The sequence below is a fragment of the Microtus oregoni genome, unplaced genomic scaffold (genome assembly GCF_018167655.1).
Source record: "Microtus oregoni isolate MIOR12 unplaced genomic scaffold, Mior012 000065F_ref0000479, whole genome shotgun sequence".
Taxonomy (NCBI): domain Eukaryota; kingdom Metazoa; phylum Chordata; class Mammalia; order Rodentia; family Cricetidae; genus Microtus; species Microtus oregoni.
In genome coordinates, this window is record NW_024543875.1 from 2,488,211 (window position 1) to 2,632,389 (window position 144,179).

Sequence of the window (144,179 nt, forward strand, 5' to 3'; positions counted from 1 at the left end):
ATGTATTTAATTAAAAGCAAACATGAACTAGCAATCAAAATGAAAGAATGAAGCCCATCTCAACATTAATGCCAACTCAGGATAGTTCCATCTCCTGAGTTCCTGGCACAGCATGCAGCCAGCTCCAGAAGAAAGCCTTCCCTCCCCAGCACTTATTACTGCCTTTAAAACTTCGAGAAAAGACAGTGTGGGTGCTTTGTGCAAAAGGATCCAAATAATATAATCCTAAATGGAGTCTGTCACTGACACACTTCTGAAACACGATCAAAAGTGACCTTTTGGCAGAGTCCTCTGTAGTTAGAGTCCTTACTGTGATAGAACTCAGCCGTGAGTCTGCGGTCCACACATTCCTATCTGAGTGCAAACTCCTAGGAGCAGAGGTCTGTGGTTGTAACTTTACTGACTTGCAATCTGCTAACTGCCTCTGTGAGTATTTTTCATAAGCTTTCCGCTTGTGGTTCCTGTCAACTGCTACTTATCATCTGAGCTCCCCTTCCAGCATCCAGGAGAGAACATTCCACTTCAGAGTGAAAAAATCTTCACACCAGTCTCATGATACAGTCCCCAGCTGGCTTTTAACTAAGGGTGCTCCTACCTCAGCTTTGCAATGGTGATTCCAGAAGGGTACCAACAGCCTGAGGGAACTGTCCTCCAACTGCTCTGGGTACATATGTTTGCATATATATACAATTTTCTTACATTTATCAGAGAAATACATATTTGTGTTTCTTAGTCTGACTTATTTACTTAGAATGATTATATCCAATTCCAAAGACTTTCATGAAAGACATGAATTCATTCTTTATTCTTCATTACAGATGAAATATATTTCACAAATCATTCTCTCTCTCTCTCTCTCTCTCTCTCTGTCTCTCTGTCTCTCTCTCTCGTTCTCTCTGTGCGCGCGTGTGTGTGGGGGGGGGGGGGGTTGCGTGTGCTAAGGGAATTCCAGTGGAACTTACAGGTTTTATACAGTGCTCTATCTACAAAATGAAGTGAATTGACATTTTTCTTTCCTATTATGTATCTTACCATTTTTTTTCTGCAGACTTACCCAACTTCATAAGATCTAAAACATAATATCAAATACAATTGGAGAGAGTATCTAACCTTGTCATAAATCTGATTTTTATTAACTATGTCAATAGGTGATAGACATTTAAATATCACAAGGTAAATGTAAACACTTATCATGCAAACAAGCAGGACCAGGAGCTAGGAAGTTAAAACAATGGGAGAAGTGGATGAAGGATACTCTTTCAGAAGATCTCATGAAATTTCCTGAAAATCTCTATTTAGATGAGAGGTGAACATAGCCCTGATGTGACACAGTCAGTTTTCTTGGGTATCTTGGGGAAGAGCTGACCATGAAGTATGATAGTGCTTTTAAATTTCAGCAGCAGCAGGAAGCCTATTCTGTTTGGTGGCAGCATGTTAGAATCTGGGGAAGATTCTGTGGAATGTTCACAGAGACCAGTTTCTGTTTCTGAGAAACAGAAGTTGAGTCCACAAGAGTGAAGGTCTCTGAGGAAGTTGTCATCAATGTTAGACTCCCCTTTGTCTTACTGTAATATTCTAACATCACATTATGAAGTAGCATGCTACTTAATGCTGTACCTGCCACTACTTGGAATAGCAAACTCATTTCTTGGAAACATGCATCATACAGTATATAGAGAAACAAAGTAACTTAAGACTGTAAATACAGAACCACAATCAAAATCTTGTTTTAGTTTAAAAATACAGGCTACAATTCTGAAAATTAAGTTCTGATATTATTCTCAATAGAAAATCATCAACAGCAGCATCCAACAGCCATTTCATAGAGTTCTTGTGCATTGGACTTTCCTGACTTACTGTATGCAATCCAAATAGACCTGAGGCTTTCAGCAAGGAATATCAAATATCATTCTGTTTATAGACACTGTTGCATTAATTAGAGCCCATCTGGCTTCGTGAAAGGGCTCCACACTGGGAAAGGATATGTTTCATCTGTTATGACTATAGCAACACCTGAGGCTCCATGCTGGTGGATTTGATAATGAGGATGGCAAGGTGGCTGAGCACAAATTTCCTGTAGGCTCTCCAAGCTTTTCACCTACTCTGTCTCCAATAATCATTAAAGTCTGCAATGCTGTAAGGAGGCATATTTTTTAAAATAGTCAATAATTTTAATTAGACTTCATGAGAAATGAATAACATACAGTTTTTGAACTGAAGTCCCCTTTCCAGTTGTATTGGGATACATTCTGTTCTTGTTTACATTGTTCACTTTATAGATTGTGTGAAGCCTTTCCTAATGTGACAATTAAAAGAATGGAGATACACCTATCCTGGTGTCATAGAGTGCTTATCTCAGTATTTGTGAGGGTAAGGTGAAAATAGTCATGAGTTTCAGACCTGTTGGATATCAGAGCAAAACTTTAAAAAGAAGAGAAGGGGGAGGAGGATGACCAATGGAAGGGGAGGAGCGAGAAAAGAGAAGCAAGAATGGGAAAGGTATTAGTAGAAGACAGAAAACAATAACTGAAGGAAAAGAATGAGGAAGAGGAGCAGAAGGAGAATGAGGTTGCACCCCTGACCTATGGAAAGATCATAGGGAAGGAAAATTTCATTTTCAACCCCCAAATTTCTAACCAATAAAGCCAGGAATTTTGAGTGTATGGATCTCAGATGACATTCAGTGGGTAGGCTCTCTCCTCTGAGGGGGCAGAACCTGGACTATTGGGTTTGGAGATTTAGCTCAGTGGTAGAATGCTTTCCTGACAAGTGTAAGGCCATGGGCTCAGTCCTCAGCTCTGGAAGAATAAAGGCCTTGCCCACACAATTTTAAAATGACAACCTTTATTCTCTATTGATCATTTGATTTTGTCTCATCTTTTAGAAAGCAAACAGTTGTTCCTCACTTCTAAACATCACCAGTGAAGATTGTGGAGGTGATGAGGCATTAGTTAGGGCCTGGGATTAGTTAGGATTAGGATGTGCCCCTGAGTGTGATCCTCATGGAGACGGATTAGTTTGTCACTGAAGGTGATTCTATTCTCCATATTTTCTGTTTTAATGATTAGATTAACCAGATTCTTTATAAATTATATATGAATAATTATTTGATTATATTAAAGGATAGAATTTGTACTATATTGACATGAATTAAATACTAACTGTACCTCTACAAAGTATTTGTAACAACAAATGTGTTAAGTTAGAAGGTGACAGGTTGATGTCTGGAGGAAAGAACTCTTGTTTGCATAGGGAAAGGGACAGGGAGCACAGCGTTGTGATAGAAATAAAAGGCTTTACAAAATAAAATGATAGTAAATAGGAATATGCTTAAGAATGAAAACTGATAATGTAAAATATTGTGAAATGTAACCATTGTTTTTTTAAAATTTAAACTTAAATTCTCACAAAAAAATTTCATATCTCAAAGACTTTGCCAAAGAAGAAAATCAAGATTAAATGTAATTAGGAAAAGGTTCAAAGAAAAGCAACAAATATATGGGACAGAAAGACGAGGCCACATGAAGATGTAAAAGCCACCATTACTATATAGACAAAAAGAATCAATCCACTGAAGAACAATATACTCTGAACACCCAACAAGAGAGAAACAAAACCAGCTAACAAAATTAAGTTGATGGAAACATCCAGGAAAGAATAAATTAATTTTAAAGGCAGAACAATTCCATTAATAGCATCTAGTAGGCACAAGTATAGGAAGATGAGCATAACATAGTGAACTCTAATACAGCATAAAGAAGGTTGCTGATTAATGAGATTTAAGAAATCAAGTATTGTTAGACAAAGAGCTGGAGAACCAACTCAGTAGATAAAATGCTTGCTACACAAATACAAAGATTTGAGTTTGGATTTCCAGCACCCCTATGAAGAGTAGTATGTGTTCCACACCCCTGTAATCTCAGTGCTGGGAAGGGAGAGACAATAATAACATGCAGGGCTTGTTAGCTAGTAAACCTAACCACTCAGTGAACTGTTTAAGTGAGACACCCCATCTGAGCAATACTAGAGGATAAGACCATGCATCAATCCTTGGCCTCAATGTATGAGCCTATACAACCACATACATACATAGGCACATACATACACAAATATGTACACAAATACATATATACATAAAGATGTCTTCAGGCAAATGAAAGTGATAGAATTGAGCAGATGCATGCAAAATAAATAATGAGGGCTTTTTTTCCATGCCAGATTGAATCTTAAAGATCATTTGTACATGACTTTTACATAAGTGAGTTTCTTTTCTTCATTTGTTTGTTTAACCCATAGCAGTTGCTTACATTTATCCATGAATTCAGTACAAACTTGCCTCAAATTGCTTGGAGTCTTTCAACCCTGTGCATTCTGAAGGAAGAACTCACCTTTGACTAGCTCCTGGGACGTAATCTCAAAACTATCAACTTGTTCTGAATGCTTTTGTACACTGCAGGCCTTGGGTCAAATTGAAATACTAACTCTAGACTATGAGATCTCTCCAATATTCTCTTCCATCCCAGATTGCATTGTTCACCCCCTCCTAGATTTCTCTGGCACCTCCTCTCTGTGATAGCAAAAGGATGGACAAAATCCCCCTCATGGGGAAATATTCCTATGAATGTAAGCATCAGGTGAGATACCCTGTGACAAATTGACTTGATCTTTAATAAGAACTGCCCTACTACAGGCTTCTCTAAAATCAAGTACAGCTGGATATGTTTTTGGATTCTATAATTTAGTTATAAATTAAAATTTAGTGATTCCAAATTAACTTTAAGCTTGCAATAGCCTGTACGAATATTTATTTGTAATGCTACTTATATGTTTTTCATCCTGCACCTCCTGCTTCCTCTCCATGTCCTCTGGTGTCTCCCTCTTGTCTCCACTCATCTCCTCTCTTTTCCTGGAAGTCCTGACTAGCTGTTGGCCATTCATTTATTTATTAAGCCAACCCTGAAGGTACCTTGGCAAAGATGCATCTACACAGCAAGATTATGGATTATTCCATAACAGCAAAAAATCTTATATTTTTAATTTTAAAGTTTTGTATTTTGACTTACAGAAAGATTCATCTTCAAGAGCAATCTGTCACATACCTCAGGGTGGGGGGACAGGATTAATAACCATGGTAAGATACTTTGAGAGGATGTGGGTGGGAGAGAGAAATTACTTCTCAAAAGACATAGCTGGAAAAGGGAGCTCTCTCTGGCTGTGGCCAACTGTGCAGATGTGCGATTGCTCTGGACCTTTCCACCACAGAAAGACCTCAAGACAGAGCAGGTCTGCAGTGGAAATGAGGAAACAAAGCATATGATTTTACTGATGGGAGATCCACAGCCTTGGAGAAGATACAAAGCGCTACCAGCCAGCAGACCTGCAGAGAACTATCCCTGCTGTCCATAGGAAAAGCAATGGCTGGTCGGCTCTTTTCTCATCAAAATCACTGAGAAGATAGATCTTAGGGCATTAAAAAGCAGTGATAACTTGTTTCCTTTTGTGCCCTCAGAATTAACGACATTTACTGTGATTACTATGAAAATAGAAATTACACACATGTTAGTGTTCTGTAAGAATTTAAGTCTTAGAAATGTTGAGAATATTTTTGTATGAAATGAACTTGAAAAAATAAGCTATGACTTCATCTGATTGAGCTAAAAAAGGTTAATCTTCGCCTCCATAGATTCTCAGGCTGTGAGAAACCACAATTTTCAACAGAACACAGCTGAGTGAAGAATCATTCAATTCGATCAGCCTCATCCAGTTGCCTGTTTGCTTAAGATAAGGGTTAGATGGTGGTTGACTTTGAATAGATTAAAAAGCTTATCACCCGGTGATGAGATTTAAGGTTGGCTCCTGCTAAAAATTGGGGTTATGTATTTCTAAACTTTTCCAGCTCTGTGGTTGATTAGTTAAAGTCAAAGCTATTAATCCTCACAGGAAAAGCTTTGTAACTTCTAAGAGACAAAAGGAGCATCTCTTCGTTGCTACTGAAGGCAATGCAGGCAACAATTTTGAAGTGTACTTTCTTTGTAAAAAAAAAAAAGAGCAAAACTGAAACACTTCTGCACTGCAAAGGACACCATTATCTGAGTGAGAAGGCAGCCTGTGGAATGGGAAAAAAAAGTTACCAGCCATGTATATGACAAAGGATAATTATCTAGAATGACAAAGAACTCAAAAAAATTTAATGCCAAGAAAAGAAATGACTCAATTAAAAATTGGGGCATGGAACTAGAAAGAGAGTTAACAGAAGAAGAAAATAACTGAGAAGTACTTAACATTTTTCAACATTTTCAGCAATAAAGTAAACATAAATTAAAATTTCAGTTTTATTTTATCCAGACGAGAATGGGTAAGCATAGAAACACAAATGTTGTACAAGTACTGATCTGGTAACACCTATTTACTCTTGGCAGGAGAGCAAATTTAAAAAGGCAGTGTGGAAATGAGTATGCAGGTTCCACAAAACGCTAGATACAGATGTGCCATGTGATCTTGCTACAACAGAAGTCTCTATATTCTGTTACAGAGATATTTTCTCACCCATATTCATTGTTCAATTCAGAAGAGCCAGAAAATGGAAACACTCTAAATGCCCATTAACTATTGATGAATAATGAAAATATGTTACCTATACATAATGAAATGGCATTCGACTTTAAAAATGAAATTCATAGGTAAGTGGATGTAGCTGGAAATATTCATTGTGAGTGAGATAACTGAGATCCAAAAAGAAAAATGTCACATTTTTTCTCAGATATGAATGCTGAAGAGAACATTTTGTTACCAAATAACAAGACGGTTATCCATGAAAAGTTGTATACATGTAACATTATGTAGACTGAGCATGTTATATTTAGGGATCATATGTATATCTTTATACATATATTCTTGTGAAAGCAATTAATTAAAAAATAGCCAATGATGTTGGAAGAGAATCAAAAGAAGTTTGTGGAAACAAGGGTGGAAGAGAGGAAAAGGTAATTATGTTATAATCTCTAAAATAAATGAAATGATGTACATAAATATAAATACTCATAGAAGAGAAGAAATTAGTAAGGGCACATGGCTGCTAGTTTCAAGTGAAGGAGAATGGAATGTAGGTGGTAGGAAGGGGCAAAGGAGAATAAAGGCGCAGGAAGGGTTAAATGGCATTGGCAATGGGTGAGTTGCACAGGAAAGAGACTCTGAGAGTTGCTAACACTAAAGCCCTTTGAAAAAGTTGTATGAAAACCTACTACTAAAAAACTTCCTAAAATGCTTACATTACATATGTAAATGTAGTTTGCACCATGTAAACCCTTTTATGGGGTCTCTACGCACCGTAAACTACCAAGTCAAGAAATCCAGTGCCAGGATTTTGTTACCTTTTTATGAGTCATTGGTCAGTGGGGTCCCAAAGAACTCTCCCCAAATAAACATATGCTCTTACTGTCATTCTTTCCACTCTCAAGATATTGATAGTAAGTCTGTATTACTGAAGACAGAACATAGTTGAGTCACAGAAAATGGCGAAATCAAACTCCTGCTAATCTCAAAGCTTTGTCCCTACCAGCTTGCATGCTATCAGGATACAAAGGAAGGCAGTGATCACACTAAATATTAACATTGGAAGCTGCAATAATGAGTGCCCTGGAAAGATGTGCACACTAGTATAATAATGGCATGAATATTATAGGTGTAAGCAACTATTTTGATAGTGTTCAAAGTCTGTTTCACAGGATGAAACTTGTGCCTGGTACTGTAAATTGGGACTAAATGCAGTGGCTTACAAAGTCTTAGGCTCTCTGGGGCACTGCTTAACGTTATTACTGTCTTCTTATCTTTATACACATAGATTATAAAATCTCTAATCCCTTATCAGAGAAACTCCTTTTTGTAGTAGTCGGTTAGTACACAGACCCACAATTGGCCAACATGCAGAGACTAAGAGACAGTGGAGTGCTCAGCTCTAAGTAGAACATTTGAAAGACACCTTCTCTTTCCAAGGCCAATGGATCATCATGGGAGAGGGAGCAGAAATATTGTAAGAGCCAGAGGCGGTGGGTTTCTGGGGAAGAGCATTACTTGTGGTACATTACAGGACCATCGCTGGCATTGCTCACAATAATTGTAAATGCCTGCGTAACACCTGCACAACGTAAAACTATTGTGAAGCATGGGCATAAGAGAGATTCATCAAGTCATACCTCCAGCTGATTGATGTGGCAATTAGTAGTGGGGAAGAAGATTCAGCTTTCTTAAGGCATGTGACCCCTGAGCTGCTACCCACACTCCAGTAGATAGTCCTAAACTCTTGCACGTACAGGTAGCAGTAAGGGTTTATAAACAGAGCACATGAAATTGGAAGGAGAAAGACTAGTAGAGGAGAAATTGAAGGGGAAGAAAAGGGAATGATACATTCTGATTTACTCAAAATACATTGAATGTATGAAATTGTCAAACAATACAAAAAAATCACTAAATCTCCAGTGCTTTCTTAAGGTATTTGACCCCTGAGCTGCTACCCACACTCCAGTAGATAGTCCTACACTCACGCACGTACAGGTAGCAGTAAGGGTTGATAAGCAGAGCACATTTAAGCAGATTGTAAGGAATAGCAATGGAGATAATCCTCTTCCCCAGGAATACCATTGCAGTATAAATTATTTGTCCATAAAAAGACACATGAGAATTAATTTACACATAGGAAAAGAATGTTTACTCATTATGAACATATTTAAAGCAGCAATTTAGTATTTCATGGTTCACATTTAATATTTCAAAAATTATCTTGTCAAATACGTCATTCTTGTAGGAAGTTCAGCTTGGCAAAGTTGTCATAATTATGTAACCTGTAATCACAGAGTAGGACACTTGTTTAGGTCACAGAAATACAAAAACTGCACATAGAAGAGGTGGTTTTTCCCACAGTAGAGTGCAAACTGTAAAAGTAGAGTGTTGTAATAAGAGCTGCAGGGCTGCATCCCTAGCACCCAGGCAGCCTGGCTAGCTTATGCCCCAGAATAACAACACACAAATTGTATTCATTTAAACGCTGCTTGGCCCATTAGCTCTAGCCCTTACTGGTGAATTCTGTTATCCCGATCAACCCATCTCTAATAATCTGTGTAGTAACGGTCTTACAGGGAAAGATTCAGCATATCTGACCTGGGTCTGAGCTTCATGCGTCTGCCTCAGAAAGCAGAGCTATCACGTCTACCTGGGAGAGGGGAGCATGGCGTCTCTCTGAGGCGTCTGCCCCCGAGAGGAGAGCTGTCAAGTCTGAGCTCACTTCCTCTTCCTCCCAGCATTCTGTTCTGTTTACTCCTCCCACCTATGTTTTAACCTATGAGGCCAAGCAGTTTCTTTATTACTTAACCAATGACCTTCCTCCATCAGTAGAGGAAACTATTACAGCTTTTTGTCCCCTGCCTATGCCCTCGTGTTGTTATTTTACTCATGCCATTGGTTGGGAGCACTTTCTTCAGTAGCTTTATCTTTCTCTGTGTTACAAGGTGAAAACGAAAAGCTCACAAGGGTTTCTTAAGGAACACATGTATAGTAATAAATGCAACTTAAATTTGGACCTCTGGAACATATTTTATTGCAGTATATTATATTTTAACATTAAGACTATGACTATGAGGCTATACTTTTCTTCCCAGCTATCTGTTTGTATATATGTGAAATAACTGTCTATAGTCAAAAATAGGATTCCCCTTCCCTGGTGCCATGACTGTTCACAGTGATAAAAAGACTTTAATATGAAGGTGTGAAAAAAAGATGTCCTGGAGAAAATGACATACAAAGGACGTCAGATTCAATGGCTTTTGTAAGTCACATGTTTTATCTAGGTAAGAGATGCTAATGTCTTTTCATGGCTATTCTTTATAGATGTGCTGACACCGTGCCAATTACACAATGAAATTTACACAGAATTTAGGAAAAATGGTTTATTTTTACAATGAATCATAGAATATAAAAAAATATTTTCCAGTGAATGATCATTTGGTCTTCACACACTTTCATGTGAAAAGAAGCTTTTTATAATCCACATTTTACAGATGAGTAAACACAAAATTGTGGGGTAATATAAATATGCTCCGATTTCTCTTGATGAGTACACCAATTAACAGAATTTTATTTGCACATTGGTGAAAACACCTCAGCAGTTAGTCTATTTGGTAGGACAACTCATAAGTCTCACACAATCTTACAAAAGTTGCAAAACCACTCCAGTTTCCTTGATAGTTCAATTGCTAACAGTGCACACTATTTGCGGTGGTTTCACACCCAAAACCATGTTTCCATACAACCATGAAAAGATTCCACCCGAATCTCACTCAGAAGGGGATTTGTCATGTGTCCGTGTTTTCTCACTAATCATAACCATGGAAATAATATATTGTAGACAATAAGTACGGTGGCGAGACATACTCCTGCCCTTCTGACCATCTGTTACTTTTAATGTCTTATTTCTCCCTTTTTTATTCAACTTACTAAGAGCCATATTGCATTCTACTTAGAAAATGCTGACTTTAGAGAAGTTTTCCTTCATACTTTTCCAAAAATGTACTAAAATCATCACCTTTGAACAAAAGATAAACTCTTTGTTCAGCACCTACTATACTCAGAAGCCACATCAACCTCATCTATTCTTTGAACTATATTTTCTGTAGCCCTTCGTTACTTACCATCCAACTCAAGTAGGACGTCTTCCAGTCTGTATTTTACCTAATCACTCTAAACACAAATGTTTCTCTGCATCTGTTGGTAATGGTCCCCTTCTCTGTCTGCTTAGGTAGCCTACACTTCACAGAGTTCCTAAGAAAATGCTATTCTAATCAACTTCTTACTTCTCCATTATCCATTATCATCTATTTGCTTTACAGTCAACCATGTTTTCTTGTTGTACAGAGGATTCGGACCCAGGAAAATCTAACTTGTGGTTCAAGATGGGCCACATGGTAAAAAACAATGTGAATAGTTTTCTTTTGCAGTTCTAGGAACCATTCCTCCACCAATCTCCATCATTATCTTCATCCCCAATGTACTGAAGAAGAGGTTTTGTCACATAGATTGCACAGACAACAAAATCTAGGAATGCTGATATAAAGTTAACCTCAAGGGAAACAGAGTGAATAGAGTCCAAGGTTAATAATGTGATATAAGAGGAATGTGTTTATTTTTAATGACTTACACATCACGCTTGCTCGTCAGTGTTAATTTTAATTTAGTTTTCAAGTGACTCTCTGTATTAGAAGAGACCCCCAAACAGTTTTGGATGGTATCATGGCTCACTGGTTAAAGAGAAAAAAGATGATGGGTCCAAAAAAATGAAGATTGTGTGAACATGTGGCCACTGAATAGAAAAGTGACGATGTGGACATGATGGTAGACCAGAATAAGGAACTTTCCTAAATCCTCCAAGAAAATGACAGAAACGTGATGATGGTTGCCTTTATTTTCTTGTTTTCTAACATAAGGAAACGGAGGTATGTTTTCTCTTTAAGAAAATACCAGAATGCATATAACCTGGTGTCACAAGAAAAATAGTGAATTATGAGCTTGGCATTATTTTTTCTTGCCTTGGTTACACTGCTAGATTTACTGAAATAATATAATTTAATTAAAAGAACTTTAGTAAAATCTGAATTTATTAAAAAATGAATAGCTGTAATTCTTAATTAAAAGTTGTGTTGGACTTATTGATCTGGATTAATGATAAAATCACATCCCTTTATTTTTGCCATGTATTTCTCCAATCTTTAAAGGGAGTATTAAAAAAGTTAAATAGATAAGGAACTAGTAATTAAGTTCCATTAATTTTATTCTTTACATATCTAACAAATTTTTGGCTGTATTTTCTCATCATGATGTGATAAATAGAAATTGTTTAACTGAGGAAAATACACATAGCCATTCACCCTTCTGCTCAAATTAGACAGGAAAGAAACTCACTATCCACATCAAATTCATTTAGGATACAGATCAATTTTAAATAATTCTTTTTTTTCAACTCCCCTCCAGTTGTGGGAACTGCTATTATTCAAACTAGATGGTATCATTTACTCCATTATCAAAAACTGTTGCATTGTTTTTGTTTGACAAAGGTGATGTAGACTCAGAATCATATTATTTGACTTTATTTCAATATATGAGTTCAGGTAAATCCATTCTTGATTTAAATATAAAAGGAATAAAACTTGTAACATGAGGAAATCTTGACTTCCTGTGGGGAACATAGAAGCTAAGATAAAACTTAAGAGATGTTCAAATGATGTTGAAAGCCAAACTTAAAATATTTATAAGAAGAATTTTTAATCATTTAATGCTCTGAAAATTTTTAATAGAACAAAAATTAATGAAAGATTCAGCATCTCCAGGATGCTGTTGATTTTTATTTAAAGGCCTAGTGACATTGATCTCCAATTATGTTTTCTGCACATTTTAATTATCTGACTAAAATAAGCTGAGAAAAATCAAATATCATGTCTATTTTGTGAAATGATGCATAAAATCTAAATGTGTATAAAATCAGGTGCAGAAAAATTCAGATTCAAAGTCAGAATGTTTGCACTTGAAGAGAAGTAAAAAGCTTAACTCAGGTCTTCATGGGTAGTCTGTGTAAAAATAAAAGACCACCAAGATTCTGAAAGGTGAATACAAACACTTGAATCAAAACCAGCAGTTTCACCAAATTCACATAGTGATGTACTTGAAAACATCTCATTGAATCAATGTAGCTCTTATGCTGCTAGTTTATTTGAATTAGCTTTGAGAATAAAATATTGCTAACTGCTGAGCTTGATAGTTTTAAACCACTCCTTGCTTTTGTTGTAAGTACCACCATTTTTGAAGGTTGTCCAAAGGATGATATTCAAGTGGTAAAGTTTAATGTAGTTATTTAATAGGTAATTTTAATATATTGACAAATTTCAAAATTGGATTGGATTCTCTGAAGGCACAAGTAGGGAGCTCAAAAATTTGCCTTGTAGCTTTTTTTTTCTTTTCTTTTCTTTTTTCTTTTCTTTTCTTTCTTTTTTTTTGATTCTTGCACTTCAAGATTTAGGACTTAGCATTTCTCATAGGGACAATAACAGGCCTGTAGGACTCTAGACAGTCACGTCAGCATCTCGTCCCTTGAACAACCAATGCCTGTAGATCATGTGATCAGCATCCAACGGGAGGCCCATCCTCCAAGAGAAATTATTTTCCCATAAAGAAATTATATATCAAAGATAGATATGCTAGTCACCCATTCTTGTTATCATGCTTAATTCAGTTTGATATCTAAAATGGTGTCGTTGTTCAGTGGATTTGAGGTATTAAATGCATTTAAGCATAGAATAAGCAGACCAGCAACATTTTGTAGATCTTTAAAGAACCAGAAAATCTGTAAGTTTACTCAACAGGCAAATGGTGATTTATCCATTTATCTTCTTATCTTCATTGTGTAATGAAATACATCATGTCATAGATACCAAGTGTGACATTATTCATTCAAAAATATTACTGTCCACTAGGAATTTCTATAGAGCTTAAACAATAAAAAACAAGGTAACTAATTTAAACTATAATCTTGGAGGCCAAATTTGAATTAATGAACACAAAGTTACATATGGTAACAAATAAATTGACTAGTCAAACATGAAAAGGTGAATTTTATCACAAGTGATTAGGTGTAAAGTATGCATCCTGCTAAAGAAAGATAGGATTTGTTATTTTGGTGCAGTTTCTTGTTGGACAATTTGTCAACCTACTTCAAAGAAATTATCTTTTTAATATTAATATTATTTTATTTTATGTAGACGTATCTCCATGCGATGCTTGTGTGTGTGTGTGTGTGTGCACATGAGTGCATGTGTGTGTGTGTGTGTGTGTGCATGCCCACTTGTGTGTGGAGGCTAGAAGTTGACAGTTGAGTATCATGCTCACTTAGTCTTTACAGCATTTACTAAGAAGGGGTCACTTGGTGAGCTCTCCCATTCAGCTGGTTAATTGGACAAGTGTTTCTTAACCTTCCCAGCTTGGGGACCTTTTAACACAATTGTTCATTTCGTGTTGACCCTCCCCCAACCATAAGATTATTTTTGTTGCTACTTCATAACTGTAATTTTGCTACTGTTACGAATTGTGATGTAAACATTTGTCTTTTCCAACGATATTAGGCAACCCCTGTGAAAAGGTTGTTTGACCCTCAAAGGCATTGTGATGCACAAGCAGAGAACCACTGAGTTAGATTGTGTGCTCTGGGAATGACCTTCTCTGTCTTCAGAGAGCCAGAATTACACATAGACCACCAAACCCACCTGGCACATATGTCCTTGTGTGGTAAGTACTCTACAAGGCAAGTTAATCACGTTTCCAATATTCAAGAATTTCTGTATTTCTTTAGTTTTTCTAGAACCGTTTACTTTATGTCCATTTACTTGATATTTTCTTTTGTTTATCTTCTAACACATAAGGAATTGGCCTCCTAATAGGGCATATGACAAGGAATATCCACTTAGACCATAAAGCTTGCTCCAGATGCTCGCAGCATTTGTAGTCAACCAGATTTCTTTGCTATTTGAAGGTTCCAATTATTTTATTCTTGAGAATCTGGTTGTTTTGAAGAGAGTAAGCAGATTTATTATAATTGTAGTTTTCACAATTCATTTTCAAAGACTATGAATCCTTTATTTGAAAAGGTATCCATTCACTGTTTATGGGGGTCATAGAATTCAACAGAACGTAAGTATACTATGAGTTTTAGCTTTTCTTTATGAAACTTATTGTAACCATTAAGCATATAGGCCCATGTGTGTATGGATAAGTAAGAATGGCATAGTGTAGTCATAAAACACTCTATAATTTTGAAGGATTGACTTAGAAAGACTCTTAATATAAAAGGAAAACATATCCATAAGATGTTAGAAATCAAATATCTAGGGAAGCCTCAATATTAACTTATATCTTATAATCTAGAGTGTGGGAAGAGTTGATATTAATAAAACATGTGCTCATATAACTCTGCTTTTTATCACAACAGAAGAAAGCATTTCTCTTAACTCAAATTAGAAAATTATTATACATTTTTATATATATTTATATAAAAGTTACAAGTAGCAAGCATATGACACAAAGAAATGGAAGAGTAACAACAATATTTGAGAATGCATGCTTTGTACAATGTGTCTAATAAAGAGGACATTTTTTTCCAACCTAAATATCCAGTACTGACATGCAGGGTATTTTCTCAAACTGTCAATTCATTCATATTGCTAAGTGCTTAATCAAACAAAATTCTTTTGTATGGTGTGACTAGTAAAATACCTCATTTCAAAAAAGCATTTATGAAACTTGGTATCTTCCATTGATAAAAGCAAAAAGGAAACCAGGGGTACATAGAAATGACAAGGGAAAGACAGAGAAAGACAGAGTGAGAGAGGGGAGAGATTTGTCTTATTGCAATCTGGATTTTACTCATTGTTTAACTGCATTTAATTATGATGAAACAACAGGTGTGTACAATCCACTGGACCTCTAGCTGGGGTTTCCATGATCCACCTTTGCATTTTCCATTGCAGTATGTTCAAAGTCACGCAGGAATGCACTGGTGTCAAGCAGTCTATATAATGAAAACAGTACGCATGTAACACAAGGCTCACCCAGAGTTGTAGCTTTCCTCACAGATCACACAGGTACAATCATTGAACAATGACTTGAACAACATACAAATAAAAGTGAAAGTGATAAAGTAAAGCTGGGGTAGTCATAATCAGGAACTAATTTCTTCTTCAAGTTTCCATAAATCTTAGAATGTATTTAAAATCTAAGGAGCACTTGGTGACCAGCAACCAAATCAGGAAATGGACACAGCGTTGTGCAGCAGCAGGGGTGTCTTGCCGAAGGAACAACACAGATCTGTAACTCTTAAGTTTGGGTAAAGGCAGTGGAATGAATTTAGAAATATGTTCACTTTTCACAATGCACTACAGAACTCTCTTTTCACAGTCCCCATGTTTGTATAAATAATTCTCTGGAAATAAAGCACAGTTAAAACATTTTTCCCCCAAGGAAAATATGCAACAGACACACCAGCTTATTAAGGTCATACTGAGCATGGGATGCGTTCTCCTAATTCAAGAACAGTTGATAGGCTCGAAGAGTTTGGAGGAGATTAGCTGTGAATCAAATTCAATTGGAGAGGAGTTAGAGTAAAATAAACATAGACTGCCAAGTGAAGATGTGAGGCCTCTGTGACCGTTCAGGACAGATAAAATGCACGTGGAGACAACTGAAGGCTATGGGGCCTTTAAAACACAAGACATGCCACATTTAATTGTGAAGAGATAAGCTAAATAATCATGCAAAATTAAAAGCACATACATTGTATAAATACTGCCAAATACTTGGTGTTATGTTTGAACAGAATATAGGCAAACAATGTCAGCAATTGCAAGTCAAATGCATTCACTTCAGTGACTCTAAGAGTGACACTTGTTTCATTTTAATTTTTTAAAAGCATAGGTTTCCCAAGCCAGTCTTTGGAAGACAGTTAATTGGTTTTATGATCTTTGTATTACAAAGAAAATATTAGTTTATTCTGTAGTTGAACAATACTTGATTGAAGAATGCTAAAATTTGTCATAAAGCCATGTATACTAAGAATAATCACTCCATTATGATTGCATCCATTATACTTCTAAATATGAAGTGCCATGAGAATCACAGCTTAAGAAATAAAGGATAAATAAAATATTCTTTAACACACTGCAAGACAGTTACGACAAAACAGAACAAAACAGACAGCGGGTTGAAGGGTCAAGGGCGTTGGCTTACCTTGAGCTTGCGTTTTAGACCCTGGTTGTGTTGTATTCAGATTCATGTTTGCTCAGAGACCCAATGAGGCAGAACCTGGAAGGTTATGGCTATTTCATTCAACAAAGTAATATTTGCACAAAATATAAATACATATATTTACTTTAAAAGCATACTTAAAGTTAATAAAGCAATGAAAATAGTGGAATTTCATCAGCATGCACGAATATATTAAATCAACTTAGATATTTTAGATTTAATGAAAAAAATTCATAAATTCTATGTAATTAGATAAATTATAGTAAACATGAAAAACACAGCATAATTAATCTAGATGTATATTAGAATTTTGAAAATAAATTGTTACTAAATCCAAATTTTCTGCCTAAATATTTTTTGCTCATTTTAGAAATATTAACTGTAACACATGATATTTTATATATGTATAAATGAAAAATGAATAAAATGTTGCCAAATTTTTTATATTTAAGTAAAAATTTATAATATTCTCTCATTCAATGTTATAAAATATAACTGTAATCTAAATATTATATTATATGGAAAAATATACTTTTATTTTCTTACCAAAATAAATTTTTATTGCAAAATTATTTATTTTTGAATTAAAAATATTCAATAAGATAGTATAGTTATCTTGGTAAGGCAACAGTTTTAGTATATTATTTTATGTCCTAAAATATATTGACCACAGAAACAACTATGACCATGTGGAGGCATATTGGTTGCATAAATCTCTACTCTAAATGAAGTGTCCTGTGCTCTGTAGAAATGGTAAATATATATATATATATATATATATATATATATATATATATATGAAATAAACAAAATATCTTTGGTCTGTGAGCACATGTGTCATCACACACATCTATGCTTCATGCACATGTATGGGATATAAAAATAAAACAAAGAGAAAACACTAGGAAGAGAAAGAAGGGGGAAAGGAGGACACTGGTTTCAACTATCATTCAGTGGGGGTAATGAGCGTGAAGACAGACTAGAACACAATGCTGTGGGATCATTTCCATTTTCAGTTAATGGCTGCCATCAAAAATCTATGGATACTGACCGCTGAACGGATTTCTCATGTCTGGATAGCCTGTGGCTTGTAGTGGGCACCTCCTCAATTTCATCGATGTCACAGGCATCTGCTGCATCTTGCGAGTAGTTGTGTTTCATGACCAGGATGTTCCTTCTGTTCACGGGTGGGATGAGGGGCTTAACTGGCTGGGTGGGTATCTCTGCCAAGATGGAAGCGTCCCTTGTGCTGAGGTTACTACGGCTGCCTTTTGCGCTGGAGAGTTGGGATCCACAGTGATGGTCATGGATGCATTTGGAAGATGATCTCCGCAGTTTATGGTAATTCTCAAAGTCATCTACAAAGTCAGCCGTGGCTCCAGTTCCTCTGAGTGTACATAACTCATAATGAGGAGGTTCAAACACCTCCTGGAAAACGGTCTGGTCAAAGTCTGACTTCCTTTGGACGTATTTTTTACGAGGCTGTTTGATCTGTACAATGACAGAAACGATAATAAGGATGATCACAATGCAGGAAGTCACGCCAATGACCGTCCCACTGGTGTTGGTCAGCTGATCCAGCAGGCTGGTTTTCCTCTTTTCTGTAGGTAGGAGAGAGTGAAAACAACAGACAGACAAGAGGAGAAACAACCCACCACACGTTAATATCGCCTTCCAAATGTAAATCCAAAACTTAAAACAAAATGGGCTGAGCATACAACTCTCACAACCCTAAATTATCACACAACAATGCTTCAAAATAAAAGTTCTGTTCTCACAAGGCCTCTATTTTTCATCCATAAAAATGACTATCTTATTGTTCACTTCCTACTTTGAATGCATACCTGTATACATATTTGTATTATGTCTGTACAAATAAATATACCTGCTAAAATTTGCATAATACTTATAAAATGTCATTTTGGAAAGATGTGATAATTTCCTGAACTCTAATTTATTTTCTCCTCTTAGTCATAAGAGAATCTCTAAATCCCAAACCAGAAATAAATGTCTCTGCCTTTCTTTATTGCTGCTTGACAGGGAAAACTGAACTTATAGAAACCTCAACATTTTGATACTGAGAATAATTCAAAACACAACCACAGCAGACATTTTGGAATGGAAGCATAAGAACTTGCACATATTTTTCTCAAACAAAAATTATTATAAAAATTGACCAGGAAATCTCTGGTATAATGAAGGTGTGGGCATTTTCCTATCAGTGGATAGCCAGTAGGCATCTATGAGAAAAGAACACAGGCATGAGAGAGAGAATGTGCTCAGGAAAGAATAGCCTACATGTACAGAAGCTTCAAAGGATAATTACAGATAGTCAGTCGTGAAGAGGTATGAAAGGAATTAATCCATTCTGTAAAAATAAAATTAAATGTGTGAGAATTCTCCAGGAAGAGTGATCATCTATGGGATTTAAGCAATGACTCTCTCCCTCTTCCAAATCATCTGCTGTATTTCAGGCAAGTTGAACATAAAGCCACAGGCTCCATCTGCAAAGCCAGAGATGGAGGAATAAAACTTCTGGGAAAAAATATGCAGAAAAGTGAATATAGCAACAGAAAAGTGTATCAAATAATCAGCCAAAAGCACATAAGGAGAAGCATAGAATAACTACTTTTAATCAAAAGTTTGAAACTTCCTATATAAATGATAAAATTCATATTCAAATTCAAAAAGATTCAAGCAGAATAAACGTAAAAGACACATTCAGACTTATACTATTAGAAGAGCTTTTGAAAATATGGAGGAAAAGAAAATAAAGAAATCAGCAAAGGGGAAATGATACACCCAAAGAAAGGATCTATACAGATTATGATGTGATTGATGGTCATTGGAGGTCAGAGAAGCAAGTGCTCACAGAATAAAAGTACTACAAGCAAAATCAAAATTAAAGATCACATAAATAACTCTACACCTAAATTCACTATCTAGTAATATTGCTTTAAAAACTGAAAAAAAATAATCATCAAATTTAGCTACATTAAAAAAAGAATCAATAATTACAGGACTGGCCTTTGACTAATAGGTCTTTGACTGGCACATAAGGAAGCCAGGGCAATGGCAAATGAGAAGGAAGAAAGGAAGGAAGGAAGGAAGAAAGGGAGGGAGGGAGGGAGGTGATGGAGGAAGGTCATTGGCTAATAAAGGAACTGCCCTGGCCCATTTTATTGGTTAGAGGATAGGTGGGAGGAGTAAACAGAACAGAACGCTGGGAGGAAGAGGAAGTGAGCTCAGAGTCACGACAGCTCTGCTCTCAGGAGCAGATGCCTGAGAGAGACGCCATGCCCCGCTCCCGGGATGAAGCTCCGACCCAGGATGGACTAGGCTAGAATCTCCCCGGTAAGCGCACCTTGGGGTGCTACACACAGATGATTAGAAATGGGCTAAATTAATATGTGAGAATTAGCCTAAAAGAGAATGGGCCAAGCAGTGTTTAAAAGAATACAGTGTCCGTGTAATTATTTTGGGGCATTAGCTAGCCGGGCAGGCGGCTGGGGTGTTGGGGACGCAGCCCCGCCGCCGCCCTTATTACTACAGGGAGGGAGGGAGGGAAGGAGGGAAGGAGGAAGGGAAGGAGGGAGGGAAGGAGGCAGGAAAGACAAGAAAGGGAGATGGACATACATAAGTATACATAAAATTCATAAGATTTTTTCTTTATACTCAATTAATTTGTTTCTTAAAAAAACACAGTGAGCTCTGTGCATCATTGTATTATAGAGCCTACACTTTGTAGAAACATGGTTTCTGGTAACAGTAGTAGAACTGAGTTTTCTGGGAATGAAACCATTGCTTACACCAAAAGAGGACACATTAGTAAGGAAAATCTCCAAATATAATTCCCTGAAACAGAAACAACAAGCAGGAAGAGTTTATAGCAAAGAGTGCTGATATAGTCTGCCCTTATTCTGTTTCTATCCTGAAAATAGAATGATACAATGGAGTACTTATTACAATGTTCTGTTGAGGTTGTAAAATACATAAGTATAATGTGTAAAATGATGGATGAAATCTGTATAAAATGTTTATATATATATGTATATATACACCACTATTTTATATATACATACACACAGGGAAAAGTTCTATATTTCATTAGACTTGCCAGCCTAAAAAAAAAAAAAAGAAGAAAATATACTGAAAAGTTAACATGAGTTGTAAGCCCCTAAAACAACACAGAAAAAATAAATCAAGAAAATATTGAAAAACACTAAAAAGGAAATGTAACAGTAAAATATATTCTTCTTACGGTAAAAGAGACTATAAAAGATGAAAAGATATGAAACCTATAAAAACAAAATATGACAAACAGTATGAACCCAATATGGAAAATAGAGCATTATAGATTAATGGATTAAATAACATAATGAAACAACAAAGAAAGTTAGAATGGATAAAAATTAATATTAAATTATACATCAATAGTAGTAAACATTTCCTATATAGAAAGTAGAATGAGCTAAAGAAAGAAGGGCAGAAAGACATTCAAAGAAAGTAGGATGCAAACAAATACACTTTAAGACAAGAAAAATGTTCCTAAACCTTTAGATTATCAAATGTTCTAAGGAAGTTTATTTTGGGGATGGTATGAAAACTCATGAATTCAAAGACATGTGAAATGAAAGTTTTATTAATGTAGGTAGAAAATAGGTCATTCAATATTATGTGATACAGAAAATGATAATATATTCTTTTAGTCCTGGAGAAGAGACAGAAAAAGAAAGGACTTATACAATGCTTTATGAGTATACCAGATGTGGAGACATAAAATACTATCCACAGATCAGATGTGTGTTAATTTCAAGGACAGATGGAACATTCCTTTAGGCTATATGATATGCTGAGACAGAGAACCAACCCCAGTAAATTATGAGCTGTCATAAGAAGTAAGCTTTGCTATCACAAGAAGATTAGCTAAGATTTTCAAAGATGGTTTTACTTTCTAGAAAAGAAACGGTGTATTTTTATAATAAATTTTCATGATCGTCCTCTTATTTTGATATTTTTATTATATTCTTTTGTATGCAACAAACTAATGTTGATAGCTACCCCCTAACACTAAGGTGTGGGATGATTCAGAAAACATTAATTTTCCTAGCTGTTCACTTGGGGGTTCTTTAGATTGAATTCATGACTAACACTAATTATCAAAATAGTTTTCATTGCATAAACTCTCTTACTGACTCATTAGGTCAATGGATACTGAGCAGGTTTTCCCTGCTTCTCTTTGCAGAAAGTATTTTGATAGATCATCCTAAAATTTAAGTGGGAATGTGTAGTGATATTTCATTTGTGTTTAATAAATATAGCATGCCTGAAGCTCAGAGAGTAAAAGAGTCCCACCAGTCAGCCTTACAGACCATACAACGGAGACACACACCTTTACTCCTAGTAGCCACATAGTTTGCCATAGAAACCGGGAAGTAGCGGTACATGCCTTTAATCCCAGAACTAGACAGAAATCTAAGACGGGAGGAAACAGCTCTCAGATACAGAGTTATATTTCTGATTGAGGAAGAGGTAAGAGCCAGTGGCTGGTTGTTTTGTTTTGTTTTGTTTTTTTTGTCTTTTTGTTTTGTTTTGTTTGTTCTTCAGGTTGAACCCCAATATCTGGGTTTTTATTAATTATGTTACAGAAATGTGTTCCATGTTTATCTTCCTTTGAATTGGCATTAACATTTGACTCTAATAATGGATTGTTTTTTCATGTTAACTAAACTGGAGCATGACCCAGACAAGTCCTATTTAAAAAACTATAGGTTGGTTGTGGGTTGGCTCACAGGGCAGGGATGCTGGGAACTATTTCATAGGGCAGAAAAAAATAATTTTGAAAAATTTCAATTGAAATCAGAAATGATCCTTCCAAATATTTTATCTCTATACTATGTGCAAAAAAAGTGCATTGTAAAAAGCAGGAATAAAGAAAAATAAAAGAAACGTAATACGTGCAGTAGGATCAAAAACCCACTGCAATTGTTCTTGAGTTCTCAGTATTCCTCATTGTCCGCTATGTTCAGCTAGTCCGGATTTATCCCATGCTTTTTCAGACCTAGGCCAGCTGGCCTTGGTGAGATCCCAATAGAACATCCCCATTGTCTTACGAGACCTGGATAGAGGAGGGCAGTCCTTGGGCTTCCCACAGGTCAGGGAACCCTGATTGCTCTTCGAGCAGATGAGGGTGGGGGGACTTGATCGGGGGAGGGGGAGGGAAATGGGAAGCGGTTGTGGGGACGAGGCAGAAATCCTTAATAAATAAATAAATTTAAAAAAAAAAGAAACGTAATAAAATATAAAGGTGTCATAGAGAAGTGAGACTCTCAACTGGTAGCTACTCTTCTCTCTCTTTGGCTCCTCAAGTTCTCTTCAGGTCTCTGTAGTGAGTGTCCTAAACTGTAAGGAGAGTCTCTTTCAATGTGAATGAGGAAATCTCGGGACAAACTGAGGAATCAGGAGGGAGACTATTTACAAACTGACTATAAGACGTACACAAAGACAGACAAAACCACACCCTCTGTTTTGTATGACTGCTGCAGAAACAGCTCCTTCCCACTCTATTGCTCTGTTTCCATTACCTTTACAATGGTTTTCATCCCAGGGATACACACAGTTCTGGAGCCCATTGCAGACAAGCGTGTTGTTGATACACATGTTACTGTGGCAGAAGAACGTGTTGCCTTCACAAGGAGCTAAGGGAAGAAAAGAGAGAGAGAGAGAGAGAGAGAGAGAGAGAGAGAGAGAGAGAGAGAGCATGAAAAGGAAGAAAGTCATATCTGGTGCCTTTCACTTCATTATGGTCACTGAAAGTGGGACCACGATGGAAGTCAGGATGTGCATTTAATAAGACATGTCACTTGCTTCTCAGAAAGGTTGCCACAATGACCATTACTTTTGGTTACTGGAGGTTGGGCTTACCAGAGGAGATGGAGACTCCATTGTCTCCAGTACATAAGACTTAGAAAAGTTCATGTACTTTCCCTAGGCATTTGCATGCTTTATGCAGCAATTCTACATGCATAAATTTAAATTTACTATACAAGTCATTAATCAAAGTGAGTATATTTTTAAATATGCATGGAAAGTACTATTGAGAGAAAAAATATATTAAACAGAACCCATAACAACACTTTAGCTTATGTAAAAATAAAAGATATAGAAATCCAGAAGCAATAGAAAATTGATCTTCAACAACATCAAGAAAATAAGAAAATAAATATTCTTTTCATCTTCTCATACAGAGAAACAGAGACAGAGAGAGAATGTCTCTAGTCTGAATGTGATTTGCATAGTCTGGTAACAGCATAATAACTAATTTCCAGAATACAATGCACATTTAGGTAATGGGAGTGAAAATTAGAACTTCAATGCGGTATGAAATATGAACAGAGAATTAGGAAGACGTGATGGGCAGTGAGAGCAAATAAAAATGTTCAATGTGATGTTGATAACAGAAAACATACATTTGTATCATTATTATAAAAGTAGAAATATCTACTTAGTTTGCAGAAATACTGCACAGTGGATTATAATTTACAGAAACATTTTAGACCATTTCTTAATCTTTATAATCAGTGTGTACCTCATTAAGTTTAATTTTTGTGTGAACTTTTCTAGTTTATTTCTCTTTTGTAGTAGTATTTCTAGGAAAGTGAATATTAAAAGCATGCCATGTATGAGATGTTTGAAATCAGTCATTAAATACTTAACGATCAATATTATCTAACACTTTAATCATAATAAACTTTAGATTTTTCAAAACTATGTTTTTTGTATACTTAAGGAAATTAGTATCTGCAATTTAATATGGTCAGGAAAATATTTTGCATAAGGCAACTAAGGATACTTTCATATATAATAAACTTTTTATGAGGAAATTTACTGAATTTGAAAGCACGTAGTAAAGCTGAGAGAATAGAGAGAAAATAGAGTGATTGAGAGGGATTGAGGGCCTTTCACAGGCCCTGTATTCAGTTCCCATCACTCACATGGTGGTTCACACATACATGCAACTCCATTCCAGTTCCCATCACTCACATGGTGGTTCACACATACATGCAACTCCATTCCAGTTCCCATCACTCACATGGTGGTTCACACATACATGCAACTCCATTCCAGTGATCTTGCTTAACCCTATATATCCCGGCGGGCATTTGGTACACATAAACTCACTAAAGTACTTACTACAGTGGTTCCACCTGCTCCCTGCTCTGGCTTTCCTAGTATGTTTATTTCCGACACTTGGGATCTATTCTAGGTTCTTTGATAAAGATTAAAATACATGGAATATGATCTGAAAAAGCTATAAAAAACATAGAACCTATGACAGACCTTTCAAAAGTACTATGCTTAACACTTATTAGATTCGTGATTTGTGTAAATCTGTTATAATGCAAAATTTAATAATCTGATATATTCTTGCAAAACCTTACATTTTAATTTGGAAGTAAATTAAAGTTCCTAATGGCTTTATAGAACAGATATGGTTTTCTACCCAGATAATAAATGTTGTCAAAATTTGTACTCAAAATATAAAAACATTTTCTGCAAATAGATTATAGTGAGGGCAAAATGTGTTTTTGTGTAAAGTGTTATTGATAAGTTGTTCTGGTTTATAGTTATATACCAATTAAAAGACACTTTTAAGATACTTGACTACCGACTCCAAGATAACATCTTAAACCAGGCAGAATGGCTAAGAGTATTTTCCGTTGTACATGATGCAATGTTAATAGTGTGTTGCTAAGAGTGTTCAGATTGATATTTTGAATAGCAAAGATATGATTCTATCTGTGTCTTCTGCTTCCTAATTGTGAAACTATTAATCCACACATCCTTTCAGTTCTTATATGTGTCTTGCTTTTACTGAGAATGCTATAAATACAGATAAATGTCAAAAAAATGTTATCCCAATAGAATGGTTATAGAAAGCACAAACAAATAAGTAGAAATTTTTTTAAAAGGTGATAAATGTTATGGCTATAAAACAGGTTTATAACATGTTAGTACATGAACTAAAATTATATTTTGTAAATAGAAAAAACACCTACAATGGTCTATTAGGACACTGTGGGCTTTGGCCTGAGAGGAATGACGGTCCTGAGACAAAAGCTCCTTGAGTATGAACTGTAGGCACTCCGATAACTGGCACGGTTTACCCACAGGCCACTCCCAAACTGCCAGCAAACCTCTTCAAACTTTACCAGTGAGCTGGCCAACGTGACAAATGCATGCGGCTGTCTTACTGAAAGCTCGACTGAGATAATGGCAAAAACTAAGGTACAAGGTTGTAAAGCTAAAGGTGTGGGCTGGGTTCTTAAACAGTGTGACAGAGAAACAGTAACAAGAAGGTCAAGATGTCAAGGTCATACTTGGCTACTTAACTACCTTGTATCAGAAAATTGATACATGGGGAAACAATATTGCGATATAGAGGGGATACATATTATCAATGGAAGTGGATTAAATGATGAAGGGAAAACAATATTGAGATGTAGAGGGGATACATATTATCAATAGAAGTGGATTAAATGCCGCCTCACTTGTTAATTGTAAAGTAAGCTTTGTTTTTTGAGAGATCTCCAACTTTCACTAAGTAACAATGCTTATTGGACTGTCTTCAAAGCAAGATTTCTGGTTATCTTTATATCTTTAATATATTGCCACAATTTAAGATATCATGTTTCAATTCTAGAAAAAGAACAGCAAAAATAGAACTTATACATATTAAATACCAAGACAAATTTAAATTTTTAGCATATATGCGTTCAAATAAAAGTATAGCTTTTTAAAGACCATAGCTTACATGTACATAATTACTTCTGATATTCTGTTTTTATACTTTAACAAAACCACAAAAATAATATTTATTTTCTGTTATAAAATTGTAACAACAGATATTCAAATATTCTAGATCCACCTCTAAAAGATAATAATGTCTAATCTAGAAAAAATTTTATCTGTTTTTTTATCCAGTTTTTTTATCAGGTGTTGAAATCCTGTCCAGTTGGGGATTGATAGAAGTCATAATGTTGCTTTTTGCTTTTTATTGTAATAAAAAATTCAAAATTTTTAGAAAAACAAATAATATATCTAGACTGTGAATTATTTATAGGTACCTTAAACGCAGTTAAAATTTTATTCACTGAGTATTCTTTAACTACTTCAAAAGAAATGATGAAAAAACAAAATTCAGTGAAGAAGAGGAAGAAATGCCCTGTGAGCTATAGATTCCCTATGTCCATTTCATAAGTCCTGAGAATCTGGGTCAAATAGAAGCTGAACAATCAGAAAAGTTTCATGGTCAAGAACCTACAAGTGTTTGTTTATTTTAAATAATCGCATTTATTGCTTAAAATGGAAAGCAATGTTTAAAAATTTAAGAGTAATGTCTATAATGCTAAAAACTATTATAGTGGCTGCATTCTTAATGTCTAAGTAAATACAGTTTAGTGTGTAAGCGTATCTATGTGGATGCAATTTCTTAAATAATGAGTTTACTACATAAACAAACCATGAGAAAAATGTACAGAAAATATGTACGTCAAAACGTGAGTTATTTCTATGTTTTGTCTAAAGGTTATTTCTAGTATTTGCTAAAATTATGCTGTGTTTATCTCTTTTTGAAAAAAAATTACAATATTTTTATATTCATGTATACACATTGTGAAAACTAGAGAATTTTCAAAAGGGGTATAAAATATTCATCAAAAAAGTCACTTTTCCATCTTTCTTTTTGTACTAGAAAAATGACAGTTTTCATAAGTTATTTGTATATCTCTACAACTAACAGCAATGAACACAAAATATACTTGAGGACAATTGTATGTTGCTATCTTGTATGAATTCGCAACTGTCTGCTTTATCCGCAAGGTGGCAGACCTGTACCACACTTCAGTGAAACGTTGTCGGGCCCTTACCTACCCTAGTGATACAGCATTCCTACACCTGAGGTCTGACTCCAGGAAAGTAAAGGAACCATGAGGTCCTCCGTGACACTGGTATGCAGTGTTAGGAAAGAGAGTGAAAGACAGACACGCACTACAAGCATGATACTGTTTACTTATTCTAAAATCCGTATTTTAGAAAAGATCTAAACAGATTGTCTGGCTCCCAAGTTCATGAACAGTTTCAGTTTTATAATTAAGATGTTTTAGAATTCTAACTGTTGTTTTAATGCTGAAATCCATGAAGTGTTCAGTCATACCTTCAGTCTTTTCTTTCTTCAAATAAACAAAAAGTAGTATTAATTTAAATATTAAATCAAGTATGAAACAAAACATACCATTCTGGGAAGCTAATATTTCAACTAGCTGCCTTTGAATCAGAGGCAATGGGTGGATTAAGTCTGCCACACAATCGTCATAGGGCACTGAGAAACAGAGAGAAGGAACAGTGTGCTTGCAAACATGGGCTTACGACCACACTTAGGATGTGACTGTGAGCTTCAGCATTGGGCTCCTCATGTTCCCTTTCCTTTTGTTCCCCTCAAATCATTTTAAAAGTAACTCAAGCTTCTCTCACTCCAGAGCTCACAGGGCATGGAGACACACACATTCAGACACTTGCACATCCCACTCCCGGCAAAACACACTCATCTGATTGGTCCATTTCTGCTTTGTCCTGTCCTTTACCTTTAAATCAACAGAACTTCCTGCAGACACGGTGAGGAAAAGGAGTGGGAGGAGGAAAACGATGAGGACATTTAAATTTCTTCTTATTTATTTATTTATTTATTTTATTTTGATTTTCTTTTTTTATTAATGTATTTATTTATTAAAGATTTCTGTCTCTTCCCCACCACCGCCTCCCAGTTCCCTCCACCTCCCCCAATTAAGTCCCCCCCCTCCTCAGCCCGAAAAGCAATCAGGGTTCCCTGTCCTGCGGGAAGTCCAAGGAACCCCCACCTCCATCCAGGTCTAGTAAGGTGAACATCCAAACTGCCTAGGCTCCCACAAAGCCAGTGCGTGCAGTAGTATCAGAAACCCATTGCCATTGTTCTTGAGTTCTCAGTAGTCCTCATTGTCCCCTATGTTCAGAGAGTCCGGTTTTATCCCAGGCTTTTCCAGATCCAGGCCAGCTGGTCTTGGTGAGTTCCCAGTAGAACATCCCCATTGTCTCAGTGTGTGGGTGCACCCCTCGCGGTCCTGAGTTCCTTGTTTGTGCTCTCTCTCCTTCTGCTCCTGATTTGGACCTTGAGAATTCAGTCCTGTGCTCCAATGTAGGTCTCTGTCTCTGTCTCCTTTCATCGCTTGCTGAAGGTTAATATTCAGGAGGATGCCTATATGTTTTTCTTTGGGTTCTCCTTATTTAGCTTCTCTAGGATCACTAATTATAGGCTCAATGTCCTTGGTTTATGGCTAGAAACCAAATATGAGTGAGTACATCCCATGTTCACTTACCCCTGGACCCAGCAATACCACTCTTGGGAATATACCCAAGAGAGGCCTTATCATACAACAAAAGTATATGCTCTACGATGTTCATAGCAGCATTGTTTGGGTTGCCAGAACCTGGAAACAACCTAGATGCCCTTCAATGGAAGAATGGATGAAGAAAGTATGGAATATATACATATTAGAGTACTACTCAGCAATAAAAAACAAGGACTTTTTGAATTTTGCATGCAAATGGATGGAAATAGAAAACACTATCCTGAGTGAGGTTAGCCAGACCCTAAATTTCTTATTATTTCTTGGGTTAAGCGATTATGAGCCTTGATGATAATGATTTATTAAAACTTTCCTTAGAATTTCAGGCTTATTAATCTTTCTGATGTTCAAGATGATTTTGATTCTCTTTGATTGTTGTTTTGGATGAAAAATTAAGAGAAGTTCCACATTGTTATAAACATGTCCATTTGATTTATATCTGTTTTGGTTGACAGATACACAGTGATTTCTTATCACACACAAAGGTTTGCATAATAGAAAACTCAGTTGGTTTCATTCAATGCTCATCATGATTAATTTTGTTAAGAGGATTTCCTATGCTCTGCCAGCCCATTATGGCAATTTTTAGAAACATCTTGGGTTAGATTTTTGAGGTCTTTTTAGATGGCTTCCCTTTTCCCACTATTTCCTTTTTATCCAGTACCCCATCAATTTGTACTGAGCCTGAGCTTAAACCATTGACTCAGGACTCCCACTGGGCTGTGAAAATTGTCTGGGAAACAGCCTTGCTCTGAGCATTCCAATTCCCTCACAGATTCTCAACTTGGAATTCTAATTACCACGCTGACTGAATGTGACTGAATAGAGTCCTGGAAAGGGACGTTCATATTCATCCTTCTCCTCCCAGCCAGCACTAGATCCCCTTCATTCACTCAATTTTTCCTTTCATTTTATCCTTGGCTAATTGATTTGTATTTTCTTATAGCACAAAGTGGTTGGGTTCGTAATGACATATCCATTCAAATACATACCATACTGTGACTGCTCCCACCCTTTAATCCTTCCTTCTCCCCTAACCATATTCTTGGTATTCTATAAAATCCAGAGGCTTAGTAGAACATACTTTGTAAAAATTATATGTCAATACATTTGAATTTATAAGGAATGAATAAATTCCTAGACATATGTGACCTACCAAAATTAAATTAAGATATAAAGAAATTAGACAGATCAACTAATTAAGCTCATCAGTGACTGGACTGAATGGATCAAACACATTTCTGTAAAGCCAGTGTTAACCCAATATCTAAACCAGATAAAGATGCACATGTATACTCACACGAGAGAGAGAGAGAGAGAGAGAGAGAGAGAGAGAGAGCAATTTCCCTGATGGAGAAGATGAAAGAAAAAGAAAAATACTTGCTAAAAGAATTCAATAACACATCAAAAGTGAAACACTGTGGACAACATGACTTCATTCCCAGATGCAAGGATGGATTAGTATATATGATTCAATAAATGTAATATACCTCAAAACATATTTAAAGAAACAAATTAACTTGGTCATTTTCATTGATGTAGACAGGCCTTTGACAGGACTCTGCATTCCTTCATGATAAAAGTTCTGAAGAAGCTAGGAATAGAAGGAATGTATCTCAACATAACAAAGGCTGAATATGCCAAAGCCAGAGAACTGAGAACAGACTCCTAACATGAGGAACGAGAAGGACACTCTGTCCACTAACATCTTTTCCTTACAGGACTTGTAATATTAGCCAGAGCAATAAAAGAAAGGGGAAGAATGGTGCACATAGGAAAAGGAAGCTGTTATTCCTACTTGCATGCTGTATGACTCTACACTTAATTCTGGACTTAACACATCCCAAACGCTTCACCAGAAAACTCTTAGAAATGTTTTTTTTTTATTCGAAAGGAGATCAGCCAAACTCTGTTTATTCAAACTTAAGAAAAACCTTAAATACCTAGCTGCTGCACAACCAAGTCTTTGAAAAATTATAAACACATCAAACCATCAATATTGTTGTCACAATTTGTCCTTCAAATAAAAATTTTCTGCTATCATATTGTAAACTAAAATGACCTGTAGATTTTGCAGTTAAGAATAAATGATATTTTAATGGAAAAAAATGTTTACCAGACTAATTCCAGGTATAGATTTGTGCACCTTCTCTTCATGTCTCTTACCATCTTTCCATAGGTTTTGAAAAAGATCAATGTTTTCAAAACTCTCTGTGTTCTGACACGATTGTTCACAAAAGCTTTCAGGTTTAGAAAATAAATATATTTCTGAATCTATGTACTGGATGAAATTCTGCTTACAAACTTCAATTTAATATCACACAATTATTAGAGCTCCCTGCAAAACTTGTGATAAACTTCCCATTGAAGACTGTAATATGGAATGAAAGTTATGAGCCCATGTACACATTCTCTTCCACAGGTGGAGATAATTTCATTCCTTTTTTGTGATGTGAACCACATCACAAGACACCTAATTCAGTTTCCACTCCAAGGAATTATTGTCCACTTTTATGCCATCGTTACGTCTGCTTTGACTCAGCTGCATGATGATTTATTCATTGTGGGCAATTAGACATGGAAATTATAATGAGGAGGATGTTGGATGGCTTTGCTCTGGAGTTATTCTTAGGTCCTGCACATTTGGTTCAGAGTTTGGTTTGTGACTGATTTATGCGTGTCTGCAGACTCTGGTTAGTTTAGACATATTGTTCTGACAAAGGGACAATATTTGGCTTTGCTTCTGAACACTCCAAGTTCCAAGAGAAGGACCTGCAGTAAACAAAGGTTTGTGCCAAGTCTTAAAAGGCCGAGCTGTCTTGAGCTTGTGACTGGACTACTGCAAATGCTGACAGTTCAAGACAACAATCTCCTACCCCCACGTAGCAATCCGATTGTATTCATTCTCACCGATAAATATAAACTACAATGAATGTAAAATCAAAATCAAAGCAACTGATTATTGATGTGAAATTCCGGAAACAAAAGCAAAGTCTCCAAGTACAGATAGATAGATAGATAGATAGATAGATAGATAGATAGATAGATATAGAGATATATATGATTACCAAAGAGCCTAAAATCCTATGTGACTGCTGCTTTGAGTCTCATACCCAGGCTCTCAGGAACTCACACTCTTTTAAAGTCTACATTACTCTACAATGTGAAAAGTGAGATCCTCAATGAACAAAAATTGAAGGTAAGTTTATTTCAATAAAAATAATTGCTTTTCCCTGAAAAACTGAAAGTACTCATTAGTATATATTATTATTCCACATACCTATGCATTTAGAACCTTCCAGGTGATGCAGGCTAAATGACCATGTCAGTATTAAGAGTCTGCTACAAATAATTTTCAAATATTAAATTTCTTTATGCTACAGTTGAACCCAAGCAAAGGTTTGAGTGGACAAGAAGGGGAAGGTGGAAAAAAATCTGGAAGAGAGGGTTGATTACTCACAGATTATGTAATTTTATATAGTTCCCCTTGCTTCCCTGCAGAACCTACTCTCCGGTGTTGACTGCACTGTCTGGAAAGTGCACTATGCACAAGTCTAGTCCTTCTTCATAACAAAATGGTGGGCGTACCTAGCTCATATTGTGATATGATATTAAATATTCATCATCCTAGGACACCTTTTGTCGAAACAATAACCCCCTTGTAAATAGCTCACTGGAGACTTCCTTTTCTGAAACTGTCTGACATTAATTTTTAAATTATAAGCACAAACCCATTTGCCACCATTTTACCCATATGAGGTTGCTTAATTGTTGTTTTGCAATAGTCAGATTACTTCATCTGAAAGATAGTTTCTTTAAACAAAAAAGGAATACATGGTCATAATTTATGAAAATGGGCACGTGTTTAGATATACCACAATTTGTTAACACTGGACACAAACAGCCTTCACGTCGACTCATTATTGCTTTCATAGTCTCAGCAAAGAACTCCTCGGTTACATAAAAATCAAAAGAGAAAGACATCAACTGTGGTAAGATAAATAGCCACATCTTACCAAGTTACATCCCAATAATAATAATTAGACCATCAATTTTGAGAGACTGGGGGAATTTCAGAGATGGGGGGTGTCTTAATTTAATGTCTTTGCTGCTGTGGTAAACACCAGGACCAGAAGCAACATAGAAACGGTTCGTGTATCTTACATGTCCCAATCACAGTTGATCACTGATGAGTCAGGGCAGGAACTTAAGGCAGGAGCCTGGAGCTGGGAACCAAGGCAGACACCTTGGAGGAACACTGTACTGCACACTAACTTGCTCCCCAGGTCTTGATCAACTTGCTTCTTTATTCTGCTGAGGCCCTCCTCAGGAGTGGCAGCAAGCTCAGAGTGAGCTTGACTTCATCAAACTTAATTAAGAAACACCCCACTCCCCAACTTGCCTACAAACTACCTGGTGGAAACACTTCAGCAATTAAGGTTCCTCTTCTCCAGATAACACTGGCTCCTGTCAAGTTTACCAAAGAGAGAGAGAGAGAGAGAGAGAGAGAGAGAGAGAGAGAGAGAGAAACATAAAACAAACAAACAAAACCCCACTAACTAGGTCAGGGACTCTGTAAGAATGAGGATTTAGCCACTGGAACTTTTCACACAGTCAGTCATTATCTGAGTGTCCATTGGGAGGTAAGGGGTAAGGAGATTCCACTGTGGAGAATTCATAACTCTACCTGAGACATAGTGTAGCAATGCAATAACTTAAGTTGTGGCACAGTTAGAGTCATATTGATTGTTTCTGATATTGTAAAGAAATAATAATTATTCTCCCATAGAAACTATATGAGTAATCTCTTTTTCCTAAATATAATCAATCCCTTCAGAAGGTCTTAATTTTAGCTTTTAATGTTTTATTAGATCAACATACATTCCATGAAAAGAAAAAAAATTCTCAAACTAGTAAAAACTGAATTCTATTATTTTCATCATATATGTGCTAGATATATAATAGAAATTTCATGTTAAACATTTGTCCATTGTATTTACAAGAATATGTGTATAGTGTAAATGCTTTTTGTTAACTGCTTTATTTTAGTAACCTATGGTCAACATAGGTTGATACAATTCTCAACTATCCTATTTTCTTAATAAAGAGCATGTGCATTCCCAGAACCATTTAAATATCCAACTTAGGAAAATCACATTTGGGCTAGCAATGGTGGTACAAGTCATTAATCCCAGACTTGGGAGACAGAAATCAGGCAAATGTCTGTGAGTTTGAGACTAGCTTGGTCTACATAGATTTTCAGGCCAACAAGAACTCATTTTAAAACAAACAAGCAAACAAGAAATGCCTCACATTATATAATTTGTTTTATTTTATTTTAATATTACATTTTGTTTTAATTATGCATATGTGTGTGCATATTTGCACATGTAAATGCAGTTGCCTGTCGCATTCGTGGCAGGCATAGGACTTCTTGGAGCTTGGTGGTTCATGTAGCTGTGATCCTCTTGGTATGGGTGTTGGGAACTGACTTTGAATCCTCAGCCATAGTAGTATGGGCTCTTAACCACTGAGTCATCTTTCCAACTCCAATCTTCATTGTTTTAAACATAGGATTTGCTAATGTATAAATCTAGCTAATATTAAAAGGTATTTTAAAATGTTGTGGTACATGTTTTGATGTGTTGGATTGTCCCTTATGAAACATGTTTTCCCAATAGAAGTAAAAAAGGTTTCACTTCAGTTTGTCTTGTTTAGGGCTTCTATTGCTGTAAAACGACACTATGAGCATGGCAACTCTTATAAGAGAAAACTTTTAATTGGGGTGGCTCACTTACAGTTCATGGGTTCAGTCCATTGTCATCATGGCAAGATTTTGAAAAGGAGCGGGGGCTCTTTGTTTGTCCCAGCCACCTGGCTAGCTTACACCTGAAATAATCATACAGGAACTGGATTCATTAAAACACTGTTTGGCCCATTAGCTCTAGTTTTTTACTGACTAATGTTTACATCTTAATTTAACCCATTTTTATTAATCTGTGTATCACCAAGTGCCAGTGGCTTTCCTGCAATGATTCAGCATGTCTGACTCTGGCAGCTCCATGGTGTCTCTCTGACTCTGCCTTCTTCCTCCCAGCATTCTGTTTAATTTTCCCTGCTTACCTAAGTTCTGCCCTATCAAGGCCAAGGCAGTTTCTTTATTCATTAACCAAGACAAACAACACATAGAAAGAAGGACCTCCTACACCAACAAGACATGGCAGAGAGCAGGCAGACATGGTGCTATTGCTGTAGCTGAGAGTCCTACATCTTTCAGGCAACAGGAAGAGGTCTGAGTGTCACACTGAGGAAAGCTTGGGCAAAAAGACCTCAAAGCCTTCCCCCACAGTGACGCACTTCCTCCAACAAGATAGCAACTCCTAATAATGCCACTCCCTTTAGAGCCTATTTTCTTTCAAACCACCACATTTTGCTTTCTCCAAACACTCTTGGTCTTAATATTCTAAACCGATCTGATAAATGAAAATCCTAAGTCACGACTGAATGCACACCCTTCTGTTGCTGCTATATATAGGCTCATTTCCCACCTAGAAGGCTATGTGTACTAATTTATGATTAACTATTTCTTGATTTTTTTAACCTTTTCTAATAATAGTCATCATCATTTTCTTACTGCATTCTTACATTCTTATTTCTCACGGGGTTAAATACAAGGATTTATCTTGACCATTGTTTACCGGTTCATTGCATTTCACCTATAAAAGTTTTCATCAATGCAACTATTAAGTATCATATATTTAAATATCATGATTTTTATTACCTATGTATGCTTTGTGTCTGTGTTGGAAAGACTTGCCAAAAAAGGACATAAATTCAGCAATTTTCAGCATATTTTATGTACTGTTGATATTTAAATCTCTGCCATCTGGTATTTATGTTTCTGTATGACATACATGGTAAATATTTCCTACATTAATAAAGTGCTCTTAATCTACTTCAAACACAGCAAATTATAGTGGTGTGATATTAAAATCTACCTCACTAACATACCAATTTATACTTTAGAATAATCACAACTTATGGCATATCTTTTTTACAACTCAGATATTTAATTGTTGGAACAGATTGAATATAGTCACTCTAGGTCTCAGTAATGACCCCAGGTCTGTCATTGTGCCTAACATCATCTTTCAGGGAAATTATGTTATTATTTCATAACTATCACCATGATACTTGCTCTTACTCTAGGTTATATGTTCATATCAAAAGTTTTGGATCTTAGAACTATAGATAAGAGAGAGCATGCAGAATTCATCTTTGGGGGTTGTATCACTCCATTCAATATAATCTTTTCTAAGTCCTTCCATTAACCTGCAAATTTCATAATTTCTTTTTGGTTTACATCTCAATAGTACATATATATCATGTACATATACCACATTGTCATTAGCATTTAATCAGTTGAAGGATTCCTTGCAATGTGCAATAGTGGCACTTGTGTCCTGGGGGCAAACAAATAATTTACATATAATCTGAAAGTGTCCAGTATTTAAAAATATCGTTTACTTGCTTATATGTTTACAACACACATTTCTTGCTCACCAATCAAGTACTGTAATGTGCAAAAGCTGTCCATGGGAGAAGAACAGTAAATAGCTCTCTAGAAGTGAGAATTGTCCTGGCTTATGGGATGCATCCATTCCCATTACTGAATTCATGCATAAACCCAGAGCAAGAATGGCTCTGAAACAGCAATAGGTGACTCACCCTGATCAGGTGCAATACACCAGGGTCCTCAGCTTTCCCATATTGATGTTATATTAATGTTAAATCAGTAATCCTGCCATGATTTGTTATGAATAAATATAGTCAAAGTTAAATACTAAATATAATCTTTTTAATTGGATGATTCCTCAATAGTCAGTGACTATGGAAAGAGATATAAATATATTAAACTGTATTATTAGAAAAACTTTGATATAAGTCATTAAGATAAAACTCAATTTATCATTAAATGTTCTATTTAAGAATGACCCAGAATTATTTTCCACGATAAGTATAGAGGTACTTTTTCTAATTCCTGAACTAACTGAATGTACTGTCTAATTCCCAAACATGGAGGCAACTCTACACTGCTTGTTCTGGGTGTGCTTTTTTTAACAAGGTGCTTAGCTGTCACAAACAGCAACATTTGCCACAATTCTATGTCATCTCTGGTCAGAGTGAGAGCAGCTGAAGAAGTGAGTATTCCTTCTGCCACATGAAAGCTGGCTACAGAGCGTGATTTCACATTTCACAGCCTTCACTGTAGGGAAATCCTTTCTATTTTGAGGGATCTTGGGTCTCCTATGGGCAATAATATTATTTCTGTGATAGAGAAGGTCATGTAAGACTGACTTTGTAATAATTTGCTTGCAACATCTGCTGATATGACAAGGAACCCATGTCCCCACGATAAACTCATTTCCCCCTTTCCTGTGATTAATTCAGATGAGAAAAATGTTTGATAATTTAAACATGTATATATTGGTATTTATCAGTCGTCATATTGGTAAATCACAATGGTAGATCCTGCAGACTGTGGTCATTTTAATTTTACTTATGTCTAATAGTTATGTGAAGGTAGTATGCTGTGCTCTCTGATTTTAACAGATGAGTGTGCTCTTCGGCCAGAATTTGCACATAATGGGGACAAAGTATCAATTACATGAAAATCATGTAGAGTTTCTTTGAACTGAGCCAACTGATCACCCAATATCATCACCTTTGCCATCATTAACCTCTTTATACAAAGAGATGTTTAACCCAGAATGTCTCAAAGGCAGCAAAGTAACATTATGTTATGAACAGATGTTCAGTCCTTGCCTCAATTCAATTAGCATGTTACCAACAAGACGGTACCGTGCAGGGAAGAGTGACTAACCTCTCTGGACATTTATCTGGTTTTGAGCTTATACCATGTGAAGACATGTGATAGATGATTTCTGAAGCCCGCTTTGACTTGGCAATGCATTTTATCTTCCTGCAAGCACTTGACTGTAGTCCATTTGAGAACCCTAAAAAAATCTACCATCTTCTAGGTGGTCTATGATCAACAGAAGTGCATTTCTCAGAGTTCTCGATGTAGGGAACTCAGGCATCAAGGCACCAGCAAAGTTGTCTCGTGAGGGCTCAGTTTCTCCATCTCTAGTCCCCCACTCTGGTGGTGTGTAGCAGAGAACTCAGATTTCCCAGCACTTTCACTTGGTAAGACTGAAATGCCCACAGTCACCTTGCAAAGTCTCCATTTCTTCACCCTATCATTCTGGAGATGATTGATGATTGTCTAAATATACAGACCTTAAATATGTTTGTTGTCAGGTACACATTTGTTTGGTCATATAATTACATTATGTGTTTTGTCGTTAACAAAAACTAATATGTATACCCATAGCTGTTGTTTTATTTGTCTACACATACTGGGGTCTAGTGTCTATGGTAAGGTATTTAGAAGATAAAGGTTTATTTATTTGAACTGGGTCTTAGGAATTGAGTCTCTGCGAGGTCATGAAGATGAATTAATCATCAGTGTAGAGGCCTATTATTCACTCCAGGAAGCCCCATATAAAGCAGGAGAGAGGCAATGCACATGCAGAAACTCACACACTTAATCACACATAATGTCCACACACATGGCTGTTTGGTCACTCTCACACCGGTACACAGGTGATGTCTATTCTGCTCACTGCCGTGTGATTCACTTTGCCACTTTCAGACACTGTCAACAATTCATCCATGACCAGAACAGGCATGCAATCTGCACTTCCACTACTCTACATCTGTCTCTTTGTGACACATGCAGTTTACATGTGTTATGAGCAACAGACGCCAGAATAATACCCTATAAACATAAGCAACTATAGCCATCCCCGCCATTCACAATGCAGTTCCAGATCTGTTGCCAAACTTAGGTGGCATAAAGCCATGGTAGGTGAGAAACCTGAAGCTTCTTCAGTGAGTCATCTTGACGCCTATATAAGAACTTTCCCCAAATGATTCTAAACCACTTAATTCAAGTAGAAGCTCACTTTTTATTTGCTTATAGTTCCTATACCTTATCTAGTAGATCATGGTTCCAATAAATAAAGCAGTATACACAGTTCATGGAATAATGACTTCTCCCTTCAGTACACAAATACAATTATTAATGATAATAATGAAGGAAGAAAAGCAAAATACCATGATAAAATATTTAAGAATATTTAATATTTTCTTTAATTCTAAAATATTTTATGTAAATAGCCTTTTCTTTCTTCTTATGATGTTATGATAAAATGCAGCCTTAACTGGGTCACTTGTAGCAATGCATTATTTTTGCACAGTTCTAGAATCTGCAAAATCCAAGACTGACGTACCAGCATGGTAGGTACATGGTGACAATCAGCTGAGAGGGGAAAACACCGCACTGGGTGCTCACAGGTGGGGAGAATGGGAAGAATCGCTTCCTGAGGACGCTGTCTGTGAAGCCCAGGCCCATTAGTGATTGTTTGTCTTTGAAATCTAATCAAATTATAAGACTCTAACTTCCTAAAGGCTTCATATTGTATATTAGATTTTTTAATGTATGGAATTTGAAGGCTTTATAGAAATCACCAGACTTTCCCTGGACAAACTGACCATGTATGTGCAACAACAGGGATTATTCAATATAACAGGCTAAATATCCCAGATTGCACACAAAGGCTTTAGCGAAAGCTTATTTCAAATGAATGCAGTGACTGGAGAAACTGTTATTATAATACCCCTCATTCAAAGACAAGCAAACATTCTCTCCCTTGGAAGAACTTAACCGGCTGAGTGGACCTTCCCTCAATGTTGAAGGAGCATCTTTTATCCTACTGACTGTTAATTAATACAGTTATTCACTAAATGGCTTTAATAGTCCATAAAATCACAGGAACTAAAAAGCTTTATTTTCTCTCAGCTATACTTATGTAGTAGGTTCACGGCATGACATAATCTACAATTCTTACATGCATGCAGATTCCTAAATACCCACAGAATTCAATAATCAATTTTAGAGGTAAAAGGGACCTTAACTGTTAAAATTTCCTGCTATCCCACATATTTTCAAGCTTTCCAATGGATTATTTTACCCATAAAAATGCCAAAGGGTAAAATACAAAATTTTCATTTTGATCACTGTAGTATCCCATGCACCTGACACCTTTTTGTATGATTATTGCAAGTCCTTTAATTATACAGCTAACCATGTTTCCCTCATAACATGAAGTTACTGGCTCATATTGCACTTGAGTAAAGTCTTAAATTGTAGAGGATATTTTAAATTTGGCAATATATTTTTCATTTATCCGTATTAAATTTTACAGTGCAATAGATAAAAATTGAATATTTTTCATGATATGTAAGAGATTCCACAGTAGTTTGCCACCTCATTATTTATTTATAAATTAGATAGGGGATCTCAGTGAGTTATGATTCCAAATTGAAAAGAATATTCAAAAGATTCCTCACACTGGAGGCTAGGTCGATGGCTAAGCACCTAAAAATGTGTTTGTTATACATGCCTGATGATCTGTTTGCTCTCTAAAAGGAAAGAATCTGCTCCACAATGCTGTCCTCTGACTGCCACTTAAGTGTTCTGAGACACCACCACACATATTACACAAACCTTAACAGTAACTGAAAATATGAAACCATCAAATAACAGCACAGTTAATTCTAGCACATCAATATTATTGTGACGATTACCTAAACATTTCTTTCTGTAGTGAGACTACTTACTAATCATTTCTTAGCATTTTTTTCTTCATTTTTTTTGTTTATTTTTTTTAGTTGTTGAAAAAATTTTCTGCCTCCTCCCCATTTCCCATTTCCCTCCCTGTTCTCCCACACATTGCCCCTCACCCAACTCCCCTCCCCATCTCCCCCTCCTCCCCACTCCATTCCTCCTCCCTCTCGAGAATGAAGAGCAGTCCAGATTCCCTGCCCTGCGGGAAGTCCAAGGTCCTCCCACTTCTATCCAGGTCCAGGAGGGTGGGCATCCAAACAGGCTAGGCTCCCACAAAGCCAGTTCATGTATTAGGATAGAAACCTAGTGCCATTGTCCTTAGCTTCTCATCAGCCTTCATTGTCCGCCATGTTCAGAAAGTTCGGTTTCATCCGGTGCTTATTCAGTTCCAGTCCTGCTGGCCTTGGTGAGCTCCCAATAGATCAGTTCCACTGTCACATGGGTGGGAGCACCCCTCGTGGTCCTGACTTCCTTTTTCATGTTCTCCCTCCTTCTGGGGCTAAGGGGAATTGGGGTGAGAAACCTGAGAAGGGGAGGATTGGGGGAGCTTGGGGGAATGGGATGATTGGGATAAAGGAAGGGTGGACACGGGAACAAATAAATATATATCCTAATTAAGGGAGCCACCTTAGGGTTGGCAAGAGATTTGACTCTAGAGGGGCTCGCAGGTGTCCAGGAAGATGTCCCCAGATAGTACCTTGGGCAACTGAGGGGAGGGAACCTGAAATGACCCTATCCTATAGCCATACTGATGAATATCTTGCATATCATCTTAGAACCTTCATCTGGCGATGGATCGAGATAGAGATAGAGACCCAAATAGGAGCACCAGACTGAGCTCTTAAGATCCAAATTTCTTAGCATTTTATAAGAGAAAAATATATCATCATTGACTAGGTGCAACAGTTCCGTCATCCTTATATTCTTCAAAATATCATGTTACATAGGGCAAATGTATAATGTGTTATATAAATAACATATAGTAAACACAATTTCTAAGATGATAGATCTCATCCAAACTGTATTCCACAAGGTATATAAATTGCTATTAACACTTTTAAACAGAAGACTCTAGAAGGAGCACTGTCCTAAATGTTACTGAGTCATGTGACACGAGCCCCAAAAATTGCACTAAAAATTTCCCATATTCTAGTCTAGAAAATATGAGATTACTTTTTAAATATCACCATGAAATAATGATCCAAGACCTCCAGCATTTCAGTCAACCACTGAGAAGAAGTCAGAGCCTTCCCCATGCATAAACAACCAACAGCTGGGCACAAAATCTAAGTCAAAGTCCATGGAACGATTTAGAAAGATCAAGTGACCTTCAAGGTTTCTGGTGATACAGAATACACCAGCTGCATAACTAGACAGGAATTTAAAGTCAAAGGTAACTGTGTGTTTTATAAAATAATTATCTAAAACTTTTCACAATTCTGCCCCTAAAAATCTGGGGACCCAGTGCTGTTTATAACAAGAGATGTCTTAGAAGGCTCTGAACTCTTTTTCTCTCTTTTCTATTCAAACAAGATGCACAGCTTCAAAATATGAGGCTTTTCCCATTTAAAACTCAATTTCTTGGCATTTTTCATTTGCTTATATTCGTGTACCATGAAATAGCCTATGTTTCCAAAGAATGTCATAATATTTCTATTCAGACAGCTCATTATTCATTAAACTGTAGTTTTCAAAATTAAAAAATTAAAAAGCAAACATATACTTTGCAATAACTTTAAATATTATATCACTTAAACATCGTTTGATTTTCCCCCTGATTCTCTGTCTTCCCAAGCACTCCTCTCTTCCCTTTAACTGTAGCTCTGCAGTAGCGAGCCTGTCCCGATTAAATGAGACTGCACCAGAAACTTACTAAAGCCAACATATCAAACATATTATGGCGTTTTGAGAAAACGATATTTAAACTCAAGCTTCATCAGAAGCTGCAGCATCACCGCCATATTCTTGGGAAGAGCTAAACCGAAGGCAAACAAAATCCATCATTTCCCAGTGGAAGAGCGTGCACTCGTTCAAGCGAGGCTCTGATGCATATACGGAAATAAATACTCAGAATGTGATATGTAGCTCCCACTGCATCAGAATGAGGGGAAAGGAACCTCACTGGTTTTAGCCACTTATTAGGAAACGCCCCACTGTGCCCAAGCTGCATGAAGAAAATCCCATTAGCAGCAAAGGAGCCTTGCAGCCTGGGACACTTCTGAAGGACAAGCAGTCAAGGAAAGCAGCCTTACGTTCTTGAAAGGAGGTGAAGAGCATCTGAAACCTGCTGTTGCGGCTGCCCTCGTCCGCCCACATGCGGATCACCCCCAGACCTGTGCGCAGCATCACGTCGTTAGCCACGGTGCTGCAGAACTTGGCTTTCAAGTCCTCCACCGAGCTGCTTCCATCGTACACGGCCACGAAGTTCCTTTTGCACTCATTTGAATTCTGCATCTCGTAGTCCAAGAAACGTAAGTAAATCTGTAAAACAAAGACAAAACAATCTGTTCCTTTCGCAAATTCAGAGCAAAGCTAGGAGCTCCTTCTTTCTTTCCAGCCTCACAAGACAGCCGTGATTGCAATCAACCTCATTATTTCCCCGTGTGGGCCACAGGCAACAAACTCGTGCAAAGCAAATTATCTTTAATATTTCTTTTCAAGTCTTAGTATGCTATTAAGAAAAACTTAAATGCACCATTTCCTTTAGCTAAGTATTTTTTTCCCAGATGATCTGATGTCATCCCGTGATGTATCAGAAATCAAATATTAGCTTTCAAAACTTATACACTACTTAGCTTTATATATGGAAGTACTTTAAATATTTCTTTATGAACTCTTGTTCAAGCGCCTTCTTGTTTTGTTTTGAAAAATTTTATATAAAGGAAAATTTACATTAAAACAGTGAAAGACAGCTTTTGATTTCAGCCTGTTTAGATCACAAGTATTCAGTGTTGTGGTGTAGCATACCAAAACATTTTAAAACGCCAGTCTAGCTATTTTCATCATACTTAAAATCAGGCCACTTAACTAAATCTACACAAATAAAAGTTAAATTAGCATTTAAGGAATACAATGTGCATTGACACCAATTCCTATGTCATCATTAAATGCTCCCAACTGTTTTGTGAATCATATGCGGATGTACTCAGATGTGGCAACTCAAGAGGATAATTAACAAGTGAGATGTGAAGCCTCTGGCCCCACTGTCCACACTCTTCCTCAAAGATGGTTCATCGTGAAGTGACATTGCCTGACTCCTCCAAGTGTACTCAGAACCACCAGTGATTGGTTCCAGTAGGAATCAGGCTACAAGACTTGTTGGTTCTTCAATCCACCCACTTAGCAATATCCACAATCTCACAGCCACAAATTAAATAACAGTAAGTTAGGAATGAAGCTCTCACAACATGTGGTAAATCATGACAGCAAGATAGAATGTGAAACTATGGATTATATACACAAAAAGTAAGTGAAACAAATTAGTGAATGTGCAATAAGAATGATATATGAATAAAACTGACCTCCTTTGAACACACCAGTTATTTGTTTACATTTTATTTTTTTTAATCATGAGCATCTATACGCTATTCTTTTTAAATTAGACTTACTTCATGCATACAAAGGTGTACATTTATTTTAAGTTCACGTTCGTCTTTCTATATTCATTTTTGTTGTTATTTCAAAAAACTATGGAATGTGTGGGGCAACTTTCTCTACATATCTGGGAATGTCTATTCTATTCTAAGTTTAAAGTTTCACTATTTCAGTTAAATACAAATATATTATTGTCCTTGTGTGTTATTAGGAAATAGGCATTGGACCCTGTAGAGTCTCTTACATTTCAGTTGTATGCCTTGTCTCCTAAAACAAGATATTTTAGCAATCTCCTAAACAATCTGTGTGTCTGTCAGTTTCAGTCTCTGTCATGTCTTCCAAGTCTCTCCAGGTAAACATAACACTTTTGAGTACAAATTTGGTGATCCCACGCCTCCACCTCAAGCCCTCACCTGAGGTGCAGTACAAACATTGAGGAGCCTTGCTCAGGCCAGTGTCTTCCCTTTTCCTTCCAGGACTGTGTTTCTTTCTCCAAACCCCAAGTTCTGTGCTGCAGGAGCAGCAAGTCTTCCCTTGGAGGAACTGGTCCCTTACTGTAGCAACTTCTTCCCAGTGTGTCTCAAGGTTGAATTCAGTTAGTATATCCCCAGAAAACAACCTCCCACTGTAGCCTTTTTCTTCATACCCTTCATGCTCGATTAGAATTGAACATATTTTAAACTACGCTTCCCATGGCACTTCTTCTCTATTCAACTAACTACAACTTCCGTTTTCTTTATTAATTTCATTTGCTCAGCATTCATCATATATTTATGGGTTGTCCATACACCCGGCATTTTTGGGTGTTATAAATAATGATTATGCACACAGGTTACCGTCAACAGTAAGAATTGTTTAACACAACTCTCAAAAAACTATGACTGAGATCTAAAGTATATAAAGTATATGACAATATATTTTATACCTATGTGAGCTGGAAATGAGCTGTGGTAACTCACACCAGATCACCATGACAAAACTTTGAGAGGGAAAAACAAGTAAAAAGTTATGAGGATGTGAATGAAATTGAACAACTATTGAGAATTGGAGTTTTACTCTGATTTTCATACAACAAAGTCTTCATATGTAGGACTTCTGTAAGTTTCCAGATGCCCTGGATGAATTTTAAGTTAGCTGACATATCAATACCAATACAACACATAGTTAAAGGAAGCACCCTCTATTACCATGTCCATGTCATTGCTTTGTGTTATTTCACAATAAATATTAACTACTACTCCCATCATCCATGTGGAGCTTATTCTCCCCAACAAAATAAATTCCTGAAATTGTCTACAGTATTCTAGAAATGTCCAGCTTAAGAAGGTATAATTTTGTTTTGTTTTTGTTTGGGGACAGCACAACTGTTTTAAAAAAGTGCTTGGGTTTCTGAAGATCCTGCTAGCCAAAGGAGGGCAGGGAATCTTTCTCTAAAAGTTCTGTCCTCTTCTGCTTTCTTTTCTAGGGATATATTGTATTTAAGTGTTCAGGGAAAAGTCTGGAAGACGTTCTTATCTACTTCCTCTTCCCAATTTTCCAAGTCCTGTCACTTTGTTTTTGCAAAAGACCTCCCCTGCCTACACGGCTAAGGTGGTTTAGTGGGGACAAAACTTGTATAAAAGTGTGACGAGTTAGAAGGCTACGCTCCAGATGTGAGGACAGATTAGCTAAAAGGTTGTTATTGAGACAAGTCAGATAAAGGGAACTTTGGAAAACTGTACCTTCATTTCAGGTTTAAAAACCAGGTGGGTTGTGGTGTTATCTAATAGAAGGGAACAAGGAAGGAAGAAAAGATTGGATACTCAAGAAAAGAATATGGCAGGCTCAGTTTGGTTGCCAAAATAAGCACAGGGACACAATGTCAGTCCAGGATTAGGTACCCAGAGGTTTAAGAGAACCAATAGCACCATTATATGTTGGGTTTTCTTTTTCTCCAAATGATCATGTCAAGCTGCCTTTTAAATATTTGTATATGTAGATCTGTGGGACTTCCCCCCCCCCCCCTTGGTCAAAGAAGTTTCTTGTTGCTGTGGATAACGGCCAATTAAGTAACATTTCTGTTCCAAGCGCTAAATGTCTCTGTAAGTGCTCGGTCATTGAAAAATCATCCGTACACCCCCAACCCCCTTCCAGGCTCAGGAAACATTGCAGAAAGGGGCAGGTAGAGTATCTGAGCTATAGGGTTCAGAAGAGTAATGGGAAATCTGTTCTCTGTACGTGGCATGGCCCTTGTATACATGAACGCACAGCAGCAGAGGCCTATATAAGTTCTAAGCAAGATCGAGTCAATTAAGAAAATCCAGTATGGACATGGGCATGTGGGGCTCTCAAGACTCAGGCCCATGCAAAGAGCTATTGGCAACTGATGGCATCTGAGGATAGGAGTAGTTATTCTTTTTTTAGGTATATGTCCATCAAAACACCTCAGTGGATGATCCAATGCCCATTCACATGTATGGAGAAGCAAGTGGACTCAGAAAATTTACATAAATAAATAGAACGCGGACATGAAGTTGGGAAGGTGTGGTGGGGGTGTTATGGGGAAAGTTAGAACGGGAAAATGAGTTGTGGCTATGAACAAGTCACATCTATACCAGTATGACACTTTCAAATCATAAATAACATTAATGGAACAAACATAAATCTGAATTTTTGACATATGTATCACTGTGTCTTTCCCATACTCAGATGAAACTCTTTTTAAAAGAAGGTGTTTTTCAAATGATCTTTATTAGGAAGCTGGGGAAGAGACTAAACAGATGAATGTGAACGCCTGAAGTAGGAATCATAAGCTCTGTTTCTTAGATTTTTTTCATCATGCTGCTTTGCAGTGTCCTGAATAATAGTTAGTAATCTGAAAGCCCTATGAAAATTAAATGAGAATCTGCCGATTTTCATAAGATAACAAAAATGATACATGCACGAAAAAGTCAGAATATTCACATATTCTAAACTGCTCAGCAATAAGCCCGGCATATTTCATCACTCTCAAAAGAACATACAAATTTAATGGAAAAACATACAGTTTTACCAGCCAGAATAGGAGATACGTCACACTCCATTATTTTTGTAATGTAGCATAAAGTGGCCATGAATATCAATAGTGTTACAAAGTTTAACAACAACAACAGCTAAATATATATCTGCAGAAAGAATAATAGTGAAAGAAAATGATTAACCAAATCAAGACAAGAAAAAAAAAAGCACATTTTCATTTGACCCTTTCAAATCCAGAGACTTCAGGGGCATAGTACGCCTGAGCTCTTTCCCAGATTCTTATTCTGCAAGCAGAAACACAGACTGGAATAGTAATTTGTTATTATTAGAAACGAGTCTGTGTACATCATTCTTGGCCACGAATTAATATATTTTCACAGCTTCTGACAACAGAGTAGTGTAACAAGAGATTAGTGCAACATCACATTAGTACAACAACAGCAGATTAGTCCAGAAACAGATTAAAGCAAGAACTGCTGAAGATAAAGAAAACTGATACTTAGAAAAGTCAGGTCACATTTTCCGAGTGACACAGGAGAAAAAGCCTTGTATATACTTGCACTTCAGATTGCCTGACACCAAGCTACTCAGTATCTTCATGGCGTTCTATGTAGTCTTAAGGAAAACTTTTAGAAAATGTTCATGTGACATATATTTCAGAGGGAAAGTAATCTACTTGAGGAAAACCATTTTAAGTGTTCTTTTTTTAAGCAGGGGAAGGGAGGGAGTTGGGAAAGGAGAGAGGGGAAGAGAAGAGAGAGACAGACAAAAAAGGGAAGAGACAGGAAATGTCCTGTCTACCCCTTCAGAACAGGAGCAGGATGAAGGAGGAAAACAAATTTTAACAAAATAAAAGCAAATTGGGAAAACCCCTATGAATTCAGGTCTTTCCAATTTCACAAAAGAATCTCAGAAATATGTTGCTGAAGAATTAAAAAAAAAAAAACCTCAGAGATAATAAATGTGCCCCTTTGAAATAAATGACTATCTCAAAAAATAACTTTAAAATTAGGACTATTTAAAGTTGAGGTAGTGCTTTAGTTAGAAAGTCAGCTGACATACTGGACCCGCGTTTCACATTTGACCTTCTGCGCTGTCTATGCACCCATGTAGTCACTGACTGGCGTATGTTCCTGATGAAGAGTGATGGGCTGGACCTGCCTTTAACTTACTTCTATATCGCAAAGTTCTTTTGTTATTTCACATGGAACTCTGTCTATGAAGGAACTACACAACTGCCTTTAACAGGTTTTGTATGAACACTTGTGAAGCTTTTATGCTTATTTAGAACTTCAGGTTTTCTTTTTAATAGGCAAATAAAGTGTAGGGGTGTGACATTTGCTTCACTGGAATGAGATGGGTCCATCTGTAAGTTAAATTTTTTCAATAAAAAAAAATCTGATCAAAATTTTCCTTACTAGTTACAGTCTCTACCGTATAAAATTTCTCCTTGCAGATATTAAAAATACCTTACTGGTCTTGAAGGACAACTTCCAACAGCCTCCTATAAATATTGACCCAAACCCCTTGTCATTGCATATTTTAATGAGAATAACCTTAGATATTTGTTTATATAAAAGAAATACAGAAATATCTTAATTTATGATTTATGAGCCTTTTAACTCAGTGTTGAGTATTTATCTTAAGTGTAATATGCTAGACCTTTTCTTTAATTTCCTTTGAAAATTAATCCAACATTTGGAAAAATGGTTCAAGGGTTAAAAGCAACTTTTGCTCTTTCAAAGGACCCAAATTCAGCTCCCAGAACCCACTGCTGGTGACTCCAGGGGATCTAATTTCTGCTTCTGGCTTCTGAGGGCACTTGCACTCATGTGAGTTTGTGTGTGCGCACACACATACAATATATACATACATGCACATTAATGCATACACATTCACAAATGCATAATTAAAAATGAAATAGTATAAAAATAAATGAAGCAAACATTGATCATCTATTGCATCTATGCTTTTGATTATTTTGAGAACTTTCACTTTTTACCACAAGCTTGGGTTTAGGCTAAGTGTGCATATTCACTTGCTATCCATAACAACACCTTAATATGAAGCATTCTCATTTTAAAAACTGCAAGATAGTCACTATGACTAGAGTCAGTGTATAAGATTTGTGACATAGTGATTCCATGCAAAAGAGTTATTTCAGGTAGCAAATGAATAAAATAAGAAAGAAGAAACTCTCTAGTCCCTTGGTGAAGGAAAGAGAAAATGATAAACAGAATAATGTAGAGCTCTGGTGAAACAGTCAGATCTCTTCTCAGTGAATCATTTTGATGTATTCCTCTTTTTGATGTGTTCACTCATAAAGAGTTGGAAATGACAGGATGATTCACTGAACAAGACATGGAAACCATTTCTGGGGGTATCTGTTCTCCAAATTGCACTAACATGGAAGAAAGCACCAAGTTTATATGCAAAACAAGTAAATTTAGCTGAACTCACCAAACATCACATTGACAAAGATATTTTAATACCAGGAGCTCAGAAGTTCCTCCTCTCGTGTCGTGGTGATATGGAAAACTTGTCCTGAGGCAATTATTTGAGACTCAACAGAAAACTTGATTACAATAAATGAAATTTGAGTCATCCATAGTTCTGACATATGTTATTCATCGTTTCAAGACCACTGGATACCTTAATATTTGAACCACAGTATAAAGGCCTGTGTGCAGCGAGTTTTTTGTGGTTGCTATTTGTGACTGGACAGTTCAGGGGCAGGAAGTATATTTGGGGTGACCAGGCAGAAAGTAGAGGCAGGGCAATGAGAACAGGAGAATTCTGGGAAAAGGAAGGAATCATCCAGATACAGAGGAAGCAAGATAAGACTGCCTCGTCGAAAAAGCTACCAAGCCAAGTGGCTAGCACAGATAAAAAGAATGGGTTAATGTATGATGTAAGAAAGAGTTAATAAGGACCCTGAGCCAACAGTCCAACCACTTTATAATTAATGTAGGCCTCTGTGTATTTCATTGGGACTGAACAACTGCAGGACTGGGTAGGACAGAAAACTCCATTAACACATGACAACTCTTATAAAAGAAAACATTCAATTGCAGTGGCTTGCTTCCAGTTCAAAGGTTTAGTCCATTACCATCATGGTGGGAAGCAAGGCATCATGTAGGCAAATATGGCACCAGAGAAGAAGCTGAGAGTTCTTGTCTTAAGTAACTGGAAGTAGTCTGTCTCACTGGGCTTGGCTTAGCATTTATGCTATCTCAAAGTCCACCTTCACAGTGGCATACTTACACCTCTTCCAACAAGGCCACACCTTCTGATAGTTCCACTCCCTATAGGACTCAAAAGGTCCTCCTGCAGGCAGAGTTGAATGGAACATGGCCCAATTTTGTGCAGGTGTTGCCATTCCACTTAAAGTCATTATCTACAAATACCTAAAGTTCAGCCCTCATGGAATTCAAGTTCAAATTCTTACCACGGTTTGATCTTTCATTATTCCCGACAGGTGACCTTTCTCTGAATGAGATCTAAAACTTGACACATTAATTCCTTTCCTACGGCCTTGTTCTAGAATCTTCACATACACAAAAGCCTGTTCACAGAAGGAAGTGTGTTTATACCCCACATGTTTAACTCAAAAATAACTCTATTATCCTGACCCTGCTTATTTTATTCTATTTGTAAATGGCCCATAATGAAATGGATTTCCAACGTTATTTGTTCTCTGGCTTTCCTTGGAAATGATGGCGGATCACATTTTTAACTACAGGATCCCCTACATTAATAAAGATGATATTAGTACATATCCTTTTGCCAAATGCTAAGAAGCAAAAAGCATTGTTTATAAATTTTAATCGTAACAAGCAAACTCTTTATCTGTGTAACTGTTTACTATGCAGGGTCAGGAGAGAGTCATTCAAATATTTACAATGACCCATTTCAATCTTGACCAATGCTTTGATAGTTTAGTCTCATAAATCACTATACTATCCATAAAAATAGGAAGTTCACAACTGTAGGAAACCTTGCTTTTTGGTTTTCTCCACGGCATTCAATGGCATTTCTTGTCCTCTCAAGCTCTAATTGAACAGAAAAGGCTGTTACAATAGAACCCTCTCGGTTCAGCTCTGCAGGCAGTGTCCCCTTTGGGTCACCCACTGCTGGATTCTGTGACAGGCAGGTGCACTAGGCATTGTTCTAGAAGTATACAAAAGACAGATTATCTGCCAGCTGGAAGAAGGAGGTGTGTGTTTATACTCCACTTTAATACCGAAGTGACACGGTGCTGCTAAAGAGAGCAAGGTGCTGTGTTTACGGTTCCTGTGCACAAAAGCTGGCTTTTTCAAAAAGATCTCCATTCATTAAGGTGAAGAAAAACAAGCACTCTACTGAGAATCCACAAATTGTATGTAAGATAAATTTAGCTCTCTGATTATCCAGACAAGTGTTTATGAATTTGCATTACAAATATTAATTTGTTACTTTATAAAATATCTTTTGATATAGAGGTTTGAACCCGGGGCTTCCCGCAGGCTAGAGAAGTGCTTTATCACCAGGCTGACTTCACAGCTCTCTTATCCTTTTACTTTTGAGACAGGGTGTCACGAAATGTCCAGTCTAGCTGTGCAAAATCACTCCCTCTGTAGTCTAAGCTAACTCTGAAGTGAAAGGACAGCCATCTTGCCTCTGCCTTCCAGCTGAGCAGACAGAATCACAGGTCTGTGATGTCAGTCTCAGCTAACAAACACCTTTCAATTTTCAAAGAACAAAAGAAAGAGAAATGCAGTGTCTAAATTGTTATAAAGCAAAGACTTTTCAAAACACTTGCTCCCACACAGGGAGATGTATAATTATCGGAGCTCTGAGCAAGACCATTCTTTCATCATGCCTAAGGTTCTGTAGCTACCTGTTTGAAGAAATGGGCAAGAAATATAATCAGGAATGGAAAGGCAAAAGTACTTATTGAAGGGCCAACCAACTCACTCCAAATTCAAAAACACACACACAGACACACACACACACACACGCACACACACACAACAGCAAAAGAGGATTATATTTTGCTCAATCTTAATATCTCACCATCAAAATTCTGTGGTATCTTTCTATCCTAATAGTCCCTTCACTGGTCCTAGACTCTCTGTCTTCTCTCTACTTAGGCATCTGCTCATGTTAGCATGCGTATCCTTTCTTCCCACATAATGCTTTATTTCTGAAACTCAAATCCAGTCTCATCCCCTTTTTCCTAGCTTTTCTGATACCACTAAACACTGGGGGTAATCTCTGGAAAAACCCACAGAGCCCCAGAGCTCACAGACTTGCCTCCTGGACCCCCATGCCTCAGTAGGTCTTACTGTAAATATTGTCTGAAGGGATTAAATTTAGGTCCATATGTTTTCAAGACAACCATTCCACAGATAAAGCCATCTTTCCATCCTGCTCCCCCCCCATCATATTTTCATTGGATAATAATGTTCTGGGCTTTCCAGTATCATTAAACCAATTAATTAAACCAGGAATTGATTTTCTTCAATGAATAGTCAGTATAAATTCAAATCCAGTCATGTTAGAACTCTGTCATATGCATGGGAATGAGAATAAAAATAAGATAAAGGGGAAATCTGTAAAATGTACTGATTTTTGTTTTTACAGTTGCTCTGAAGGCAGACCTGTAATGATAAATACATTCTTCACTGTTCTAAATAGTGTTTTTAAAGTGCTTGTCTGCATCTGAGTTTTACCCGTTACATTTACTGTGATGCACGTAACAGTTAAAGCATTATATTGTATTTCTAGCACTCAAGAATTGGTGTGGTCAACAATAGGTCTGGAGTGCTTGTATGTGAAGGACTTGAAGGATTTGGTCATACACCCCCTACATTACCGGAACAATTACAAGGAAGACAGTCAACAATTCCAGAAGAACTGTCCTCTCTCTTCACAGGGGTGCGAGCTTTCCTAGGCCCTGTCACCGACATCCATCCTTGTACACCTTTATCTCACAGGCCAGGGATACACAGTCTCATAAACCCTTCACACTTTTTCCTCAGACGTAGCATTAGTTTGAAACCGTGTCTACTGACAGTTGGAGAGCTCGTTTAACTTCATTCCTGACACGAACTCCAGCCTGACACTGAGATCTAGGTTCCAGAGAGGCAGAATTGCTTCACTCATATATAGCCTGCTAACCAGATCCCATACTTCTGTTCATATATAGCCTGCTAACCAGATCCCATACTTCTGTTCATGCTGGAAAGTCGTGTTAAACAGGTGGACACAAGTCTCATTTCAAGACACAGGATACTGCTTATGTATGGCATGTTTAACATGTCCCAGTGCTACTAGATAATATGAGAACTAGATGCTCTCAAGTGCACTGTTGTGTAGGTGTTTCACCATTGGGACTGACCTTGGATCGTGGTGGGGCTCGGATGTACCACTTGCAATCCACGGCTTCACTGGCAGAAGCTTTGCCTTCCTTCAGAATCTGTATTGACTCCACAATTCCTTCAGGACCGCCCATCTCAAACTCACACGCTAAACAATAAAATTCCAAACACACACAAAGATGGAGCTTGAATAATAAAACCAAAGTATACTTCACCACAGAAAACAAAGACCTCTGGATATTATCAAATCTTTGATTTACCAACCTGGCAGTGGTTTCAATACTCCAAGGTCCTTAAAGTCGGGATCTTAAAAATTGAGAAAAAGACAATTAGTTTTATTCTGCATGTATTTCTCACTATGATATTGAGTAATAGTCCTTTAAATTATTCAGGAAGTAGCCTGCATATACATTTGGAGAATTTAGGTGATAAAAGAAAAAGCACATGATAATATTAACATGAATTTCAAGTGTATGTCAATATAACCACATATTGCTACTGTTATTTTCTCACTAAAAAAGGAGCTGTTTCAAATCTTTAACATCATTGCTGTATCATATACTCAACTCAAGTTATATTTCTGTAAAGTATATCCATGGGGAAGTCATAGTTTGAGTTCTTCCCACATATTACAAACATACCTTGTTTTCTAGTTCAAAAGGTTATGTAAATTGTTGAAGAACATTCTTGCCTAGGATTTTAGCAGAATGAAGGTCATGTAGAAAAGTGAAAAATCCTTTCTCTGTAGCTGAAAGACTTGTCCTGTTTTCCTGCCATGTGTGATTCATACCATGATGGCTTTTATAGTATTTCTCCATTCTCTGCTTTTTAAGCTCCTTTCACATTCTCTGTGAACTGAGTCTCAGGAACTAGTTCCGCTTTGCTTATTTGCATGCTTCATGGGAATTTTGATTCATCATAAGCTTGGCAACTGTCCTTGTTAAATGACAAAAATGTCATCATCAATCCCATTTCCTGGGTTTGGTTGTAAAGTAGGAACACAGCCCATGAAGTGCAAAGTTGAGCCTGAGGAGTGCATCTGAGAATGTTTACCCAATGGGATACATGAGGCATTTGTAGGTTTTCTTGCTATTTTGGAGATCGTCTGAAGTCATATGCATGCTTCATTGCTGAGAGGCCCTAAGATCAGACATGAATGTGTCAACTCTGATCTCAAACTGAATGAAACACAACCCATATGAGGACCATTTCTCTGACTTGAAACAATCTGTGTCCACAGAGTCTGGCCGGTTTGAATGGAATTTCCTCTCACCTGTGCTAAAATGACGGCTCTGATATGATGATCCGTGATTAAAGAATTTGTGTGAGAAGTTTAAAGTTGAGTTTGTAATTTAGGATGATATTTATATAATAAAAGAGACACTGGATAAAATCTTAAAGAATTTGAAGCAGTTTGTGAAATACTTCTCAAAAGTGACCATCAACTGCAGTATGAAAAGTTCATCATGGCAAATTTAGGTATACATACAAAGATCATGTGAGTTTACATACAGCTTTGTATGGGTGCACCTCATCCTGTGCCCTTGTAGGTGAGCATGCTCAATGTACCTTGCCCTGTACTTGTGTTAGTGTCTTTCATTGCTTGTTTCCTGTCAGTTAAATACTGACATAACTGGTCTGTTGGCAGTGAGAGACAAAGCGTTGGTCACAGTAGCTCACCATCGTAACAACTATTTTCTCTCAGTTTATTATAAACACTACCAGAATTTACACATATACATTAATTCAATAAAAACAAAAATATTTTTAGCCAAGCAACCATTTTTTTCTAGAACTATTTGAAAATAGTTCTGTTAGTTATATGGGGCAAGGAAAATGTCTGTATATGATTTCCTTTGAAAACAAAAAGAGGCATAATTATACATGTATATATATATAATTTACACTAAGCTATTTATCAGTAGGACATGCTTTCTTTTATCTTCCTTGATTATCAATGGGCATCTCATTTTTCTACCAATAATATGTATTAAATGCTTGATATGTTTGTAATAAAACAGCTACATTTTATGTAAAATTACTGTTTTTACCATTAAACTGTCCACTGGTATGTAATAGAGTCACGTGTATTCTCTGGAGATGTCAAGCTTTGCAATAGGCTGTGGTTGTACACAACTATATCACAACACTCTGGAATCAGAAGCAGGAAAACTACTTGATGTTCAAGGACATGTTGGTCTCTGTAAGCTCTAGGACTGTGTAGTCAAACCTCATCTCAAAAATTAATAACTAAATTAAAGTCAAGAATACATTTGCAGGGTGCAGCTCATTGAAGAACATTTGCTTAGCAGGGGAAAAACTATGGGTTTAATTCTCAGCAGCAACAGCAAAAAATATTTACATCTAAAACTCAGATGGCCCACACTGGGTATCTAGATTTTTCTTATTCATTATGCCCTTTTTGCCATTTGACCTCTGCTTAAATTAATCTCTTGAAAATGTACATCATCACCTTAATGATTAGAAAGTTTCAGCTGCTCATGCTGTTTCTATAACTTTGGAGGAAATTAAGTTACTGTTCTATCTTCCAGTTTGAAGGGAAAACATTTATCATTTTTATAAGCCATGCCACATCAGGTTGATATTAATGCCAACAGCAGCAAATGTAAATTTAGTTTTGTCTTTATATTAACAGTGATAGAAATGATGGCTTAAAACACTTTTGGAAAAAATTGTTTTGCCATTTATTTTGGAATACTATAATTATAAATTTCTCATATGATCCAAAACAAAACAATCAAAAGTACATTTCAAGTAGCCGCAATTGGATGTAAGAGTAATAAGTTTGATTGATTGTTCAAGGTTATTTGGGGCAATGGCACATTATTATCTACACGCACAGTAAAGTAGAACCTCATAACCAGTTTTCTACTCTTTTGATGTCTCTCAAATTGTGCTCACCACAAAGCAACCTGAATTAATTTTAAAAATATAAATGAATTTATGAGAGTCACTTCCCAGTGTCCTTTGAGTATGACCACAGCTTTTCATCTGTCCCTCATGGGGCCACATAGCCCACATCAGGACCTATTCTCTCACCACAGTCTTGTTTCCTCTGGTAGTAAAAAATCTCACAAAAGCTTTTCCAGATATCCCAGTCTAAGGCAGCATTGTCTCTCTCCTTTTTTCTCCTTTGTTGTTTTTTATTAGAATTTACAGCTATTTTTCTCTGTGCTTTTGTTTTCACTGTCTACTTCCATGAACCCATGATAAATTTGACTCTATGAGGTAACATGTTTATTAAAGACCCATAGCATTGCAATGGTCAATAATGTTACTGAATTAAATGTAATTCCATATGTACAGAAAATGCATCACCATATTCCTACTTCATTCTTCTACATTTACATAGGCTTTCAAGCTCTTATACTTTAGCTTTTCCTGTCCATATATAGGATCAAGCTTATCACAGGCTTTCACTGTAAACACATCGATGTACGTGCCTTATCACAGATCTACTCCTGCTGACATTTGCTTGTTTGGCATGCAGTTATGCCTTGTTTTCCCACCCTCTCACAAGTGCCGGTTGACATATAGCAATTCCGGCCCATACCATAAGGATAGTTTAATTTCAAGAAGTTGGCTTTTAAAACCCACTAAGAATTTCTCCAGATTATTTTCTGACCATGATCAGTCTTAAAACTATATTCATCAACCATATATAACATTGTCAGTTTCTTTTCCAAAGCAAGTTGTGTAGTACATGCATGAATACACATACATGCAATCAATGAATGCAACAGAAAAATACATGGTATGTTGTGAACATCAAATTCCATATGATGACTTAAGGGTGATGATAGAAGACAGGCCATTTGTTGGCATTTTCACAGATGCCCTAAAGTGGATCACTTTGGATGACAAATTCATGCATGTTGCAAGACTCTCCCACTTTACTTGAGAGGACACTGTTGCTTTGTTTTCGTCATTGTACCAACTATGGCATCACCATGGTCTAAGTATTGCTGAACGATGCTACACTCTAGAACCTACTTTTGCACTTATGTGACGAACAGCAAGTATTAAGATTTTCTGCACATCTTTTAAATATATCTCTCATTTTATGTGTTTACCTGTCTACATAAATTGAAAACTTTCATAAATGCTTGTATTAAGTTCAGTTGTTAGAAAAGTTAATAGTACTGTTTACCTTAAACAGAAGGAAATGTGTTTCTATTACATTTCTCCTCTGGTGAAGAATAGATATTTTTGTTGGAAAAATCAAAATAAAAGATTCATTTTCTCTTCCATGCCTATGAAGTCTGTTCAATAGTGCAAAATGATGAAGAAATAGCATTTTGAACCAATTTCTGATTTATGGAAGAGATAGAAACCTCATAAAAATGGTTATGACAAAATTTATATGAGTCTTACAGATGTTAGAGTTAGATTTTTACAGGGACTTAGACAAACACCGTGTGGTAATTTTGTTATAAAATTTGGTACCTAGTAATCTGAGTCAGATATTTAAGAATTCTGGAAAAGAGTCCTAGATATTTACACAGAGACATTATTACCTCTTCAAAAGACAAATATTACTGAAGAAAACACAAAAGTGAAAGTCACTGAAGCATCTGTCAGGGTAAGCAATTTTAGTCCCTGACACACACACACACACACACACACACACACATGCACACAAAGTTGGATGGAGCTGTAGAACTTGTCTTTGTTAAATACATGTTGGATGGATACCACTGAGGAAAAACAGGACACTGCCACTTCCGCACAATTACAGTTACAGCAATTCCTGAACTAAAAGATTTAGCTCAAACAAGGAGGCAGAGCTCAAATTGTTGCTGTGCTCTTGTGTGCTCCAGAGTTGGACAAATGTGGTTGTTCATTTATACCAGAATTTGACCAGTGTAAAATATCGATGAATTAGCAAAAATGCCTTTTTATTTGAATACTCATAATAAATACAAGCTATGTAACTATACTGAAATTGTCATTTAATTTTAAAACTTATACTGCACAATTTGTTCTAAAAAGTTTTCTTTTCTTATCTGCTCAAAAACAATAGCATTCCAAATAATTGGTACTTAGCAAGGAACCAAGACTACAGCACAAACCATGGCGGTTAGCATGCATGGTACAAATCGTTTAGAGATAAGAATTTACTTAAACTTCCTTGATGAAGCACAGAAAGTGATCTATTTTAAACGTGAGAGCCCTAGAGGAAGTGTTTTAAAATTCTTTACTGTGAAAATGCAAATTATCAATAAGAAATTTTTGCTTCAAACTGTCTGGTGTGATAATTTTCCTTAGAAAATCACGTTCATTGTTGTTTACACTGTGAGCTAACGTGTGTGTGTGTAGTTTGTGAAACATTATTTTACGTGAAAGACAAATTGTAATTATTCAGATTTAGGTACTTGTCAGACTTTTTCTTGCACAAAATGAAAATCTGTTGATTTGAAGGAAAACAACTGACAGTGTTGCCAATGAAAAAATTCAGCTTCCAGGGAAGAGAATGCATTTGTCACAGTCTTGCTGACAGCTTCCCGATACTCAGAGAGTTTTAAAGTCAGGTGGGTTTTTGATATGATAAAATATGATTTTTGATATTTCATAAGTATTTGTGTCAATCCTATCTAGCTACACATCGTAGCAATCTGAAGCCTACAGAAAAAACACTGCGTAGATTTCAGTGCCCTGGGAGGGTGTGGCACAGGGACATGGCTTATGTTCAGAAGACACAGTGTTGCAGTTAATGTATCTAGTGAAAAAGCCTTTGGTGTAGTTTCATGGCTCTAATCATGATTAAGCGCTAAAACAGTCACTAGATGAAATTTTATGTATCTTGAGACAATCGTCACTATTATCTGGGAAGACCATGAAGGTATTTTTCCTTTTATCCACTAGACAACTCTCTGGAGTTGGATTCTCTCTGCAAAGACTGTAAACAAAGCATGCCATTAAGCACATCTAAAACTTTGTCAATCTGAGAAGCAGGGCATTACATTTGTAAAAATGTGAAAAACCGTGTCATTTTTCCACCAATATGTCAAGGGTGTCTTAATGTATGCTCTGTGTTTAATTAATAATTGGCTTACTGGTGGAATATTTTCATGATTTATAAGTAGATTTTTAAAATATTCTCAATTTAATTGCATAATTTGTCAAGCACGGAACGACAAAACCCCTGATGCATGTTCTTTGAAGTTTTTGATAGTTTTTCAGAGAGGAATGACCAACAATCTCCAGAATGCTTACCCTCACCAAACCTATCTTGTCTCCTGGGTTTCTAATCCCAAAGAACACAAGATTGCAATGGAATGCGGAAGAGCAGGAAATACAGTCGTGTTGCTGTCTCAAGAAGTTTCACACTGTGAGCTAAGTCATGAGTAATTTACCAGATATTGCTATTCAAATGACTAGGAATTAGGGTATCACAGACTTTTTCTCTGAATGGGGTTTGAGAACTTCACAAGCAATATGACTGGAATTGACTGAAGTCTTATGTAACTTCGGTGTTTTCTATAGAAACTTGCAGAAAGATCCAAGATTTTTTAAGAGTGCTTTCTCTAACTATCTTAACACAAGAGTTTTATTGTTTAGGTTTGTACAACTCACATATACTCATCTACTGCAGAACTCAGTGCTGTTCCAAGGCAGGAATTCATGAGAAAATAGGGCTATGTCACCAGGCTGTATAATATATCCACAGCAACTCAATATAAGAATCAAGGTTGATATGTACATATAATTATAATTTAGTTCAAATACTTGATAGCTTAGTCAGTCTTAATTGGTTCCTCTCTCTCTCCCTCTGTCTGTGCTTCTCTATAGATGATATAGATAGACATAGATATAGATATAGATATATAGATTTGTGTGCGTGTGCATGTATACAAATTCTTGACAACTCTTTCTAAGCAGTTTCTTTATTCTTAAGAATTTAACATAGGAATGCAATAAAATGATAATAATAACCCTATAACCCTATCTCTCAAACTTTCCCCGCATCCTCACAGACATATTCTTTCCTCTTTTCATCTACTTTTGTAATTGCTGATGACAACATGCTAAGCTCAGCTGGTGCTACTCAAATGTCCATGGGTATGGGGTCATTCACCAGAGCATGAGGATTCTACCAGTGGTCACATCCTTCAAAGAGATGGATCCTCCCTTCCTCAGAAACTATCAACTGCTAATTGCTCCTTAGTCAGGGGTGGGATCTGGTGATCATCTGCCTGTCTATGCCCAAATTTTGGTTTGCTTAATCTTACGCATGTCTTATGCAGGTAGCCACAACTGTCTGTTCATGAGTGTGATGTCATGTTGTGTTCAGAAGGCAGCAGATCATCTCACTCCTGCAAAACCCTCTCGTCTTTTACCTTCTTTCAAACTCCTCTTTCTTGATGTGCCCTGGTTCTTGGGGAAGGAGAATTGATATAGTGGCCTATTTAAGACTGAAAACTTTGTCTGTTGTTCTTTTTAGTTTTAACTGGTTATGAATCTTTCCATTTACCACAATAAATCACCCAAAGAAACTTCTCTGGCAAAGGTTGGGAGCCACATGTGTACTAGTATGAACATAAATATTTAGGAGGCAATTTGACAGCATCAACATTGGACAAAATAATTAAAACTGAATAAAGCTGAAATTTAAATGCCCTGGAAGGGTGGACAATGTCTCTCTCAGAAGGCTTGGGCCCTTAAATAAAAATTGCAATATGACGTATGATTTAACTCTTTTAATTTATTAGTCAGCGGGGCCAACGAGGCCTCTAAAATAACACAGGCTATCACCAGTGCCCTTTGTTGCCCACCATAACTACAGGGGAAGAACCAGTTCCTGAAGGTACTTTATGCTTTAGCAACTGAGCATAATGAAAATCAATCAGAACTTAACTAGGAAACATCCTTCCTATTGCCAAGCTTTTATAGTGCTAGAAGATGCTATGCAGATTGCTAAGGAAAAAGACATTAGTGTACTTGCCTAATGCTACACCCTGCACACTCCAATAGCAGCAGTCAGGTAACATATGCCCACTCGTGTAACACTTTTATGATTGCTAAATATGAGCTTGCTATTTGAGTTTTCTCATGGGAGTGAAGGCCTACTCCACAGGAGGGAATTTCATAACTGATATCACAATCCTGGTCAAGAGTTTATGGCTAGAAAGTCACAGGAAAGGCTTAGAAAGAATTAGTAGATCCTACTTCCAGTTTCCATAACCGCTCACATTCCAAATTATGTTCTCTCACTGAAAACCAGTGAATTCCACAATGGACTGCATCTTTACTATTTCCAGAGTTACCCAACAATGTCTACTATTCATATAGGCTTTGGATAAATAGGGTTTTCAAATAGAATTCAACCTGTCACTTTCTCAAATGGATCAAAAATCAAATATGAGAACAATAAAAATATGACATGGTGTTATTTGCTATTTCCATTGAAACAATGTGGAATAATGCAGCATAGCTATTGAATTGCAGAAAATATTGGACACAGGAAGTAAACACAGTATTTTACAGAAAATTGTATGTGTTCTGCAGAAGATCAGGTATGATATAAAATTAATCTCTTTAATCATTCCACAATTTTTGAATCTACAGTTTTCTAAATCTTTTATAAAGTAGAAAGGGCATTGTAATTTTTTGTGTGTCACAAGAATGTGACATGCTTATTCAAATGATAAGGTTGTAAATATTTTTTAATTTATGCGCCCAACTGAAACAAAGGTTGTTTTGTCATTCAAGCACCACTGGATGGGAGCTATTGGAGGATGAGATCGAAGAGTCCGTTCTCTCCATGTGTGTGACCCGTGTTAGGTTTCCCATACTCCAGCAGATGGCTGTATGCCTGTGGACATATGGGCAGCACTAATTAGACTCTGTAGATTATAAAAACATAATAAAGGAGATGACATGATATCAGAGGAGGGGTCTTGGAGAAAAAGAAATACAAAGTACAGGACAGATATGATCAAAACACACCCTTTGTATGCATGGAATACTCAAAATGAGCATTTTAAGATACCAAAAATTCTATTATTTTAATTTAGTTATGTTGTTAAAAAGTCACTGATACTGAACTAATTAAAATCTACCAAAAGTTATTTTATTGATTTTAAACTAGATAATCTATCTTTTGGAATCCAACAAAGAGATATATAACATTGCTTCTATTTTAGGCTAAAGAAACCGACACAAAGAAATCAAGTAACTCACCTAACAACACACTGTTTGTAAGTAGTAAGGTTTGGGATCAGAATTAAAAATTTAGAGTCATGATTGCATCATATTTTCTCTGTGTTATCCATAAGGATAATTAATTACTTTGGATACTCATATATCAGTAGTATTAATCTGGGGAAACAAATGGGTCAAACATAGGTTAAAAACTTGAGAGAGAGAGAGGAAAGAAATAAACAGAAGATCACAGAGAAGAAATGTGAGGATAGAAAAAGGACAAGCATAATCTGTTTATTTGAAGGAGCTACTATAGGCCATCTCTCTCTCACTCACCCTTCCTTCCTTTTTTCCCTCCCTCCCTCCCCCCCTCTCTCTCTCCCTGTCTTTCTCTCTTTCTTTCTCTCCTTTCCGCCCTGCCATTCTTTTCTCTCTCTCTTTGCTTGCCTCCTTATTTGTCCTCCTCTGTCCCTCTCTCCCTTTCCAGCTTCTTTTGTTCTAGGGCATTCATGGAGTTCTGACTTGATGACACTGCCTCCCTCTCCACTGGTGTTCTCATGCATTGCCTGAAGTAACCAGAACATAAGGCACTTGAACCTGGGAATCAGAGAGGTTTTTTTTGAAGGAGTTAATGGAATGGAGTTTTTTTTTTTTTTTCTGGAACTGTGGTTAGCAATCATGACACCTCCACTGATCATGGTCTATTGATTTCTGTGTATTCACTCTCCATACTCGCATGTTTAGTGACAAAACCAAAAGTGATTCATGCCTATCAGGCCTTGAAGAAGATGGTGGAACAGGAGCTGGTGAAGTAGCAGTGGTGTGGAATGGGCTACGTTCTGTATTTGCTAGAGCAAGAGAAGGACACAGCCACCAATAGCAAATCTGAGAGTTTAGACTTCACAGATGGTGCTTTGAGAGCTGGGTTCACACGTGTGTCATAATGATGAACATGGTAGCACATTGTAGCTCAGTGTCTGAGTGATGGAATAGTATGACTCTCACACTGCCTCCTGATCAGATTAAATAAATCACATCAAGTGAAATAGTTACAAAATGTTTTTGTTTTCTTGAAGTTATTTATAAACCTAAATGCAAATCTAAAGGTGCATTCAGTGTTAAAGCTCAATAAGTATACTCAGAAAAAAAACTAAGTTGTATAAGTCAGAGAAAAACTAAGGTGTATAAGTCATCCAAATAGAGATTGAAAGCAAGATCTATTCTGCTTCCCTTAAATTTAAAGCACTTCAATCTCTTCTAAATAGAGTTGGAACAATTTCTTAGTGGATACGCTGGGACAGTCCTCTGATGCTGCCCTAGGCATAGATACCAGGGCTGCTACGCCAGGCATCAGAACTGCACATAGGCAGGTTGAGCCATCATGGGTCTGGAAGAGATGAGCAAATAGAGAATTCCAGAGGCTGCCTCTGCCAACAGACTGGCACAGAAGCTTGCATGAGGCATGTCTTGATAAATCCTGAAACAGTTTAAGGAATGCTTTGAAGAGAAGACGTTTCTGCCAACCTGGATGAGGTTCAGAAGTAGTCACGTTTTGTCTTTAACTCAGTGCATTCTGGCCCTTTAGTCTTTGATGGTGGAGATTAAACACAGGGCCTTGAGTCTCCTCTGCACGTGTGTTGCCACCGAGTAACTCCACCTGGTCTCTAACTTCTCTAATTGAAAGTATTCCACCTCCTAAAGTTTCAATTGCTTCTCTACTATAAGATTATAAGACAAAGGTACTTGATATGTTATTACTAAAATTACTTGCATTGTCTGCGCAGTGTGGAAATGATGTTAGATACTTGCTAAATGCACAATCATTCACCTCTCCTTTGACATAAAGCATCTCATCCTAGGTACAAAAGCCCTCTTAGATATTAGATTTGATCTAAAAGTTGTAATAATAATGTAAACAATAGCAACACTAAACTAATCAAAACAGTTGAAGAGCAACTGAAACGGTGAGTCTGGGGTCACACATCACAATTTAGGTGATTCTTTCTAGATACAGGCAATCATACGGGAAGTTACCTGACTGACTTGTATTCAAACATCAAGAAATATGTTACATAGTGGGATAATTACCTTCACTATTATCTCCATGGGATTTAGAATCACCTAGAAGAAACTCTACCCCTGGATGTTTCATGAGTTGTTTAATTGGGGAGGGACAACCTACCCTAAATGTGCAATCTACTATCCCATGGGTGAATAAAAGGAAAAATAGAGGAGGCCAGGTGACCACCATCACCCTGTTCTCTGCTTTCTGGTCTACAGATGTGAGGAGTCACAGCCGCCTATGTCCACTGTATCTGCCATGCCTTCCCCATCACGATGAGCTGCTCCACGTCAAACTGTGCCGTAAAACAAACTCTTTGATAAGTTCCTTTCGTCACAGCAAGGAGGAGAAAAGTAACAAATGCAAATAAAATGGTAGTAAAAGTTTACTCCAGATTTCAGAATCCTGGTTTTCCATGTATTGTATATTTCTGCATTCTCCTGGACACATTCCTGCTTACTTATTACGGGGATGCAGAAGGCATGCGTGGGCGCACAAAGCTGGTATTTTTTTGTTTTTATGGATGGACCACTGCAGAACAGATGTGTGCATCTTGTGTTAATGAAGGGCCTTCTGTTGGTAAGGTTTCAGTTCTAGAAAGTATAGATTCCACCTGGGAGACTGAGCAGCAACCTGGAGCTGCAGACAGAACTGCAGGGCCAGAGGGGATCCATTTCTTTCCCATTCTGTCATCTCTCAGGGATGGAAAGGAGCAAGGACATTTCCCATCCATTTCCAAATACAACTGTAGATCTGTACTGATGCAGATGTCTTGGGATATTTCAGTATTTAAAATTTTGTGACAGTTTTTTCCCATTGGCATTTGTAATATGCAGGTTCTTTTTCTTCTCACATGTGAAGTTTTTTTTTGTAGTCAGTCAATTTTGCCGTGGAAAGTGTAAATCACAACCCTTGAGCTTAGGATGTTTATTTATGTATTATGTTGCATGGGGTAGAGGCGGGTAATTGCATGCACATGCATTCATATCCGCCATGGTACCATGTGGATGTCAAAGTACAATGGCAGACCTTGGATTTCTCCCTTCACTGTGTGGATCGGGGCCAAGAACTCAAGTCTCCAGGCTTGGTGTTGGGTGCCCTCTGAAAGTGCTCTCAATGGTTCAGTAAACCTTGAATTGTGGTCTAAGCCTCAACCACTTAATGGAGATGCTGCTGAATCTCTCATCTTATACATGTCTATGATCTAGCACAAAAGCACCAAAGTCAATTTGAATAAGAAGAGTCAAATAAGACTCTGCAGAGCTATGGCATAAAGCAATGTCAATCAATAATTTCGGTTTTAGGGTCTGTTCTGTTAGGGAGTGGATGGACGTGTTCCCATCTACTTTAGCTCCTTAGAGGTTTATTATTTTTAAATCAGTCATTAGCGTCTCTTGAGTATCTGAGCTGGAAACTTCAGCAACAAAATAACTTGGCTCTGCCTGCTCCAGTGATCCAATCTCATCAAGAGTCTCTGAACACTCATTTCTCCATTGGTTTTCTATAATGTTGCCATGTTTTCCAGGAACAATTTCCTCAAATTTTGAAACTCTTTGGTTCCCACACAGCATAAGAAACTTGCCAGGCATGTCACCTTCTGGAATAGCCTAATTTTTCATTTTCCAACTCCAAACACTTTCTTCCACATATTTTGTATTGCAAACTACCTTTTAGTATCTCTTTATCTTCACTAGATTTAACTGGTGGAAAATAAAAGTTCAAAAATAGAGCAACAAGAGTAAAAACATTTTATTAATAAATCTACAAATTTGAGTCCTGAGAATTCCATTTTGATTGTGGGTGACCTTTCATTTGGCTGCTTCATTGACTCCCACACTGAAACAAGTTTGATGACTCCCACTACAACAATGTGTGAGAACTGGGCATGCAGACCTGAGCATAGAGTTGTTATTGATATAATTGGTGTGATTGCTCTCTTACAATTATAATCATCAATGTTATTCTAGCATTGTTGTCAAGGAACTTCAGTGAATAGAAATCAGATAGCTAGTGTGGTCTTTGAGTAGTGAGTTTACTATATTATAGACACATGTTTATTCTTACTGAATAGAAGAGAGGAAATGAAAGTGAAGAATTCATGTAAAGTCAGAAAGTCTGTAGGAAGCCTGTATTAGAGCCTCATTTGCTTGATTGCACAGTTGTTCTTAGTCACAACTAACCCAATGACACCTATTAAAGGTTCCAACATGGGCACCAACTTCACTGCCAGTCCATCCACTTCACCTAATATTCCATCTAATATGAAGACACGTGTGAAGTCACATGCCTGTAATTCCAGCACTACACTCACTAGGCTGAGGTAGAGTGAAAAGGAGATCAAGAGAGCAGTCTGGCAGACATAGTAACAGCCAGTCTCATGAAAAAATAGTAAAGACTCTTCAAAGAATTAAAATATAAATTATAAAATAGTGACTAGTCTAGGATTCTAAACTCACTTGTAAGAAAGATACTAAGAATAAAGAATTTAGTAAAAAATAAAATTCAGCCTATTGATATGTCACAATTCTCAAACCTGAGTGCACATACAATCCTGGATTGGCACCTCAAGGTTACAAATGTGTGTTTAATTACTGTTTCCCTTTCAGTGGAGGAACATTTAGATGATATATTGACACATAGTCTTTGGCAACACAATCTAGTAATATGTCAGTTAAATTATTATAATTTCCATAGAAAGTGCTTTCTCCCAACAGAGGCTCGTGAGTTGAAACCTTTATTACCACCAGGTGAAGCAATTGAGAAGTAATTATGTAATAACTGTAACTTTTGATAGAGTGATAGTTTAACTAAATGATCAATTCATAGCTGGGGTTATTTGAAATTCAGGCCCAGCTAAATAAATAAGTCATTTATGTATCATCTGAGGCTTTAGTTGTCTCTGAAGATTTTCTTCCTCCTCCTTGCCCCTCAATACTCTCTTTTTATGCTTGTTTATTTTTTTATCCCTCCATCATTACACTCTTCACATGGTCCATGAGGTGGCATCAATGCCGCATCACAAGGCTCCCAAGAAGATTTTCTGCCTCAGTCACATCATGGCTCACAAGAAAGGTAGTGAAATGACCGTGGACTGAAGGCCCCAAAACCAAGTACCAAAAGTAATTCCTTCTTTCAATGTTTTTCTCACTTCTGTCATAGCAAAAAAAAAGGCTAACATTATCATGGTATACTAATGAATGCCTTTATCTAAATACGATCAGATAACTTCAAAAGAATCTAAATGTTAATTCATCTAGTAGCTTGTATATTGATAACTATTCTATCTGTGACAAAGCACCAAGGCAACGGGAACATAGAAAAGCAGTCATTTCTTTGGGCTCAATGGTTTTAGAGAGTTAGACTCCATGGTGACTGAGCAATGGCACGTGTGGTGTCCACAGGTGACTCAGTTTCCCCTGGAGTCTATTCTGATTTATACATCATTTGAGTTCAGACTTGCTTGTTTCAGTCTCCCTCACAGCTGTGAGAAATTTCTGATTCAGCCCATGGGAAAGAAAATATTATTAAGACACGGGCTAGTAAATGCAGCAGAAGGCACACTCAGATAGAAAAAGAAACTGCTTGTTGTTAGCAGGACTTGGGTGGTAGAGAGTGAACCTGCTTGCACTTTCTCCCAAGGACAGTGTAGGGAGGTGGTTAACTGACTGTACTACTCTTTGTTCTGCCTTCTGACTTTAATCTGTATAAAAGCAAGTTCTGAAATAAACCCTGGGTTATTTGGCATTGACCAACAAACCTCCTGAATCTTTCCTGATTCCTCTCTCTGCTTCTTTTATCTGTCATTCCTCAATCCTCGTGACCCCCACCAGGTACCAGGCTCTGACAGACATGGTAGCAGGGACAGTTAAGAGGTCACATCTTTTTTGTTTGTTTCTTTGTTTGTTTTGTTTTTGCGAGGCACGGTTTCTCTGTAGCTTTGGTGCCTGTCCTGGACCTAGCTCTTGAAGACCAAGCAGGTCTTGAACTCACAGAGATCTGCCTGCCTCTGCCTCCCGAGAGCTGAGATTAAAGGCTTGCGCCACCACTGCCCAGCTCATGAGGTCACATCTTGATTCACACGAAAGAGACAGAGCACACTGGGAATGCTATGTGACTCTTGAAACTTACAAGCCCGCTATCAGGGAACCTCCTTCTCTGGCAAGGCCACATCTCCTAATCCCTCCTAACCAGTTTCATCAGTGGGAAAGAAGAATCAACGCCTGTTGGTCTATGAGAGTCATTCTCATTCAAACGACCACAGCAGGCTATAACAGGGAGCTATGAAGTATATTGCAGAATGGTGGATAAACACACTGACCAAAAATGAATGGGAAAAAAGGGTTTATTTGGCATACCCCTACTGGTCATAGTCCAACAATGAAGGAAACCAAGACAGAACCTGTAGCCAGGAATTCGATCAGAGACCACAGAGGAGTGTTGCTCACTGACTTGCTCCCAGGCTTCCATTTGCCTCCATTTCTTGAACTTCCCAGCATCAATTGCTTGGGAGCGGCACCATACAGTGTGGTCTGGATCATGCATCATCAATCAACAATCAAGAAGATGCCACACAAAAATCTCTACAGGCCAATGTGAAGGAGGTGTTTCCTCAGTTGAAGCTCCTCTTTCCTGGTGACTTGACTTTGTGTTTAGTTGACAAAATACTAACCAATACACTTTTGAATAACATCTGTTAAAACTTAAGGACAATACGAGTCTGAAAAAGTGGGAGACAGGAATACAGCTGGTGAAACAGAACAAGAAATCTGCATCTAAGTTGTAGTTTCACTAAAAACGTGAAATGAAAGCATACCAACATTGCTGAACAGACAAAGCTGTTTTGTTAATCCACAGCCTTCATTATTTATGTTCCCTAAAATTATGGTAGCTTGGGTTTGTTAAATAAAATAGAAACAGAATTTGGTATACACTAGCATCTTGATGGAGTATTAGTTTTTTATAGCTTTTTTGTTTTAACTGAAATAATCTCCCTAAATAAAATATTAAAGCATTCCTAAGTTTGGAGTATGTTCTGAAAATTACATATTCACATATCATGAATTGAAAGTCTGGAAATTCTAATTTTCAAATGTTTTTCTTCAATATATTACCACTTGTCTTACTTAGGATTTCTATTGCTGTGAAGGGAAACCATGGCTATGGCATATTCTTTTAAAGAAGAACATTTAATTGAGATTGTCTCTTAGTTTCAGAAGTTCAGTCCATTATCATCATGGTGGGGCATGGTGGCATGCAGGCAGATATGGTGCGGCAGAGGGAGCTGAGAGTTCTACAGATTGCAGGTTCCAGGAGGTGGTCTAGAACACTGTGTAGTATCTTGAACATATATGAGATGTCAAAGCCCTCTTCCACAGTGACATACTTCATCCAACAAGACCACACCTATTCCAAAAGGCCCACCTCCTAATAGTGTCGCTCCTTATGAGACTTGGGGGACTAACTACATTCAAACTACCACACCACTAAGTGTTCTTTCTTGCTAAAAATAGAATTTTTATTTTGCTAGAGGCACAGTCACATTCATTTAGCAAATGTATGTAAGGGTTCTTTTAAAAGTGGGAAAATATGTGTAATAATGAGTTTAGCTTTAAAACATTTAGTTGAACATACAACATGCAAAAATATCTGTTTTTGAGGGTATAAGGAAAGATGAGAGAAAGTTAAACTTTCTTGCAGTTAGTGTGCATTGAGGAAAATTCAGTTGTATGAATTGGTAAGTAAAGCATACAATAAATGAAAATAGTTAAAATTCACAGCAGGAGGAAAAAAATAAAAATTATCATATATCTAGAAAGCAAAGGTTTTTTATATGTAGCTTATATGTATACATTTTTAAATAACAATAAACACAATGTTTGAAAAAAAATGTAAATTTCCATGATTGTAGTATCTTGTCAATTATCTTGTGATATATTTAATAAAATTTGCTAAGAAGTATTTGATGTTATTTTTGTATCTCAAATTAACAAGTGAGATAAAAAAGTTGACCAAGAATTAGAAATAGGAAAATGAGAATACTATAAATTTAGATGAAGTCTAAGATTGAGACTCTTAGGAGAGAAATTATGCCTGTGAATCTAAAATAATGCAATACATGACCTCTCAGGTGCCGCTCTGCCAGGATGTTCATGTCACTCTAACTTTCCACCTTACCTACATCCTTATAAACACAGGGAAAATGATAGTATTTCAGCTAAACATTGGTAGATAAAAAAAGTAGAAGAACTTTTAAATCCCAAACTGAGATAGATTACAAATATACCCGAACCATGTTACGATTACATGTGTCTGAAATAATTTTTCAAAAACGTGCCATGTCTTTTATGAAGTGTTAAGTACAGGAGCATTAAACTCAAGGCAGGGAGTTGAAGGAAAAGATCACAAAAACCGATGCGAAACTCCTCTAAATAGAAAGATCATACATAGGCTCTAAAATAACCATGAATATCTTGGCACATTTAAAGACATTACAAGTACAATACCAGCATGATGATTCCTCTATGTTTGAAAAAGATAGAGATTTCAAAATGAAAAAAATATCCATAATTTATGTTACCAAATCATTGTATGGATTTTGCAGCTGCTTGTAATCCATGCTCTGATAGAGGCCTTAAGAAAATATTCAGTTTACAGTATATATAGAAGAAAATGGAAAATATAAGTCAAAAGACAGGACAAGGATGAAGAAAAATATCACTTCAGAGTTTTTAAGGAAGAATTTAAAATGTGTTAATTACTGAAGGTTTTCCAATCTGTTGAGAGAGGGGCAATCTTTGTAAAATTCAGAGAGACGAGGGGAGATCCAGGGCAGAACCAGGAGACATTCAAGTGTTGCATTGTGTATCCTGTAAGGAAGTGAGTAACAGCCTGGACTCCAACACCTCAGACAAATCCTCTTTCAAGGATGAAAGCAAAACAAAGGTGGGTTCAGACAAAGCTGAAAATGTTTTTCAAAGCCAGTTAGTACTTCATAAGTTTCTGAAAGATAAAATTCACCCATAGGTAAGTGGAATTAGAACTTGAGTTTCCTGTAGGAAGGAAAAAGAGATGATAATACATGAGTAAACACAATGGACTCAGAGTGGATGACACATTAATAACAGAACAAAAACAGCATAAATGCAGACGTGATAATGTGAGATGCAAAGCCCTAAGGTCCTTTGAGTGTTTTTCTTAAGAAGGATATAAATTCAGATCACAATGTGCGTGGTAACCTCAATGAGTGTAGGAGAAAAGAAGAACAATTTCTTTGCAAAACTAGATAAAGATACCTAAATTTTTTGAAGAAAAAAAGAAAAAAGAAAACTCCATAATAAAAAACAAACCAAAACAGAAATGAGAAAAAAAAACGCATAAAGGCTGAGGCAATGTGATTCATCTAACTCCATTTTACAAAGACAAATGAGATAAATGTACCACTAAGAAGCAGACAAAATGACTGCATGAGAACGCAGGTGCAGCCTGACACTGTTTGTAAGAATCATCTACAAAAAGTGGAACAAAGAAATCTTCATCATTGACTCTAGGAAAATTTCAAAAACCCAAAGAAGCCTATCATAGCAATAATCATGGAAACAAACGAAAAAGACCTTAAAGCAGAAAGTAACACTAGCAGACACAACCTGAGAAAAGTTCAAATGATTCTTTTCACTGAAAAGAGGGAAGATTTATAGATACATTCATTCTTAACCAATGGGTGCAATGTTGTTAGTTTATTAATGAAATATTTCTGGAATTCAAAAGAAATAATAATCTACAATTGCACTGGCAAGATGAGTCAGTAGATAGAGTTAAGTGCTGCAGCCAGAAAGATCTCAGTTTAGTACCAGGGTTCCACATGCTAGAAAGAAAGAACCACATTCTATCTGTTGTCCTATCCCTCTGTAATTGCTCTGTAGTGCATGCATGTGCACACACGCAGGTGCGCACACACACATACACACAGATACACACAAATAACAAATACATGTAAAAGATCATTTTTAACTACAATTGTAGCAACGAATTTTTGTTACTATGGAAAAAAATTAAGAATGACTATAACTTAGTAAAGTAGTTCTAAAAGTATTACATAAAACCTTGTTTTGATGTTGCTGAAGTGGAACTCACGAGGAAGCTCTTAGTTCAAATTCATGTGTTACTAGAAATAGATTTCTCAACTTTCTGCAGCAGAATATTCTTGGAGGATCTTCTGAAAATATTTGTATTGGTATAACCCAAATTCCATATATGATCTGAAGGAAATGAATCATTGCTTCATCCAACACCCCAAAAAACTAGTCTAAAAGTACGTAAGCATGATGTTTAACTGATCATAGAAATAGTCCTCACATATTGTCAATTGATGAGTTTTAAAATCACAAAACAATAGTTAAAACTGATAAAATGAACAATGTGGAAAAAACAACATCCAGTCTTCAGAGGAAGCTGCAGAAGTGCCTTGTGATTTTATATATATTCGACAAGGGTCAATAAGACACTATTTTGTGATATGAAGAAAAGTATGGATTTCAATTTTTGGGCCCTTCAGGAGAGGACGTCTGTGTCTACACATTTCTGCTCTCCTGCCACACTGTTTGAGGTGAGCTGGTAGATACTGCGGTGTAGATGTTGTCCTAACGACAAAAGGTTAAGCATCTGGCCTTTTATTCTAGAGAAATTTGATAATATCTAACATACACCTTCAGGGATAATAGACAAATTTATCTATAAAACCAGGGTATATTGAAAGACAGGGACTTGAACCTTGCTTTAATTTGCAAACCACCATGCTGCCCAATATGTAAAAAAGAAATGTCCTACTAGAATATGGGTGTGACTTTATTTTTTGATTTTAAGCATGTATTCCAGCACTTTGGCCTTATATAATAACATTTACTTATCCACAGCTCTGAATATATGAACGGTACAAGTTTAGAATAAATAGATTTGTTTGATTAATATCTGAGAATAAAGCTCTCAAAGTACCTCACAGTTAGTGAATTCTCATTAAAATGCTGTCAGCAGTGAACACACTCCAGTCATTGGCTGGAATGTGGTTGCTGGCGAATTCATTTCTAATTATCTTCTAACAGTTTTCAATTATTAATATGTTTTTTTCTTGTATAATTTCTGCAAGCCTTAATCTTAGAATTACAACCTCAAATTGAATTTATAATTTTCTGGCTCAGTGTACATGGTGCACATGAATTAGTGGTCATGTCTGAACAATAAAAATTGTGTTCTTGGGTATATTGATGAACTAGTGGGGTATTAGCACACAAGAGCAGCTCGTGAGCAGCCATTTCATTTCTGAAGATTAGGAAAATAGCTAAATTGCCATAAAAGAGATCTGGTATTAAATAGAAATTTTCCTCTGAACTTTAAAAAAAAAGAATTGAGTTGTCAATTAGATTTGGAAGTACTAAATACTCAAAAATAGGCATGGGAATAGATCTTAGATGAGTGGAAATAAAATTAGACTATAATAAAAAGGTATGAGGTTACATATGGACCAGCAGACCCACTCTTGAGAAAGCCCAGGAAGCATCTCTAGGTGGAAAGATCAGAAGGACCCACACCTGGGCAGACTCTCATAACCTCCCCTGGAGAGTTCCTCTTGTTGCCAAGTGCTTTTGATTCTTATTTGCTTCAAATAATAGTATTTACAGGGTATCCATTCCTTCTGGAGTGATTTGAGCAAAGTGGTATATGTCTTATTTATTTCTTTACTTTGAAACATAAGGACAATTTTTATCAGCGTTTAAGAAATTAAAAAGACATGAAATCTGGACTGCTACCATCATTAAAATACAATTCAAAATTTATTGTATTCAGCCTCTGATATCTAAAACTTTTTCAGAATTCACAAGAAACAAGTCAGTTATCTAGAAGGTGTATGATCCCTCACAGGAAAAACACATCAAAGAACACACATAGCTAGCTGCAAGGCAATGGAATTGATAAATGCAGAAAACGGAGATACTATCTTGAAGTAACAAAAATAAAGACCATGCCAGTGAAAGAAAATGACAGGATGAATTTAGACATTGTCATTGTACAAACACAACCCACCACTCAACTAGTATCTGCCAATGCTGTGGGGGCCATAGTGAGGGTGTCCACCAACCTAGAATTGTCAGTTGATAAAATGAGCTTTCAAGGATGAAGGGGTGATGACGTAAAGAGATAAACTTCAAGAGGAGATATCTCCAAGGCACCTGATCAAAAAGAAAATTGAAGTATTTAGTGAAAGAAGATGTGAGGTGAGTAGTGGCAAATGCGGGAAAAATGAAGAGGAAGTTAAATGGAAATTCTGGTCTAATCTCTGATCATATCAGTTACATGGTAATGTAGCAACAAACATGAATTTTATCTTCTAAGTTAGAAGCTGAGAAGCACAATCACTATATAAGCAGGATGAATCTATCAAAATAATTCTAATGACTTTAAAAGTATGCTTTTGTAGCAGATTCTTATTTCAGCATTAACTTTGTTCTGTTTTAATCCTATTTTTCTGTCCTATCTATCTAAATTATTTAGTCTATTGCCAAAAGGCCTTTTGAAATATGTTGGAATTAAGATAGAGTAGGAACTCCGGGGGAGCAGAAAAGGTTTTCAAGGCAGTCTTCAACCTGAGGGAAAGACAGACATTCCTGGTGGAGAGACCTGGGAAGCACAGAAGTACCACATCAGAACTCTAATAGCTACACATCTTTAGAAGATTAGGAACACTGCTCTATTCTAATGAAATCTGAATCTGTTTTACCTTAGGTGCTTTGAAATGCTTCCAAGTACAATTACTGTATATCCAGAGGAGTGATATAATGAAATCCAGTATTTCATTATTTTGTGCAAATAAAGGTTCAAGAGAAGATGACTTGGGGAAGATCGCTATGTGTGTTTTAGTTCAATATCCAAGACTGTACACGTGGCTGGTTGTTATTTGTTTATTTACTTTTATTTTTTTATTGCAAACGCCTAAGAGCCCGGGTTAACCCTCACAAAGTGCTGTGAGCTTCCACAGTGCTAGTGAAGCAGAATTATGGTGAGGATGCTTTCATTATTCACATCAACCAGGGACCACGGCACCACATACCTGAAGTTTGGAAAGAGGAATCCCTGCATTGTTGTGGTTCAGCACGTTGGACAGATCCCCACCCCAGGAGCTCCCTGGCATGCATGAACCCATACTTCAGCCTGATTTCTTTTTTTTTTAAGAACACAACTGTAGGATCATCTTTGTTAGTCACTCAGAAGAATGGGTGATTCAAATGAAGAAACTCAATGAGAAGGAAGCATTAACATAAACCGTAATTATCATGAGCATTTCTCTATAGTAGTAGAAGATGTTAAAATGCTAGAGTCTTCTAGAAGCAGCTTCTGGTTTGAAGGAAGTCAAAGGTATTGTCAGAAAAGGTGTCATATTGGTCCTTTTAAATTTTGTTTTTATTTTTTAATATCTATCTATCTATTTATCTATCTATCTATGTATCTCTCTCTCTCTGTGTGTGTGTGTTTGTGTGTGTGTGTGTGTGTGTGTGTGTGTGTGATGGGGGATGCATGCCACAGAACATATGTGTAAGTCAAAGGACTTACTTTCGAAGTCAGCTGGTGTGGGAATTCCCTCTGTATGTTGTGAATATTACCTTTGGTTAATAAAGAAGCAGATTTGGGCCTGCACAATAGAATAGAGCTGCACAGGGACCACTAAACCGAATGCTGGAGCAAAAGGCAGAGTCAAAGAGAAGCCATGTAGCTGATGGTGACAAACCCTCTGGATACTTGCCGGTAAGCCTCAGCCATGTGGCATTACATAGATTAATAGAAATGGGTTAACCAAAGAAATAATAGCTAGCTATCAATATGCTTAAGTGACTGGCCAAGCAGTGATTTAAATAATATAGCTACTGAGTGATAATTTCATGGTCTGGGCAGCTGGGAACAAACAAGCAGACACACAGTTCTCTCCTTCTACCCTTACATTGGTTTTGAGGATAGAACTCTGGTTGCCAAGCTTAGCAGCAAGAGTCTTTGCTCTCTGGACCATCTTGGTGACCCCTTTTCACTGAGTCATAGTAGTGGAGTCATACAAAAAAAAATCAGTGGAAGATGATCTTAAAAACTTCTAACTCTACACTAAAACCTTCCATCACAAGAATTCTTTCACAAACAAGGATCTTCTAAGTTATTCTATACTTAAAGACTTGGCCTAGGTTTTTTTTTAAACACTATTGTTTTCTCCCCAGTTTGTGCATTTAAGTTTGTAATGGCATGCAAGTTTTATTTGCTAAAGTTCTCATGGAAGCAAAACCTGACAGAGAGTACATTTTCACATTGCACTTTACATGTTAATTTGATTGACGTTTGCTTCTTCCCACGGAAACACTTAATCTCACTTCAAGCTGCTGACCACCCAAGTCGTGATTTATTTTTGGCTCCTGGATCAGCAGCCTGTCTCTTCCCTTGCCAGAAAACCTACACAATGTCCCGTCTTTATCTTTCCTGATATTTCCTCACTGAAGAATGACATCCACACCCATGGTTTCTACTACCACCTCCGTGTCAGTGACTAACGCTTTGATTCCACAAATCAGGACTCTCAATTATTTAAAGTTCTCAAGAAGTAGAGATCCCACAATGAATTAAGGTGATCGGTTTCTTCACAGAAATGCCTTGATCTGACAGATAGCAAAAGGTTATTTTCCCTTTACATTTCAAAGATACCTGGAAGCAAAGATCTAACACTACAAATCATTGTATCTCCTCCTAATAGGCACAAAGACAGAATATACTACAAATCTGAACTTCTGAAGGACTACTGAGGTTGGATCTCCCTGACCATATCTGCTGTAACTCTCATTATTTGTGCTAATTAACTGGAACATCTTTTTCTGCTTCCCATCTCATCAATAATTCTACCTTGTCTCAGGTTTACTTTCCATCTAGGAATCAACTATTTTCCTAGTCTACAGTACATTCATTTCCTATGTAAAATACTTTGCTGGCTCCTGCTATTGGAAGGCTATACTCAGTAATACAGCTGAAACACACTGATATTCACAGTGGATATCACTATGCAACACGTCATTCCCTGTGTGCACAAGTTCTTTTTTGAATTATTTATTTTGAGATAGGTTAGGTACATTATTTTTCCCTTCGATTTACCTCTCCAAAGCCTCACATATACCCCTCTTTGTTCTCTTTCCAATTCACAGCCTCTTTTTTCACTAATTGCTGTCACATATGTATTTATGTACATACATTTGTAATTCCAAATACAATTTGCTAACTCTGTACAACGTTACTTGTAATGTTTTCAGGGTTGACTATTTGGGGTAATGGATAATCAGTTGGTGTGCTCTTCCCCAGGCAAGACTATTTCTTATACTCTCAGCATTCCTTAGTTGCCTGTAGTTTTATATAGGGCTGGAACCTCTTGGGTTTTCCTCTGTCCACTTAGCATGCTCTTTGGTGTCCTTGTTCAGCTCATGTTTGGGCACTTATGTTGGTGAGATTTTATGGGTGTAGCTTCTGACATTACCAAGAGACACAATCTCACAGCAAATTTCCTGGTCCTCTGGCTCTTACACTTTTTCCACACACTCTGCAATATTCCCAGAGACTTAAATGTGGGAGTTGTTTTGTAAGTGAATTCATCAGGATTGTGCTCCACAACTCTGGACTTAGATTAGCTGTGTTTTTAAGACCTCCTTAACAAGATAGAAATAATTCCTGGCACTGGAAAACTAGACAGGGCTAATGAAGTCATGGTTCTTGGAAAAGAACCTATACTCAGGGAGAGATCAGTGAAACCCTCGCCCCTCATGAAAGAAGCTTATATTTACCTCAGCTGGAGACTATCACAGAAAACCACAAATAATCAAACTCAAAGTTAATTTTTAATTGTCAATTTGCCACAACTTAGACTCACTTGGGGAGAACTTCTCAATTAGGTTATTTAGGCATAACTGGGGAAATTGCCTTGATTGTCGATTGATGGTGTGGGTACAAAGACCCACACCATTGCGGGCAGCACAATTTCCTAGGCAGATGGATCTGGAACAACAGAGGAGGAGAGAAAGCTATATGCAAACAAGCAAGGAAGGAGCTCTGTGATTATTCCTGCTCCGTTATTGGCTGTGCATGTGACACCTTAAGTCCCCGCCTTGTCTTTCCCTCAGTAATGAACCATGCGTAGCCTGGAAAAGTATAAGTGAAATGAAACTTCCTTTGCTTTTTGTCACAGTGTGTTTTTTTTTTATTGCAACATTTTAAAAAGTGAAAATAAAAAATGAAAATAAAGCTAGAACTCTGTGTTTCTGTGTACAGCGTTTACCTCAACGGAACAAAATCACTGAGAGCTCCTCTGGTGCAAAACTGCAGGGGCAGCATTTCCGCCTTTAACCACTGAAGTTCTAAAGCCGAAAGTCCCATCCTAGCCCACTTTCAGGAAAGTTTCCAAGTACTCAAGACCAGAACTCCTGAAAATGCCTGTCAGTCATGTAATGTAGCTCAAATGGAAGTTGCCTAAGTTCCTCAAAGCAACAGGCTTAGCTTTGTTACATTTACCACCTTGTACTCCCTGAACCCCAGGTATGATGGGAATGTGCTTGAGAGTCATTCATTTATTGCCGCTAGGATCTAGCACAGGAATAAGTAAATATTCCATAGATTAACTAGATGCATTTTTAAATTCCAGGTTCATCTTCATTTTTCTGCTTCTGAAATTTTAATATATTACAAAATGCTATGATTCTTAAAAGGCAATATAGCTGTTATCTGTGTAGTTTATGGACAACTTTTTCATACTATTCTCTGAATTTAAATATGATTCTTACATTTTATATATACATGAACACATATGTATATGTATGTATATATGTATATAGAGAAAAATCATGCTATTCATGCAAATAGTTCAAATATATGTGGATGGATACGGATATATGAGCGTGTGTGCATGTGTATGTCTAAGATTAATATTTGACATTGTCACTTCCAGTTTTACTTACTGGGGCGGATCTCTTTGTTGAATCTGGTGCTACTCTTTCATCTAGTATCGTTAGCCTGATGGCGTCAACAGTCCCCAACAACTGCATTTTACAAAAGGACTACCCCCAACCTAGCTTTTTACCTGCGTATTGGAGATCCAACCTCTGCTAATCACTATCATGCAGGAATGCTTCAGAAACTGAGAAGTCTAACCAGTCTACTTTAGTCAAAATACATTTGAGAAAAAAAATGACTTGATAAAGTTAAATCTCAATTTTGAAATTAAAGTTGTTTGTTTCACACTCACAAGAAAAAGGGAAATGTAAATATTCACTATTTATTGACAGGTTTATTCAGGAAGAGCCACTTTTATATAACGCAGCAAAAGAATTAAGGAATAGCCTTGGAATCTTGATTCAAACTCCACTAATCTGTACCCTGTTGTTACCAGATCTCATGTCCCAGTCTCCCGAGCTCCTGTGAGGACAAGCAGTCAGAGTTTCTACATTACATTTTATAGCACTCTCTAGATTCTTTTTTACTGTCTACGGAATTAGTATGTGACTGAATTATTTACTCTGCTTGTTCCCTTGTTTATAGACTTTGTAAAGGATGGACAGAAGTGAGCTTTATTATAATCCAGTTTTCAGCATAAAACTTTATAGTGTATATAATAATGCACACTGTAGGATAATAAAAAACCATTTGCAATACTAGCATACATCACTAGCAAGGGATGCCAGTTTGTATTTTATGTTCAGTTTGTAACTTTTTTTTCTCTTGGCAAGTTTGTATAAGAGGAGCAAGGATTAAATACACCATTCAGAAAACATGTCCTGAAAAGTACACCACGGGGTTTTATCTCTGAAGCTCAGAGGGTATTGTATGTAACAGACAGCTTTGAAAGTACTGATTACTATCGTGATACAAGATAGTCATCATACATGTGGTCTATTACTGACAGAGATGTCCTTCATCTGTGAATGACAGAAGTTGACCACTGTTTGATAAAAAAATAATGCCAGTTACGTAAGAATTTGAAGTTGTTTACTTATTTATTCTACATTGTCTTCCCTGGTGCTCAACCTGAAAGAAAATAAGCATATACTGATTCCAAATAATGACTAGAAGACACTGCAGAGACTGCTGTAGATCAGAACAAGGAAGCCCTATCCAGGGCTACTCACCACACTGACGAAAGCCTGAAAATAATAATGCAACATGTAACATCCTAAATATGGATTCTCATCTGCTGATAATACAATGCTGCCATATAGGATAGGATGATCAGCATGAGAGTATAAAACAGAAGGAAGAACAGTTCGTTATTCTGGTTGAAGAGGTGAGGGCTGAAGAAGAAATATCTTTAAAGCAGTCTATTTTCTCCTAACACAATGGACCTGCATTTTTATGTTTGAATACTTGAGTCTATTTTTTAAATTATTAATTTTATTTTTGAGATTATAATATAATTTAATTATTTCCCTTTCACGTTCCTTCTTCTAAACCTTCCCATGTCTATGTATATCTCTCGCTCTTTTTGTTTGTTTTTGTTTTTTGACACAGGGTTTCTCTGTTGCTTTGGCGCCTGTCCTAGAACTAGCTCTTGTAGACCAGGCTGGCCTCGAACTCACAGAGACCCACCTGCCTCTGCCTCCCTAGTGCTGGGATTAAAGGAGTGTGCAACCACTGCACGGCTCCTCTCCTTCCTTTTTAAATTTATCGCCTCTTTGCTTCAATACTCATGTATGTGTGTTTGTGTGTGTCTGAGCATGTGTGCACACGCACGCATGTGTTGTATTTCAAATGCATAAGAAACCACGTTTAGTCCAAATAATGTTACTCGCATATATGCTTCAGCTCTAAAAATAGACATACAAGACACTGAAGTTCTGACAACGATAAAGGATTTGAATGAAAGTCTGCCTATGTGTGGAGAAGAGACTTCCATAAAAAAAAATAAAAGCTATTATTCTTCCACATCACTTGCTTTAACCTCCTTTGTGCTCCTGAAAATTACTGAGCAACTTTTGACAAATATGTTGAAAAGAAGGAACCTAAGACAATTATTCAAACATTTCTTTGAATAATCAAAACAAAGAATAGATGAGTTTCATGTAGTTTGTGAAAACATGTATCATGGGGCTGCTTTATGCTGTCCTGCAGACAAAGCTTCTGAGACTGTAATTCCTCCTTGGATCCATACCTGGGTCTCCATGACAAAAAATACTTGCGAAGTAATATGTGTGGATAATATTTTCCAAACTTCTCCTTGTCCAACAGCTCAGTGAGGTTGATGATGTTGTTCCTGTACCATCTATCTGAAGGCTTTTAATACCAGACTCATCCCAGGGACTGAAGTTTGAGCTGTTTTCCCTACATGTCTATACCGTGTCCAACTCTAACGAACATCCATGAAACACAGTGAGATAGACAAAAGCAGACTTACATACACATTAAGTAGTCTTATCATGTTTCCAAAACAATTATAAAAATCTTACAGATTTTTCTACTCATCATTCATGCGGTGGTGGATTCTGTTTTTAGATGACATTTTTAGTATGTTACTGAAATGTATCTTTTTAAATCCTTATCATTTATTTGATCTTCACCTAAAAATAGGCATATAAATTAATTGAACTTGAAGCTTCCAAGAAGCTGTTCTAATTTATTACTTTTATGAAACACACACACACACACTGGATGTGAAATTCCAAGCCAACAGTGAGAAGTTTGAAAAGACGTGTATAAAAAGCAGCTTCACAAAGCTGTGAATCTGCTGCATTCCATTGTCTCACCCCACACACAAAAGATATTCACAGCACATGAATCTCACTCCACCAAGTCTGTTCTGCAATTCCTGTTTTTTGATGAGTCTTTCTCTGAGGTATATATTCTTTGTGTGGCTGTGTATGACAGCATCAGAATCTGCAGACACTATTTTAATCTCCTGGTCAATTTACCCTCTAAACTGTAAACTCCATCTTCTTCGTCCCAGCTAGCTCTCCTTAAGATCAAAGAGAACTTTGTGTACTGAGTGAGCACATCCCACCACTGTCAGTCAGTAATATATTTTTGATACGCAACATGCTTTTTACTGTCAGAACATTCCTGCCCATGCCTACACATAGCTCATGGTTCATTCTCTGACGCCGTCACTTTAGGTCCTCAGTGCTAGAGTGGGGGGGGGGGGTCAAGAAGATACAGCCTGTAGATAACATATGATACATGCCATGCACATATTCCCAGAGATTTGAAAACTGAGACTAATGGTTTGTTTGGGTGCCTCTGAAAATGGTCTTCATTTCAAAATAACTGCAAAACTAAGGATGCAAAATGTCTCTGCACAAAAATAACTGCTGCAGTTTTTTCATACAAAACAGTATATCTCTCATCAACCAGCTCAATCACATACCATGCTAAAAATATTTGAACAAAGAATGCTTCTTCCTCCATTGCATTGTTCTCCTAAAATTACCAAAACATGGTGACTGCAACATTATAATACTCAAATTTTCAAAAGACATATAATTTAACTTGCATGTTTATTATTTAGGAAAAGTATTTCTTATTACATATATTATCAACTGAGCAGATTGTTTAATATCAATAATGCAGCTTGCAGAAATTCTAATTAAATGGAATATTTTCAAACTGCAGTGTAATATGTGTGTTCTTATTATACTATTAAATATTTTACTGTTGTAATAATTAAATATGTGTTCTTATTATATTATTAAATATTTTAATGTTGTCACAATGAAATAATATTTATCATCCTTACAGTTACAAAAATATTGACATAAACAAATAATAAAATTATTACATTCTACTACCTTCCAGAGAGAGAGCATTAACTATGAGTGGTTATGAAGACAGATGACATAGAAAGATTTTATATGTGTGTATATGTATATATGGAAGGTATATGTTGCCTCAAATTCTCTTTCTGCTTTTATTTCCATGATATTGCTAAATGTTAATCAAATGTTCTGAATATTGATCTTTATACCATATAAACACAAACATAATGAAAAATGTGCATCAAATTTAATAAAATGATTATTGTTCAGATGATGATATTAGAGTGAAAGGAAATCTGCATTTTCCAAGGTATTGAGTTTTGGTCCTTTAATAACTTCCAACTTCATCACTGATTGTAGAGATAATATTATCTTTGACATTTACCTATGAGTAAAACTTGGGGCTGGAGTCTATGTTCAGGTAGAAAATTTCTCGCTGTACAAGTATCAGGATCTTAGCTGGTATGCCCAGCATGCACATACAGAATTGACAGCAGTCATGTATGTCTATAATGTCAACACTAGCCCATCAGTGGGGCTCTCTGACCAACCAGTCTAGCCAAATTGATGAGCTCTGGATTCAGTGAAAGATGTTGTATCAAATGCATGTGCTCATTCTCACACACAAACAAACTTAATGCTGCAGTAGAATGCTTAGCACAGACTGAAGAATGATCAGAAGTTATTTCTGAAGACTTCAAAGTTTAACAGGTAAAATGGATTGCTCATGATCGTTGGCTTGAAGACAAGAAATTGGCAATATTATTATCCCAAATTAAAAGGAAAAGGAAATAAAACATAATTTTCTAGCAAGTAAATGCTTATAATCTTAATTTTTAGTAGCAAATGAATCAGGAATGTAAAAATAACTGTTGAAAAACAAATGGGTAAAAGAAGGTAATACTTGAAGTATACTCTTCCATATGTAGACACTATGGCTAATGTTTGGAACTCAAATATGACTCATAGCTACTTCCTTAGAAATCTCACAGTTCAGCAGGAGAAGAAGATATAAACAGATAATTACAGTGCAATGTGAGAGAGCAACAAGAGATGGGTGTGTTACAATGAGAGCTCAGAGAGGAGAGGGTGAAGAACTTGGAAAGGATGACTAAGGGAGCTGTGGACAGGAATAATTCATAGAAATTTAACAACAATTTCTCAGGTACAGTTCCACTTGAATACCTTTCATAATGTCCATATCAGTCTCCCACAGTCTGTAATCAACTGTACATCCTTTGGGCTTTACAATTTTATACAGACCGTCTTACAAATCCAGGAAAACTCCTCATCTCTGCCAGCCCAGTTTCTCTTTTATTTTTCTACATGGTTGCCTCCCAATAACATACCAACTTCAACTCAAAGTTTCCATTTCAGGGCCACAAATTAACTTCCTTGATGCAAACCCACCCAAGAATCTTTCTATACCCACCCTACTACTTCCTGTGTCTCTCTAGATGTCCTGGATCCTAAAAAAATCCTCTATGGCTGATTCTGTCCCACAAGAAACATGAAAATTCTCCAACTCAGTAATATTATGAATGCATCATAGGCCCCAACAAAGCCTGCTTGGAGATTGGAAATGAAATGAGATGTGCAAGCTTGACTCCTTGAATTCCATGTCATTATATTCAATGCCATCTTTAGAATATGGGTTTTATTTGATCACCCATTTTTCTTAACTGAAAATCTATTTTGTGGCAGTCATTAAGGAGATAGCAAAACCAGCACCCTGAAATGTTTATGATAAAGCCTCAACTTTCTAATTTGATTGATTTTTAGACTAAAAGAATTAAAAAGAATATAAATGCTGTGCAGCTATTGTTATTATCAATAAAGATTTAGTGCCCACTGACCTTTGACAAACAAGCTCTTCTTCGTGTGGAAAGACAGTAAGCAGGATACAGAATGAGATTTTTATGTAGAGCATCTGCTAAGAACCCATTGTATCAAGAATTTCCGAATGTGTGAAAGGAGCTTGAATGTCTTCTCTTCCAATTTGAGTAAAAAGAAAGAGATTAGGAATTTAGAGTCAGCAAGAGAGGGTTCGAATGTTAGTTTCTTGAGAGTGCTCAAGCTATCATCCAAATTTCAAATGACTCATCTATAAAACCAGGATATAGCAAAAAGTGTATAATTTTGTTTTGAAAAGAAAGTGATCCGTGTTTCTAAAATCAGTTTTAATGAAGTAGGAAATGATTCTGTAATTTTGGAACATTGGGGCTCCAATAGTCTTAAATAGTATCAACAAGGCCCTTTCATACACAGTAGCCTTAGCTGTGGCGGTCTATCTGTGGGCACATAGTCAAACTGTTAATTCAGTCTTATGCACGTGTTCATGTGTGAGAAATTTCACTCTTTCTTCATTAGACATCTTCAAATTTCTTTAATATGACTAATTGTTCTAGTTCTTGTCGTAAGAAAGGTATAAATTATCTTTAGACTACAGAGTAAAAATAGAATGATATTATCCAAATAAAAATTATTTTAAAAGAAAAAGAGGCTGATTTTCCATTGATTCCAATGCTCAAGCACATTAAGAAGTAATGTGTGTTGTGACTAATGAAACTGCCTTGGCCTGTTGATAGGGCAGAACTTAGGTAGGTGGGGAGGACTGGACTGAATGCTGGGAGAAAGAAGTGGGGCAGAGTCAGAGATGCCATGGAGCCACCGCCAGAGTAAGACATGCTGAAACTTTGCCAGTAAGCCACTGCCATGTGGCAATACACAAATTAATGAGATGTGTTAAATTAAGATGCACGAGTTAGCCAATAGTAAGCTAGAGCTAGTGGGCCAAGCAGTGATTTAATTTATACAGTTTTTGTGTGGTTATTTCAGTTCTGGGTGGCCGGGAACAAACAAGTGGACCCTCCTCCCTACAAGTTAGTTAGTTAGATAGATTGTTTTTTTTTTTTTAAATTGGCCCAAGTCTTTTGTGCTAACCATGTTGTGCCATTCTGACTTCTGAATAAGAATTTCTCTGGGACTTTGTATCTATTGTTTCAACTCTAACATACAACCAGTCCTCAATCTCAGCACACATCCCATTTATGAACACACATGCAGTGAGTTAAAGGCTCTGCAACTGGTTTTACACGGCCCAAAACTGTTTCTGTTTCAATGTCTATTCTCCATGATTCATTCCTTTAAACTAGTATGGTTTCAGTTCTTCTCAGTTTCAAACTGAAATCTCAAATGACCTTGGCTGGTTTGAATGATATTCCTCATGAGATGAAACACATCATCAGAAAATACAACCCATAGATCCATCATCATTGATGGAGTTAAATCAGAATAAATGTCTAAATACTGTGACATGAGGTAAGATACTGAGCTGAAAGCTGAGGAGTGTGGAAGAACGGTATGATGGGTAGACATGTAGAGTGGATGGGATCGTCGCACTTCTCCTCTGCTTTTGCCTAGGAATAATATGCCTTCCAATTCCCAAGAAGACAGACTTCCTCAGAACATGTGCTGCTGAGATATCACTTTTGAACTGTTATCTCTGCACATCTCTCTGTCCAAGATCTGGAAGTCATCCTACATATCTCAATGCTAACTGAGGAAAGAGCAGAGCCCCAGGAGCAAGCACATCACTGATTTCCAGCCAAGCATCATCGCAAAGATTATTTTTTAACACCGACAAAGGGATATCAATGACTTGGGGTGATTGATAAAGATCTTGGAAAATCTGTTGGTAGCCTAGGGAATTTTTCTACAAACAATGGATTATATAGCCCAATAGGAAATTGGCGATGACCTATTCTGAGTTACAAAAACAAATATTTAAAAAGAAGAAATAGTGTCTTAGAAATTGTGGTCTTAGATTGAACCACGAGCAATGATAAAAGATGGTGTCAAATTTAGGAGTAAAGTCAGATGAATCTCCTTGTGATTTAAGGAGAATGTGTTTGCTGAGCATGAGACAGAACGTACTGGTTGACTCTAAGACACAATATCCATATCTCATTTTCAAATCTCATATATTTGAGAAATATGAACTTTTGTAATATGAATCATTTAAGCATTTAAGTCTTTAATTTTGAAATTCAAAACTTAGATGAAAATAATGTAATGCAACATAGGTATGCTATAAAATTGCTGCATGATAACACATGCAAAACATGTATTATAACATCTGGAATATAATAAGAATTCAATAATTCATTATTTTTATCAAGATGAATTTCTCATAATGAGACTTTTGGAAAGCAGGAATCACTGCTTAATTATGCCATATTTCATCTGAAATAATTTTGAATGACTACATTTATCACATTATTCTGCAGGACAATTTTATTGAAAAGTTTGAGCAAGGTGTATTATATAATGAATAAAGTCAAATATTTTGACACAGAGAAGTTATTTTTATAACTATATAAGATATATGTATCAGTATATTTCCTAAAATATACAGCTTCTTACTATTTTGACATTTAGATTATAATGCATCAAGTGTCATTATTTTGCACTCTTATAGCTCACAACTGCAATTAGTTCATGTCTTAACAGAGTCAGTAAACTGGCAAAGTAGTTAAGTATTACCCAAATAACAATTAAATAAGTCAATGGATTAATAACAATAACTCATCCAACCCTTACTTTTAAATCAAGAACAATTTTTTTTTTTTAGATATTGCAAGGTGATTGTGCAAATGCTTTAAAAGTCAGAGATTTTGCTCTTGCTCTGGAGGTCTGAAGTTTGATTCCCAAAACTTAGGTCAGGCAGTTCACAGCTGCTTGTAACTCCGACTACCCCATCACCACCCACACTACGTACAAAAATTAGAATAAACAAGCAGTGCAAAACATCTAGAGTCATTCATAGATTAGAAATGCTCGTATTTATTCCTAACTAGAAAGGAGTCAGCGGGGACATTTCTGAAAGGAAACAGTACAAAACTATACAGAAAGAAAAAATGAAAGACTACACAATATAATTTTCAGCATCTTTGTCATTTTTTACACATTATAGCTTATATCTATTGCATGCCTTTCAGAAATAACCCAAGGAATGATGTTTCTTTGTCTGTAACCAGTCCTGAGAAAGGTTCCCTTTCATAAATCAAAACAAATTTACCTTTAATTTTAAAAGTGTACTGTAAAACTCTGCCTGCCCAAAAAGAAAAACTGATGTCAATTGGTAAATTAGGTCTACAAGAAAAGAAGCCAAGACTGAATTAAATGTAAAATTTCCAAATACATAATTCTGTCTTTTGGTTTGCTGACACAAGGCCATTGGCTCACATTCAAGTCATGTTCTGTTTTAATATATATAAGTACCATGATAAATTTGAATTTTCTCCTTAGTTCTCCCCTAAACTGTCTTTTACCTCTCTTGGCCAAAGTTTTCATTCATCTCTAAATTTCTCATGTGCTCACAAAGATATTTAATTGATTAATCGATCTCAACATATTTCAAAATAAGCATAACACTTTCTAAGATTTGGTTCTCCAAGGTAAATTTTGACACAGCTTAATCAATAAAACATCTATTTCCACTTCACTCTTTCAACACTAGTACTGAATTTCTTACATACATTTTCCAATTCCAGATTCCCTTTTCAATTCATCAACACAGACACTAGACTAACCATACTATCTATATTTCTTACCTGAACTGTTTTCTTTATGGTTGGATTATCTGTATTTTATTTTTGGATTTTTGTTCTCTCTCAAATTCAGATAAATCACACTCCTATAATAAAATACAGTCTCAAATGTCACTATTCAATTAGCACATCATTGCGTTTTCCACTTCTAAAGCCACATGTGAGAATATTTGGCCTGTCTCCCAGAGCCCTTTATTATATGAATCAAATTAATAACTTCTACGTCAGTCTTAACTTCTCCCCTTTCAAAGTCACACTCTACACATGCTTTTGACTGCTAAATAGATATCAATACATCAACAGTTTTCCTCAATTATGGAGTCTCACACATTCTATCTTTTTTGATTACTGATCTCTGTCCATTCATTTCCAAACTCAATGAGGAATGCACACAAAAAAGGGTCAGCTGTTGCTACCCACTGATGAGCCAACATTCTAGAGATGTACCGTGCATCTCCTTTGCCTCAAAGCATGGTGTCAGTCGAAGGAAAGAATATTTTTTTGCAATTCTATTTAGAGAAATGTGACTGGTTATGGGTGAGTGAGCACATAAATATCCCTTGTCCACCTCACTGAGGTGAGGGAGGACTGGGAGAAAGAGCGGTGCTGAACCACAGGTGCCAGGGCATAGCTAGTTGCTGCCCTCTATTTTCCTCAAGTATGCATGACAGTGTCCAGGCCAAAACACTCACTAAGTTGGGGACAAACATTTATTTCTTTAAAAATGCTATTAAACTCAAGATAAAATTCTACATTTAAATGGATTACCTCTCTCAGAGGCAATTATGTATCGGTTACCACCTGCTCTTGTTGGAAGGGTCTACAAAATAATGAACTAAAGGTTTACATGTGCTCTCACATGGACACATATGAAGTGATGTCAGTAAGCTGCTATATTGCTGAGTAACAACACCCACAGTTACCCTTGCTAGGTGGTGAGATCTAGAACCATGAAGTCACAAAAGAGGAAAGTGGCTGAGCCTGAATATTAACCACAAAAGGCAGTATGGTGAAACATGTTTGTGTTATGTGAAACGTGACACAGTCAACACCAATATCAAAAAGTCATATACTGTGTGAATCTGTAGTATAATAAACTACTGCAGAGATAAAGCTATAAAAAACTGTACAGACTCCAGAAACACCCCTATCATGTTGGTCACATTCTTAGAAAGGGACTGATCATCACTCGGTATATTTTTAAGGGAAAATCTTTAACATCAATTATGTCTAGCCATGTGTAATAAATCATGACCACCAGTAATGAGTGAAAGGAACTAGAAAGCACTAATGTGTACGCTACCTCTTGGGGATGAGAAATTTCAGTCATGGGTAATGAGAACATATGCCTTAACAAAAGGTGGGGTTTTGTGGTATCCACAAATGGTAATATCAAACAGGAAATATGTGCTGTTGTGAGGAAAATAAAATGGTGTGGGAAGTCCTTCTCCCTATGTGTTGCTTTTATTGGCTAATGAATAAAGAAACTGGTTTGGCCTGATAGGGTGGAATAGTGTTAGGTGGGGAGAACTAAACTGAATGCTTGGAGGAAGAAGGTGGAGTGAGGGAGACACCATGGAGCCGCAGGAGATAAACGTGCTGAAACTTTGCTGGCAAGCCACAATCTCATGGTGATATACAGACTAATAAAAATGGATTAAATTACTATGTAAGAGTTTGCCTATAAGAAGCTAGAGCTTATTGGCCAAATAGTGATTTAATTAGTACAGTTTCTGTGTGATAATTTTGGGTCTAAGCTATCCAAGAGGCAGGGAACCAACAAGCTGCACCTGCTTCCCACTACAATAAAACTCGTTCTGCTTTGAGCTAGACAAAGAAAAGTCTAGTGCAGTGAGCAGAAATTTCAATGCTAGTGCTTTGCACAGGAAACTAACACAGTCTATTTGTACAATCTCTACATCTCTCTTGTATTGAGGAACAGTTCAGATGCAAGTGAACATTTACTTATTTTTTTTCTAGAGGTGTGGGAGCATAAAATGGGGGCTGGCAGAGTCAGGAAATGCCATGCCTATCCAGAGCTTAAAGACAGAGCAGGTGGAGGCTCCATGAGAGGGAAACACACGGCTAAGAATTGTCACGGAGTGAAGGGTGTAGGCCTGGAGAGGTTCCCCAAAGCACCGCCAGAACCCAGAGACAAGGCACTGTATGGAAAGACACTGAGGGGATAAAACTGCTGTCAACAGCAGAAAATCGTGATCACTGCTCTCACATAAACACATCTGATCTTATTATTATGTTTTAGAATGAGAGGCAAGTATTACACTGAAGTAGTTATGAAGGTAAAGCAGTATGTTCCCATGCAAACAAATCTGGCTGTAATTTTCTCAAGAGTTATCTAGTTATTTACAGCAGGAGAACTCTGCAAAGCCAATGTGTTTCTCTGCTACTGGAACTCTGCTTTTGATGTTGCTTGTCATCACCATGATAACTCTCATCTATTTTTCCTACTTTATCAATCCTGCCACCGGCCTTTCTGCTGGTTCTACTCTGCTCACCGTATCTGCCAGGGGAAACACACTCCTGTGAAATGAAAGTGTTGCTGATTTCTTGACTTTCCCTGCTATGTGAGTTTCCCTGTATCGCCTAGTGCAACTTCTTGGGGTTTTGAAGTGCAGGTTTCTGAAGAAATGCTTCCCGGGAAGACGACGATCATCTGATTTGGATTATGATCAACTCAGAGTCAAACTGACATCTTTATGACTAATAGGTTCTCCTGCCTCAAACAGTTAACTCGAATTCCTTTGTGGGCATACGTCCTGCTGGTTGAAATGAGTTGTCTGAAAGTGGCTGGGAAGAGGAAAATGCCATAAGGACAAACTGAAGCCGAATTTCAGGCAAGTCAGCAGAGTTGTGGAGTGGCGGGAAACCAGCCAACTGAGCAGGCAGGAACAGACAGCACAGGCTGCTGAAGCAAATTCATCAGGCAGATATGCCACGAAGAGGCAGAGCCTTGGAGGTGCCAGTTCCCACACTAGCTATTATTTGCCACAAGCAAAAATACCACGGTCCTTTGCACATCTACGGAAAGGAAGGCAATTTTGGGGGTGGGGACTGATTTCATGGGGGTTTAAGTTACATTTGTGCACAAAGATGAAGTTCACATAAAATCAAATGGCATAAAAACACAAACATATATGTATGTATACATATATGTTTATATCTACCTAGACACATATTGTTAACTTATACAAAGGAAAGTCCACATAAAAAGGACATTATGATAAGGGCAACTTTAGCATTTGAACTGCAGGTAAACATCTCCTGTTCTCCATTTCCATAGGCAAAATATCACATTGGTTTCATCTGCCACATTCAGCACATACTTCAATGTTTAGCTGTATGCTCTGTGAGTGTTCTGATAACACAATATTAGTGGCATTGAACACATTGAAAATAATACACCCATGAATCAGGAGATCTGTATGCTTTCTTCTGCAGATCTGAGCGGGGAGTTTCTATGTGCCTTCAGCTTCCGGAGGCTGCCCACATTCCTTAGTGAATGGCTTTCCATCTTCAGAGCCCACAACAACATTTTCTATTTCTTAGGCTGTCATTTGACAGGGACATTTTTGCCTCTCTCACACTGAAAGACTTAGTTAATTCCCTGTGGTTTTGCATGAGACCCCAAAGATGATCCCTTTCTTAAAGTCAGATTGCTAGCAACATTCAGCCCATGGAAATCAGTATGACTTTAGACGTCATTTAGCGTGACACTTTCAGAGGTTCCAGAATTGAAGACATAGACATTCTTGTGTGTCAGTATTCTCTCTTTCACAGTCAGAACTCTGACCTATCAAGACAAAACTCCATGGCAAAATCAGATGTGTTCCATTCTCTGACGTGCTCCAAATCTCTCAACCTATTAGAGCATCAACTCAAACCCGGAGTTGCTTTCAGTTCTCAGTATCTGCACCATCTAAATCAGGACTGTGGACTGTGGTTCTGAGTACGATGTCCTCAGAGGTGCAATTTCCCTCCATCTCTGAAGATATAATCTTCAAGAGATATTTTACTTGTCCCAACAGCACCACAATGATGTGGCAGGCTTAGCTGAATATTCCTTCCCAACAAAAGTAGAAAATGCAAGAGGGCAAAAGGAATTCACCAATCTGGAGACATTTCAAAAGCCATCTCAAGAATTCCAGTTGATTTTAGTGCCTGAGAATTACCTACAGTGCCCTTGAGTCTATTTTTGTACTGAACACCCTATTGTACCCACAGAATCTGCATTTTAAGTCCATTGCACCAAGCACAGGTGAGTTGAGTCAATACAGTAGCATGTATCTTGTTTAGAAATATTGGGTGGGCCTTCTTCCTTCATTTTGTTCTCTTTCTATCTCCCATAGTTCAGAAGGGCAAGGTTTCTGCTGGTATACATTCTCAACAACTGTCTGCTCTGTGTCACAAGCTTCATCTGATTTCCTTACAAGGGCCCTCTACAGTTCTCTCCTAGATTTTATGATCCTCAGTTTTGGTTTCTGTTGTAATGAACTGTATCCTTAAGTCTCTCTAAAGAATTGTTTGTGGTTCTTAATACTGTGATTCTACTTTGTAATGAGATCAGAAAAAAATCCAGCATGTCTTGTTTTTTTCTGAAGTGAGTTCGCACGTATATGTTCATGTGCACGTGTGTGGAGGCATGGTGTATGTAGTAGTGCATGTAGTAGTGCATGCGTGTTTGAGTGTATGAGTGTGCATATGTGTGAGGGCACGAGTGCCTGTGACTGTGTATCCCTGACCTGTAAGGTGTATACGTGTGTGAAGGCCGGGGTACAATTTGGTGTTGTTTGTAGGGAGTTGTCCATCTTGTTTTTGAGACACATTTTCTCACGAGCCTGGAGCTCGTCAAGCCTAAGTTGGTAGGTCCAGAGGCTCCGCCTATCTTCATCACTAAAGCACTAGAATTATATGAACATTCCATACATCTGACTTTTTTTTTTTATTTTGAGTTCTGGGGATCAGATCTATGCTTTTATACACACATGCCAAGTACTTACTGACTAAACCATGTCCCCAAACTAACAGCTAGTTCTTACTTCCTGTTTCCTTTAAGGCAAGCTTTTCTAATTGCATTCAAAGTGCCTCTCAATTTTAATTGATAGTGAATTTCTTAACATTGTAAGTAACACTAGAAGTCTTGCCTCACACATAAGTCTGGAAAATGACTGCACTAAGTTTCTGATTACGTACAGCACAGACTAATTTCCTTTCAACTTCTATGTTCATGCTCCCAATTTCCTGAGTCTTGAGTATCAGAGTATGGACTTTCATATTTCAAAATAATTTACTAATGATGATTTATGTGTATATCTATAAGGCATGGATCTTTTCTTTCCTACGAGCCTACTTCCTCTGAAGTTCTACTGACAGTCAATGACACCATGTGTCTTCTAATAGTCCACTTAAGTAATATAAACTTTTTATCCACCTTATTACTCAAAATTCTTCCAGTTTCTAAACACTGATGATTTCAAGACCATTTTCAGAATACTTTTATAGCAATATTTCACTTCTAAAGACCTCAACCACCATTTGTCTCACACTAATATTAGAATAAGCTACAGAGATTTGGTGACTTTTAGCAAATCAAATGTATTATTTTGCATTTTGGGATATCGGAACTCTGAAATGAGTTATAGGCAATCTTTTTGGGGGATCTAGAGTATATTCCATTTCTCGTCATTTTGTCTCTAGAAAACGCCCACATACATCACCTCACTGCTCCTCCATGCTCCTTTAAGGGAGCTGGAGTCTTCCTTATATCATCTCATGTGAGACACAGTCTCTGTACCCTTTATTCCATAGGAGAGAACCTTGAACTCTGGTGTGCCCACCCAAGTGATCTAGGATCATTCCTCAATATTGACTTTGACTGGTACACATCTTTAATGTTGCATATTGTATGTGATTCTAACTCCCCTTGGATATGTACCAACACACTCACAGATTCCAAGCATTCCTGCAAATACATATTGGAGGCATTGTGCATTACCTAATTATTAGTCTACTACACAAACTGGTCTGATCAGAGACAATGAATTTGTAAGCAGAGACTACACTTTAGATTCCTGGCTGCCAAGACCTGAGTAACCACACAAAATCTATATTAATTACAACACTGTTTGGCCACCGGCTTAGTCATATTCCTAGCTAGCTCTTACACCTGAAATTAATACATTTCTATTAATCTATGTAGCACCAGAAGGCTCTGGCCTTCCAGTAAGGTTCTAGTGTCTTTCTTTTTCTGCAGCTATATGGCATCTGCCTGACTCTGCCTTCTTTCTCTCTCTATCTCTGTTTAGATTTCCCAACTGGCTTTATTCTGCTAAACCATTGGCCAAAACAGCTTTATTCATCAAGCAATAAAAGCAACAATACAGAAGGACAGTCCACATCGTGAATTAATTGCATGATTGCTAGAGTTATGTCATACTCTATGTATTTATGTTGTTATGATAAACAAAGTGGACCAGAATTATTCACTGAATAAGCGAGTGGCAAAAAGTGGGTTAGAAATCAAGTTGAGGTGCGGATTCTTTAGGTACAAAGCACAAGTTTTACCTTTATAGCTTTATAGCTATAATGACATAAAACACTAAATTAGAAAGTCCCTCTTAGTTATTACAACATTGTTTCCTTATAGTTCCTTAGCTGATTTCATTTACAACTAAATTAAAAATAAGTCTCAATCTGTCTGCAAAATGCTATGAAAGACAATGTTTTAAATATGAAGATTTAAAAATATTTCCTTAGGCAAATGTATATGAAATTCATAAACTGAAATGTATGTTTCTTAAATATGCAATGATAAATTAAATGTTAAACAGAGAATTCTGGGAAAGATTATACTAATAACTCTTGTAACTAAACAAATCTATGGAAATGAGAAGTGTCAAAATGGAGAATGAATGCTTCTGGCCTCTAGTTTATTTTGGTCAAATTTCTTTAGCATTGTTTGGAAAACGACGCATGTTGTCTTAACAGAATTAAAATGGAGGCTAGATGTTAGTTATGTGATGGTAGGTTTGGATACAGAGGTGACCTCACAGGTAGGTGAGGTGTGGTTTCCACTTAGTCAATCAGACCTCTTTATCAATCAATGGGCTTCCCACTCCTGCTTCTAAGCCTCCTCCATCAGACTGGACAATATCTGCCTCTCTTGGCTTAGCTACCAACAGTAGCCCCAGAAAAAGGTGTGCTGTATGGTGACTAAGTACAACTAACATCACAAGTGAAACTCAAAGAGTCATGCGTGAAGAAGGGCAAAAAACTGAATTACACCTAGATGGTAAAGAAACTTCAGCTTTCTTCTTAAATATTAGCGTGTGAGGCACAAGTTTCAACACAAAGAATCATGTCATCAGCAACAAAACAAAGAGGCAAAACAAGAGAGTAGCTCTTCTACCTCAGGAAGAGTTGAGTAGAGAAGGCATAAAGTTGAAGAGATAAAGAGAGGAGACAAGAAGCCATTGTCAGCTGAAAGTCATTACTGACAACACACACAAAAAAAGTGAATTCTTCAAGAGATACCAGGGAATTGTGAGGTGGCACTGGAGTTTTCTATAATTAAACTTCTTAATATAACTGCACTAAAAGTAATTTCAATATGTGATAACATTAGTGTCATAATCTCTCCCCTTTTGCAGGAGGCATGTCAGCACAGTTACATAAACTGATAAGCAAGGAAGAGTTACACATCTGGGCAGAGTTCACGAACCAGACAGCATATCAGTATGCTTTGGTTTCTAATTTTCTTTCCTTTTTCCACCATAATATTTTTATTGATGAATAAACATAATATTTTTTATTGATTATTTAGGAATTTCATGTCTTATGCCCAGATCACACTTCCCATTCTTCCCAGGTCTACCAACCACCCTTCTGACCTCCCCACAGCAAATAAATAAATAAATAAATAAATAAATAAATAAATAAATAAATAAAAGAAAAACACACAAGTCCAGCTTGTGTTGCACATCAACTCACTGGAGCATGGCCAGACTCCCAGTAAGCAGGTCCTTATAGAAAACTGAGCCCTGCTCCATCAGCACCATGACAGAGACTGTCAAATGTGAACTTTAGCATCTTTATTATAATTTTAAGAGTTTTTCCAATAGTTTTCTGTCTAGACTGATTTTTTTTACTGGGGGGAGGGGTTCAAAGAAGCTTCTATGTCCCTCTTTCTCAACTGTATCTGCAGTCATCAATACCACTGCCAAAGTGGCTTTCTTGACCTTTAAGGTCACTGGTAGCACAGATCATGGACTTCTGCGTGGTTTCTGTCAATAGTTTCTCCTTTTGAACTTTTTTTTTAATGCAGGAATAAGTGAAAGAAACCCTAAAATCTTTTTCTCTAATCCAAAGAAGATACACAAGAATGTTGGGACTTGTGTGGTCTCGTGCAGGATATACCATGTTCCAAACTTTCATTCCGGCCTTGAGCCACCAAATACCTGCAAACAACAGGCCTGCACCTGGACTCTGTCTATCCTGAAGAAAATCTGACAACATCTTTATTGTACAGGAAACTGCCCAGCAATCTTCTCTCCTTTTATATTGCTTTTTGTGTTCTTTGCACAGATGGGAGCTAATCCTGGAAAGTCTCTCTCCCACTCTCAAGTTCTCTCCTGAACACCCACCTAGACCAAGCAGCAGTTTCTATCCTCTGACGCTCCCCAGCTCTCCGTCTGAGTCCTCCACAAGCTATTGATGAGATGGAACCAGTCAGGGGCCCGGGTGAGTGAGAAACAGACACTGAGGAAACAAGTCTCACCTGAATATCTGTGCTACCTGCTCAACATTCAAAGTTTTGTTATTATGCTTCAAGTTTTGCCTTTTGTTTCTTGAGTAAATATGCCTCAAAAGGAAATGTGATGCTACTTCTTGACATCTGCATTTTACAACCATCCCTCAGGTAAAATGAGACTAGTTTGGGTCAACATTGTAAACACAATAGTTTAAAACATAAGAATTATTAACCTAATGTTTTGTTATCTTCAGTTTCTATGTCAAAATAATTTTTATTGTAAATCTTAGACTTGAAAAGTTTCTTTCTTTTAGGCAAAATTCAAATGGATCTTTAGAGAAAAATATTTTTCTTTCATTTCAGAATAGATACCAGAAGGGTAGTTATCTATCCCTAAATGATGACATCTGTCAGTAGAGAAGAGAATCAGTCTTCTCCAAGAAGGAGCCAAAGCAGGTTCACATAAGAGCAACATTAAATATCCTTAGTAGGTTGCATGTGTATCTCCATATGTGTGAAGATATCTCTCTATGTGCATGCACATGTATGCAAAGCAATAATTTTAAAAGAGGTAAAGAATTTGAAAGAGAATGGGGGCAGGAATACTAGAGGAGTTGAGGTGGAGAAGGGTGATGTAAATACTATATGCATTTTCGAAACTCAAAAACAAATAAATATAAATTGCTAAAGAAAATTTAGAAACTTTCAAAGTAGTTAAGTGAATATTCATTCACTCTTCAGGAGGACAAAGTTGCACCAAGTAATTAAGACAACATTAAATGTGAGGCCATTTCTATTTAGTACATTTCATCTAGAGTGCATAGAAATATTTTTTGAAATGCTTGGTTTAAACCTCTGCACCACAGTGTACTCTTTGCAATGTCTTTGAAGTCAGTCAGCATGCAATTTGAGAGAGGCTACGAATCAGCCAACGGTCCCTAAGACTTTCAGGTCCTCAGATGAAAGGTGCTATTTAAGTACAAAGTATCATAATCATTCCCAAGTATTTACAACTTCTCTCGCTTCCCCGGGAATGACTGACTCAACCTCACCTCTGCTACAGCAGTCCTTCAACTAAGCTTCTTTCGTAGTGTGTGTGTAACTTCTCAGGAGAATAGTACAGAAAAAAAATCACCAAAAGTGGAAGATTCTATGTTTATCCTTTGGGTCTGAAAAGAAAACCAACAACAAAGAAAACCACCTTTCTTCATTAGAAAGTAAAGTAAAAGATTAGCAAAATGCATGTGTAACTGAAGGGAAGAAAGATTGCCTTCCACAGAAATACGACCTCCTGGATGTTTTCCTACACCGTGTAGGATTAAAGGGTCCTCAGGTGATGCCACCGACCTTGGAGGTCCAGCGGTATAGTTACTGTTTCACTGTTTAAGTTAGATTTTTCTAGTGACAAAGGAAACCATGCCAAGAATGCAGCTGGTTGTGGGGAAGTATTATTTCCTGTTCAAAAACCTTTCTTAGGTTGAATATACAAAACATAGAATGGAGAAACAATACTCTTCACTTAAAACTATTTAACTGCCATAGTTTCTTCTTATACTTTTATTTTTAAATGGTTGGTTTATATAAATAATACCATAAATATAATATCCATTTTGAAGGATCTTTAAGTTTACTGGTAAACCTAAGACAGTTTTTAGTCTAGTTCTATCTGGCTCTACGAACACTCATTCTCCTGCCATCCCAGACCTGGGGTACCATTCATTGTGAATTTGATGTATATTGTTACAGTTTTAGGCAGGATTTTGTAAGTATTGCTAGTTGTGTTTGAGTTTCTGCACTGCTTTGTTTAAGTAGTTTTAATCAGACAACTTGTTAAATAGGAAAACAAGACAGTTCTCTCACAGTGTACATGTTTAATATATGTTTAATATGATGTCTTATTGAATTGAGTATCTTACCATATTTGACAGCTTGTAGTTCTTAATATTTTTCATGTCTTACTATTTAGCTCTGTTGTTTCATTTTGTTTTGTTGGTACAGGGTTTCTCTGTGTAGTCCTGACTGGCATAGAGTTTGCTTATATAGACCATACTGGCATTGAAATAGCAGATTCCTACTTGTTTCAGCCTCTTCAGTGCTGGGATTAAATGTAAGTGCCACCAGACCCAGCCACAACCACTTAGCTCTGTTCTTGGAACCCAGAAACTATATGGATGCTGTCCACTCACCACATGGGATGTGGGGGAAATCTTCCTGTGTTAATTCTCATATTCAGAACCATGAGGCCCGTTAGCCCTTCTTTAAGGGTCATGCTGTTTTTTGAGACCCCAGAATTTGAACTAGTTGATTACTTCCTCTCCTGAAAATAATTCTCATGCATGCTAAACGACTGTCCCAGGTGATTTATCCCTGTACTCAAGACCAAAGTGATGGCACAGGAACTCAAAGTAAGCATCAGTGAACTAAAAAGTAAAGACCCATTAAAATGGGTAGGAAAAGCAGAACACCTTCCTCAAGACCATTTCCCTGTTATTTTTGTTGGCTGTCCTCCTTTCCTCCCTGTCCATGCACGTGTTCTGGCTGACTGATTTGCAGACATCACTGCAAATTCAAATGCCAGACACTGAGGCCAGCAGGAGCGACAGATAAAAGAACTATTTATTTTATTTTTGAAGTGATTAGAAAAGAAAGTCAGACACTCAGATCTTAGGAAACAGAAACAATTTTGGTGCTGGGTGAAGACCCAAAGTAGCAAGCTAGTAAGGAAAAATGGAACCAGGAATCCAGAAAGAAAGGAGATGATAGGATAATGAGCCAATGGGAGTTTGAGTTCTGAAACAGCCTCGGAAAACTTGATCCACATTGTGGTGGTAAAACACCTTAGCTCAGTGTTGTTAAATCTATCAGTTAGGGAACTCAGCTTCAAAGCATAGACTGCTCAAAGTTTCCCCATGCATGTAATCCCCTGACACTAATGTGGATAGGCAGATATGGCTGCACAAAGGAAATATTGTATTCTGTGATTCTAAAAGCCTAATTGAAAATGTATCCATCAGTATATATTGATATGCTGTGTGTTGGTATATAATATATGATTTATTGTATAGACAGACTTGTGCATAAAAAGTACATATATATATATATATATATATATATATATATGCATCAATCTTGTTAGCGTGGAAAACGTGATTCATTCCTAGGAAAAAAATATGCATTCAGTTCAGTTTATAGAAACCAAATTTTTCATACTTCAATGTTAAAATTCAGATTTTTAGATTGGAGTGTACAAGTCACCTGACCTTCCTACAGTTATTTTTTCCTGAATATATTTTATAACTTGTGGTTGTCTTATAATATGGTTTGTTTTTTATTTATACTGTACTTATAAATTACTACAACTCCTCCTATAGTGGGTTCAGCCCAACAGTAATCTAACAAAAAGTGAAATGACATAAAAACTAGTTTTTCATATTTTTAGTGCACACACAAAGACCACATAAAGCAGAGAAAGGGCACATAATTTTGAAATTGTCTAGAGTACTTGTTTCCCCAATAACATCAAAATATTCTTATTTTAAATAATATGCAATCTGACTCATTTTTAATAATTCATTTTTATTTCATGTTTAATGGTGTTTTGTCTTCATGTATGTTTGTATAAGTGTGTCAGACACCCTAGAACTAGAGCTACAGACTGTTGTGAGTTGTTAGGTGGATGCTAGGAATTGAATCCAGATCCTCTGGAAGAGTAGCCAGTGCTCTTAACCACTGAGCCGTCTGTCCAACCCCAAATTGATCCAGTTAAAAAAAATCAAAAAACTACATATGGGAAAATTGAGATTTTTCAAAAATTCAAAAAATTCAAATTCATAACTATTTGTTGGGTGACTTATACTCAAAAATTATGAACAGAATTATCTTTATTTTTATAAGATAATATAGTAAAAGATAAAATATTATAGGTTTAAGGTTAGTGGCATGAAAAATAAAAAAACAAAGCTATTCCTGGAGACCTTGCCTGTCCCCCTAGCTGAACCAGGTTTCAGTCCTAGAGCTGGTGAGTTGGTTCTACTTTGGTGACAAGATGATTTCCACAGTACTTGATACCTAGAAGCCTGAAATCAGTCAGAGGAACAAAACCCTTCCTTCGTTTTCCAAGCTCACCATGTAAGTCAAATTACCAAATAAAAGTTTAAAGTCCATGGCAACTAAGGCAGATGGGCTCAGGTGTGAAATGCTGCCTGAGCTTCCACAGAGCTGAAGCCGTGCCCTCTGCCTCTTCCCACACTGGCTTTGCTTCCTCGGCCACACCATTTATGAAATGAACTGCTGATTGCTTTGCAACAGTGGCAAGGCCTTTGGGAATATATCTTCTGACAACATAAAAGTGTTGCCTGCCCCCTTGTTATACTCCTACTGTCTCTCCTACTGTCAATAGCAGCTTCTTTTTGTATTTACCCTCATTTATCCAGTAACGACAGAAACCTGAGTCCATTGTTAAGTCGGACTAGTTTTCTGAGATTTTTCTCCTGAAGTTCTTTCTGGTTGAGTTGCTCCTGATGAAAAAGTACTGTGTTCGACATGAAGGATGTGTAGCACCAACTAACCTAAAGGAATAACTGACAGATTGGTCCCACTATGACTTCTCAATGGATATCTCCTGGAATGATGGAGAGATGTCACCACTTATGTTATGCCACAGGAAGTTATCACGGTGAAGGACATTGCTATCTTGGTAAAAGGTTCTGACTGACATGACAATCTTTAGGAGCAGATACTTCCAAATCCTGGGCATTACATTTACAATCAACAAATTCATAATACAAATATATTTCTAAAAACCTTTCTCATCTAAGGAATTTTAGTTAAAGTTTATATTCATAATTTTCAGTTACCCAAAAAGCACACATAAAAATACAGCACAAATAACATGCTAGATAAAATAATATACATGTTCGTATCTTTTTGAAACATGCCAAATTAGTTTCATTATGGCACATGAAATATCCATGGTTTCTATGTGCAGTCTAAAGTTATTAAAAAGTGACCAAGAACCATGATCACACAGTGTTATCATGAAATATTATAATGCCTAAGGTTAACCCACATGACACATTAAATATCTGGATTATTAAACAAACACTAAATAACACAGTGTAACTAGTCCTAAATCATAGGTAAATTTTCTTTGACGTTTTGAACTTTCAGTTTATATGTCCTCTCTATGTATTAAATTATTTTCTTTTTGGTACTAGGGTTTGAGGACAGGGCCTCTCTCACTCTGGGTAAATACTCTACCGTTTAGTTTTCCCTTAGTCCTCAACTTCCATTACATAAAACAATAGCTTCAAAAAATTCCCCTATAGTCCACGTTTCTTGTTGCCCATTAACTGGAGCAAAACAACACACACAAAGTGAGAAGCCTGGCAAAACATGTCCGTTATGTGTTGCATGGAACTTGAGTGATTTGCTTCAACTAGAAAAAGAATGGCTTCAGTTTATCAAATATCAGTAGATGAATATAGAATGATTTGTGAGTTTAACAATATGATAATATATTTTTGTAGTTATGAAAGATGACTTTTTGTAAAATGAGCCAATCAACATCACAGAACCTTTGAATATGTGGTGCAAATTAACATAAACTGAGTAATTTTATGATTACTCCTATTTCCAGCTAGACATTCAAATGAGTTACTAGTTCCCATAGGCCTTAGTTTTTTACCTCAAACCTCTGAAAGATATCCATTTTCAGAAAGAAATTAGGTTACTGTATAAAAAGATACATTTCTTTTATATATAATGGTTATGAAAACAAATGTATTTTCATTTTCAAGTTTTTATAAATTACTTTAATGGTCATCCTTTATTGCACTACATTTGTCTTTTCATGTTTAGTGAGATCCTACCTATAACAAATCTTCACCTAACAGATGTGTCTCAAATTAGGCATGCCAGCATAATGGCAGTCAGTTCAATTAACTGTGTTCCTCATGACCACATAGAGTTCTGATTAATTTTTTGCCTACTTAATGATAGCTAAGATTTATGGTTTTCTATCAGAATTTGTGTAGCATAAAAGAAATGTGTTACAGATTGGATCTTAAGCATAACTTGAAATTTCACCTAAAAGTTTTACATTTTACAAAAGATTTGTACTATGAAAATAGAAAATCAAGAGAGGGTTAACAAAAAAATTGAAAACAAGCTTCTACTTACCAGGTGTAAAATTATATCGTGCTGAAAATCCCATAGACTCCAGTTCGCCATCAGCAAAAAATTTAATCCACAGAAATCTTCCACTAGATTTTATTACAGGTGGATTCTGTTGTCCACAGAACCTTCCAATTATTGGAGAAAAGCCAAAAGGTCCATCTCGAACTTCAATATGATCAAATTTGCATTCCCAAGATGGTTCAATTGAGTATTTTTCATCAAAATAAAGTTCAATGCACTGCCTTGGGGCAGCTGTGGAAAAAAAGGAAAGAAAGCTTATATGTAGCAAGAAAATTCTTAAATCCTGAGGCTGATGAACTGACTCTATATCAGATTCTGTTTGTATAGTGTTTGATAGAACTGCAGAAGACTTACATGGGAATACAAAGAAAGGAGATGTTTAGCAATCTAAAGATATTTTCATTAAAAAAATACCTAAGAATTGGCCTTTGAAACTGATGACATTGCAAAAAACACTCTTGCAACATGAAATGACTAACGTGGATCCAGCACCTGGTTAGCAATGCTGTTAACTCATGTTTGAAGGGGGTGCGCTAGAGTTCTCTCTTTTTTATAACCTCCAATGTAGGGGATTACTGGCAGAAAGCACTTGGGGATTATCCCCAGACAGTTATGCAACCACTCAGATAGTTGAAGTCAGGTGTCTTGATTAGGTCCAAGTGCGTATACAAGGGATTACGGGTAATGATCCCAGAAATCTAACTTGATCTCACCATGCTCAACTTGAACTTCAGTATTAGACTCCTCAGCTGATCTACAGACGGATGCACTTGACAGATAAAGGCCTAAAGGAAGCCCCCCTCCACGGTCTCATCACATCAGATCCACAAGCTCCAGGCACCTGGAGCATGTCTTGCTTTCTAAAGCACCATGCCCTCTGCAGGTGGGGTAAATTTGTTTTGCTCATTCCAGTCCTTATCTAGACAACTACAGTTTAACCCCTCTTTATCGAGAGAGGTTTCATTTGCTTGTTTTCTATTGTTTGCTTTTGTTTCCTTTTCCTTTTCTGTGAAGGGGATTGAAAGCAGGGCCTGACTCACAATAAGGAAATGCTCCACAACTAAGCCACTTCTCCAGCTCTCCTGGACAATCTTGTTCAGAGGAAATTCCTCCCTCAGTGTTTTCATTAAGACAAGAACATTTTCTACTCTCCTTTCCTGGTATTTAAGCTCAATATATGTCATTAATTTATTTTTCAATATTATTTTCAGTAAATAGATAATAGTTTCCTTTCATAGATGTTTCATTAGCTTTCTGACAATAGAATCTGATGAGCTTAACAAACATATAAGCCACCACACTAGTACATATTTTAATATTCCTTCACAATGTTCCCTTTAATGGCCAAAAGAGTAGTAATGGCAATTCCTGTTATACTCATCCAGAATACTCCATAATGTATAACATTGGTTGAAATACCAGTAGACACATATCCAGGCCAGAAACCTCTTCCTTGAAACCTCTGAGAAGACCTTCCTTGCTACATAGACTTCTGCAGGGACCAACACTTGGGCAAAGCAGAACTTGCTGCCTATATGATCAGCAACCCTAACCCTAAATGTCTGATACCTTGTTCCACTGTTTTGTAAATGTCTATTTACCACCACTATTGATAACCTAAAAACTAAACTTCTGCAGGCATGAATGCCAATGGTTTATATAAAATTGAGATGTTTGATAACTTAGAAATAGGAGACTCTTGTAATAAAATATAAATTTACTGCTCTCCATGTCTGTAATTAAAAATCAATAGCAAGGAGGTCAACTTATGTTCAAAGAGTATTCTCCAAAAGTGTTTAAATCTGTATAAATATTCTCAACTCATTCCCTACTGTAAAGGGAAGTTTATAACTCAGGCCACATTTTTATTTGACAGTACATATTACAAAGGTCAACAGTCTGACAAGGTATGGCACAGATGATTTTCCATTCAGTGCTTAAAACTTTCAAATTGAAAAATATCATTTAAAACTGTCTAAGGAATCATGTTGTCTACCCAGTTCATTATTCTACAAACAAGATAAATGTTTAAGAATGGGGATCTCTTTACAAACACAGCATTAAGTGTATGACTTGAGTTCATTATCACTTTATGCTATAAGCTTGCTTGTAATCCACTCTTTGATAAGCTAGAGGAAGGTTTTAAGAGAAATTAAACTACTTCAATGTATCAGACATTCCTTCCTTCCTTTCTTCTTTCCTCCCTTTTCTTTTCTTTTCTTTCCTTCCCTTCTTTTTTCTTTTTTGTAAGTTTCTTTCTTTCTTTCTTTTTTCTTTCTTTCTTTCTTTCTTTCTTTTTGTTGTTGTTGTTGTTTTGTTTTGTTTTGTTTTTTGAAACAGTGTTTCTCTGTGTAACAGTTCTGGCTGTCCTGGAACTTGCTCGCTGTGCAGGCCAGGCTGGCCTCAAACTCACTGCCTCTGCCTCTGGTAGAGTCCTGTAATTGAAGGCATGTGACAACACCTCCCAGCTCCAGGCATTTCTTTTAGCTGCAAATACTTCAGGCTAAGCAACAACAGCAACAACAACAACAACAAAAACAAAAATCAGGAGTACTGTCTTCTGCTAATGTACTTAGCATTCAATGCTTCATCTATTGACACACGTCCACCTGCATCCTCTACCAGGAAGTAGATAGCCAATGTGTGTGAAGAATACACTTGTCCTTATCTTTGTTTTCCTAGTGGCTTACAATTTATCCAACATGGACAGATGCACCACTCACGCTTTTCCAGCAGCACGCCCTTATGCATCCTCTGTGGGACATGTCATACATGCACAGCTGAGTTTCCTTTCACCCAGCATGCTGAAGTTAACTGCCATCAGCCCAAGCAAGAAAGTTTCTTAAGCTAAATTTTAGAAAACCCCAAATAACTTGTTGAGAAGTGCACATGCTACCCCGAGTTGTTTACACAGATGCACAGATGGGTGGTTACAGTATAGGCGAATGGAATCTGCCAGGGTCCACCTGCATTAACTCACTTTTTCTTCAACTTGTTCTATTCACAGCCTCCTTCATTCTACTCCCCCTAGCTGATGTTCAACTGAAAATAAAATTCCTTCAGATTTTTATCCCTCTCAGCCTCTTGGGATTTTGTGTTCATTCACACTAACTTTATATACATGCAGTGACTTTCCCAATCAGGAGAGCTGGTACCACCTGCCGTCAAAGGATATTGCTTTCCACAACTGTGAGTGTACCAAATCCTTTTTTTAAAAAAATCTTATCTTAAACAACTAGGCCATTTATTTCTGCCTCTTAGTTTTGCTTCTTGTTGCTATTATAAAATAGTCTGGCAAAAGCAACCAGCATGAGAAAATGTTTATTTAGCTCCCATTCCAAGTTAAGTCCCTCATGGTGGAGGACCATCAAGGCAGTGGGAACCTAAAGCAACTAGTGACATTATCCCCACAGAAGCAGAGAGCAGTAAACCAGGCTAAGAAACCGTGCCCTCTGCTTTCCAGACGGGTCTTCTCACCTCAGATTACTCAGTAGTGAAAAAATCCTTCACAGATAAATCTACCAACTAACCACACCTAGACCATCTTTCCTTGACACTTCCTTCCCAGGAATTCTACATCTGTCAACAATAAAAAAAAAATGTTCTTTTCTCCTTTAATTTTAAATTTACATATTTTCTACTGATCAAATTATTTCTTCTAGAGATTAATAGGCATAATTTTCCTCATTCAAACAATCTCCTGTTTACTGTGCTTTTCCAACCCACTGCCTCAAATACTGTCTTCCCCAATCTTCAGCTTCCTGGGAAGTGGTTCTCTCCCCAACTGCCTTAATCACTATCTTCATTCTGAAGCCGCAAGCAGATTCTAAATTGCTTCATACAATAAACACATATGCGTGTTTGCTTCATTTTTTTCCTTATAACAACTGTCACTTAGAAACCCACAGATTCTTGAATCTCATCCACACCAGCTCCATGACATCCCTAATGATTCCCTGCTCATCTGAAGCTCCTTCAGAGAGTCCTCCGGGTCTTGCTGTTCTGTCCATTACCAACATGCTATATTCCAGAGACAACCCCAAGCCTCTCTTTATTCATGTTAATCTAGCACACTGAGTGTTGCTGAAACACGGTGCAATGATTTCAAAATCAGATGGTGCTTGAGCCTCAACTTCCAAAGAAATGGCAAAGAAATAAGTTTCTACGGAAAGCCCTAGACAACTATACTTTTATTTAATAAGTTTAAATATTAGCATTCTAAATACCTCCTTCCTATATTTTTATTCATATGAAATTCTCACTAATCCCGTACATATGAAGTATTAGCAGAGATTACTCCATTAAACTTAAATTGCACACAGTATTCTCTCCAGGAGACACTCATGAAAAGTAGCAAACAATTGATCACATGAGTATTTTATAAACCCCGTTCTATCATCTCCCACCCAATCATTTGAATTTCAATTTCCTAAAGACACCTTCCCTCCTACCTTTGCTCTGTCACCCCTGCCAGTATCTTTAGTTCCTCTTTTCTCTGTGTTATTTGACCATTCTCAGTAGCTCTTTGGTTGGCATTCTTTTCCTCCAGTTACTTTCCTACTGAAGTCTCACCTCACTTATTCTCTGAATTCTTCCCGTGTTTCCACAGCCTACAGATAACTTATGGAATTCCTATAGGTTTGGTTCCTAGAATACAGGTCTCCTTATTAGGCTCACGTCTCTGCTACCACTCCTCTCTTTACCTGTGCAGAAGGCCTGGTATCCCCAGCTTACCAGTTCTCTGTACTTTAGCAGACAGTTTTCTGTTTAAAAGAGGGCTACCACCTGGGTACAGGTAAACAATGAAGATGACATCATAGTTCTCTCTTCTTGTTCCTGTTCCAGCAATCCTATATAAACCCCAAAGCCCCTGATTGACTCAAACTCCACAAGCCAGACTGACAGTACCATATGGCTAGTATCTTGAAACTTTTGCACAATGCTTGATAGCAAATCCATAAAATAGTCACTAGAGCATCATCTGAATATGTGAAGTGTTTGTAGATGGCTTCAAAACAATACTACTAACAGGGTTTCTACTCGTTTTCTCATTTTATTTTGTCCCTGATAGAAATAAAAAAATAAATGAGACTAACGAAAACTATCCCATTTAAGCCAAGCAGTTCTTGTAAAAGTACCAACAGAAAACACAGACAAGCACAACTCACAGGCGACATATCATGTTTTGCTCTTTCCAATACAAGGACTTTTAGTTTCAGCAGGGAGCTTGTTTTCTATATGTCCCCATTTACTAGTTAGCAAAATGAAGACACCTTCCTATGAGTAAATGTTCTGGTATGTAGGAAATTATTTAAAAGTTCATCAAGTATTATTTTAACACACCTAATTAATAAATATCAAATACAAACTTGATAAAAGTAACAGCTGGTTTCAAACAAGAAACTCAATGTTTTCGTCATCTAGAGATCTAAACTAGCAGATGTCTGTTTGAGTTGGTTTGTTTTATTTCTTAAAAATTAAACTTTATTCAGTTTGGGATATCTTTGATAAAAATCATTACTTTAAGCAATGCAAGAGGAAGAGGAAGATTCCTGACTTACGGATGAAAATAAGAATAATAAATCATTTCTGAATAGAGCCTCTCAAAATCAGAGAAACAGAAGCCAGAGATTTTGTTCTTATTGCTGCTATTTTGCTTTGTTTTGTTTGTTTTGTGTTTTGTTTTTTGAAGATCAACTCTGTGATCCCTACTTTGGTGTACGAGGAAACATTATGTAGTCATGATTTTCTGTTACCATAACTTAGTCTGTAGGTGTACAGGACGTGGAGAATAGCAAGTTCAGAGTTATTTGGAACTAATGCTTAAGATGTAGCCTTCATCACTGGAAGACATATTCACATATTTTAAAAGCTTCCTCTATATTTAATTGAGAGGTGGCTCAAGGTTAAAAGAAATGGAAAATATTCAGAAGGATGAATATTTTTTAAAGTACTTTGTGTCCTTCAGGTTGGAAAAAAACAGATGAAAGCTGTGTAAGCTAGAACTTTGGCTGGCCAGAAAATATGATCAACTCACTCGGAAGTTCACAAAAGCCTAAATCCCACTCACGTTAATGTTTAGAAAAATGACTGCAGAGAAACTTTTTCCATTCACATTGTTCTCTCTTGGTAAAATTGAACAAACCACTAACATATTGATTATTATAATTATTAAACCAGCAGAATATTAGCTTTCAAAATGTCATCAATTGACATAGCCTGTTAAATACAGAATAATTCTGTTATTTTAGATTGCTGCAAAAGAAGATTTAGGTTGTGTACTTGCTCCATTTACCAGATATTTGTGTGTTCATAACCCATTTCTAATCATTTATAAATTAACCTGATTCTAGATTTACAATTATTTGCTACTGAGGGATACTTGTGTTTGAGTATCTCCAAAACCAGTTGTGTACTGTCTCTGTTCATATCACATGTGTAGAGCCTGGAGAAGGCCAGGCTTTCGCTGGTCTCCCTGGCCTGGCATTCTCTCTGCTCTTACCTTCTATGATGTAGACACACTCTCGGTCAGGGGGGTACTTGCTGGGATAATTGGGAGAGGTAAAGACACCTCCGTCTGCATGTTTTGTCCAAGTTCCACACTGCACTGATTTCTGTGTTTCCGAAGTGATTTGTTTTTCTATAAAAACAAAACAATTTTTTAATAAGAACCATTATCCAATCGTTTGTAACACCAGAACTAGAGAGGATATTCTTATAATATCCATTAGTAAATTAATTTTGAGATGGTCTTTTAGTCAAAGCCTGTCAATTTTACACTCTGTGGGATGTTCAGCTATTATGGAATGGATATGGTGAAATAGGAAAATTAAAAATAATTAGACATCTTTTTATAATTAATAAAATAAAAAGCACACCTGTTCCTTTCTTGGTTGCTCCAGAAGAATGGAGGATGATTAAACTTGCTATAACTGAAAGAGAAAAAAAAGAACAGTTAGAAATGCAAAATTCACACCCCAAATGACCAAACCTTTTGAAACCATAAGGCAATCTACAGATAAGGTGATACCAGGATAGAATAATGTTATCATTGCTAGTCTTTATAAAGGTGACTCGGAACTTTGGAAATGTTCCAAGTAAAATGTGGGACTCCCATAGGGAAGTACTTCCTATTTAGAATGGATGAGGCGGAAACTCTTCAAAGCTGTAAACAATGTTACACTCTGCAAACGCTACACAGACTGCAAGGATGTTTCCAGGTCTCTCCTCAGTAAAGCAACCTTTGCTAAAGCTTTGCCACTGTCATTAAAGCAAGAGGAGGGCCACAAGAAGAAGGAGGAAGGGAAAAGCAAAGAGCCAAATGTCCATGACCCACCCTAACATGCTACCAATAAGCTTGGATTGCAGAACATAAACAAGTCTGCAAAGCCTATGACAGGTGGGGCTGGAGTGCAAGAGAAAAGAGATCAAAGTGGATTGGTCAAAGCATCGAAACAGAACTATGGGGAGGTTTTGTTTGTTTGTTTGTGTTAGTTCAGCTTTTGCTTATTTGTATAAAAAAGGAAACTAACCAAACTACCAACTAGCCCTGTTTGTAACCTTCTCCAGCTGCAAAATCCATCATGTCAAACCTGAACTGTGATTCTTAACTATCATGCAAAAGCAGACATTTTTGAGGAAGGGAATTTCTAGAAGCATCCATGGAGTCAGTTCAGGGTCAGATACTCTGGTCTGCCACTGAACAGTAAGTCTGCAAGGCTGCTGCGAAGATCTGAACTTCTGTTTACTTCTCCCTTCACTCAAAAATGTCTAGAGAAGCCCGGAACTTGAAAAGAGTTAAAAAAAAATATGATCTTGGTAATAACTAGCATTTCTTCTGTTTCATTTTTGTTATTTATTTTGATCCATTACATAAAAGCTCTTCCTTTGCACATTTCCACCTGAAACTAAACTAGGGAGAGGGAGTGGGGGCATCACTCACCCATCTTATCTAAGGCACATCTTTATCCTCAGAAGGATTGTCTGGAGTGGGGGCATCACTCACCCATCTTATCTAAGGCACATCTTTATCCTCACAAGGATTGTCTGGGTCTTGACATGAAGTTCAGAGTGATTGTCAACTGCACTACTTTATACTTTGGCCAGGTCACTCATATACTCTTAAAATTCAAAGACTGGCCGTGTGTGTGTGTGTGTGTGTGTGTGTGTGTGTGTGTGTACATCGTTCCTAACTTGCTTTAATTCTATAACTCCCTCCCCCAGCACAGGCACAAAGAGGCTTCAGGCATATCAGTGTGTACATTGGCCTTTTTACTCTGCCTTTTCTGTTTTGATGGACTCACACAGAGGACCTGTACAGAGCTGGACTCATGGATTAAGAAGATCTCTTAACACAGTGGCACAGATTTAGCCCACCAGCCCTTGCTTCACGACAGCACATTCCCACCACACATTTTCTGGCATTGCCTTTGATGACTTCTGAACCTGCCTGTCTCCACTCCTCCCCACCTCACCCCCAGGCTTTACCACACTCCGAAGCAGAATTAGAGCTTTACGGTCAGAGGCTGGGCTGTACTGTACCTAAAGACCCTGGGTTCAGGTGTGCATTAGCTTACCTGAGAAATAGGTGGGCCCAGGAACCCCTCAATCCCACAAAGGAGGATTAGTCCTTCTTGCCCAGGAAAGATAAATCCTCCTACCTCCCAGCGTCCACCTGCTACCTCTCTGGGGCCCAGCATCTCCTGCACGTGTCTACTTTTAAAGCACAGGCTCCTTTGGACCACCTAGAGCTCCTGCCTATGGAGAGACGTTTTCCCTGACCAACTCTGAGGTCCAGCGCCACTCCGTGCGCCGCCCCCGCCAGGTTGTATGATGCTGCAGTACCGAAAGTTTACATCTGCCCCAGACTCCAAGAGACTGCGGGGTCTGGTTGGAGTGGTTGGCAAGGCTTTTCTCAGCGCATGGGGCCAAGAGGCAAGGTGGCAGCACCCCGGGAACGGACTGGTACTACTGGAGAGGTACTCACTGTGAAACAAACTGCGTCCATGGATCATGTCTGTGCGTTACACCAGAGGCTCCGATCTCCACTAATTCCATTTAGAAACGGGGAGACTTCGTTGGTAGGGAGAGGATGGAGTCCAGAGATTTTAAATATGCAAACCACGGGCAAAATACAGTGCAGGGAAAGCGAGAGGGGAAAGAAAGCGATCGCGATCGGAACTGTTCTATCTTCCGCCCTTGGCTGGCTCTCACCCTCCTTTGCTCTCTCACCGACGCGAAGCCAGCATCTCCACCATGACGCTCTCATCACACCCGGGCGCAGACCGCCACCATGAGCACTGCCGCCGGCAGCACCCTCCTCCTCTGCATCATCGCCGCCGCCGCAGCTGTCAGGAGGACGCGGCGGGCAGTCGGCGCGCGGGCGGCTGCAGGCGCGGGGCGAGCCCCGGGGCGCCCAATGCCGGGACCCGATCTGGACCCGGCGGCAGAAGGCGCAAGGCGGGTACCGGTCCCGACCGACGGCAACAACTGGTCGGGCGACAGCGAAGGCGGTGGCAGAGGCTTGCTCAATCGCCAGTCTCATCCACCAGGAGCACCAGGTCCGAGCAGCGTCGCCGGGAGGATGTCCAGACGCAGCCCTCCTCTCTCCAGCCTTTGGGGGTCTGCTGCTGATGCATTGAAGGCAGGAGGCAAGGGTCCGTCATGGGCTCGGAGGGCTGCGCGCCACCTCTGCGATCTTGCAGGAAAAGGAACCTAAGGGTGGGCGTCTGGGGGCGGGGGAGGGCTCAAGGGTGGTGGAGGGGAACACGGGGGTGGTTAAATGGGGGAGGGAAGGGAGGGAGAGGAAGATCAGGAATATGGCAGAGTTACCAAGTGAGCGCCTTAGTCATAGCTCTGGGTTGCATGACCCTCCAGGAAGCCCAAAGCCTGGGTGAGACTGGGCAGCTGAACCCGGCCGGTGCCCCCAGGGCTGGTGCTCGGCGCAATGGGGCGGCGGCGACAGCAAGGACATCACAGCGGCTTGGTTCGTGGGGGGAGGGGAAGGGGGTGAGGACCAGGCTGGACTCCTTCCCTCAGCCAGCTCCGGCAAAAGGGTCTACAGGAGCTTCGCAAATTCCCCACCGCATCTCAGTGGAGGAAGAAAGGCGTGGAAGGGGGAGGGACCATCATGCGAAAATGCCCCTTTGAGTTTGGTTCTTCACTTTTTAAAGATTTGGAATGATTGTCTCCCGGCCCTCTAACCAGAGTCCTTCTAGTCCCCTTTTCTAGAGGGTGAAGACTTCTAGAGGGTGAAGACTTCTGGTCTTAGATCCGAGGCAGTGGCGCTGGTAGGTAACAGAAAAGCAGTAAAAGTTTCACGATAAATCACTAGAGGAGACCCTCACGAGATTACCACCGAACACCCCCCTCCAAGACACAGCCCCTTGAAATGTATCTTTCTCAGAAAAATACTCAAAACCGTCCAAAAGTAAACACGGATCAGCCCACCCCTATACACACACATGCGCGCGCTGTTCGTCAAACTCAGAGTGAAAAGGAGTTGCTGCAAAAACAGCAGCAAGAACCCTAATTTGTAAAAATGCAAATAAATGAATGTGAAATCATAGTAAAAAAAACGAGGCAGCGCCATGCGGGGGGAGGGGCCGCTGCGCTGGAGCTTGCAGCGCTGGGCAATCCCTCCTCCCTTGACAGTACAGCACTTCCTTCCACCTCTGCCCAGAAGCTCCAGGATCGTACACTTACTCCCAGGTCTCTGGTGAAACCGCCTGTGCTGACCACCACGGTGCGAGCTGGACCTCCGTGGTGCAGCTCTAGCTGGTGAGCGACGCTCTCGCTCCTGAAGCACTACCTCGCAGATTGTGCCCCAGCTGGGGATCACAGTAGTGAGTCAAAAGAGGCCGGGAAGAGTCAGGCAGCCAGTGTGTGCATGAGGCTGCAAAGACAAGGGTCTTCTCAAAAAGGCCAAGAACGGGCTCTTGGAAAGAGACAAGAAAGCGCTCCAGAACCAGAGCTACAGCCGCGCACCTGCTGCTGAGGCTGGAGCCGCCCACATGGGTGTGTGGATGTCTGCCGAGTGGGCGTGTATGTAGTGATCAAGTCCACAGGTTCTCATAGTGGAGCCGGAGAAGGTGGGGTGAGGCACGCGAGTGAGGAATAATGAGTGACTCCGTTTTGAGGGAATTGGCGTTCAGATGCAAGCTTCTGGTTCCTAGAGATTCAGGACTGCAAGTCTTGAATTGGTGGGGGGTACAGTGAGTAAACAGAGCCATTTAGACTAGGTGAGCAGATGCAGCCAAGGAGGCGAGAGAGATAGAGATAGAGCAAACAAGCAAGAGAAGAGGAAAAAGGTAGGAGGGAGGGGAGAGAAACAGAGAAGAGAGGAGAGATAGTAATAGTGAGAGAGAGCCAGAGTGAGAGAGCCAGGGAGGGGAGAGAGAGAGGGAGAGAGGGAGAGAGAGAGAGAGAGAGAGAGAGAGAGAGAGAGAGAGGGAGGGAGGGAGGGAGGGAGGGAGAGAGAGAGAGAAAGAGAGAGAGAGAGAGAGAGAGAGAGAGAATATCAATTGGAGGATTTCTCCGGAGTCAGGCAGGCCTGCGAGAGGAGCTATGAGCTTGGAAAAGGGAGAGCTGTACGGGTGGATGCTACTGAGCCTGAGCCGGTGAGTCTCTGGACACACCAACTAGCAAATGGACCCTGTAGAATGGTCCTCGAGGTGGTTCTGTGACCCCGATGTGATTCTTGTGCCAATGGGGGGTGGGCAAGGCAGTGGGCAGAAGAGATTAGAGAGAGTGGAAGTGAGGTAAAAGCCCCCCTCCCCCTTTGTAAAGAAAGAAAAGACATGTTAAATCAGTGGTGAGTGTGACCAAGAATGGTTGTGAAACCAGCTTACTGGAAAGCAGCAGTCGCCTTTAGAGTAGAAAGAGGGCGACTTCACAACAAATGGCGGGGTGGGGGGTGTCGGTTGAGAGGATAGCTCTTTATGGGAATTCGTAAGCTGTATATGGCTGTAATTAGACAGATCTGAAACGTACCATGTTTATAAAAATGACAAAATTTGTCAAAGATACTGTGGCAACATTTGAAATAGCTTTACAGAAGATTTTACTGAGTTTTCAACTGCAAATTAGATACAGGCAAAAAGTTCGGGTTGCAGACTAAACTCCCGCTCCAAGTACCCTCTTTTCTCCTCTTTGTCCAGTGTTTACCCAGTCAGGGAAGTGGCCACTCAGATGCTCCTAGTCAGGGGGCCCTTGTATCAAAAAGTAGGGCACACTGCACGATTACACATACAAAAGTCGGTGACAGGAAATCCAGGGAGGAAATCCCAGAAAGGAAAGGACAGAAATGGGGGGAGGGGAGCAGGGAGTCATAGGGGTTTCCATGCCTTTGTCTTAAGTCAAGTTCTCATAGTGGCCTGCCTAGTTTTTGGTACCTAGGGCACCTGTGGGCCATGCTGAAGGGGAGAGTACTCACTTCTTAGTCCTCCACCACCAGGGGCTCTTTCCTGAGACTATGGTATGCCTCAACCATTACTCTGCTCCCCTGAACCTCTCACACTGCTGAAATTTCTCTATGCCTGATCCCATTCTTTTTCCTTCTTCATTTGTACAGACATGGCCTCACCCTCTCCCACAAACCTCTTGGTTCACAAGCTGATATCTCGTTTTAAGAATCCTGGAATGATCACTTGCTGAAAAATGCTACCTCCCTAATAGAAGCCTACAGATACTTACATTTGAAAAAGTTATGGGGAGAACGTTCAGCTTCTTTAAGAGAAGTCTATGAAGTCCTTCGGTCAGCTTACATGGTGTGGTTGTTTTAAAAGGACACCTCATAAGCTGGTATATGTGTGAGTTCAGTATGCCACCCTGATTTTAAAAGATCAGAATTAAAACAGTGAATGCTATGGGAAGTGATGAGAACTGAAGCTTTATGGACCTTGGAAATGTACTTGGTTGCTTCCTAGCTTGCACTAGCATAACAATGAAGTGGTAAGGAAGATTTCCCAATTGGAACTGAAGAGGTGGGTATCTCCAAATTGAAATGCAAACATTTGTTTGTATCCATTTAATTCTTTATAAAGAACAAGACCCCCACCCCTACGTACATACTTGAGCACTATGTATCCCTTGTTAATCCCCTCTACTTCTCTGGAGCAACCATGGGGTTGCCTTTCTGTTATACAAAGGGGTGATGTTTCAAGAACTAAAATAGTGTGTTTTTACTCATTAACTCATCAGTATTTGAGCAACACAGTTATATTTGTTCCTTTTCTCATTATTGTGCTGAAATACCTGACCAATTAATATAAGGAAATGTGTATTTGATCTTACAGAACAAGAATAAAGCCCACCATAGCAAGAAAAGCATGCTGACTCGAAGCACATGGCTACATTGCATGTGTAATCAGGAAGCAGGGAGACGATCAGTGAAGCTTAGCTTGCTCGCCTGTCTCCCCCTTTCCACAGTTCAGAAACTGGCTGTTAGAGTGGTGACCTCACATTCAGAATGAGTCTCTATCTATCTATGTGTGTGTGTGTGTGTGTGTATACTCTGTGTGTGTGTGTGTGTGTGTGTGTGTGTGTGTGTGTGTGTATCTTTTGGGAGTTATCTGTTATTAAATGGAAATCTCAGTTCCAGACATGGGTTATCAAGCCATGAGCTGTTGAAGAGAAAGCCCGAAGAAGCAATATATATATATATATATATATATATATATATATATATATATATGCCATTGCTTTTTGTTATCTATCACAAGTAGTTGTCAAGACTCGACTGTGAAGGCTCCACTCACTTTGATTGCAGGACACAGAGAATTAAGGTTTGAAATGACTGGAAGACTCTACCTGCTGGTTAATTCTCATAGTGCAACAAGATGCTGTGAGGCTGGTGAGGAGAAAAGACATTCACAGTCGTGTGCAGCACTACATTCTTCTTGTTATGACACTGACTTGGCAGTGATGAGGCCACTGGTGCAGCAGTGGCAAGACTGTCTATGGAGTTAGCCAACTGCTTCTTTGACGGGATGTGATTGAAACGTTTTCCCCATGAGAGAATTAATACCTGCTACTGTATTGATGGTCAAACCGTGTCTGTGGAAGTTATAGGTTCTAGGAGAGCCCCTATTGATGTTACTTTTCTAAATGGTCCTGTTGGCAAATTGCCTTCTACATGCTGATGTTTTTGTCCATAGGTTTATGTTCTTCCTCCCACTTTTGGTCACGGATGTGCCTTATGACAGTGCATCATGGGTAGTGCGGAGAGCCATTACTGTTCACAGACCTGAGAACAAGCAATTGTAAGTGTTCTGAGACATAATATCTGTATCAACCTCTTTCTACAAAGCTCAGAGAAGAAATATCTCAAAATGTTTTCCCATGCCCCAGTGGAAGAACCCACATAAAGAGCAAATGAGCAACACTCACTGGATTCAGTGGCTTAAAGACAAAATTAAACTGAATAAACAATTATAAAAGGAGGACTTGAAGTTGGGAGGGAGGTGAGGTAGGTTTTCTGGGTGAGTTAAAGTAGAGTAAGGGGTAGATATGACCAAACATACACTGTATGAATGCATAAAAATTTGAAAGATTAAAAAAATATTAAAATTAATAAGAAACCCAAACTAAATAAAACCTAATGCTCTCTGAATCAATAAAAATAGAAGGAATATCTATGAAGCTATATTCCAAGACCATGATGTATGGCATCTCTATGTAGGTGTTTTCTGTGTAGCATGACATCATAGGCAATCTTCACTGCCACTTCAGGGGAAAAACACACATTTCCAAAAGCTGTTTTAAAAAAGATTTAGCCATGCAATAGTAGCACAAGCCTTTAATCCCAGCACTCGAGAGGCAGAGGCAGGTAGATCTCTGTGAGTTCAAGACCAGCCTGGTCTACAAGAGCTAGTTTTAGGACAGGCTCCAAAACTACAAAGAAATGCTGTCTCAAAAAAACAAAAATAAAAAATAGATTTGAAAAAAAAAAGATCAGGATGTAGTCGAAGGCTGCTCAATCATTTCCCAGCTGCCCAGACCCAAAATAATCACACAAAAACTATATTAATTAAAACATTGCTTGGCCTTTTAGTTCATGCTTCTTACTGGCTAGCTCTTGTGTCTTAAATTAACCCATCTATTAATCCGTGTATCACCATGTGGTTGTGGCCAACTGGTTAGGTTCCATCTGTTTCCTATGGTGGAAATATGGCTTCTTCCAAACTCTGCTTTATTCTGTCTATATATCTCTGTTCAAATTTCCTGACTGGCTTTGCTCTGCTAAGCCATTGGCCCTAGGCAGCTTCTTTATTAACCAGTGGTATTCACAGCATAGAGGGGAATCCTACAACACCTACCCTTTTCTGTCTAAATAAAAAAGAAGGTTTTGACTTTAACATAGCAAGAATACATACAACAGAATAGTTATCAATCAAGAATTACAGTTATATTTAGTCTATTTACATTTGGCAAATTAAGGAAAATACTCTATCATCTATTCTATTTTGTGAGTCTAAAGTTTTATACTTAATCTATCTTTTATAACTAAGGAAAACTATAATTATAACTATCTATTCTTCAGCTCCATCAAAAGCTCCAGAAGGATATAATATTACCTAAGTAAATAGGAAGTACATTGTAAGCAACTTCCAAAACTCTAGAATTCACAGAGACATCTCACTGACTGGACAGTCACCCAAAATTCTTTGGTATTGTTGCAACTTCCATCTTTAGCCTATAGGTCCATAGTTTCTGTCAGACTTTTCTATGAAGCAGGAAATTTGAAGATCTCTTATTCCTTGCACTGGCAAAGTTCATCAGTTGCTTTCTTCTGTTTCCTGCAAAATGTATGACAGTTTTTTTCTTGAAGCAGAAACCCTGAAGGACTGTCCCACCTTTAAGCAAGCTCAGCAGTCATTTTTCTATGGTTCCTGCATGTCCAGTTTATATATCACAACATCAAGCAGTCCAGGCAAGAGCAGTTTCTTGCCCAAATGGCTGGCAAACTCTATAAGGAGATTTTCGATGCCCATCATCTTTTTGAAGTAGATTTGTGCTGCCAGGAACAGATGTGTATTGTAGTCATGAAAAGTCTTAAGTATTTAAAACATTTTAAATGCCATATTCTGTAGGTCTTTGTCAGTGTTGAAGATTATCAATCTAACAGAAATATATCTCTGTACATCTAGAAGGCCTAACTAACATGACTATAAGCTTGAATATTATAGATGGCTATTAACCTGTATTTCTAAATTATACATTTTTTAAATAAGCTGCACAAACGACAAGTTGGGGAGGAGAGGGTTTATTTGGCTTATACTTCAACATTCCTGTTCATCACTGAAGAATCAGGAGAGAAACTCAAATTTGGCAGGATTTTGGAGGCAGGAGCATGAAGAGGTCATGGGGGAGAACTGTCTATTGGCTTGCTTCTCATGGCTTGCTTAGTCCACCTTCTTTTCAAACCCAAGACCAACAGCCCAGGGATAATACTACCCTCTAGGGGCCCTCCTCATTGATCACAAAGAGAGAAAATGCCTTACAGTTGGATCTCATTGAGGCATTTCCTCAGCTGATGGGCCTTCCTCTGATGCCTCTAGCTTGTGTTAAGTCAACACACAAAACCAGTCTGTACACTCCTCATTTTCTTTCCTACTACATATGGTTTAAGAATAAGTGCCCTGAGATATATTCATTAACATTTGCAATAGGAAAATAAGAGATAGAGAACTTCTTATTCCTAGTTTTAAGGTAAACAAATTACAGAATGATGCTTCTCCATAGAATGTACATACCTACTACTAATGGTTATTAAAGTCTTCAAAACCCAAGGACACTATGATAGTGTTTCAGCTTTATTTTCAATTAAAACAGAAACATTTAAAATAATTTATAATTGATTTATACAGCTATTTTATTGATATATTTCTCTGGAATGTAAAAAGGTGATTTGTATTTATCACCATGGTACCTAGAATCCCTGAGTCCTATTAGAATAGTAGAGGGATGTCTCTCTGACAGAAAGAGAAGAAAGCAGATGATAGGAACTGACAACAGTCACATTGCAAGGAAGATTCTAAAAGTCATTTGTACAAAGCCCTTGGAGGAAGAGTGGCTTTATCAGATTTATCATACAGACTTGAATATTTTACTCAGCAAAGATATTTTATATGTTGTGTTGTTAGAGTATGTAGGCTAAGTTAAATGATTTTACGTGACAGGAATTGATTATTCATATCTAATTGTCAGAAATGAGCTTAAGTCTGAAGTAAAACCTTAGAGAACTTATTTAAATAATGTTAATTTATAACTGGGAAGCATAGCAACCGTCTAATCCAAAGGTTACACAAGCTTCTGCATTTGAGTCATGCTTTTGATTAGTCTAATTCTGAATAACCGCTGCTTCCTTCCGAAGTCCTTATGTTGGGCATGGATGCAGGGGAGATAACCAATGCTTTAAGAACTCTGAATGTCCAAACATGAGAGTTCAGGATGAGTTCAGGATCCATGCAAAAAGCCAAGCATGGCCCCGTGTCCTTGTAAACCCAATACTGTGGAGGGAAGAGACATATTGATCCCTAGGTTTTGGGTAACCACTAAACTAGTTCCCGGCCTTGTGAGAGACCATGTCTCAAAGAATAAGGCATTGGGTGAGAAGCCAAGACACCTCATTTCCTTGTCTAGTCTGTTTATACTCATGTGCACACACCATACATACAGAGAGAGAAATTCTAATTGACACTTTCCTAAGTGCCAACATCTTACTTAATTTGAGCCAGTGATTGACAAGGGATCTTCATTTACACTCAACCATGTAGGAAACGTCTGTACTATTTATTACTTCCTGTGTACTAACAGCTTTACATTTCTGATAAACATTTGATTTCATTAATTTATTTTAATTTAATTTCTGGTGCTGGAATTCCAAGACAAGATATGATAGATACTGGGAAAGTGACTGAATCTCCAGACCTGCACCTTCATCAGCATTTTTTTTCAATAAGTGTCTATTATGTAGTTCAAGATGTCCTTGGACCCATAATACTCCTGCCTCAACCTCTGGAGTGATGAAATCATAATACAGCACAATATACCCAACATGTACCAATGTTTTCTTTTCTTCGTTATTTTCTTCTTTTTGGTTTTTCAATACAGGATATCTTTGGGCAACAGGCCTGGCTGTTCTGAAACTAGCTTTGTAAACAAAACTGACCTCATACTCAGAAATCCTCCTGCCTCTGCCTCCTGAGTGCTGGGATTAAAGGTGTGCCCCACTACCGCCCACTTCATGACACACAATTCTTGTCATTTAGGACACTGGGAGCAACTATAATGTATCATTTTATTTTAGCATGGTTGATGTCATCCCAGATCTTCCAATTGACTGAGAACAATATTCAGGTTTTATATACTTTCCCTTGATTTCAAAGGAAGGCAAACAGTTTCTGTACTTTTTCACTTGCTTGCTACTTTCTGATGTGTCACCTCAGGCAGGCTGGATTAATCAGTATCTATGAGGGTTACTATAAAAACAATAGATTAACTGCGGAGAACAGCTGGAGAGCAGATATTCCTTGCTAAAAAGGTGATCTTTTGTTATTGCACATTCCTACTGGAAAACATGTGTTGAAGAATATTGTTTTAAGTGTGTTACATTTGATTATGCTGTGGAACATCTGTTTTAATGATACAAAGATGTGCTGTGTTCTTTTATTTTGCATTTGTTTAACTCCATGAAGCTGTGCTACTTTGCCTGTCTAAACAACCTATGATCTAATAAAGGGATGAATGGCCAATAGCTAGGCAGGAGAAAGGATAGGTGGGCTGGCAGGCAGAGAGAATCAATAAGAGGTAAGATCCAGAGGCCAGAGAAGAGTATGGATTTAGTTTGTTCTTAATTTACAAATATTTGAGTTGAATAATTAAATCATTCATTTGCTCTCTTTTTGATTTATCTTTAATATAAACAATTTGATATAAAGCACTTTTAATGTGTCTTGGAGATTTTCTTGTGTTGTGCTTGCATTTCCATTTAGTTCCAGGATTCTTTTTAAAACTTCTTTCTTGATTTCTCCTTTGACTCATCATTATTCAGCAATTAGTTCTTTAACATCCATTAGTCTGTGTACTTACTAGAGACTTTTTTACTGCTAGTTTTAAGTTTTATTGCATTACAGTTATCTAGGACATATGGAGTTATTTCAGGCTTTCTGAATTTGTTAAGATTTGTGTCCTATGATTGCTCTATGTCAAAATAATGCCCATATACTGCTGATTAAAATGTGTATTCTCTTTTGTTTGGGTAGATAACTGCTAAGTCCATTTGATATATGAAGCAATTTAATTCTGTTTCTTTTCTTCTTCTTTTTTGTTCAGATGATCTGTCTATTGATAAAAGTGGATTATTGATGTCACTATTATTAATGGATTGGTGGTAATTTGTATCTTTAATTCCAGTAGTGAATATTAATGAAACTGAGTATACCAGAGTCTAGTGCCTTTATGTTTAGGATTCTGAAGTCACATTGGATACTTGTTTAGAATAAAATGTTCTTTTAAAATCTATTCTGATTAATTTTGCTCAAAGTCTATTTTGCCAGACCTTATGACAGCAGTGCCCAAATTGCCTCTCAGTCCTCTTTGATTGGAGTCTTCTGTCAGTTCTTTCACTCTAAGACTGTGCCCATCTTTAGAGCTAAGATGCATTTCTTGTAGAGCACAGATTGATAGATTTGTTTCTTGATCCGTTTGACAATCCCGTGTCATTTGGATGTAGAATTGAGGTCAAAACTATTTAGAGTTATTAACTGAAGGTTGTATATTAAGTGCCATTGCTCTGTTGTTGGTTAGGGATTGGTATTTGTATTCATAGTAGTACTGTGCCCTTGCCTGCTCCTTTTTTGTTGTAGATCTGAATAAGAGTGAACACTAATAACCTTGGGACGCTATCCATTCTCAGCTACCTTGCAAAAATTCCTCTTCCAGTGGTATTAGTTCACAGCTCTTCAAGTTAGCCCCTGACAGACTTTTTAGGTAAGTACAAGATAACAGCCACATTCTTTGAAAAAATATCCCAAGAATGGTCTCTAGGCCACTTAGGAATATTCTTTCCTGTGAAAGCTCCTGAGCTGAGCCTCCTTAGTCCACATTGTTCTCAAAACTGCTAATTTCTACATTTCTGCTAGGATGTCTCATTAGCATTGCTTAAAGGATTCAACTGCTTTTTTTAAATGTAAAGTCCCAAGTCTTTCATATTCCTTCTAACAGCATCGTGAACAGGATTGTCACAGCAAGACACCACTTCTAGTACCAACTTCTGTCTTAGTTAGGGCTACTATTGCTGTGAGGAAACACCATTGACTGAAACAACTTTATAGAAAGCATTTAATTGGGGACATGCTTGCAGTTTCAGAGGATGAATCCATGATCACCATTGTAGGGGTTTCTGGTGGCATGCAGGCAGGCAAGGCACTGAAGCAGTAGCTGAGAGATTGCATGATCTGCAAATTGCAAGCAGAGAGAGACAGAGAGACAAACGGGGCAGGGAGTAGTGAGTATTGATGCCGGCATGAGCTTTTTAAACCTCAAAGCCCATCATTAGTGACATAACTCTTCCAACGACAAGTCCACACTTCCTCCAACCAGACAACCATTCCTAGTACTTCTCCAGCAGTTATACTTGCTGAAGACCAAGCATTCAAACATAAAAGACTATTGGGGCTATTCTAATTCAAACCACGACAGGAGGATACATTGGCTTCACCTGGCAGAGAGTTTGGATGCAGTACATCAGGATACTGTAGACTAATGGTAGATGGGACAGGTCCTGGTCAAAGACTAGTTAGAGTTGTGGTTAGCACATGTTCAGATGGTTATACTGTCCTGAAGCACTGGGCATCAAACTTGTGGTAGATCTGAGGGACTGTGATGGTATGTGGAGAGGAGTATCAGGAGGTACCTTTTTAGTTTGCTTCCAAGTCCTGGAGGAGTTTCCTACTGAGCCTGTAGTGTATTGATCAGGGTAGATAAGTTGGCAATGAACTTCAGGAATCTGTCTCCAGTTCTTTCCTTTCCACATATATAAAGGCTAGAGTTAAAGGCATAAATCACTGAGTTTTTAAGTGGCATCTGGTACTTCAGGAGAGAAGTACTTCCCTGGGCAATCACATTACCAACTAAGGTATCTGTCCAGATTTACTTTATTAGATTTTTAAAATTAGCACACATAGAAACTATAGCATTTTTACAATTCATTCTTCTTCATCCTCTTTTTACCCCTAAAACCTCTGTTTTCTTTGTCTCATCCTGAGGGGGCCCCTTTCTTCCTCCTTTATAGTTTCTTCTCTTCATGTTACCATATTCCTTAACTCTCTCCCTAGATCTCCCACCTTTCTCTCTCTGTCTCTTTCTCTCAATCAAGGTCTAAGTTTTCCTTTATGGTTTCAGGACCTAAAATGGGATTAAAATGGAAGACTTTTTTTTTGAGAAACAAATGCAGTATTTGTCTTCTTCAGTGTGGCTTATCTCCGTTAAAATCATCATTTCCACATTTATCTGTTTCTCTTTAATACACAGGTGTTGACAGGAATTTTCTGAAAAGGGTTGGTGCTAGCATAAGGGGTGACTCCAATAATCAGTAAATGGGAACACCCGAGAAACCTCTGGTCTGTGGAGGAAACAATCACCAGGGTGACAAGACAAATTCCAGAATGGGAAAAATTCTGGATAACTATGCATTAGGGATATATATATATATATATATATATATATATTCAGTTAAACACTCCATCCCTATCAGACAATCTCCTAATCTGCAAATGCACTGATCAACTAAATAAGCAGTTCTCAAATAAAAAGACACAAACGCCAAAATACATCGGAAATTCTCTTTTTCCATACTCCGCTGGTTTCTGTAATAGCCAAACCTGTTTACACTCTCAAAATCAGTGTGTGATGTCACTCTTTTCTATATTGTCACTGGCAGTTGTTACTTGTGTTTTGGATGAAATCTATTCTTACTGGAGTGAGATGGAACCTTAAAGTATTTTGACTTTCCATTTCCCTGACAGCTAAGAGTATGGAAAAAGAAAATTATATTCTTGCTTATATTTCATCTCACAACATAAACAAAGGGATTATTACTTGATGAACAAATGAAAAAGAGGGAAAAATTAAGGAAGTTAAGGATTTTCAATGTTATCATTATTTATTATTTAGTGCATATCTGATATAGCACTCCACGGCACACGTGTGAGAATAGAGGACAACTTTCAATTGTCAGCTCTTTCCTTTGACCATTTGAGGTAATAGCATGTTCTTTTTGCTGTTTTGAATACTCCCGCTGGGCTGGCCCACCAGTGTCCAGTGATTATCCTGCCTCTGTGTCTCATGTCACCACATGAACTAGGGTTACAGAGTCGCATGACTGCATCATCCTTTTCACATGTGTTCCTTGGGTCAAACTCAGATTGCTATCAACCTTGCACAGAGAGTATGTTTACCCATACAAACATTTCACATGTCAATTAAGGACTATTTTATGGAAATTTTTATCATTAGTCATATGACAATCTACTTTTCTTAAAGTGTTATAAGTAAAATTTGTTTCTGAAACCTATAAAGCTAACTTCATGAAGATAGTAGAACCTTAGCATGAGAATTAGATGTCCTGAAATCAAGTAGCAAATTTTGTCATATTTTCCTCCTGGGCCTCACTATGCCAGTGTGAAGTGGCATTAACAACAACCAATAAACCTTTCTTCTGATGATTGTCTCAAGCTGTTGGGCCCTTTTAAACTAGGCTCACCACAGGAACAATGCAAGCAACTTCTCTCAGTGACTTGCAGAGTGCTGGCCTCCCTTAGCATTCATGCAATGCAATTACGCCATGAGTGCTATAACCTGGCTGGTAGGCTTCTCAGCAGGCCTCATTCACACAACAATGACTTGGTTGCAGAACTTACATGACTGTCTTTCTACTGGAGTTGGTGTCTAATATGCTACTAACATCTTCAGGGAGAACACCCCAAGGACTTAGACTGTTAACTTGATATTGATGTAATACTGTGGGGTTTCTGTTTTTCTAAAAGAAGGTTAATAAAATAATCCATGCCTACAGTGTTCCCAGGCAGCTGATCCTGGAGATCAAATCCTGGACACTGATTGCTCACTGCCTGTATGTTACAAACATTCTCTTTGTGGGAATGCTTGGACCATAGAAGACTCAAACTGGCTATAACTTCATGAGTGCTAAGGATGTTGCCAGAGGAACATTTAGATGGAAAATAGAATTAAGTGTCCTGGGTTGAACCATATCTTATACTTCTGTATCCAAGTCAGACTGTGAGGAGAAAAAAGGCAAACATTAAAACCTATGACAAATTTCCATGGTGAATGTTGAACTCAGTTCCCTTAAAGCCTCAAAGGTGTCTGCCTTGCTCTCAGAGTCATAGGATTCGGTGTCTTAGGGCAAGGGCCATCAAGGGTGAAGTGACTTGGCCTTCTGTGGTATTTGACCCCACTTTGCTTTATTCCTACTAAATTAAAGTCCAGGCTACAATCAGATATAACTTTGATGGGCAAATCTCGAGTCTGTTTCAGATAAACACGCTATTTCTAGAGCCTGCAAGTGATAGTGATACTTGAGTGTGCAATGCACCCTCCATACTAAGTCTCATAGGCCATTATTTTCTTCAAGCTGTAAGAAAATATTACAGTAAATTATTAGCAATTTATCTGCAGAACTGACTTGGGGGTTCTTGCCAAGTCATTCAGTTCTGAGTCACAGAATTATCCCTTTGACTATTCATATGTGATATTCTTCTAGATATTTCTAGTTATCTTCATAGTCCTGTCATAGCAGTCTGTGGAGTTGGAGACTTCTTCCCCATACTGCTAATGTATCTACTAGTCTCTATACCGTATCAGGACTTGTGTGATTGAGATAAACTAGGCTTAGACCAAAGAGCTGATCTAAAATCAGTGAAGAGAGCTAAGGAACACATTTTAAATTATAAACTAATCTCTTTAGTTCATTAATACATCCCTCATTATTGGAGTAAATACTATTGTGTAATGTAATTTCATGACATATTGATTTAGCAATATATTTCCAACCATATCTCCTTTGTTTCAGGAAGCAGTTTTATTTTTAAAATTGAATGAGGTATTTCTAGTGAGATTTATACAGTGACCAGCAAGACTTTTCATGCACCTCAAGTGAAATCTCAAAATATGTCTGACTTATTATTAACATAACAGGGTGCTGAACATAAAAATGGCTCTTAAGAATTTAGGAAAAGAGTCAATACCAAATACATTGCTTGGGTAAATCTATAGTCATTGCTATTGCTTCAGTGAGTATGCATCTATCTGTTTTATTTTAATTGTTTTAGTATCTCTCTAATTATTTTTGTAAATGACAAGGTTCTCCATCAAAAAACAGTATCTCTTTTTCAAGATTGGGTTTTCTCTATGCAGTCTTGGCTGTCCTGGAACTCACTGTGTAGACGAGGTGGGCTGTGAACTCAGAGATTCACCTGCCTCTCTCTGCCTTCCAAGTGCTAGGATTAAAGGCATGCATTTTCATACCTGGATGAACAATATCATTTTTATGTATATATTTCTGTAGTTTTGGGGAATTTTATGTGTGTTATTCAAATTCATCTCCTCCCTTGTCATCTCCTTCCCTTCTCTTTCCCTTAACTTGTGTCTGTTCTTTGTAAAACCATCAAGTCCAATTTGTGTTGCCTATGTATGTATGTGTGTGTGTGTATGTATGTATGTATGTATGTATGTATGTATGTTTTAATATGTAATCCTTTCCTGGAGTGTGGTCCACTGATCATAGGTTATGTTCTTAGAGAAGACAAATTCTCCCTCTCATATAGCTAAACAATGGGCAAAGGATTTGGCTTCTGGTCCAGCTTCTCTCTTCATACTAGAGCATGGTCTGTCTTCGGCTTGCTCAAATCTTGTGCATCCTGTCACAACCACTATGAATTCAGCTGCTCCACTGTATTAAAAGACACTGTTTTCTTCTACTCCCTTATACTCTTTCTGCTCCTTCTGCTGCAGTCCCTGACCTATGGGAAATATAAGTTATAAATGTTACAGGTAGGACTGGATATACTGAAATTTCTTATTCTCTGCACCTTAATCTCCAATAAAAACATACTTTGGGTATCTCTGTTGATCTTCACTTACTACAAGCAAGCTTTTCTGATGTGAGCTGAACAATGAATTGATCCATAATATATAGTGATAAATCACTAAAAATTGGTTTAATGCTATGTATATTTAGCAAAATAATAGGAATTGATTCTCCCCAAGGTTCTATGACATGTATAGTCACACCTGATAATGGTGCTAGGTGTAGGACTTAGACACAATAAAGTGGTTTTCATGCCACCATCACATATATGGAAACTCATGTACCAACAACTTTAGAAAAAGTAGCCCATTTCTGACAAGGAGAGTTATTTGTTATCTCCCATGGTGTCTAGTATAGGCATTGTTTCCCCATTATGGTGTAACTCCAATTTAACATTTTTAATCTGTATATGTGTAGGCACACATGTGTGTATATACATATGTAAATATATGTGGGTGTATATGCATATGTATGCATGTATGCATGCACTTATATCTATTTTAAGAAACTTCTAACAGTGTAATAGCCTCTTTTACATTTTTCTTGATAAATTTGAGCTTTTGGTTTGTTTCAAGATTCTTTATTGAATTAACAGAGTATAGATTTGCAAGAGAGGGAGACTCAGGCTAATTCATAAAGGGCCAGTATTCCCACGAAAATAGGACTATACACAGCCAATGTATTTTTAACAAAGCCAATTTAACTTAAAAATTTTTATCAGATTGAAGACAGCTTTAAAGAAGAACTGATACAAAGCTGCCTAAAATGTTGATCAATTAAAGAGAGAGAAAATTGGGGTGAGGTGAACCTGTCTTTTTAAGACTATTTGCTGCTCTATGGAAGACCTGAATTTGATAGCCAATATCCACAGACTGGCATGCAATCATCAATAACCCCCGTTTGGGGATTTATAACTGAAAAACAGTCTTGTAAAACAAACTGCAAAAGACAGATGAAGGTAGTTGAGGAAGATACTCAAGACTGACCCCTGACATTCATATTCATGCTCAGCATGTGTTCATTTATGTATATTAACACACAGAGACATATAAACATGCATACACACAAAATAAGCCAATTATGTATGTTCTGATACACCTGTGTTAAAACATATCTTGATCAAATGTCAAGCCTCCTTCAGAAAAATTGCCATGTATTAACAATGGAACTTGTTAATCACCCCAGATGCACATATTTGTATTCTTGTTTCACAGATAGGCACAGTACATTAAGTGAATCAATAAGGAAATTACTCCAACCTTTACTGCTTTCTGCACAACTCATGTTTAAACATTAGATGATAATGCTTACCCACAATGTTGTCATTTGTTTAATTAAATTAATAGTGGCTGTATTAATTTATGCATGAGCTAATCATTAAATAAATCAACAGTTTACTGCTAAGATAAAATAAAACAAAAAGATGATGCACATTTCTAAAATAGTTAGTTATTATTATTGTTACTAAGAAATATTTTGAGAGTAAGAAGTAAATATGAGGTGGCATATTGATCAAAAGATAAAGGCTCTTCTCATCAGTATATAGAATCTGAGTCTGAGTCTGAGGAGCCACCTGGTAGGAGATAATTGGCTCTCAGAGTTTGCCCTCTGCCCTCTACATGTTCACTGTGTCATGTGCCAAAATGCATAAAGTGAAGAAACATAAAGAAAATATTCCCCATTTTTAAGTCATAGTATCAGTCAATAGGCAAATCCACAGCAGCTATGACATTTTCATATTAGTCTTTACAAAGCCATAACAGAACAAGATGGTTTTGAGGTTATTTTGAACATCAATGAGCTAGCTAACAGATAAATTTGGCTTTCTTAGATGGCAGTAGGAAAGGGTGGGTTATTGATTAAAGCATTGTGCTGTTAAAATTGTTCTTCAAAGTTTCTGTAAGTAAATAGAATGTGCCTCAACAGTTCAAGTCTAGTGTTACTCTCCAACGTAGTTTATGATAATCTCACAGTTCTGAAAGTCATCTCCAGATGATGTGCCTCTGCAGTTCAAGTCTAGTGTTACTCTCCAACATAGTTTATGATAATCTCACAGTTCTTAAAGTCATCTCCAGATGTATATGAAGACAGGGTGGTGTGTGTGTGTGTGTGTGTGTGTGTGCATGTGTATGGTATGTGAATGAAAACTTGTGAAAATAGTTGTGTCTGCAGAGCGCGAATAACTAAAGACAATTTTACTACTGTGCAGAAATTACAAAGTGTCAACTTCAAAGACTAGTCATCTTTTATTGGACTAGTACTAGATTCCCCCTCCCCCTTGGAATAGCCATTGCTTGCCTATTTCTGTGTCAGAATTAACATGCTGTGACCAATAAGTAAAAGTCTTTTGGAATCAATTAATTTAGCAGATCACTAACATCCACCAACTTGAAAGCTTAGAAAGTATCTTGGGCCTATAGGAAAGGTTCTTCCATCTCCCTGCACCTGTCTCTCTAATGTATCCGCCAATGTCAAATTGACCTTGATTTATGAGTTTCCTTGTTCTGTAAAACTATAAAAACTTTATGAAATTACTTCCACAATGGACCATGGAATTTAGCATCACTTAAATCTATGGTACCTTGTAGTGAGCCGGACAGGATCGCCATTACAAGATGGCGCCGACATCCTGTCTTGTTGGTTATAAACAACTCCATATTTGGCTATGGCTTTGAGAGCTGCACATCCCGCTTCCCGCATGCGCGGTGAATGAGGATCCTTGAATGCGGTCTGGTGTCAGCTGTTGGTGGCAGCCAATCACAGGGCGACCGTGTGCCATTTCCCTATTTAAGCAGCTGCCTAAGAGCCCTTCATCCCTTCGCTTCATGCTGTCTCTCCCCTTAGCTCCCTGCCCCTTTGCTTCCTGCTCTTCCTACCCTTCCCTTCCTGCCCCTCGTTTCCTGCCCCTTTTGTTTCATGCTCCCCATCAATCAAGGGTCCTCCAGTAAAGCGTGATCTGAGTGGAATCCTGATGTGGTGGTTGTTCTTTCTCGCCGGTCGAGAAGTCCGCCACAGTACCTAGCTAGGATGAACATTCAAAATGGTTCTGAAATAAATGGTCTCTTTGTCTCTTTAATATAAGAGCTGTGTCAGTAGACGCATATACGTGTGTAAGCCACAGGTCCACTTTGTGTGCTTTGATTTACTGACCTCCAACCTACTCTTTGCTTTTTGGTACATGGCATGTCTTTAGTCCTGGATCTGAGCTTGCTAGCCAGCAAGTTCCACGCTTTCTGACATTTCTGCCGGTCCCCAGGCCTGGAACTGCAAATATATACGGCTCTACCTGGTTTTACATTCTTTGAGGGGATCAGAGTTCAGATTCCAGGCCATCTCCTTAGCCCTCAATTAAAGAATGGTTTGAATAGATTGGTACCTTAAGGTAGTAACCATGGCAATCATAGGAAAATGGATAATGGATTATGAAGTAGAATGATCAAATGCAAGACCTTCTGCAAACCATGCCACAGTTACAGCATCTTTCATCTCTTCTCTCTTTGAAAAATCTATCTTAAGAATTACCGAACAGCAAAACTGCAGTTATGAATAGACTCACACTGTAGGTGGTACCTAGCAGAGACTGGCTTGAGCAGGGACCAGGTGTGGGAGAGACAGAACAGGTGTAGGAGAGTGAAGCAGAACCCACCAATCATGATGTAAACAAGGCTCAAGGTCTCCACATACACGTAACACATGCTCATAAGAATAGTTGAGTGTTGGAAGCAAGCTGTATGCTGTCTACCCCCGAACTGAATATTCACTCTCACATTGTATGCTCATTTTTGTGACCTAACACCCTTCTATTTTTGAATTCAAAGATGTTACTTTTTTTCTTTTAAGACATATTAAACTGAAATGAAAGTAGAGAAACAGTTAGATTAGTTTTTGTATACTATAGGATTCTCACTGTCTCTGGTGCCTAAGAACAATTTCTAATATTTGTTAGGAAGATGAATGGCAGGCCTCAGCATTTGTTTCCTTTTGTAGGCTGCAGCAGTCATGTCTGGACTGCATAAACGAGGTAGCTCACAATCCCATTTGCCTATTCCAATTTCTGTGTTTGACTGTTGATGCAGGGTTTTCAGTCTCCATTTGCACCAACTTTGGACCCATGCTGAGGTGAAACTATCTAGGAGGAGAAGCAAAGAGGAAAACTGAAGCTTTGTTTACAAATTATTTGCTTCTGTCTTTCACTTATACAACAAAGCGAAAGCAATGATTCAATTCCAGTAACAGATATCTTCATATTATTAGATAGAAAAATACTGTACTATGAGGGATGATTAATAAATGTAGAGGGCCTTCAATTCATCTTAAATACATATAAGTTACTTACAAAATTCATTAATTGGAATAAAATAAAATATTTCTGAAAGCATTTTAGTGAAAATAATCACCATCTTCTCTTTTCCTTCATCCTTTTGTCTTTGATTCAATATCTATCTATATCGATGTCATCTATTATCTTTTTCGGCAGCTGTATCAGTGTATCTAGAGTTACACAGACAAGAGATGCTGAGTTCCTGGGTCTTGTAAAACTGGTGTTGCTTGTTTACTTCTGAAGAGAAATAAGCTGCTGCCAGTGTTTCATCAAACACTTCCACTTCTGCTTCTCAGGTTGTTAATATACAGACATGTGTTCTATAATGTGTATAGTATATTTAATGAATTAAGCAACCATTAGTGTTGGCAATGATACGATGATGTGCAGCACGATACTAGAAAATCAAATGACAAGAATTGTGTACTCTTTGAGCAAACAAGTAAAGTTAATTTTTAATTTTTTTCCACTGGAATTTTACATGTTTTTTCTTTTTGCAAAGTACTCATACAAAACAATTGCTTTTCAAGGGTCTTGGTGAAGATATATACTAAGAGACAGATTATTTTTAAAATTGTCTCTTATGTGCCTGATTTTCAAATTTTGTTAGGATTTCCACCCCACATCCTTTGTCTCCAGATGATTCTCCCCTTCCTATTTCTTACTTGCAGTGGGCATTTGACCTTTGTTGTTATCTGGAATGCATTCTTCCACTTGCATCCATCCATCTGGAAACTATAGCCTACTTCCAGTTTGTAAGGCTCTGTGGGGTTGATATCACCTTAAAAAAACTAGATTTACTAGACTTTATTCAGTTACTCACTGCAGGCTTGCCTGAATGATCAGCTTTTTCCAGGAAAAGCAAGAGTTGTTCCTTGATAAGCTGCTATCACCAGACCAGCAAACCTGAAGTAAACGCAGACAGCAGGAAAATAAAAAGGGATGAGGATGAGGTGAGAAGCATAATAGTAAGGGAAAAATCAGAAAGCAAGTGATCTGAATCGGTAACTAGGAACAATATGGGGCTTTAATTACTGACTGAGGAAAAAGACAAACACAAAGGAAGTAGGAAGAAGATTAACATAAGAGTAAGAATGTATGGAAGTGTCATAAAGTCATACTATTAACTATATATCTAAAAATACAATACATGTAAGTCTTTATATGCATATACAGATTAAATATATTTTTCAATCTGGATTGACAATCCTTCCCACCAAGAACCATACACTATCTAACAAAAACTTCAACAAAAGAACAAGAAACATTCTTTTGAATTGTTGGTCAGGTTTTTATAAGAGACTCCCAAACATTAGAGGGTATTGCTACTGACTTTGGTTGCTTCCATGAGGTGGAAGATAATTAGACATTGCTAATTATGTCATGAATCTCAGTCACAGGACCCAGAAGACCAATAATAGATATGTTCTGAAATCTTAGTCCCTCAGGACTAGCTTTCCTGGTACCAGAAGATGGCATGCAAGCTTCCAATGAAGGGAAACAGCCAATAGTCTTCCTCAGCTATCATGCCTGTGAAACCACAACAATGAACAGTCGCTCATAATAGCTTACAGAAGAGAGCAACAGTAGCACACATACCTTGGTGCCCTCTAATGAGACATAAAATAAACTCAAAAAGGGAAAAATCATGTATGGTACTGAAAACCTAGCTAACTGCCCAGGGCTAGTGAGTCCATGGATCTTCAAGGAGAACCTAAAACTGAACCGACATAATTCCTAACTTAATTTTAAACCTTTATACTTCTACCCAGAGATAAGTGTAGTTCTAGCTCCTCATCAAAGAAACTTCTCTAGGCTATAGATAAAGACTATTGCAAAAGAGTACAACGGATCAAGATGAAGAGGTGTGAGTTCAGTCTCATCTGGTACTCCTACAACACAGCTCCTGTACTGAGGGTCAGCAATCATTTCAGAAGATAGAGAGCAGAAAGATTGTAAAAGGCAGAAGAGCAGGAAGTTGACTATAATAATGTTTCTTCTACAAATGTGAGAAGCTATATAATAAAGTTTTACCAACATGGCAGGCTAAACATGAACTGAACAGGAAAGAAACAAATAGACATGTCAACATGATGGAGGAAGGTTGAAGAAGCCTCAGTACTAGACAAAAATTTTATAGGCAGTTAAGGAATTCTGAGAATGAGTGAAATGTTCTTCCACAGGGAATAACATAATAATTGGTTATTCAATACCAAAAAGTCAGCTCTGAAAACATATACTTACACATCACTGAATAGGTATTTACTTACTAAGGAATATATATTCCTTATTAATACAATATATTGTATATAATGGATATACTACTTATTAAGATATATATGTGTGTGTGTGTGTGTTTAAGAATAATTAAAGAAGCCATGGATTTGACAGAGTGAGGAAAGGCGGGTATGGGGAGAGAATGGAAAGAAGAAGGGACATGGGGAAAATGATGCAATATCATTATAATATCAACAAGATAGAAACCAAGACTTTAAACTATTGGTTGTTTTTGTATGTCACAGAGAAGGAGTTGTTTCCAATGAATAGGAGGCTAAAGTGTATCTTATCAGTGCTATCATATGTAGCAATAAAAATGCCACAGAAGTAAATTATCAAAGGATGAGAGAAAACAGAACAAAAAAATTAATTAGGGGTCTAAGGTCTAATTGTTTTTGAGGAACAGAGACATGTTGCTAAGTTTTCATACTACAAATGGGTAATGATGTCTGCCTACATGGTTATGTGGTAATGATAGTTACGAACATTACAATAAGACAGAGGGATGGGAGGACACAGAGACAACTCCACTCTGCTAATGAACAGCAGTTGTGATTTTCTACACCAGATGAAGCCAGTCAACATTTCAGCAGAGAGTGGTCAGGAGTTCATTCACCCTCAACCCTTGTGAAGAGCTGGCTCCTGGAGGAAAGAACAGTTTTCTTTAATGGTGTGACCACTAGAAAGTAGGTCATGCTCCACATTCGTTGGTATATGAGCAGAAAAAATTAGACTTAGCTGGGTATAAAAATATTGAAAAGAGGACAGAAAGTGGGTGGGGTGGTTAGTGGGGATGGATCAGGGAGGAATTGAGAAGTGGTAAAATTTGAATATGATCAAAATATGTTTGTGCATATATTCAATTCTTAAAAAATAAAACATTATATTTTAAAAAGAAAATATTTGGATGTCATTTTAAATCTTCTAGGGATGATATGACATAAATTATGGCACTCAGCCAATTTTATGCCTTTTTATTTCTGAAAATTTTAAACATTTATCTTTACCTGATTGTCTGAAGTTTGAGAAAATAAATTTCAGCAGCTTTTTAATTCTACTCACCTCAATATGTGCTTTTGAAACACAAATTTGTCAATGTTTTTTTAAAAAATATTCATGAATAGAGTGAATACAGGCCAGTAGAGAACCTGGATATATTCACATGTCATGTCTATAGTCAGCTTTGCTTGGCATGATTGAAAATAATCTAATCACAAATTTTTTGAATAAGTATAAACATACAGACTGTGGGACAAATCTGTACATTTAATTTCCTTAGGGATCAAACTCTAAATTGTATTCTGGGGTAATGGAAATGTGGATTCCAGTCATGAAACATATGAAAATTGCGGTATGGCAACTCACAGCTATAGACATAGGATTCGGGGACCTTTTAGACCCTGAATGGTACCTGCTCTTCTGTACACTTTAAAGCTGTGCCACAAAGGTTGTTGACAGGCCAGACTTTCAGATCAGGTGTTTTGAGAAGGAATGCAAAGGCTCATGGGGTGAGATTGATGTGCTGGGTGGCAATGAAGTATCACATGGAGTTGCTGGTGATGGGTTAAGCACAGGAAAGACACAATAAATATCATTCAAGCAGTGAACTGGCAGTAGGGACACCAGCAACCAAATGCATTAAACTATAGCTTCATTTTTTAAATTTTATTTTTGAGATTATAATGCATTTACATCATTCTCCCTTCCCTTTTCTCCCTCCAAGTGATTCTATATTTCAAGACAAGGCTGATGTGATGTAGGATACCCCTCTGTATGCTATGAATACATTTTATTATTTTTGGTTAATAAAGAACCTATTTTGGCCTATGGCAGGTTAGAATATAGTTAGGTTGGAAAACCAAGCAGAGATACAGAGAAAAGGAAGACAGAGTCAGGGAGATGCCACCAGCTGCTGGGGAAGCAAGATGTGAGATTAAAAGGCCACAAACTCATGAGTCCTGTGGTAAAATATAGAATAATTGAAATGGGTTAATTTAAGTTAAAAGAACTTGCTAAAAATAGGCCTGAGCTAATAGGCCAAACAGTTCGCAATTAATATAAGTTTCTGTGTGGTTACTCGGAATTGGGTGGCCAGGAAACAAAAGCTCAGCCATCTCCAGTTACCCTTATAACAAAAGAAGTAATTACAAAATTAGGCAAGTTGGTAGCTAGTGGACCGCAGAGCTCTAACCATAGAAGAAATAGAGCAGGAGTGTCAGAAACATAGATTGGAATAGCATCATCAAAGGAGGATCATCCACTCCCTGTTACAGAAAGAACAAGGCATAGTTACCTAGGGCGGCACAATAGGAGTTCACTAGGGCGCTAATGAGCATGGCCTATCAGAGTGAGCACAGTAGGATGCAGGAAGTCAGAAAGAGAGGATGATGAGAAAGGCAGGGTTGAAAACATCAAAAATCCTCCCTCAGTTTATCCACCTGAGCTTTTTTTTTTTTTTTTTTTTTTTTTTTTTTTTCTGAACTGAACTCCACAGACTGTGGAGGATTCCATGTCCCCAGGAGGGACTTCATAATATTTCCTCAGGTAGAGAACTTGGTAATGCTTCCTTGGGGCTCTGCAGATACTCAATGTATATTGGCTGCATTAGCTGTCTCAGGCTGCTGGAAAACAAACAGATGATTTAGGGGGAAAAGTAAGTAAAAAATGTGCCATTTCTTCAGGAGACTCTACCCCGAAACCAGCCTGTTGCTAGAACTGGCTTCTTTCAAGCGTCCGTGAGTGAGAGTCTGTGCATGCCTGCCCCTAGCCTGTGGTAAGTACTAGCATCCTATTGCTTCTGTCCAGAGATGCCTTCTCCATGGGGTTTTCTATTGTGTGTCTGGAACCACAGATTCACTTCTGTAAGGCCACAGGCTTGAGTCATAGCCCAGCCTACTTCAGTACCAATCCCATTTAGCTACAGGCAAAAAAGAAAAAAAAAAAAAAACCTCTGCCAAAGGATAAATTTCTCATAATGAGTTTAAGGTTTCGCTACATAGATTCTGCACCACCCTGTTTAGCCCACAGCAATGGAAAAAGCATGATGACATTTTGAGGACTGTTGAACTTGAATTCAGGGTAGATACTGACATAAGGATCTGAAGATTCCTGAAGAAGTAGAATAGACTTCTACTGGGGGTCAGAAACTTTAAGTCATTCGCACACGCAAATGTCAAGTTGCAGACTAGAATGATAGCTTAGTACACATAGTTCTTGACTTTCAAGGATGCGGACCTGAGTTTGGTCCCCAAAGTTCATCTTCGAAGGGCTGTACGAGAATGTATATCCTAATAGTGCCAGCACGGCACCGTAAAACAGACAGTAGGACCCCTGGGGATCATTTGCCAGTCATCCTGGCCTATGTGATGAGGTCCAGATCACTAAGACCAACTATCTCAAAATGGGGGACAGAGAGAGAGAGAGAGAGAGGGAGGGAGGGAGAGAGAGAGACAGAGAGACAGAGAGACAGAGAGAGACAGAGACAGAGAATATGAGCAATGTCTGAGGAATGACTCCAGATGTTGTCCTATGGCCTCCACATATGCTTGAACCTGAAGGTCTGACATCTGTGAAAATGTGAAGCTACATAGGGCAGCTCTGAACCACAGCTGTCTACAGGCAGCCAGGTGTAGCAAATAGGAGTCTAGGAATGTAATCACAAGAAACAGACTAAGTTCCCTTCCCTGTTTCAGCTAAACCCAGGCTTAATTTGGAAAGTGAAATGCTTGATTTCATTGGTAGCCATTACTTTTTCTAATGCTCTGTTTATTCTGACCAAACCACAATCTCTTTGATTAAGATAAGCTGCAAACAGATCCTTTCCATATTATATAATTCTAATTAAATGAAGTTAATTGAGAAACTGAAGGAAGTTTTTATTTGGCAGGTTTTATGACTAGAGCATTTTAATTAAGTAGAATTTCCAAGGGATATTGATAATAGTGTTTGGTTTTAAATTGAGAATGTAATCTCTTCAGCCCAGGAGAATGAAGACATACAGAGACTATATTTCTTTTTCATTAAAGAACAACCGTGGTGAACCTGTTTATAAAACATTTCCTTGCAACAGAGGATGGGTGTGTTTGAATCACTAGCCTCTGAAGTCAGGGGATGATTTCCGGCAGAAATAGGTAGAAGACTCTTGTGAGGAGTGGACAAGTTCTAATGTTTAACAAGACCTTTCATGCTACAAAAGCTTTACTCAGATTCTGAATTGGTACCTGCCTGATGGAACCATAAACTTCATCATAAAACCTCTCAGCTACTGACTGTGAATGAAGATCTCTCTCTGGGTTTTGTTTGCTATCATTTATATGCCTGTCTATAAGAAGAGTTAATTGAAACAAATCAGCTGGTTATTTTCCCACAAGGTGAACAAAAGGCAGTAAGTGTGGTTTAAAATGCATCCTCATTACGTACTGTCTTTATTTCCAGTATACTGCTTTATCGAGGCCAAGCACATTCTCCTACCATCATTCTGAGCATGTAGTGGTTTCTTTTTCCCAGTGCTGTGATATAAAACTAATAAAGGCAACTTTGGTTCACAGTCAAGGATATAGTTTAGCATTGCGAAGCCAAGACCATTGTGAACTGTTTGCTCTTAGCCACAATCAGGAAGAGAACCAGGAATGCATGTTACTTTTCAGTACACCTTTCCCACAGACACAGAGCAGTATTCCAGTCCCACCTCAGGTAAAGTAATTAAGGAATCTTCCATCCCAGAGATTTGTCTCTAATGTGGTTCTAGATTGTTACATTGAAAATAAATGCCAGTCATTGCTGTGTGGTGAGTGAGGATAGTGACATAAACACAAAATTAAAGATATGGCAAAATGAGAGGTAGAACACTCTAAAAGAAATCTGAAGTCATAGAGAAGAATGGGAGATTAAAACAATGAATTGCTGATAGAAAGCTCACTCCAAATGAAGGATGCATGAAAAAGTAATGTGGAAATGTTAGATCCTCCACCCCACAGAAAAATATCAGTTAGAGGGGACAGAAACACATAGGTGACATGAAGAGAGAAAAGAAAGATACTCATGGTTAAGGGTTTCAGTGCGGATAGGGGACTAGGGATTAGAGAAGATGGGGTAGTACATCCAAAACTAATAATACACAAAGAAGCTTATGGAAATCCGCTATTTTGTAAACTAATTTGCAAATTACATATGTAAAATTTTATATAAAGTATATATTTATGTGAAAGTATGTGAGGGGTTGAAAAGTATGCATGTGTTAACAATACTGCTTCCAGAAGACATAGGTCATTAAAATAAAATCTCAGCGACTGTCCCTGGATATAACCCTATAAATTATTAGTCAGAAAGACTATATAAGTAATTTAAAAAAATAGGCTACCACTATCACTCTAGTTCCTCATGATATCTATATGGCAGGGCACTATTGGCATTCACTATGGATTCAGGACATGGAGAAACCAACCTCCAACTGACCAGGGAGCTCTCCTTGCTGGCTACCTTTCCTAGTGCCAAAAGGCTAGTGGAAAAGATAAACATCAATGGGCCTACTCAGTACTGGAGCCTGCATACTATAGCTCTGACTTTCCAGACAGAAACAACAGTGAAGCTTGTGCAATAGTGGCGCAATGGCCATGCAGATAAGCAATTGTTCTCTAATTGAGTAGGGAACCTGTGCTTCAGGAAGGATTTCTTGCCTGGCATGGTATATGTTAAACCTGGGCACATCCTGTTCTAGGGAGATCTATAAGGGGGGAATGGACATCTGTCATACTGCATTATAAATATCTACCTTTATACCATAAATATGTGCTGCTCTGGACTTTGCTTAGAGATACTTCATTTTACACTGGGTAAGAGTTTATTTAGAGATATAACATATTGAAGTGTAAAAGGATAAATAACACCAAGTGCTCAGTTGTGAACCAGTCATCTGTATCAGCCTACCACCATTCAAGCCTTGGAGAACTTTGCTGATGTGGGGACAGACAGTGTAAGCGGCAGCTAATGGGGAGAAAAGCTGCAAATACTGCCTTTTGGACTTGACATGAACGTTGCCCCCATTGATTTAGATAAGGACCCACATAAAGAAGCCAATAAAATTATAGCACGACTGGGATTCCTGAGACCTAGGTCCTATCAGATAAAGTTGATGACTGTTGAGGAATTTGCACACCGGTAGGTTGTTCATTCCACAGTACTTGTTCATGCATCCATGTGCATATGGGAATGAAAACTTGTACAACCACTCTGGAAATAAGTATGGTGGTTTCTCAGAAAATTGGTACAGATTTACTGATCATTTTAATTGTCATCCCTTTCCTGCCAGACAATGAGTTTAGTCCACATAGACTATAATGCATCCAGAGTCCACATAGAGGATGTGTTTCTGTAGCATATATAATATTTGTCTGTGACAAAAAAATAATCAATATATTTACTCTGAAAAATACTTTGGGGTTTTATTTAATTATTAGAAAGTGACACACACACATCACTTTGAGGTATTGATAATTGACCTAAGAAGAGAAAGTGCCATCATCAGCATTAATAGACAGTATTAGCTTCATCATCTTTTTGATTTGATATATAACAGCATTCCAGTTAGTATTTTTACTTCTATAGAAATATATAATATATGGAAAAATCAATGAAGATACTCTAGCAATTATAATTTAAAAATCAAGTAATTTTTTCTACTTAGCACTTCCTTTAGGAGAAAAAGCACACTTGTCTTGAATTAAAATATAACAGCAGTCAGTCCAATCCCTAGATGTTTGTGTTATGTACTCCCGAAGTTTTGTGCATTGGATGCAATTTATTTATTTTTTTAACTTTTGAGTATATGCAAGGGTTTCCGTGCTGAGTGGATAACCCTGCACCCATGGATTTATACACAGCAGTAACTAGGCTCAATAGATTAATAAGAAATAAAAAAGAAGATAATGGGAAGTTAGGAGGATGATATGGTATTGGTGGGACTGCATTTAAACAAACTGAATGTTAGTTATTATGCAGAAGATAATGTATCTTCATCCTTTCTTAGGCTGCAGAATCACAACCCAGTTTACAATGGAGAGGCTGTTTTTTGTTATCCAAAGAGTGCCAGCTACTCATCAAAATGTCAGTGTAACATTTATTAACTTTATGAGATGAAAGGGTAAATTTTAGGGTGAAGAGAAAAACAACACATGCTCACTAGCACAAAGGAGTTCCAAGCTGTCTCAGTCTCTGTGATCACGCTCAGACATTTTCAGTTACAAATTTATCAGCCATGACTCAAAATACTTAAAAGCAAATTTTTAAAAATAGAATGAATAGTACTTCAAAGTATAAGAAATAGGAAGGTCAATGTATAAATAGATCCTTTTAAGAGTCATATTTAGTTACTTTACTCTGCAAATAGCAACATATTAAAGAGCAAGTTATATATTCATTTTCTCTTTTAAGTTTTTGCACACATTCTCTTCAAACAGTACACAATTCACATCATTCAAACAATTGCCTCTACTCCTCTGTTCATTTAAAATACAGAAATACAGAAAATAATCATAGTGTTCTCCCTCTTTATGTGTCTGATTATTATAAATTTGTCCAAATAAGAAGTATTTGAAAAGAAGTACCTTGTACTTCAAAACTTGCTCCAGAACAAGAAATTGAGGACACTTCCTTTCCATTGTCCCCTAATGCTACAGAGCTCCATGATTTCATGTGGGTGTCTGCCTATTTCTTTTAGGTAAGTAGTGCAGTCTTCTGTGAATTCCTGAGCTGTCTCTTCACTGCTCCCACTTCTAAGAATCCTGTGTCTCTGACATAATTAAAATGTTCATTAATGTAATCATACAGTCTTAAGGTAAGCATCTAATAAGGCCATATCATGGCAAAATTCTTGTATTCCTTTCTTTCTGTGTTGTCA

General features: G+C 37.5%; 1 protein-coding gene across 5 annotated transcripts; it reads right to left on the reverse strand.

The window, feature by feature from the left end:
- Positions 1 to 9,934: 9,934 nt before the first annotated feature.
- On the reverse strand, positions 9,935 to 115,489 carry Neto1 (neuropilin and tolloid like 1). 5 transcript variants are annotated; one of them, XM_041640805.1, is made up of 12 exons: positions 115,281 to 115,481; positions 113,563 to 114,862; positions 111,455 to 111,508; positions 111,079 to 111,216; positions 104,559 to 104,807; positions 54,240 to 54,281; positions 53,996 to 54,123; positions 43,275 to 43,503; positions 23,415 to 23,528; positions 17,882 to 18,431; positions 16,813 to 16,887; positions 9,935 to 15,598 (listed from the first exon to the last, which is right to left on the reverse strand). In XM_041640805.1, exons 2-11 carry the CDS (start codon positions 113,588 to 113,590, stop codon positions 16,827 to 16,829), a joined length of 1,593 nt encoding a protein of 530 aa, XP_041496739.1. In that variant the 5' UTR covers positions 113,591 to 114,862; positions 115,281 to 115,481; the 3' UTR covers positions 9,935 to 15,598; positions 16,813 to 16,826. The 5 variants fall into 5 exon arrangements, with proteins under 5 accessions (XP_041496739.1, XP_041496738.1, XP_041496740.1 ...); XM_041640804.1 differs by having other exon boundaries at positions 9,935 to 16,154; XM_041640807.1 differs by lacking the exons at positions 9,935 to 15,598; positions 16,813 to 16,887 and having other exon boundaries at positions 18,164 to 18,321; positions 115,281 to 115,480.
- Between the last annotated feature and the right edge of the window lie 28,690 nt (positions 115,490 to 144,179).

Excerpts from the sequence above, each read along its gene's own strand:
- Neto1 (XM_041640805.1), bottom strand. The coding sequence starts at position 113,590 with ATGATCCATGGACGCAGTTTGTTTCACA. Across the intron at positions 111,509-113,562 it reads TGGACGCAGTTTGTTTCACA|TTATAGCAAGTTTAATCATC; the intron begins GTGAGTACCTCT and ends TTTCTCTTTCAG. Across the intron at positions 111,217-111,454 it reads AGCAACCAAGAAAGGAACAG|AAAAACAAATCACTTCGGAA; the intron begins GTGTGCTTTTTA and ends TTGTTTTTATAG.